Source organism: Mytilus edulis, chromosome 5 (assembly GCF_963676685.1).
Source record: "Mytilus edulis chromosome 5, xbMytEdul2.2, whole genome shotgun sequence".
Lineage (NCBI taxonomy): Eukaryota > Metazoa > Mollusca > Bivalvia > Mytilida > Mytilidae > Mytilus > Mytilus edulis.
This window is the reverse complement of record NC_092348.1, coordinates 85,443,081-85,564,976: the sequence shown is the minus strand read 5'-3', so window position 1 is coordinate 85,564,976 and position 121,896 is coordinate 85,443,081. Positions and strand designations below refer to the sequence as shown.

The following is a 121,896-nucleotide window of genomic DNA, read 5'->3' as shown; positions in this document are numbered from 1 at the left end:
GCTCAAACACATCAGACGAACGGACAACGAGTGTCATATTCCTGACTTGGTCAGACATTTTCTTATGTTGAAAATGGTGGATTAAACCTGGTTTTACACCACTGGGTCGATGCCACTGATGGACGTTTCGCCCCCGCGGGTATCACCAGCCCAGTAGTCAGCACTTCGGTGTTGACATGAATTTCAATTATATAGATATAGGAAGATGTGGTATGAGTGCCAATGAGACAACTCTCCATCCAAATAACAATTTATAAAAGTAAACCTTTATAGGTAAATGTACGGCCTTCAACACGGAGCCTTGGCTCATATCGAACAACAACCTAGAAAGGGCCCCAAAATTACATGACGTGTAGAACCATTCAAACGGGAAAATCAACGGTCTAATATATATAAAAAGAAAACGAGAAACGAGAAACGAGAAACACGTATAAATTAAATAAACAAACGAAAACTACTGTACATCAGATTCCTGACTTAGGACAGTTTATAAGTTTCCTGTTACAAAACTTTGAATTTTTCGAAACACTAAGGATTTTCTCATCCCAGCAAAAGATTACCTAAGCCGTATTGGCACATTTTGGTATTTTGGGTCATCAATGCTCTACAACTTTGTACAATTGTTTGTTTGTTTTTATAACTATTTTGATCTGAGCGTCACTGATGAGTCTTATGTAGACGAAACGCACGTCTGCTGGCGTATTAAATTATAATCCTGGTACCTTTGATAACCAATTAAGATCCTAGAATCTATACTTCAAGACCATCGTGTATTATTTGTGAAGTTGATACAGAATATTTATCAACAAGGTCTTGGCATCTTCCGAGGAACTATTTTTCCTTTCAGAAACCCCTGGTTCATCAACTTTCTGCTCAGACACTGGTGACGTTTTACAAAGTCTGTGTAGCAAAAGCAAGCTCTTGAAAACCGAATGAGTTGAGAAATGTATATCCTATATGCAGGTGAAGTTGATATATTGCTAGCCTTCTAAGGAGGGGAAATTGATAATTTCAAAATTAAAATTTTATCGTTTGTCATAGATTCAAGTATTTAGATGACCGATTATATGTCAAATTCTAGATATAAGTCTAACAAATGAGACAGAGGAGGTTGTGTTAGTTGTTTCTTTAATTTGTAGTTCTGGAAGATACATTAGTGGAACCTATCAGAAATGTTTGGATTGTTAATGGACAAAAACAGCAAGAAACAACAAGAAGACCCATTTTCTAAAGTCAAATTCATTTTGACAAAAATTGTCAGACGATAACGACAAAAAAGTCAACAACTGAGAATGTTTAAGGATTAGTAAGACAAAACGTGAGATATTGCAACGTTTGCCAAAAAAGCGAGACCATCGATCGATATATGCCAGCTTCAACAAAAATTAAAAACAAAGAAAGGGACCACAAATTAAAATGAACCGAACAAGGAGAAAAATAAATTGATGAACTTATGGGAAAGTCCGAAGAATTGGTGTACAATACAGTAGAAATAAAACCATAGCCAATGTTAGTAGGGGTCTTAATAAGGCAGAATTATCCCATTTACAAACTTTTTAAATTTAAGTGCACAAAAGTTTTATGAATATTAAATGGAAATGTATTTTATTATTTTTACAGATAATACCAATACATTCTGAATAAGATGTGGCTGGTCACCATAAGTTTGCCTGTCTACAATTCTTTTATTAAGTACAGAATATAAAATGAAAAAGATGATTCGGGTGCTTTATCTATATACACAAATCGTCGACAGCATGTCTAATGTTTAGATAAATAGGTGTTACACAGTATTAGACGTTCACAGGAAACAGCAAGGAGACCGAGTTCTACAATTCTGAGTTGCAAAAATGAAGGAGAACAATACACAAGCCATTATCTAGTAATGTTGTCAACATATGCTTGTTCCACCAAATAGCAGTTCCACTGGAAACGTTGTTACAAAAGACACATCAGTGACGCTTGAATCTAAAAAAGTTAAGAAAGCCAAATAAAGTACAAAGTTGAAGAGCATTGAGATCCAAAATTCCTAAAAGTGTTGCCAAATACAGCTAAGGTAACCTATGCCTGAGGTAGAAAAGCCTTATAGTTTCAAAAAATTCAAAATTTTGTAAACAGTTAATTTATAAATATAACAATATCAATGATAATTCATGTCAGCACAAAAAGCGCTGACTTCTGGGCTTGTGATACCCTCGGGGAAATAAATATCCACCAGCAGTGGTTGTAAATAAACTCATCATAGATACCAGGACTAAATTTTGTATATACCTCAGTTATAATGCTCACTATGTCTTTAAAGCATAATAAATAGTTTGAATATGAAAAATTCAACTACGAAACAAAAAATGATAGTAACATCAAATAAAAAAATAATCTAACTAACATCATGAATTTAAGCGGTAAAATTTAATGCAGGTTTTCTAAACTCGATGTTGATATCCAGTTTTATGTAATACCTTGTTTAGAGTAGATCTACAAATAAATTTTACATAACGTTGCCTTAAATCATCATTCGACTTCTTATTGGTGAAACTATTAGACAGAGAGAAACTCTAAAATGGTACAATGCAATAACAAAATATAACTTTAATTTCAATTGGTGTTTTGTTTGCCATCTTAAAAATTATTATAGAGAGACAAATTGAAAAGCAATAGTGAACAACAAGACAAGATCTACAAAGATCTACAAATAAGTCAATACAACTGAATGTTAATTGACTCCCTATATGATTGCATTAAATAAAATTAACCCTAATATTCCTCAAAAGTCTCAGTGAAGCCTCTAATTTCTAGATTTCGTATTACTGCTGTCTCAGTAACATTACCCAAAGATATATGAAAAAAGTAATATCGAAAAATTACTGAACTCTAGAGGAAAGTTCAATCATAAAGTCCCTAATCAAATGGCAAAATAAAATGACAAAACACATCAAACGAATAGACAACTGTCATATTCCTGACTTGGTACAGGCATTTTCAAATGTAGAAAATGGTGGATTGAACCTGGTTTTATAGTGCTAAACCTCTCACTTATATGCCAGTCACATCAAATTCCATTATATTTACAAGGATGCATGAACAAAACAGACATAATAAACAAGTCAAAATTTAGGTTGCAGTGGTGTAACAAAGCTATGTACTTATCACCTGTCATGTGAATTACTCTCAGTTTAAAGAATTACGACTGTGAGAACATCTTGCTAGTGAGTTAAGACAAAGCCATATCTTATCTGCCAACTAATTCATGATGATGTCTAAACCCTAATGTTGTGACGATTTCAGCTGTTTTTTTCAAGCAAGGAGCATATCCCTGATAATGAAGTTCACATAGTGTGAACAAGCACATGCATAACATCAAGAGATATATAATCCAAAAATTATGTCTGTATAGTGTAAACATACACAAGCATACCAAATCAATTTTGAAATGTAAATGTCATATGATTGGGCAGGGGGATAAGTTACCGGTACTCTTCACATTTGAAAAGTTGAAAATCATCACTGTTGTCATAGATTGTTTGAAGTGTCCAATACATGCTTGTGTCAATATTGAGGAAGAAGATTAAATTATAATTTCAGTAGTATCCCTAATCAACTAGTTCACTGTTTATAGTGATATTTAAACTATAGCACTAACTGAAATGTATCTATTGAGTAACACAACATTATCATTCTATCTAAAAGGGAAATTAAAGAACTTTGCAAAATGTTTTTCCTTTTGTCTTTTGCCTCAAATGAGTTAAAACAAGTCATTCAATCTGGGTGCATAATAATTATCCATTGGAATACCGACTATTTACTGGAATATTGATCAACTTAAATCAACAGATATGTCGTTGATCCAAATGTCTAGCATTTTGATGATATCACCTTTGGTATATTTATTTTTTGGAATCATAGGATGGTTCTTCACAAAGTAATTTTTCATGACCTCAACAAAGAAATTCTTATTTGTGTAGAAAAAGTTCTGTTTATGAGACAATGTATTCAATATTTTAATAGAGCATAGAAAATAGAAGTGCAATGCATACACAATCAAGTTTTAATATTATAAACTATTTTCTGTGGGGCTTGTCTGTAATGACAACATATAATCTTATAGGTAAGACAGGTGTTAAGCAGCTCCAAAGCGAAATTTTACTCTGCATCAAATAAAGAAATACAACAAAATTGTATAATAACAGCAATTTTTATTAAAATGTCAATATCATCCACAAAAATAAAAGGACTAGCCATCAGTTTCTCATATGATTTAAGAGGTAGAAAAATCTAGTTCTGAAACATTTGTCATTTATAATTCAACATTAAAAATTTCAAAAGTAACAAGAACTGTAAATTGATTAACATTCTTTGAATATCAAAGCTCTTTTTTTAGTTACTTTGATAGGAACAATAGATAAAACCACTGAAAAAATAAAATTTCCTTCATCTCTAAGTATGAAAATTGATATCTACCAACATAAATGAATCCAGCACAAAATATGGCTACCAAAATAATATAATGTCAAACAATTTCTCTTGTGCTAAAAATTCAGATTTGATTTTTTTTTTTAAATTTTATTTCAGTAAAATAAGGTGTAAAACATGCCACACAGGAGTGGAAGTACATGCGTTATAACACAATATAATAGTGATAGTTTACATAGTAACATTATTCAAGCTTAATGCTTCAGTCATAATTATTGGTTTATCAATGTTGATTAACCTACATATTATTTTATGAAACTCAATTTACAAAACTTCTGATAAAGCTAAACTACTTCGGTGTGTACTTGTGGGAAACCCTAACACCCAAAGTTAAAGCTTGTTTGTAAGCATATTAATGAATTCTATATAAGCTATACTGTGAACTCATTTTTTAGTTATGGGATAGTCATACTAATGTTCACCTTTTTCAAGGGTAATGATAACCCACATATTTAAATGTTCAACGAAGTTCACTTTTTCTAAGGGCTCTTCAATGACTTTGGGAAATCAATGATAAATGGGTGATCCCTGTCCCATTTAATTTGGTAGTGATAAAAACTATTAATCTTAAAGTAGGTTGAAACATAGTTAATATTCTAATGCAATTTGTATGTAACAATTTTTTTCATTGGCTAAAAGTTGCCGTCAAATCCACAGTTGACCAGGCGTAACTAAGGAGGGTCAACCATTTTGAAATGATTGAATCAACAAATGTTCGATTACTACTATATAATCCAAAATAAAACAACACCTACCACCAATTCGCCGTTTTAAAGTTATTTTATCTGAATTTGAAGCGTACAGGTAACGTAATAGAATAACCTCCAATTTTGATTTGACAGTCGCAAATCTCTGTTTTACTGTCTCGGCTACGCGTCGCCAGTAAAACTACATTTGAGACCGTCAAATCTACAATTGACGGTGGCAACTCTTCAACTACAGTACGATAATACTCCCCTGGGAGGCCTGTACTATAAAGGAAGAAGAAGAAGAACTTTTATAGAACTCAACTTTGGATCACTTTATTTACCTCCAACAGGTAAATCTCCTCACAACAATGTCAAAATTATTTTTAACAAATAAAAACAATCTTTTTTTAATATATAACATTCTGGGATCACCAGATTAAAATAAACAATAAAAATTTACACCATGAAAAATTGTACAAATGATTATGACAGAAATCACAAAATACAATAACAATTTTTTTTCCAAAATTTTTCTTGTCAATAAAGATGGGAGAACTATATTAACACCTCATAAAACTCAGGTAAAACATTAAACAAGGGCCGCATCAAAATCAAATAAATCACAGATTAAATCCAGATCAGTACTGTTAATATAATAATATTTTCAAGGGGTTTATATTGCATATTTTGCAATTAACCAAACATGTGAAAATAACAACCCCACATCAATTTGATCTGAATTTGCCCCAAAAAATCAGAATATAATTTTGATTATTAATAACAAAGTACAAAGAAATTATTGATAAATGAGATTCACAAGACTTAATAAAAAAGAAACCGGGATCAGAGACATTTTTGGCAGAAAGCATTTGGATTTCTGGTAACTGGAATGGAGTAAGCATAAGAAATGATCAATGTTCTTTGGTATTTGCAGCATAGACTTCATTTAACTGTTGTGTGACTCGTATAAATGTTGTCCTACGACTGAGTTCCTTTAACTTTCCTGCACCCACATAGGTACATGTAGATCTGATACCTCCAAGTACATCTTGTATAGTCATCTCCACATCCCCTCTGTATTCTATCTGAACAGTCTTACCTTCAGAAGCCCTGAAAATAAAAAAATAGAATCATTGTTCAAAATGTTGTAGGCAACTGAATATCCCCATGCCTGTTATTAATTATATTTTTCTTATTTAAATTTTAATAAATGTCATAGTGAGGTACTCAAACTTTAGTGTGGACGGACAAAAAATCTTTTCTGTATGATTTGTTGTTGCATACATCTGAAATTAACTAATGACAATCATTCTCTATATGTAAGTCAAGATGATTTAAAGTTAATGGTGACCTTTGTGTCACAAATCAAAATGCTCTGTACTAGACTAATAATCAGAATCAGATATATAGTGAGTTACTTAACATGATAATGGTCAGCAGTAAGATCTGTCACCCAACTCCTACAAATTATTCTGACTCCAAGGTAACAAGTCTGCTCTTACTTCTTATTTGAGTCACCCCGCTTACATTTGAACCATTGACATACCGCAAGTATGCCACAACATCATTCCTCTATGATTTGAAGTTTCTAAGATTTAGACTAAACAAACGTTAACATGAATGACCAACATAAACCTTTATCCTACAGACAAAGTTGTTAGGCAAAAAATATATTTGATTTGATTTTCTGTGTTTTAACACCACTTTTAAGAAAAAATATGAACAAATCTTATTTACTCAGCTTTGACTTGCAGTATTTTGCCATGTTACAGAAATTTGCCTATATAACTGCAATAAGTATACCTATATTCAGCTACACCACCAGCATGTTTTTTCATTGCTGTAGCAGAACTCATTCCATAAAACAGCTTAAACTTCTTGCCATTCTGTTCTATCATCTCTCCACCAGACTCAGTATGGCCTGCCAGCATTCCTCCTAACATTACATAGTCAGCTCCAGCTCCAAATGCCTTGGCTACATCACCTGGACAGGTACATCCTCCATCCTGTAAAATTATTCAGTCCAGTTAACAAAGTTCAAATTTAGATAAAAGTCATATCAACCTCTCTGCTGCATAGACTTAATTCATTTGTAATGCAAATCAACATCCCAGAAAGATCAATGGTATATGGAAGTAAAGGGTTATTATCATGTTAAAGACTTTCCCCTTTTTTTTCTTTTTTACATGTTGTTTATGCTGTTCGGTCATAAGCTGACTTACTGTGCAATTGGGTACACACTCACTGACCATGCCTTAAAATTGTCTATACCTTTTTTATATTTTGATGTCAAATACACCTGACCTCACCTTCCTTTACATCCAGTAATGTAACTTAAAGCCCATCAACAACATATAATGTGCCACAGAGCCATATGCTATTTTTAGATAGACTGTGACATGTGTTCCACCATACCACAAAGTGAAAGTTGATTAATACATTATTAGAGGACATGTTATTGGAGACCATGATCTATACCCCATCAAGCCACCAATACTTTATTAATACATACTGGTATAATATGTCCTCCTAGACCATAATCTATACCCCACCCAGTTACCATTGGTTTATAATTTAATTTTGGATGTAACGTGACTTCTGATTGGCTGATGTTGTTTTGTTTATCAGCTCAAAGACATAATTTAGTCATGAAACCTTGACGTCATCAACGTTTTTTCATGGTTTATTCCTGTTTAAAAGGAATTTAGAATTAAATTATCAGAAATGACAATAATATTTTTCTGTCTATTCGAAATAACATAAAAATGTGGTGCACACTTTAAAGTAGTGGGTTATTCAGTGTGCACCACATTTTTGTTTTTATTTCTTCATAGACAGAAAAAATATTGCAGTCATTCCTTAAATAAACACATACTGATATGATATGTCCTCCTAGACCATGAGCAGCATCAGCACATTCTATCACGGCACTTAACTGTGGATACCCAACACCAGTCTTCTTCCTTGTCGTACACACACTACCCGGACCAATGCCAACCTTGATTATATCAGCACCAGACAGAATTAATTCTTCCACCATCTCACCAGTTACTACATTTCCTGCCTGAAATCAAATTGAACTGACAATTATATCTCATGTAACATTCCTGCATACACAGAGAAAGCTTATGGAAGATTTTACGATGCTATGGAATACCAGCAAAAATAGTACAACTTATCAAAATGTTCTATACAGAATTCAGATGCACTGTGGGAACTTCATCAGACATCAGCTTTCTAGTAAAATCTGGAGTTAGACAAGGCTGTGTTATGTCTTCCCTTCTATTCATTATAGTTGTCGATTGGGTAATGAATTCCACCATCAGTAACAGCAACAACACAGGCATTAGGTGGACTCTTTTTAACTACCTAGAAGATCTGGACTATGCAGATGATCTGGCCTTATTGTCGCATCTAGAAACACACATGCAAGACAAAACCACTAAGTTACAAAAGAATGCAAGTTTGATTGGATTAAACATCAACATCAAGAAATCAGAAGTCATGCCTCTTAATACCACAGAGCCTCCTTTAATAGATTTAAATGGAACACCCCTAGACTGCACTTCATCTTTCACCTACTTGGGCAGCATAGTAACATCTGAAGGAGGAGCAGACAAAGACATCAGAGCCAGAATAGGAAAAGCAAGAACTGCATTTTTAAAACTAAGACACATCTGGAAGACAAGCAACATCAGTAAGAACACCAAAATAAGATTATATAACAGTTGTGTACTAGCAGTGCTGCTATATGGGGCGGAATGCTGGAGAATGACAGAAAAAGACATCAACAAGCTCTCCAGTTTTCACAATGGTTGCCTTAGAAAGATCTTAAGGATATTCTGGCCGCGTAAGATTACCAACAAAGACCTCCATGAAGCAACAGGATCCAACAACATGGAGACTTTATTAAAGCAGAAAAGATGTCGATTGATTGGCCAGCAGAGGACTTGACCAGAGTAGCCTTAAGATGGACATCTGAGGGGTAAAGGAAGAAAGGACGCCCCAAAACAACTTGGAGAAGAACAGTTGAAGCTGAAATGAAAGAACATGGAATCAGCTGGGGTGTAATAGAAAAGAAAGCACAGAACAGAGATGAGTGGAAAGAACTAGTCCTTGCCCTATGTGCCCCCGGGCATAATAAGGACTAGGTAGGTAGGTAACATTCCTGCCATGGGCATTACTGGTGAACCAATATTTTATAAACGCACACTGGCTCCTGGAAATTCGAGCCTGAAAAAACATGTACTTCTCATCAAATAAACAGACAATCCAATTTCATACAAATTTTCATCATTCAAAAAAAAATTTAAACAAGGGTTCAACAGGGAAACCAGGCCCTTTTGCTTTTATTACACCCCAAAATTACTCAGATAAATTACATATTTTGAAAGTAACAGCTATGCATATAAGAACCATAAGGTTGAAATGTGATCTCTTTTCTTATATATTCTTCTTGACTGGGCCCAAATTAGTGGATCTCAACTAATTAACTATTTTTAAATTCATTTCTTGCCAATAAAATTTGTTCATTTACCATAATAGTTGATGTATAATTTATGGCATTTACTGATCCCTAACCTTTTTTAAATTGATTTCTGTCCAATCAAATCAGTCTATTTACCATTATAGTATGAGTAGGGAATTCTTTCCTGACATCCCTAACAAACTGTACAAAATGTTCAGAGTAACCATTAGCAACATCTACACAAATGTATTTTATTCCTGGGACAGCTTCAATGATTTGTTTTAGTTTCTCCAAGTCAGCTTTTCCTGTCCCCGTACTGGCTGCTACATACTGAAAAATAAACAAGACAAGTTTACCAGCTGTTAACAGAGGACATATTTAACAGCACTTATGGTATATGTATGTCAGTTTTTCTTTAACTGTAGAATAAAAAAAAATTAAAAAAAAGTGCAAACATTATCTTGAGAGGTTTGTACAGTAACTTCTAAGATTTTCATGAATATCATTTTTGATTATTTGTGTGTCTGGTTGATTATTTGTGTGTCTGGTTGATGTCTTATTGACATACATTATATTTTATATTAAAAGAACAATGCCTTTGTATTAAATTTAAAACTCAAATAAAAGGATTTTAGAACTACTAGTTTATCCATTAATATGGTGGAATGAACATTTTTATTCAAGTGACCATGTAATATTTGTCATTATGCCTTTAATCAATCTTAGTTTATAGCTTTTTACTCTTTTTTTATATCAGCACAACTGTGTACCAAGGAATATAACAGCTGTTTGTAACATTTTCCATCACTTGAAATGTCAAGTACTGTGGATTCATTATTATTCGTTGATACCAACTTTCGCAGATTTCGTGGGGACAGGTAAACCACGAAATTAAATGTCCAACACATTAAAATTTTAATTTAGGCTTGTATGCAGACCTAGGCAAAACCACATAATTAAATACCCACGAACATTCAATAAAATTGAGAATGGAAATGGGGAATGTGTCAAAGAGACAACAACCCGACCAAATAAAAAAACAACAGCAGAGGGTCACCAACAGGTCTTCAATGTAGCGAGAAATTCCCGCACCCGGAGGCGTCCTTCAGCTGGCCCCTAAACAAATATATACTAGTCCAGTGATAATGAACGCCATACTAATTTCCAATAAAGTTTTCCTTTATCCACGATAAATAAATGAATCCACATTATGTTCATGTTTCTTCCAGGCTTTTGTTGTATTTTGGTTGTTTTTTTAATGTTGTATGTTATTCCTTAAATGTTTTGCTATTGTTTTAGAATTAAGTATATTGTGATTACATGATATTCATTTCCCTTGGACATGAATTGTTCAAACTAGAAACTATTATGACACCATTATATCAACATACCTTAAGTACATCTGGATTTTTTACTGCAAATTCTTTCCAGGCTTCTATAGAGTAATGTTTATGTATACAAGTAAACACACAAAACTGTTAAAAAAAATTAGAAAAATAGAATTATCCATTTAATATCCTATAATTTAATTTAAAATTTCAACTCTGTTCCCAGCGTTTTATTTTTGTGTTTTTCTTGTCTTCCCAAAAGATCCTTCGAGAATATTTGTACAATTTTATCTAAATTGCAAAAATAGCAGAAATAAAACTTTGCCACTTTTAAGTAACCCTAGCACATGTTCTTGTGCCTGCCGAACTCCATTCCAATGGTTGTCTTTAACAATAGCTTTACATTCGTGTAGACACTTAATTGTCTTTTGTTGAAGACTGCATATTGAACTCTAGTTTTTGTGTTGTTTGATGAGTGCACATTATGAGTGTTGTCTTATTAATAAACTTCCTCTTCCCCACCCTACCTTGTCTATTAAAATCTTGTCTGATCATGCATGTACACACCAGTTTCTCTCATGATTTCAATTTCAATTTCAAATTTTCCCATACTCTCCCATGAAAATATATCCTTTTATAATCTGAAAATTGAGCATGCTTGTCCTGTTCTTTCTTAAACCTGTTTTAAATTTTATGTATTGTAGTTATATATTCATTAATTTCTTATTTCATTTTCATGATTAAATAAATGGAAAATCTATTTAACTTGTTTAAGTTGATGAATCAGGACTATTAAATTTTGTCAACATCAGCAGTAAATCTTGTGAGGAATATAACAACAACTAAACTTACACTTCCAAGAGTTTTTGCCATTTCAAATGTGCCTACTGTATCCATGTTAGCGGCCATAACTGGTATCCCAGTATATTCTTGTTTGGAATTTCTAAAGTTATACGACCGCATGAGGTCAACCTGAAAGATAAAAACGAGTGTAAACTACATGTACCTTCTCAGAAATAAGTCTGATTTTTCCACATATTTGGTGCATAATACGATTATCATATTTCAAAAATCTCCCTGTGACATTATTATTAGAATATTGTAATAATTCTTTCTGATAGGAAAATCTATTAAACTGTTATGGTTAGGGTCTAACTTTGGAACTTTACTACCCCCCCCCCCCCCCCTCCAAAAAAAAAGTGGGCATAGAAAAGGATGAATCTTGATAATATATTATATTTATAGTTAGTTACTATATGTGAATGTAATGATGTGGAGACCATATGCATGTTAATATCTTCACTCTATGGAAATTAATGTGTCCTGCTGAATTGTGTGAAAAAAAAGTCTGTTGGATCTATTAAATGATAAGACTTATGGGTTCAAGATTTAAGCAAATTGTGTGGTGTAACCCAAAGAAATCTGTTTTAACAAGTATGTCAACTCATTGTTCTATTTAATATTTATTTACAAGTATGTCAATGCATTGCTCTATTTAATATCTATTGAACATGAATTCTACAGTGTTAAAAATCATTAAATCTCCTGAATACATTATTAATGCATGTTTGGCTTTTACTGTTTTTAGGTACATTTGTATTTAAATATGTAAACGTTATTTGAACAACAAAAGTCTATGTTAAAGTGATGCATGCATGACTTTATTAAGATGGTACATAGTGATTAACTTCCAGTAGGATGTGCCACATTGCCATATATGAAAACTCACTTTTGCATAAATTTCATCTTGAACTAAAGGTATACATTTAATCTGTACAGTTATTTAACAGTCTGCCAGACCATGGAAGAAGTTAGATATAAGAAGATGTGGTATGAGTGCCAATGAAACAACTCTCCATCCAAGTCACAATTTGTAAAAGTAAACCATTATAGTATCTAGTTATTTACTTCCATGGTTGGAATAAGTTTCTGACAAAATCCCATAGAACATAAAAGATGTTTCTTCATAAGATTTCTAATAAGAAAACAATGAAATGGTAAGATGCATTTTGATTTTTCAAATGCATTCTGTCTGTCAAAAAAACATCAAAGTGATATACAATGTGCATCATCAACATTAGAGATTGGGTATCAGTAATTCTCTCCATTTTTTTTTAATGAAACATATGAATATATGTCTATTCATCGTATATATGTATTGGTTTTAAACTTTTAACTGTTTTCAGATTTTGCAAACTTCACTCAAAAATAAATTCTTCAGTCATTGCATGTTGATGAGAATAACTATACACCAATATTAAAGATTTACAAGTGCAAAATAAAACAAGCAATGCACTATATTCATATTACCAACTTTTGAAGTTTACTATTATCAATTATTTTGTTGTTTATAGAAAATATGAAACAGCTTATTTTCAGCAATATCGTATCGATTGTATGTTTGATTTTACTTTTTACAGACGCTCTTCCTGACCGAGTTCCAGGATGTCCTACCACTAAGTTGGTAACCTGTCAGAAAAATTTCAAGTCAAGCCTGCCTCAAAATACTTAATATGACAAAAGTCTATTAGATCCAACGTAGGTTGCAGGCAAAGGAACAGGTCACCACTTGCTGTCAGTAACCATTGAAGAACATGCTTTTAATATACAATACATTTTCCATATCAGTGCTGTTTTTTATTCTTTTTCAAAAATTAATTAGTGTCAAATACTTCTCTAAAATAATTTGACTGGGTCATAATTGCTATCTTAAATTATCAGCATACCCAAATCTATTGTAAGTATTGACAATATTCTTACATTGTAAGAAACTATAAAACTTATTTAATTGAACTTCATTTTTTTACATAAATAAGGCCGTTAGTTTTCTCATTTGAATTGTTATACATTGTCTTATCGGGGCCTTCTATAGCTGACTATGTGGTATGGGCTTTGCTCATTGTTGAAGGCCATGCAGTGACCTAGAGTTGTTAATGTCTGTGTCATTTTGGTCTTTTGTGGATAGTTGTCTCATTGGCAATCATACCACATCTTCTTTTTTATATTTAGAAAAAGGAGGCTTTTCTACTGTTTAGTGTTTCATCAAGTACAACTTATACAGTTTATTTTTCCCTTATTGTATGAATAATGTTTTTATCCTGCTCCAATTTACAGGTCTATATATAACTCACAAGATTTAGCAGATCTCCTACATCAAGACTTAGCATAGCAAATCTCAAACAATTACATTATATGTTATGTGTATACAGTACAACACAAGACTCCAATGGTGGTTGAAAGTTGTATATGTTCCTAAAGATCAACATCCCCATAATAAAAACAAAATTAATGGAATATAATTAACTTAATATGCGTTTTATACATTTTGTACCTATTCATTTTGCCATAATTGGGTTTTGTTTTTTTTTTGTAAGAAAAAACAATGAATTTACAAATGAAACATTACATAGATCTTATATAATAGTTAATTCTTTGACATGGACATGATGGAGGACAGTGAAAAATGGCAGCCACAAATATGGTTGATAATGCAGGAGCACACGGCACAACAAACAACATACCGTAAAAGATGTTGTTGAAGAACTTGCTGTAGCATAACTAACTCGGTTCTGTAATAATTTTAAAATATTCAAATTTGGCAGTTGCTAACTGCCTTTATTTTTTATTCAAAACCACCCTTTCTTACGTTATCTCAGTGTAAAGTTAATCTCTCCATGAAAAGGTGTTTATTATCTCCAATTATCTAACTCAATATGTCTCTTATCAAAATTATGAAAGTCTAGAATTACAAATCAGTATTTCACACATCTTTCATGGTTTTATCCTCTTTTTGACATATATGCATACTCTAATTTTCATTTAAAAAAATAAAATTCATTCAAATTTTTATTGAAAAAAGACATGTAAAACCTCTAAAAATGGTGTACTAGCTATTCTCATTCAACAGAAATCACATCAAACAAAATAGCTTCAATATTTAATCATATATATATCATATCATCAGCATTTTTTCAACATAACGCCATGTTGAAATTGTAATAAGCACCTGACTAATTATTGAAATTGACTCTTGTATAATCTAAAAAAGTAACACAAAAAAAATCACCAAGACGAGTATTTATATGAACTTTAAAATTGTGTAAACCATTCTGACAGAATGAGTGATAGTAAAATCATAGTAATCGATAGCAGATGACAAACAAGTTGAAGTTAAATGATCCAGTATTACATATACAGGTATTCAGAGGCAGATTTAGGGGGGGGGGCCAGGCCCCCCCTTTTTGGGAAAAAATTTGGTTGCTTATATAGGGAATCACTGAAGCGTGACTGGAGTGGCCCCCTCTTAGGTCAGTCAGTGGGCCCCCACTTATGAAAATTTCTGGATCCGCCACTGGTATTACCAACATATGTATTGCGGTTGTCCACACTGATAATACATTTTTGTACCTCTAAATCACTCAATAGTTTACAAACCCCCTCACATTGTAGCTATAGTAATTAAAAGGATTACGACCATGCCAGGGCTTTATAGCCAGCCAAGGTCCCTTAACACCCCCATCATGATTATCTGGTAGAGCAATTTTAGTTGGCATCTCTGTTGAACTCTCCTTTGACTATTTATTTTGCTTGAATTCAAAGAAATAGTAGAACAGGTGGTTAAAATAGGTTCAGAAATTTTCTAATTATTAATATATATTGATCTATCTGTAATCATTGGTAATCAAATAGACATAAAATATTTAAATATTCTATACTACTTTTTGCTTCAAACCAAATGATATATACCATATTAAAAAGTCTGGATTGTCTAGTCTAGAATTTCAACACTTTGTTTGAGGGGAGGGGATTAGGGTGATGTTTCAACTTGCTATGCCCATACAAACATAAAAATTGTCTTAATAAACAAAAAGGCTACATGGAATTAGAAATCTTACTGATTAGTTTCGACACTATATGCATCAATTCTGATCAGTTAATTTTTCTCAATAAACATGATAAAGGAATGAAACAAAATCGGTAACTTTAGTTTATGTGTGAGAAATTGAATTACTCAAAATATTAATACACATAAATTAAGAAATAAATATATCTACAGCTTTATATTGCAATTTTTTTAAATCAACGCAGATGAATCGAAACTGGGAGATTCTTTCTTCCAGTTAGGAAACATGTTGGATATACATGTACTAATTGTATACTGTAGAAACATTAATTTTCGTGGGGCTAAACTTCATGGTTTTGTCTCTAAATAGTTTCAGTGGGATTTAATTTTCGTGGTTTCCAGCAGATGGAAGTGATATTATATATATCTAGGTTAAACTAGATATGAAAGATATTCAACATTGTGATAATTACATTTGTACAAGACCAATTACAAAATGAATTTATACTGCCTTTACTGGTAGTGGTCACTTGATATTCAAGCTGCATTTAACTAACAGAAATTTTTATACAAGACCTCAGAGCTTGCCATATTGATCATGTCATATAGACATCAGCCTACAGTCAATGACTATTAACACAGAGTGTTGCCCTCTAGATTTGTTTATTTAATATTTATTAGGTTGCTGTCTAATTATTTGTTAATTTTATGAATTAAAAACTAAATATCAGTAAATTTCAGATTTAAAATGGTTGCATGGTGCATCTCCTTTCCTGGGTAATACATTGTAGAAGGCCCAGCTTGCATATTTTTAAAAGACATGTTCATCAAGATTTTAAACTAAAGATAAATGTAATGAGCATCATTTATCATTTCTTTTGGTTAATCCTACGTACATGTATCTTTTGATGTTGACATGGCAACTCTAGATAAGTTATATAATGCATACAATCAGTAGTCCATTATTACATGTATTTACATGAATAATAATCATAACTTCTGATGTAATATACAGGAATGAACACAATGCTTTAATTATTGACACAATTACATCAATTATAATCAGATGAAAGAGACTTCTAATGAATAACATAAGTACATTTTAAATTTGTTATACATAATATCCTTAAAACTCTCTACCATCATGAACATGTCCACTTGTACTTTGTTCATAGAGCTGAACCATCAAAATTTGATGCATTAAATGTACATAGCAGTATACATGGTATAATTGAACCCCATCAAATGAACATGTGTTAATGAAATTTACTGACTTAATATCAGAATTCATGATATCAAAATAAAACAAATATTTCAAAATAATATGTACATGTAGTTCTAAAAATGATACATGTATACATGTATCAGAAGTAAATCTGAGACAATTAATAAGAAAACATCCAACTAAGTTAATTTCACAAAATGTTTAGATGATGGCACACTAATCCATAAAATAATGCAAGAAAGGATGGTACTTATTATCACATAGAATGGTACTTATTATCACATAGAATGTGCTCTAAGGTAGATCTCCTACTCTCAACTTTGAAGTTTAGTGAAGTTGACACTTATAATATTCTAGTTTTATATCATTTCTATGTGTAATTTCAAGCATAAAAAAGTTGCATGATTAAATTAATATGCACCAGAAAAATATGTCACTTTTTACAGAAAGTTGTGCATTTGGTAAGGTATTCATGGTATTGTAAGGATACTAAAATTGAACCGTCATGTATCTTGACATGTTTAATCCACATTTATACATTTATTTAAGAAACAGACTAAATGTCATAATTGGGTACTATGTGAAATTAGAAAGGTGGAGTATGTGGTTAGACAATTTAGTATCTTTATTTATCAAAACTACATATTGAAACAACCTCATACTCGACTTTATTGCCTGATTGATGTGGTACGTACAATTCTCGATTATAATCTCTGTATAAAATACTGATGTGTCTCCGAATAATAACTTGTAATGATTAAAAACTAGACAACGTTTCGTACTACGAAGGCTAAACGTCATAACTCTTAAAAAACGAGAAATATAACAATTAATATGAGCGCAACATTACATATGAGCAAAATACTAATAAAATAGTATCTACAATCATGACAATATTATAAATAAAATAAATAAATTCAGTTATAACAATCAGAAGAAACCCATCATTTGGAATGACATTTCAAATCTATCAGTGACTGTGACACTACGTTATCAGGTTATGCCCTTGTATTGGACCTTAGAAAAGAAAAGACCACATTTACTCCTCAGGAAAAGAGAATACTGCAGATAGTTTAAATGTGCAAAAATGACCTTCAAAATATATAGGTCTTTTATAGAGCCTCATCAGATATTTTGTATGCAACTGTTTGATAAAGTTAAGAATTGATAGAATTACTTTTTGCACTGTAAGGACATAATTAAAACAAAGTATGCCAATTTATACATAACTTTTTACCCATTCAAAATGCTCATTTGATATGCATATTTTTTTATTTACCTCAGACCTTGATTTGAGTGTACTTCTCTTTGGGCGAACCAAGACATCTTTAAAGTCCAATTTAATGTCGTTGTCGATCCTAGGCATGTTGGTAGCTTGTCAGGAATATATGTAACAAGATATTTCTCCTGGTCAAATGTTGATTTGATGCCAAATTTTGAGCGGTTTCACGCAAGATTTTCCACGCCTCCGCAACTTATTTTTTTTCTGGGTAATGCTATTACTCGGAAGCAATACTTTTACATATATTTTTTTAAAAAGAACTGATGTTCTAAACTTTAATTGAATAAAAAATTTCCATAAAATTATATTTGATAAATTGATATTCAATGCATAAATATGCAATTTCGTAACTTTATATTTGCTGTAAGAAAAAAAATAATTAAAAAAAATATATATCGTATCCACACCGAAAGCTGCTCTGGCTATTATATATGACATTTCCGGGCTAAATATTGAACTTTTGCAGATGAGGTCAAACGTGTGTAATAATTCAGTTATTTAATATCGCATATATATGGTCTGCAGGTAAGTTTACTTTAAATTTAATAATTGTCTTCTGACTATATTTGATTCCAGTCATTTCATCAGACATCACTGATAAAGAAAAATGGCAATGGTTTTTTCAAGTTTTTCTGGTTTTTTTTTGTAATGTGAAATACTCACTTATCTTCTTATCCTGAGTTTAAGGATAACTTTAATTGATATATATATGGGTTCTATGCAAAGTCAAAATGTATGTCTGACCAGATTAAGCTGAACTACAACTCATTTCATGGATAAGTCATTATGTTTTGGCTGTCAGATCAACATTCTTTTGTAAGAGTTATGTCCCTTTGAAATATGAGATCTATGAAAAATGGCCTTGTTAACATTCTCATAGGTACATTTTTTGCCAGATTTGTATAAAACTTATACTGTAGGTAAATATCAGCAATATCTTGGACCTTCTATAATAACAACTCAGACTAAGTTTAAAATAAGACTTTTGACGAAATAAATGATTTTAAGGGGCACCAACATGTACCACAATACCAATAGTGTCACTTCCATGATTGACCATCTTCAACGGAAGTCACTTGAAACTCTCAGAAACATCAATTGAGTAACTATGCTGTACAAAATCTTACACCATCTCAGGGATCTCCATGGCCTGTTTAACGATGGAGCCCCGCCATCGTTCAAATGTCTTGCGCCATCGTCAAATGACTCGCGCCATCGTTAAATTGTCTTGTGCCATCGTTAAATTGTCTTCCGCCATCGTTCAAAACTTCATCGTTTTTTGTAGCCCGACGCCATTTTTTTATCAATTATAATCAAATGCATGTAATTGCATAACCCTTAGGCTTTTTATGTTATAATCCAATACAGTTCTAACGCCTGAGGGATATCCGGATTAAGATCGCTAATTACTTGTACCTGAGCTTGTACAGGTAGATCAACAAACCAGACAGGAGAATACTATCTGAGGATAGACGATCCATTTGTCGAAGTAATCAACTAAGTTTCAGCAAATGATTATGATCATTTAGATTAAATAAATAAATAAATAAATTAATCCAGTTACAAAGAAAGCAGTTTAACAAGTCGAACACGTGCTTTATTTTGAATTACGCAATCAGCATCCCCCTTTTTTAAGAAGTACAAAATAAGACGCAAAACAGTAAATATTATTTCATCGCAAATAACTCGAGTACTGCTGTAACGATAATTTAGAATTACTTAAAAAGTTTAAATGTGAAAACTTTAATATTTCCTGTAAAGAAATATCGTATCTAAATTCCGAATTCATTTCGTATATTACAATCAAATTGATACATCCGCGTTTCCGGTTTCTATTCAGACTCGAAAGATGCATGTTGCACAGCATCAATTTTTCCAGATAAAGTCATTAAAAACCTTTTCATTTGTCAACGTTTGCTTTACAAATCTCTTTAACCTTTTACATAACCCGTACAAATTGTTTTGTTATTGCTGCAAATCAGCCATACCGGTAATGGGCTCTGAATTTGACAGTGTCCACGAAAAATAAGCTCCACATCAGATGATTTTTAACCCCCATAACAATTACCAAAAATAAAAGAAATCTGCATGGGGACCTTCATGACAGCTTTTGGTCATTCTCGACTAAGGGGGGACCATGAAGACTTGGCATTTGAATGGTTAAAAACGGCAATAAATGAAAATATTGATACTTCTAATTCTATAATGAAAATTCAAATAAATATAATTTAAATAAGCAATGAATTAGCATGTTCACCATTCCTTGTATGGAGGGATAAAATACTTCCGATCGCGCTACACTGTACAGCGTAGACAAGGTTTGTAATGGTGAAAGTTCCTCCATGGTTCAATTTTCATCCATGGAGATCCCTGCCATCTCATTGCAGTAGACCCAAACCTTTACCTTTTACCACAGCTAGTCAAAAACACCAGATTCACTAATTCATTACAATACCAAACATTTAGCACAAGAACAGATTACTTCAAGTACAGCTTTTTTCCATTTACAGTTGTACTGTGGAACTCACTTCCACAAAATGTCATCAGTAACTCCCTGGATCAGTTTAAAATACTGATCCAGAGTCAGTATATTTAGATATCCAACCTGTTTGTAAATATATGTAAATGTGTTAATTTTTGTTTTGTGTTTGCAAAGAATTATTGCACTCATTAGTTATTATATTTTATTAAGTGTCTGTTTGCGATGCGCCGACGACGGACGTATAGTCATCAATGTGCTGATGGATCGTCGTATGATGTAGATATAGACTAACTACGAGATATATATATAAAAAATCTGAAGTATGATTTTTTTGTTCAATCATTGATGAAAGTGAAATAATAATTCACTTTTAGCAGCTAAAATGGTTAAATTTTGTCAAATTAAGCTAATAAAAATTGATAATGAGTTATTCACTTGCAAGTGAATAATTTGACCTCATTAAACCTGTATTCATGTGAACTCCAATTAAACTCCGTAGAAAGAGATAGAATAACGCATGCATTGTCCGTGTACGGTTATTTAAAAGAAAAGAATGTCAACATTGAAAGTGAAACAAAGGTAAATAATTTGATTGACTGATTTGATCCACAAAAAATCATTCTTATTCAGGAAAAAACTACGATAAACATAAATTTTTAATCTATAATACAAAATTTATTAGACCTATAAAAATCCAACTGCACGAGTTGCTTAATCTATTTATATCTATGTTTATGTTTACATCGCTTATATGGTCATAAAAGGTCAACTCGAAATTTAATAAGATGGCGTCATTGCATTGCTAAAATTCACAACGAAGCTAAATCTTATTGAGACCATGGCCTGTAAATTGTTTATTTTATACTTTTGATAGTTTGGAAAAATGTTTTACATTGTTATAAATAAAATATAAGAATTTGAGTCTAATTGGTGAACATGAATTTGACAGCTAGTGCCCCTTTAAGGGGGAAAAGTATATATCTGATGACAGTTTTGAAGCTGATTTATATAAATAACGATAACTCAGACTGTCTATGAAGAGACATCTATATAGACAATTGAGTGTTGTTCCCAATAGATGATCCAAGTTTTTTTTATTTATTTGCAAAGTCAGTATAAACATGCCAAAATGATGTTGCAATCTAAAATATATCGTTTAATGATTTATAATAATTCATATAGTTCTAATCCTCTTTTAACACTTTGTGTTGTCCTTATAGACGATCCAAGTTGTCTTATTGACGGTCTGAGTTGTTTTCTGACACAATCCCAGTAGTCTTCTTGGACGCTCTGCGTGGACTCGGTCTGACTTATCTGCGGACTGAGTTGTCCTGCATTCATCTCAGACATGTTCTATAATCATAATAAAGGTAGACACTAGAGGATTGTCTTTTTTTAATAATTATGATCCATGGAAATATTAAATTTTACATGTATGGAAAATGGCCTCCAAAAGAAAATAATTTTTCCACTGCAAAGTTTTCAATTTATAAATTGTTTTAAAAAGTGATGTTTTTTAAGTACCTGACCCTGGATGGACAAAATATTTGCATGTGCAGCGCAAGGGACATTGAAACTTTGTCTTTGATCTAAACATTATATCAGATTTTGCCATTTGATTAGAGACTTTCTGTTTTGAATTTTCCTCAGAGTTCAATATTTTTGTGATTTTACTTTTTATTAAGACAGGAATATCTTGTCTTGGAAGTTCTGGTTCTAAAGTTAAGGTTAGATGAGTGATACAGGCAATGACAGGCTTTATTTTGCCATACATGTACATATTGTTGACACTTGTAAATCATTTTTTTTTGTCATATACTACATACACATGTAGTGTCTACACAATGATAATGTTCCTATTTTTAATTACAACTACATGTAAAAAAAAAATCACTTATATATTTTTGTCATTTCAGATTTACATATTAACAAATATGCAGGTCCAACGACTGATATCAAATGGTACGAGGGTCTTGTACAAAGCAGCCACAAATTGCAACCAGAATGTTTGCTCTCAATTACAGCCATCTTTGTGTAGAGTTATTCCCCTTACTTGTAGAACCATGGCAACACAAATTCCATTAGATCCAATGTGTAAAAAACCTGTATATCATCCCAAGAAAGGAGACTTAATTTATGCAGGACCGAATAACACAACTGTGTTTTTATGTAAAGCTGTTTCACTGGGAACATGTGTATTAAGTGCTGCACTTCAGCCATATCTGTATATGATTGGCGATACTCTTCCTGTACCATTGTTAGTGGCAGGGATGGGGTCATTAGGATTTTTTATGTTTGGAACAACAGCACTTATGCATTTTGTAACCAAAAGATACATTACATACATATACTTTAACCGCAAAAATAAGACATTTACAGCAGGTCGGTTTACATTCTTTCTAAGAAATAAAGAAATGGAGTACACTACTAAAGATGTTGTGGTTCCAGATGTTGCAGGAATTTTTACAACGTTGAAGATCAAAGGAAAACCGTTTATGGCATTTGATGAACATTTCTTAGACTATGATGTATTTATACATATGCTGGGATATGACAAGCCAATGAAATGGAAGTTCAAATCTGAAATAGAATCAGAAAAGGAAAAAGAATAATAAATGTTTCAAATATTAAAATTGATTTTTTTAAATAGTGGCCTATTTAGAGATGCTTAAATCATGGTCAATACAAATTAAAAATATTTAAAAGTAATTTGATATAAGAGTGCACATGCAAACATGTGTTGCCAGCTTTACTTTTCATTGAATTTATGATGAAGGTTTTACTACAAAATATCATATTAACTTAACATTACATGTATCAATCATCCATGAAAATGAGGTCAAGGTGAGATGAACTATTACTATGCCAGAAAAATGTACAATGTACCACCTTAAATTCATTCCATATACTAAATATGGTGGTCCTATGCTTATAGTACCTGACCACATTAACTTAACCAATAAACCATGAAAATGGGTCAAGTTCATATTAACCATGCCAAACAGACATGTATATCTTATTATCATTTCATATGCCAAATATAGTTGACCTATTGCTTATACAATGAAGTACAAATGTATCTGATAAACTGACAAAACCAGGAAAATTTAGCACTGACCACTGAACTATGAAAATGAGGTCAATGTCATATGAACCCAGCAAACAGACATGTACAACTAATATCATTCAATACACCTAATAAAGTTAACTGTTTGCAATTGCTTAAATTGTTGTATCTGATAAACTGCCAAATTCAGGAAAACTTAACACTGAACAATGAACCATGAAAATGAGGTCAATGTCATTTGAACCCTGCCAGACAAACATGTACACCTTACAATCATTTCATACACTTAAATCAAATATAGTCAGTGGTCCTATAACTTATAGTACCCGGAAAACAGACCAAACTACATAAACTATATACCAATGAACCATGAAAAGGAGGTCAAGGTCATATGAAACCTGTCAGACACACATTTCAACCATTCAAAACACACCAAAAAGAGGGGCCTTGTTATTTATAGTATCAAGGAAAAAGTACAAACCACAAAAACTCAAGTGTCCAATGAACCTTGAAAATTAAATCTACCAGTTGGACATGTACAAATGTACACCTTACAATCTTTCAAGACATCAAATATAGATTCCCTATTGATTATAGTATCTGAGAAATAGACTTAACCACACAAACTTGAAATTGTCCACTGAACCAGAACTATGAAAATGAGGTTTAGGTAAGCAAATGGTAAGATGACATTCTATAAACCAAATATAGTTGACCTATTATTTATAGTATCTGAAATAAGGACTTGACACCATAAACTTAATTTGGGTCATGGATCCATAAAATTAGGTCAAGGTCAAGTTAACCTATTCTGATGGATCATGGACATGTAGGTTGCCCCTCTAAATATTTCTCATAGGAGCTCCTTTTATGACTAAAACTGCTACTTTTACTAAGAAAGTTGTGTCTATGAGATGTCATTACTTGCAGATCATATCTGGGGACCAGTAGGTCATCAAAACAATCATGAATGTCTATGAATATTACACATTTCTCCAAAAGAAGTGTGATTGCAATTGGTTTGTGAATAAATTGTATTTACAAAGTGCATCATAATCTATAAAATTGCAAAGAAGCCATGTACCAAATATAGTTATCCTGTTACGCATAGTAAGTATTTCACATCTTTTTTAAATCAGTCCCATAACCATTTAAATGCGATCAAGGACTTGAAATTTGACAGAAGGAAAGAACATAACATAAGGTACCTACATACAAGAAATGAAGCATCCAGGTCTTTTTCCTTCTAAATCATAAACTTTATACAAATAGATTTTGCTGTTTCTAATGCTGGATTGTAATACATGTATCGGTCTTGCAGGCTATACACAAAATAGAAATTATGTTTTGTGACTTCCAAGGTTAAAAAAACACTACCCTGTCAGAAATTTGACAGTTGTTATCCATTTGTTTGATGTGTTTGAGCTTTTGATTTTGCCATTAGATAATAACAGACTTTTCATTTTTTATTTTCCTCCGAGTTTGGTCTTTTTGTTATTTTACTTTTTTCATGGATTCTCTCCAAGAAATAATATATATGGTCAAATTATTGTATAATGGTCTTCAGTTCATTTTGATCAAAAGTAAGTTTACAAAATCCATCCTGAATGATAGCTCTTCTAAGCTGGAAGATTGGAGCATGAAATTTAAGAAAATTGTGTATCAATGAAGTAGATTAATGTGTATAACTGTACATACACATGTACATCTTGCCATTTTGGTGAAAATATCTTTTAAAATGTATAGTGGTCACCATATTGTAAATATAAAGCTCACATGAACCTTTAGTCATGGTGGGGTAAAATGGACCTTGTTTTTCCTGTTTGAATTGTTTTACACAAGTCATTTTTTGGGGCCCTTTATAGCTTACTGTTAGATGTGAGTCAAGGCTCCATGTTGAAGACCATACTTTGACCTATAGTGATTTTTCTTTTACATATTGTGACTTGGATGGAGAGTTGTCTCATTTGCAGTCATACCACATCTTCTTATATCTCTTTAGTCCTGGTGGGCTAAAATTGATGTGGCATCCCTTGTTATCGCCCTCAGTCTCATTCACTTCCACTAGTAACACAATTTACTGAAGCAAAAAACAAGTCATAGTTCTTTCATCACTTTATTTTACTCCAAATGTGGAAAAAATTAAGATACTAAAAATAGGTCCTAACTTAATTTACATATCAACATCCCCATGACAACAGAAATAATATTAAGTAACATTGATAATATCATACACACAAGTTATTTTAAATAAGAATTGTTTGTGTCATGTGTTATTTAAAAAAAAAAATCACTGTACAAAAAAAATAATATTGCCTTTTCAAATGAATGAAACTATGACAGCTTTATTTAATATATTATGTTTACAAATATTACAAAATGATTGAAAATTTGTTGTGTAATGCAATATTTTGAAATGGACATTAGAGACAAGTCTTTTCAAGTTGATTAGATACTGACGTACAGCATATATATTTTATGACAATTGTGTTGTTCATGAAAATAATAGAATAATACTTTGAATAAATTATGCATTTTCATAAAAAACTATATAAAATAAACAAAATTTAAATTAGAAAATGGAATAACAGTAAAAAATCACTACAAAAGTATGAAATGCTGATTTTTTTTGTGTCATGGGGGTGTTGATATAAAGTCGTGATGATGAATACAAAATGTAAATGTGATATGTGTGCTGTACAATGTGCACTGAACATGTATACACAATCAACATGGAAGCACCATTTACGGTAAAATAAGCACAAGTTTGTACATGACTAGATTGTAATGAATTATTACCCTCTATAATGGAAGGATTATGGAAGATGATCAATGATATATATTAAAAGAGGAGATAACTTAATTATTACCCTAGATTACAATGTTAGGTGAAGTATAGCACTTTAAAGCTACTATGACAAATAATGCTAATTGATAAGTACAGATTTTATACATGCTTAGATAAATTGATTCTTCTCTTTATAAAATAACAAGGAAGACTAATTCAGTCAGCAATAGTTTATCAGATTAAACGTGTTCCTTCCGTAAATTTGAAAGGAAAATAAATAATTTAACTTCAGAGACTATAATTTTTCGTCATTTTTATTCTTTATCTCCTTAATTAGTTCTGGAACAGTACAAATAATTTAATATTCCATTAAAGTGGTCTGAAAAGATCACACTATAAGTCTCAATACTCATTCTGTAAGTAAAGAAGAAAATAAACGTTCATCATAGAGACAGATGCTTGTAGTTGAGGACAGGACACATACTTCATTTAATTTATAAAGTGGAATGCAAGATGATTTTAAATAACAACATGCAAATCATAATTAAAATGAATAAATTATTAATAAGATATGAACAATGATTTAACAATAACTTGCACAATATCTAGCTCAACATGTTAACATCAAGAAGTTCTCTGTTTTCACCAAACACATCATCACACATGAAATTTGCTTGATCTTCTCTATTGATGGAAAAGACATAAGTTGAAAAGATAGTCATTTAAACTGAATAATATAGTTTTAATGAAAACAGAGATTATCTTGATTGGCTCACAAAATATTTTCTTTCCTATGTACAAAAGCATGTGATTACACAAATGCACACTGTATATATTAATAACTTCACTCATACTTAACTTGCTCCCAATTCTCGTATGTAAATTTGTGTAACTATAAAACAAGTATAGAAAAAGAACCACCCAATTTTGTTTTAATTTACTATTTTGAAAGTCTGAATAATGGAATCTAAATTTCTATAATAACTTTCATCAGAAGAAATCTAAGACAAAATATTATTTATTTTTCTGAACAAAATAAATAATTAGTTCATTGTATTCAAGTGCAACTATGAATAAATGGAGACCACAACCATATGTAAAAATACCCAAAAGACATGTAGAGATCACTGCAGTCTTTAAACAATAAAAATAAAGTACAATTATGTTAACTTGATGTAAAAGTATTAAATTTAGTTTCAGGTACATGTATTTGGTAAAATGACATATTACGAAATGAGGTTTAAGGACAGAAGACAAAATCGATAAATACAGAAACAGCCAAGATTTAACTACATCTATAGCACAATCTGAAGAAAAAAACATTATTCTAACAACAAAATTCAAACTATTCACAACCTTTTTTTCCAACATGTATACATTCTCACAGTACTTATATCTCCAAATTCTTGCAGTATATATAAATGACTGCAGAGTCTAGAATTACAGAACTATACATGCATCATAAAAACAACAAACAACGATATCTCTGTGACAAAAATTCTACAATTTTGGCGATTGACAGCTTGATATGTATATGAAGAATGCTAATTACCCCTATATGAATTATAATTTTAAACAGCACATGAAATTCTAATACATGTACTTCATTTTTGGTATTGGCGCTTTATTATGTTCCATATTGTATATTCTATAAATACAGATATTTTTATCATCATGGTTCACATTAGAAAGTTTATAATACGAAAATAGCAAGTATCTATGAAAGCTGGCTACAACTTGAACATACATTTTAAGAACAAAATATTACAAAACAGATTTATTGACGGAAGGTTAATGCTCCTTTAGCTATGCAAATGCTAACAGAACAGTTGTAGCATATACAAACCAAATGAAAAATCTGTAAAAAAAAAAAATTTAGAAAAAAAAAATGTAAAATATTGCCACAACCTTGAAAATAATACTGACTTATTGAGACAACTTACATTGCTGAGTTATTGCAACTAAAAATCTACAATATAAATCAACAACACAACACAACTATGTGATATTGCACTATTCTCACAACCTACTCTATTTCTGCAATTTAAATTTTCCTTTGTTGCCAAGCAGAAACTAGAGGCTCTCAAGAGCCTGTGTCGCTCACCTGTTAATGTGTTTACTGATGTTGGCCATCTTCGTTGGTAGGCGGGGTCATTAGACACTTTTTTTTTAAATAGATACCCTAGTATTATGATTGTGGCCAAGTTTGGTTAAATTTGGCCAAGTTGTTTTAGAAAAGATTTTTATACAAGTTACAAAAATGACGAAAAGTTGTTCAATATTGACTATAAAGGGCAATAACTCCTTAAGGGGTCCTCTAACAATTTTGATCATGCTGACTTATTTGTAGATCTTACTTTGCTGAACATTATTGCTGTTTACAGTTTATCTCTATCTATAATAGTATTCAAGATAATAACCAACCAGATGCTCCGCAGGGCGTAGCTTTATACGACCGCAGAGGTTGAACCCTGAACGGTTAGGGCAAGTATGGACACAACATTCAAGCTGGATTCAGCTCTAAATTTGGATTGTGATTAAATAGTTGACACAGCATAGGTTTCTGACACAGAATGAATGTGTTCTAATGAACTTAAAATTTTTGTTTCTCTTAGAGCAATTCACTATGCTGTTGAATATTAATCCTCTCAAAAAAATGTTTGAAGAAATTTTCTTTTTTATTTATGAAATTTCAAATGAGAAAAATTGAACCCAATTTTTTTAATCACATCCCCCTTTCCCTTATTCCAAAACTAATCTCAATTAAAATTTCTAATGGAGTTTGCAACAATAACTACTCATTTAAATACATCATAAAATATTAAGATGTAAAAAAACTGCTTGTTATCACTGAATGGTAAAGATTATTTTAATTTATCAGTTGGTAGTAAAAAGTGAATATACATTGTATATTGTATATAACAAAGATTTAAGTTGATTCTGGACAAAGAAAGATAACTCCAATTAAAAAAAAATCTTGCTTTTGCACAATATTTTGCAATTAGATATTTCTTGCTTACTATTCTGGACAAAGAAAGATAACTCTAATTAAAAAAAAATTGATATTTCACAATATTGTGCAATTAGATATTTCTTGCCATTGCGCAATACTGTGCAATTGAAAAGACTTGCTATTGCACAATACTTAATATAATAATTTTAGATCCTGATTTGGACCAACTTGAAAACTGGGCCCATAATCAAAAATCTAAGTACATTTTTGGATTCAGCATATCAAAGAACTTCAAGATTTCAATTTTTGTTAAAATCAGACTAAGTTTAATTTTGGACCCTTTGGACTTTAGTGTAGACCAATTTGAAAACAGGACCAAAAATGAAGAATCTACATACACAGTTAGATTTGGTATATCAAAGAACCCCATTTATTCAATTTTTGATGAAATCAAACAAAGTTTAATTTTGGACCCCGATTTGGACCAACTTGAAAACTGGGCCAATAATCAAGAATCTAAGTACATTTTTAGATTCAGCATATCAAAGAACCTAACTGATTCATTTTTTGTCAAAATCAAACTAAGTTTAATTTTGGACCCTTTGGACCTTAATGTAGACCAATTTGAAAACGGGACCAAAAGTTAAGAATCTACATACACAGTCATGACAGTTAGATTCAGCATATCAAAGAACCCCAATTATTCAATTTTGATGAAATCAAACAAAAGTTTAATTTTGGACCCTTTGGGCCCCTTATTATGTTGGGACCAAAACTCCCAAAATCAAACCCAACCTTTCTTTTATGGTCATAAACCTTGTGTTTAAATTTCATAGATTTCTATTTACTTATACTAACGTTATGGTGCGAAAACCAAGAAAAATGCTTATTTGGGTCCCTTTTTGGCCCCTAATTCCTAAACTGTTGGGACCTAAACTCCCAAAATCAATACCAACCTTCCTTTTGTAGTCATTAACATTGTGTTTAAATTTCATTGATTTCTATTTACTTAAAATAATGTTATTGTGCGAAAACCAAGAATAATGCTTATTTGGGCCCTTTTTTTGCCCCTAATTCCTAAACTGTTGAGACCAAAACTCCCAAAATCAATATCAACCGTTCTTTTGTGGTCATAAACCTTGTGTCAAAATTTCATAGATTTCTATTAACTTAAACTAAAGTTATAGTACGAAAACCACGAAAATGCTTATTTGGGCCCTTTTTGGCCCCTAATTCCTAAAATGTTGGGACCAAAACTCCCAAAATCAATACCAACCTTCCTTTTGTGGTCATAAACCTTGTGTTAAAATTTCATAGATTTCCATTCACTTTTACTAAAGTTAGAGTGCGAAAACTAAAAGTATTCGGACGCCGGACGACGACGACGCCGACGCCGACGCCAACGTGATAGCAATATACGACGAAAATTTTTTCAAAATTTGCGGTCGTATAAAAACTGCAAAATTTCCTTAAAATCACCAATTTTAGGGCAGCAACCCAACAACAGGTTGTCCGATTCAACTCAAAATTTGTGAGGGGATATATCTTATTCTGATGGACATTTAAATCTTGAAAGATTTGCCCTAAATGTCTTAGTTTCAAAGATATAAAGCAAAAACTGCATTTTACCACTATGTTCTAATTTTAGCCATGTCGGCCATTTTGTTTGGCAGGCTGGGTCATTGGACACATTTTTTAAACAATAAACCACAATGATAATTGTGGCCAAGTTTGGTTAAAGTTGGCAAAGCAGTTTTGGAGAAGAAGATTTTTAGAAAAGTTACATAAAATGACGAAAAGTTGTTAAAAATTGACTATAAAGGGCAATAACTCCTTAAGGGGTCAACTGACAATTTTGGTCATGTTGACTTATTTGTAGGTCTTACTTTGCTGAACATTATTGCTGTTTACAGTTTATCTCTATCTATAATAGTATTCAAGATAATAACCAAAAACTGCAAAATTTCCTTAAAATAACCATTTCACAGGCAGCAACCCAACAACAGGTTGTCCTATTTGTCTGAAAATTTCAAGGCAGATAAATTTTGACCTGATCAACCATTTTACCCCATGTCAGATTTGCTCTAAATGCTTTGGTTTTTGAGTTATAAGCCAAAAACTGCATTTTACCCCTATGTTCTATTTTTAGCCATGGCAGCCATCTTGGTTGGTTTGACGGGTCACGCCACACATTTTTTAAACTAGATACCCCAAGGATGATTGTGGTCAAGTTTGGTAGAATTTGGCCCAGTAGTTTCAGAGGAGAAGATTTTTGTAAAAGTTTACAGACGACGGACGCCAAGTGATGAGAAAAGCTCACTTGACCTTTCAGGTCAGGTGAGCTAAAAAAATATTATCTGACACGTATATATTCACAAATATTTAACTTAAATTTCAAACAGCAATATTGAGCTAAATGACAGCACTTTTTTGTAATGCTATTTTTAGTAACATTTTTGCCAAAAACATTCAAATTAAGGCATTACTACTTGTACGACAAATATAGTAACCATGGTAATTATTGGCAAGAAATTATCAGGCTCGCAAGTCCATTGCTAGGTGGGTAATAATAATAAAAAAAGACATATTCTCAGATTGTTTTAGACTGGGTTTTTTTCCAAAACAAATGTATGGAAGGGTTGCAAGTCTTTAAAAATTGAATAAAGTATTAATAGTAGAATTACATGACTTTTAAGAAAGCTAATACTTGGATGTCAAACAAACCCATACACATTTTGCAAAAATACCCATTTATCTTAAAATAGAACTGTACCATTAATCAGGTGTCTTATAACAATTCATGAAAGGCAAAAAATGTCTCATTCGATGTATGATTTGATGGTATCAAAAATAGAAAACATTTGGACAATGATAATAATAATGATTATATGTTGCAACACAGCATCACAATTAATTTGATTTCAAATACATGTGATAATATTTGGTCTGATATATCATGTTTCGAAAAACTTGATTGATTAGATACATGACTGATGTCAAAACTTTCATTTATATTAACCAAAAAAATCTTTGATCACATATAACAAATGGTATAAAGCTTTATGATTAATTAAAACTTTGCTTTTAAAGACTTCCTTTGACAAGAATCAACCCTTCTTTGCACTAAACTCTTTCAAGTCTTCAATTCTGATGTACAAATGTCATTTCACAAGTGGACGTCATATTATGAGTTCAAATATTCTCAATCACTGAGTTGTATAATACTACTTTGATTTTTCATTTGAGTAAACACTATATATCCGTATTGTTTTGCATGTAATAAACATGACATAAAGGATTTAATATACCCATAGTAATGATCAATGATTATCTTTAGTTTATCATCTCACATACATTGTCTCCGTTGTATTTTTCTTCGGAATGTTAAATATTTCCCCAGTTTATGTACGTATGACTAAATATATGAATACAACAAGACAGACTATTCTAATGTCTTTTTTAGTTAATCTTGTATTTCTGATATAATGTAGCTTAAACATTTCTTTACATAAGAACAACTTATCTTCTTGTATCACATATTTCAGGAAATTTTTTATGTAGAAAACTGATTGGTGCATTTCTAGAGTTTAACATGTATGAACTGGTTGATTGTGATCACATATTTACAAAGGAAATTGTTCATGTAAAAAACTGAATGGTGTATTTCTGTATGTTACATCTAGAGTTTAACATGTATGAACTGGTTGATTATGACACATACGTTTTTTAAATGAGATTTGATCTCATTATGTTAATACATCAAGTCTATCCCTAGACATAAGTTGATTAAAATGATTATATATGTTCTGAGATTAAATCTCCTCTAGATACAATGTAATGATTAGGGGGTGCAAATGTCTTTGGTCATCTCATGCTACAAATCCTCCTCTCCCTCTCCCCCTCCATACATATTGGCTAACTTAGAAAACTTTGGACCCCAGTCCTCTAAATAATTATAGTCTTGGTCCCCATCAGTTGATGTGTTTAGAGAACTAAGAGAACCAACGTCTGTGTCCCCACCCTCGTAGGCAAACTCCATGACGTTATCATGTGGGGGACCATCTTCATCTGCTTTGTCTAGTCTGTCGTGAATAAAATGCTCTACACCCTCTCCATAAGGACCTAAAATAAAACAATCAACTTTTAATAAAATGCTCTACACCCTCTTCATGAGGACCTAAAATAAAACGATCAACTTTTAATAAAATGCTCTACGTCCTCTCCATAAGGATCTAAAATAAAACAATCAACTTTTAAGCCAAACAACATTTGTAAAATTTTTGTTTGATTGCCTTAGAAAAATCTGTGTTTGCACTGACATGTTTCTGTGAAAATGAGGTACATTTTTTTTATCCATGCTACTCTGATTGCATACTATAGTTTTGTATAATTTCTATCATGGCAATTAAGATACACGTACATCACAAGAAGTGCCACTTATAGGATTTTACAGACAAACATTGAATAACATATATATCTAGTACACATGATAGCATGACCATTTATAGGCATTTGGTTCTCATTCTTTTTTTGTTGTTGTAATGGTACATCTAATTTTTAATATAAATATTTTTAATTTTTCATTGTCTACATAAAACTGACAATAATTAAGACTTATTTACTAGACACCAGGACAAGAATTGATTTTACCTTTCCCATTTGGCAGTAACATGTAACCTTTATCCATGTATGGCATATCTGCTCTACGTAATCTAGAAACATCATAAATATCTTTGTCTTCTTCACCTATTAAAAAAAAAATAACATTCAATGTAGCCTAAGTAAAACAGATAGAACATTTTATTAATGGTCATAAGTACAAGCATAAGAGTAAAAAGTGAAACCCCAAACTTAAAAACAATAAAAGCTTAGCTATGTAATAATGTCTAAAATGTGAGCACCATATTTTATAATAATGTTTGTATTTATATCAGGTAATATGACCATTGGCAGTTGAGGGAGGTCATCCTGGTGGTTTTTTTTTTAGATGGCTTCTAGACAAAAGAACACACAAAATACACATGCATTGTTAATTGTTTATTTTCGACTTCTTGTAATTGGTTATATGTTTTAATATGTTATAAATCAAATATAAGGATTTGAGTCAAATAGATGATAGATATAAAAGAAGATGTGGTATGAGTGCCAATGAGACAACTCTCTATTCAAATCACAATTTATAAAGTAAACTATAATAGGACAAAGTAAGGTCTTCAACACAGAGCCTTGGCTTACACCGAAATCAAGCTATAAAGGGCCCCAAAAATTACATGAATTTAACACTCTTTAAATGCTAATTTACCTGCTCCTTGCTCATCATGATCTATAACATTTTCTCTGATGTCATCATACTGATCATCATACAGTATAGACTTATCTCCTTCTCTCTTGTTACAACGAGTTATTAATAGGAACGCTATCAAGGCTATCACTGAAATTATATAGTTAAGCTTGATATAAATTGGAATCCTATTATGGCTATCTTTGAAAATATAAGGCTTAGTTTGATGTTCAAAACAGGAATGCTATTATCACTGGCAATAGAACTTGATAATCTATCATTTTCATAGAATCAAATTAGTTTAATGCATTAATTTATTACAATAATACGAACAACTAACAACCTGTCAATATATTTTCACTGTATATGTTAACAAAAAACCACAGTAAGTTCTTGAATCCAAAGTCATTATAATAGTTAATAGGATGTATCAAATTTATACAATGCTGCAATGTTGTCATTGTATTGATGACAAATATAATAACTAGTAGGTCATGGGTGCTGCCTTTTTGCGTAACCTAAACTGAATGAAAGAGAATCCCTGTATATGCTACTATAAAGGGTATTATCACTATTTTACAAAATTTTCCTTTGATCTCACTAACTGATAATTTCCTTTCTCAACACAGTAGAGTGATATGAAAAATTATTGCTAGAAACTAAGGACTCTCGTGCCAGTCGTCACAGGTAAAAAAAAGATAAAAAGATGATCATTGGTCACCTCGACTCGATTGCTTACCAGCTCAAGGGAGAAAATCAACTTTGTTATAATGACCAACGATAATCTATAATTATTGTATAACAGTGGTATATCACACTTACACGATACTGCAAATATGCTGACAAATATAATGACAAGTAGTTCTGTGGTGACCCCTCCTTGCGCTACCTCTGCAATGGCTTGTTGATTACATAGTTCTCCGGTCCATCCAGGTGGACATTTGCAACGGAATGTCTTAGGGAATGGAAGCTCTATACACTTTCCTCCAGAATAACAGGGGTTCTTTGCTTTACAATAAAGAATCTTATCACAAGCAACACTAGATATTGGTGTACTGTGATTTGGACATCTGAGGATAGAAAATATATAAAAATATTCAATGGAACTCACAAATGTTTACTTGATAGATTGATATGAATACAAGATGTGGATACATGTCAATAATACAGCATAACAGCAAAAACAAACATACATCTCAAAATCAACATATGGTCTTAACAATAGAATAGTGTTGATGCAATGATGTTTTCTTACTTTTTACTGTAAAAATATCATTTGTAGGATGTCATGTTTATTCAATAATTTGTTCATTTCTCTCACATCATCTATTATAAAATATTTAGTTTCTTTGCTCCAGCATTATAGTTCAATACAGTTCTCTCTATTATCAACATCTTAAAAAGACACCATTTTGAACATTTTATAGCTGTGCCAGGAATGACTGAATGGAAGTTGGCGGTGTTCAGCATGAACTTACAACAGGTTTCGGTGGGTGGATTTTACCCTGAATGATACGATTTGATTTTCTGTGTTTTAATGCCACTTTTAAGCACCGCTTTTGGGCTATTTTGTGGCAGGTTTTTTATTGGTGGTGGAAGTCAGAGTGCCCGGAGAAAACCACCCACCTTTGATAGGAATACTGACAATCATAGTCAATTGAGATTAGAGTCGAGGTTTGAACTCAAAACCTCAATGCTGACTGGCTAGTGGTTACAGTAGTAACTTCTACTTATACTACTCGGCCCCCTTACACTGAAAGAAATCTTATTCAAAAGAACATATGAAATTATGGGTTTATCAGAACTTAATCAAATCACGTAAACACTTGTACATGATCAAAATGAGAATGTAAACAACATTGACAATTGCTTATCAAACATCAGTTGTATCTATGTATTATTACCTGCACTCATAGGTGCCCCATAAGGGGTAACATTCCTTTCTAATTGGTTTGCCAGCTTGACATACAACACCATTGCAGTCAGGTCGATAACATCCCATTCTGACATTAGAACTGATGGTCATCACAGCTGCAGGACTTTCGGTACTCTCTTCCATCTTCATAGGGAACCATTTGTTGTCTACTCTGATATCAGTTACACAGGCTGTGTTGAAAGAAACAAATCTTTAATAAGATCGTTATTTTAAATCAAATTTATCCGAGGTAAGAGAAGAGTAAACTTTGAATATAATATGACAAGAAATATAGTTTTATCATAGTAGAAACAAAGTATTTTAAGATTTAAACTATTTGAACTCAAGTTACTGTTGAGGAAACATATATGACACAGATTAAAGGATGTAGATATTATCTCACTTAAGGAATTTTTCAACAACAAAACCCTTTTTTATCAATTATCTAACAGAAATTATTTTTCTCCTAACTTCTAGAAAAAATATAGTAAAAAGCTGAAATATTTCTTTTCACCTAGGACAATATATATATATATATAAACTTAAACTTACTATCACTAAGACCTCGAGCTTCAAATCTTGCATTGGGATCCCACACTACTCTGGATCCAGACACAATTCTGTCTCTACTTAGCATAAAAGACTTTCCATTGTATGTGTTGTCGAATGTCTCATTGAAGAAACGGCCTTCACCACTGTCCATTTTGAGTTGAATCCATTGTCCAGACCTGGTCAGTGTAACAGTATGCCATTGTCCATTGTTAGCCACAGCTTCTGACAATGCTATAACATTACTAACTGAACTATCATGGCTTCCTAAGTTATATCTACCCTGGACATGGTTATTTACAATCTGAAATGAAAAAAAAAGTGATAATACATTTTAAAGATTTAAATCATTATATGCTACTTATGTTCGTCTTGTAAAAATTATTATACACTTTTTCAGTTTTTGCTTTTGCAGTATTTTCAATTGAATATCGTGGAGATATAAAGACTTTTAAAGTTCTGATAAAAATCCCTCCTGCCCTTTCCTATATATAGCGGTAGTCAGGGCTAGTAACATCTCAGATAGGGTATACTTATTATTGTAGAATATTGATGAATATTCTATTTATCGTCTATTAGAATATATTGGATAATGGGATATTTTTGGGTATCACATTTGCCTGAGTCTACTTCATTTTAAAGATGATCCTGATCTTACCTCCAGTGTAATGAATTCATTTCCAGTGGAAGGAAGATGTAATAATACTCCTCCATCAAAATCTCTGGTCCTGAATCTTAGCTGTAGACTTAACTTCTGTGGATGTCTACTTGTTAGAAATTGGTCCTTCAGATCCCATACCATGAAGGCAGATGTATTGAAATCTCTCACAGTGGTTGCTAAAAAAGATAGCATTCCAAGTTAAGTATATGAAAGTGCGCATTTTTCTGTTTACAATTTAAGCCATATGAACCCTCAGTGACTTATTGAAGATTTTATTTATATGGCAGCAAACAAGACTGACCAGATAGATTACCTGTCCAATTCAACTATGAACAGAGGTTATATATAAGAACAGAGAAATAAAACAAATCTTATATCATACTACTTCAAGTTGATGTGGGGTCTCAGTGGCAGTGTAGTATTTCATCTACTGTATCACTAGCCTGTAAACACTGAGGTTCCAACCATGCAAGGGCAGCGGTGTTCTACTCCAATCTTAATTGACTATCCTTTCTTACTGGTATGTCTGCAATGTTTCAATGGCAAAATTATGAAATCAAGTATCAACAAACATATTTCTTTTCTTAAATTCACAAAGGATGGTATCAACGAAAATAAATACATCCATAGTACTAACTTTTTGATTGAATATTTTTCAGAGAGCTCACACTTACCAAGCTGACATCTTATAGAGTTTTTATCTGCAGGTCTATACCCAGGATTACAGACACACTGGACATCATTGTCATACCAATTGACCATCTCACAAGTCCCATGTTGTCCACATTTAGATACACTATTGATTGAAGCACGGCCACATATAGCGTCCTCTCTCTGACAGCCATTCTGGTGATTTTCTCCAGGGTGATTCTTACTTGTATGTAAGTCATAAAGCTGAAAATCAATATTGACAATTTCTTTTAAGGCTCCAGTTCATTCAAAGAGTAAATATAAATTCTTCACATATCTTAAAATGGACTTGAAATAATAGTTAAAAAGATTAAATCTTAAAAAATCTATCTCTCTTAGTGCAGTCTCTCTGTATCTAAAAGAAGTGTATATATCTATATCTAAAATTCTAGTCTATGAAAAACTATATAACTTTCCTTGCATTCACTATTTACATGATAATGAGCTGTCCCATCTTTCTATTCACATCTTGTGCTTGTAGTAAAGTATATTATCAGTACAGTGATAGTAATATCAGCTATCAAAAGATCATCTTTTATTTTATTATAGGTTTGAGTTTCCTTCAGACAAATGTGATTTTAGTTGGATTTTGCTATTCATTATTTTGGCTCTCAAATATTAGCATCAAACATTCTTAATGAAGGTAAATCGAGAGAAACCCTTTAGACTCATGAAATTTTTTATAGTATTTACCTCTCCATTCTGATAAAAGTTCCTTATACATCCTTTCAATCTGTGGTTTGTAATCCCTGTAGCCTAAGTCTACAGTTTGTTACTACTATTATTATATTTACCTCTCCATTGTGGTAGAAGTTCCTTATACATCCATTAAACCTGTGATTAGTGATCCCTGTAGCCTAAGTCTACAGTTTGTTACTACTATTATTATACTTACCTCTCCATTGTGGTAGAAGTTCCTTATACATCCATTAAACCTGTGATTAGTGATTCCTGTAGCCTGTCTACAGTTTGTTACTACTATTATTATACTTACCTCTCCATTGTGGTAGAAGTTCCTTATACATCCATTAAACCTGTGATTAGTGATTCCTGTAGCCTAAGTCTACAGTTTGTTACTACTATCATTATACTTACCTCTCCATTGTGGTAGAAGTTCCTTATACATCCATTAAACCTGTGATTAGTGATCCCTGTAGCCTAAGTCTACAGTTTGTTACTACTATTATTATACTTACCTCTCCATTGTGGTAGAAGTTCCTTATACATCCATTAAACCTGTGATTAGTGATCCCTGTAGCCTAAGTCTACAGTTTGTTACTACTATTATTATACTTACCTCTCCATTGTGGTAGAAGTTCCTTATACATCCATTAAACCTGTGATTAGTGATCCCTGTAGCCTAAGTCTACAGTTTGTTACTACTATTATTATATTTACCTCTCCATTGTGGTAGAAGTTCCTTATACATCCATTAAATCTGTGGTTTGTGATCCCTGTAGGGAAGGCTGGTACACTATAACGCCCACCCATCTGTAACACTGTGTTCACATTCAGGTATTTGTTACGTCCCAGTGTTTTACCGCTGATCTCACATGACTTCCTGTCTTGAGACGGGGTACTGCCTGAGGTGGCTGATGCACAGTGGTCCACAATCATAGTTACATGCTACAAATATATATTTATATCTACATTTATTTTTAACTTTTTTTTTAAATAATGTTTACAGATAGGTCAGAGATATATCATGTTTTTATGACATACAAAGTTTCAATAATTAACCAAGTGCAATTGTATTTGTTCAGATAATTTGTTTCTTTTAAACAATTCAGCAATAAAATGATATGGTCTTTCTGTTTATGATCTCCAGAAGAAAACTTTCTGTCTGTAAAACCTTCAGCCAAAAAACATCAATTATATATGCATTTTTGCGCCTGTCCCAAGTCAGGAGCCTCTGGCCTTGTTAGTCTTGTATTATTTTAACTTTAGTTTCTTGTGTACAATTTGGAAATTAGTATGGCTTTCATTATCACTGAACTAGTATTTATTTGTTTAGGGGCCAGCTCAGGGACGTCTCTGGGTGCGTGAATTTCTCGCTACATTGAAGACCTGTTGGTGACCTTCTGCTGTTGTTTTTTCTACGGTTGGGTTGTTGTCTCTTTGACACATTCCCCATTTCCATTCTCAATTTTATTATAATGTTATTTACCATTTATTGATGTGACTGTTCTTCATAGTATTATAGTTTGATATAGTTTAAGCATCTTTGATGAATTTGACAACAAAATTATAAATCTTTACTCCACCACATTAAATGAGAGGAAAACATTGTTTGACTTAACTCCATTCCACCCGTAATTTAGAAAATAATCACATTTTTTTGTGTAAAATTACGTCCAGGAGAAAAATTTTCAAAAAGATATTTGTATGATTCTTTTTGATTAACTGGATTCTAAACTCAGCTGTATTTAAAAAAAAATAAAACATCTGAAACGAATACAATTCTAACCTGTCCGTTCCTAATAAGATCAATACGACGCCAGGTTCCATCATCTAACCCTTTCATTCTTGTTATACCATCTTTTCCTTTCCCATCCAACTGTAATTTTAAGGTACCAGTTCCATGATTAATGTACAACACAGGGTACCCGTCTCGTAACTCCAAGGAGATAAAATCTTTAGGATGATCTGGACTAATTTTATCCACAGGACCATTATAAAACAATAGTCCATTTTTTTCTTTGGTGACAAATTCAATACTAGTTGTACTGTCCTCACACTGGGCTAATGGCTGGTATACTGTATAACCACTGTTAAAACTATGGTGGGTCTGTTGACAACGCTTACCATTAAATTCACTATGACAGGAGCAGCTGAAAATATATAGATTCTTTCTGTGTTATGACCATTCTAACTATTTTGGCTTTTGTGGATTCATTGTATTTGTGGATTAAGGAAAAATTGTGTCTTTATGGGTATTTGTGATTTCATGGTTTTGCCAAGTATGATTACAAAAAGCCTCTAGAAATTTGTTATTCGTTGGACATGTCATAATTTCTGCAACTCATAGTTGAAAACATTTAATGTCACGTCACAGACTCAAAAGTGATTGTTTTGCAAACATCATTTTAATAGTCAATTTGCATAAGTTTGAAGTCAGTAAGAATGTTAATCCAAAACCTTAAATTTAGTGCTTACTACTAACCATTATCTATTCTTTTTAAATTGCTTATCAACAAAATTTTTGTGATTGAAACACTGAATGTTTGTGTATAGGTTGGACTACAATGTATTACAACATCACAATATTTCATACCTTAGATCACCAAAGTCATCTTTAAAACAAGTTCCTCCATTAAAACAATAACCAGCTGTACATGACAAAGGCTTGGAGAAGTTTTTGGCCAGACATTGACATTCAGCTACGATCTTTGTTCCTATGCCAACAAACGATTTGCCTTTTGTGTTGATCATCACTGGAGCATGCTCATCCACATACAGAACATTGGAACATCCTCCGCTGTCGCATATCTCTTTCAAACATTCGTCTATATTCACCATGGCAACATTACCGCCAGATTCTGTTTCAAACTATAGAATGAAATAAAACAAATCAAAGTGTTAGGTGTTTTAGTTTAGCAGTCTTAAAATAATATTAAAGAAAAGTCCAACTGTACTTGATTTTGATACTGCTCGCCCTTCAAATGCAATACTGTTAGTCCTGTTCTTTAACATTATATAGTTCCAATAGAATAATATTCCACAAAATGTCAAATGTTTTGAAGCTCTGTAGTTAAGCATTTAAATGTTTCGCCCGCCAATACAGGTTTGCACAATTAACTATGAATCTACAGAACATTGTTTCCATCATAATCTTGTAGTTTCCAAGACAAATTTTATAAATGGCTACAAAAAACACCTTGAAACTAACTCTCTGTAATGTTACAAGAGATCATCCTTAAGCAACCATTCATAGCATATGACTTACTGTATTAAAGATATCTGATCACAAACTTATACAAACTTATACAAAAAGTATATTATTACTGAACACATACCAGTATATAAGCTACTTACCTCAGTCTTATACTGTGTAACAATGCCATCTATTTTACTGGGAGGGTACCATGGAGAACCATGGGCTGCATATCTTATATCTAAATACTGCATTGTCTTATTGTCCATAACACTGAATATATCTACATTCTCTACTGGTACCCCTAATTTCTCTGCTAACTTCTTCTGAAATTTCTCGTAATTACTCTCCGAATGTTGTGTTTTACCTGCCGAGTCCATGTAGGATGGCTTTTCCATAAACTGTTCAGCTGTTATACCTAAAATGATCAGGATTTTGTTATGTTATGTTTTGTTGTTTACACTTGTTTTAGATTTGCACACCATTAACCAATTTTGAATGGATACTTTATTTCGTGTTTTACCTTTTTTATTACACTTTCCTCTATCTAATTTCTGATTTTCTAATTGACTTGATGTAGTTTAATAGAAAGGAAAGATTCAAATTATAAATAGTCTCAAAGATTTATATTTGCGTTATTTTTCTACTCACGAAATTAAATCACTTGCAAAAATAATTGGTTTACAGTATACAATAAAAGGTGTGATGCATATGTCAAAGAGACACACACAAAAAAGTAATAAATCACCAATGTTTAACACTAGCATGTAGACTTTCAGCTAAATTTTGTTTTTTTAGATGGAATTTTTTTTGTTATCCACAAACACAGACATTCAGTTATCTTGTCCATACAATTTAGCTGTAAGTTAAAATAACCAATAGACAAATCCTCTCAAACTCTGACAAAGTTGAGGTTAAGTGTATTAATATCATTCTGAAAAGGATGCCAAGTTCAGTTCAGAAATAAAAAATTCTTTCAATATTTCTAAAAGTTTGAAACAAAAATAAAGCATTTTCTAACATTTTTTCTAAATTATAGCTAATTCTCATTTAAAGATTTGAAAATTTGATACAGGATCCAAGAAAAGTTACTAGATGTACTGAGAAAATTGGAATCAATTTTTACTCAACATTACTATAAAAACTGATTATTTGGCAGGACGTTATTATCATGCATTCAATGCAAAAGTTATGTCCAGGGGTTAAGTATGTGCATCAAAATATATATGAACCCTTCATATCAATATTGCTGATTTGTGCAAATATTGTTGTGCCACCAAAATGTTTTATATTCTAATGCAACAGCAAAATAAGACCAACAAGAAGTATCTATGGTACACAGATGCTGCATACTCACTATCATTTTCTATGTTCAGTGGACAGTGAAAATGGGGTGAAAACTCTAATTTGGCATTAAAATTAGAGCGATCATATCATAGGGAACATGTGTACTAAGATTAAAGTTGATTGGACTTCAACTTCATCAAAAACTACCTCAACCAAAAACTTTAACTTGAAACGGGACAGAGAGACAGACAAACAAATGGACAGACGAACGCACGGATGCACAGACCAGAAAACATAATGCCCATACATGGGGCATAAAAAGACCTTGTCTTCAAAAGTTACACAATAAAGTCGCTCATAATTACCTGTTAATCTTATGGAGCCAGAGCTATACACAGCATTATCAGATATTTCCTTTACTGTTACTTTAATGGAGGCTGTTGCATTCTTCTTATTAAACACGACATGATCATACACGGTCACCTTAAAATCAAATACCCCTCCTGGTACCCCTTTCTTCATGGTTATCATACCAGTTTCTTCATTTACACTGAAAGATATAAAGTTTTATGTTCGATTAGTTGTTCATGCTTACCCTTTCATAACTGTTATTTCATGTTCATCATAAGTAAGAAAATTTTGGTTGAATGTTTTGGTTTTTACTTCCCCATTTATTTCATAATTTACAAACTAGATTTTAATTGTAAAAGGATTGGAAACTCAGTTTGCATGCACTCTTTTGAAATATGTAGCATGCCATAAGATCAGGGAAGATTTCTTGTTCTGGTACTCATTCAGCATATCACTTGCAAGTGTAATGTCGATTATTTTTTCATTTTTAAATTAATGTCATTTTTTTTTTACAATGATAAAACATGATACTTTTGTGTGTAAATTTAAAAATAAGGAGGTGCCTAATTTTTTTTTTTTTTTTTTTTTTAAATATTTCTACTTTATCAATTCTTTGCATCACTAATTGTTTTCTAAATGCAATAAAAAAAATAATAATTTTGGCCAAAACTTTGCTGTAAGTATTATATTTCATAGTAAAAGGTTTACCTGAAGAACTGTGCCATTGCCTTAGGTCCTTTGAAGACATAGAGTTTATCCTTATGATCCCAATCATCTAGATCTTCAGCATTAGCTCTGCCTATTTCTATGTCTCCAAACAGACCTACAATATTAAACAAATAATTAACACTTTGTTAAGCAGAAAGTTGATGAGCCATGGATGTGAAAGTGCATCCTACAATATTGAACACTTACACATAGCTTAGTTGCAAAAGCTCTAATTTGTAGTTCCTGAGAAAAAGACTTCAAAAGATTCATGAAAAAGGTGAATAAAGAAGTAAATAAGTATACACCCTTCCACATATGGGCTAGATAGCTTGCATCGGTTCTAAACACAAAACGTAGTAAAAGTTTCTCTTCAGTTTAAACATACTTATTATAGTGGATTGGGAAACAAGTTATTACAACGTATATTAATCCCTTTCCACTTTGCAGTTAAGAGGGCTGCCTTGCTCTCTTTATATTCAACAATTTAAAGTAGATTTGAATTATTTACTTTCATAAATTGTTATTTGGATGGAGAGTTGTCTCATTGGCACTCACACCACATCTTCCTATATCTATTAGCATAAATATATAGAAACTGTATTCTTTTTTATGACAGATGTCACAAGACAATTTTTGCCTTAATGCCTTCTCCACTTCGGCATAAAAATATAAAATGATGTCCATGATACAGACACTTCAAACTTGTTAATGTGAGAAAGTGTATTGAAAATCTACATAAGCTGTTATCAAAGGCAATACATACCTTTATAATTATATACAAATATCTCCTTGAATCCATCATAATGTTGATTATTGTTTTTATCTCCAATCTCTATGGTCAGTGTACTCGTTCCGGTCATTGATAATCGGTTGTTACCTCCCATATCCTTCATTATGATTGGTAAATAATAAAATTTCTGTTCTTCACGGAAAAATTTTCCAAGGGCCATAACTTTGCCTGTTCCATTTCCCCCATCTCCAGCTAATGTAACAAATAAAGAATAATTAAAATATGAAGAATTAAGTTACAAAAAATTGTGAACTAAAATACTGTGGATTCATTATTATTTGTTAGATATCAATTTCCGTGGGTTTTGTGGGTACAGGCCTAGGTGAACCATGAATTCAAATGTTCAAGAAATTGTAAATATTCTCTGGGCTTCGCAAGCAGAGATTGGCCTAACCATAAAAAACAAATATCCATGAAAATTGATACCCATGAATGTAAATGAATCCACCGGAAAACAGCTAAAGAAAAGCTTTCTCATAAGTCACAAAAGTGAATTCTGATATTTTGTATTTAATACAATTATCCAAGCTGTCAATCATTTAAACTGCAGCTTATTTTGTGGATTCTTTTTTTTATAAAATAATATTTTTTTTGTTTATTGTAACTGTAGATCTTCGACTTTATTAACATTTTCTAAATTGTAGATGTCCTTTGTTTGTTTGTGTCACTTGGTTGCTGTCTCATTGATGTATAGCTCTTATCTCCTTCTATTCATATACTTATAGTTATTTTCAAGTGAAGTGCTCATGGGATAAGACCCTGTCAGTAAATAACATTATCAACAACAATAGTTCACTTACTTGGATCAAATTCCAAACTAAACATACGGTTGATGTTCTCATTGCATGTAGGATTTTTACAGGGAGGTAATTCAAACTTAAATGGTGGACCATATTTTTTGGTATCTCTATCCATGGCACTGAAAGTAATGACTGGTTCATGTGATGGGTCCTCATCTTCCATTACGATTGGACGATACTGTTTGGCGAAGGTTGGTGCCTCATCATTTAGATCTGTTACTTTTATATACAATGTGGCAGTTCCTGTCTGTGCTGGAATTCCTATAATTTATAAAGAACGTTCTGATTGGTTACATGTTTTACAAATTTGAGATAATATTTTGCAGATTACATATTTACATTGCATCATTATTTTTGATTGCTTTATTTCAGAGCCTGTTTCCAATAATGAAAGTTATTCATAATTTACATTTCGGATCAAATTTCATGTGTAATTTCTGTCACTAGCTACATGTACTGAATTACACTAGTGTTTTCATGATTATTGTACCTTTATCAATAGCTAGAACTTTAACTGTATACTGATCACTAGTCTCTCTGTCCAATGTCTGACCATCAAGTCCATTCTGTATCTTGACCATACAATAGTCTCCATGCTGTTCTACATAAAACCTGTCTGCATGGTCAGCTATTGAAAATCTGAAGTGAAAATCAAGTTATTAACATTACTCTTTAAAGTCTTGGCCCAACTGATTATTTGTTGAAAATGTTTAGTTACTTTTCTAGATAACGTTATTAACCTTATACCAGAACTTTTGGCTTTTGATGCCTTATGTTGAATGCATTCAGTTACTTGTCAATCTTACATGAATCATCATTTAATTGGCCATTTTTATCTTTATAAACCCAGTTTTTAACTGACAATCTCTGCGATATTCTAATATTGGGTTAATCTATTATCTAGAGACTATCTTTATGGTGTGATGAAAAGGAATATAGCACTGAATTTTCTTCTGAAATATTTGTTACTTACGTAAATTCATTATTTGGTGGGCTATCTTTATCATGTGCTGAGAAGGTGTGTAACAATGAATTCTCTGGGATATTTTCATCCTTTGTGATGACTTCTACTTTCTTCAGAAATTCTGGTTTTTCATCATTAGCATCAGTTACTGTAATTTCAACATGGGCGATATCAAAATGGTTGGGATTAGCATCTCGAGCTTTTACTGTCAGGTTGAAGAACCGCTGGCTTCTGTTTTCATAATCAACAGGCTAAAACACAACAAAAAATCAATTAAATTGTGTATTGCAACGTGCATTCAAATCATAACTCTAAAACTAATTTCTTCTTCTAAAATATGTGTCTTTAAGTTCTTGTTTGTTTGTAAGTGTTATTCTTTATCGTAATTTCAATATTCTTCTTATTCTCAGATGAATTAGTTTATATAAACAATGTATTGATGATCGAAGAGTTAAAAGATTTCATTTCATGAAATGTTGCACATAAATAACAGGCTATGAAATTAAAAATAAAGAGTTTAAATTCATATGATACTTCTCTTGTTACTTATTTTTTCAAGTTAAAAGCATCTTACAAAACTTTCTTGTTTTTCATATTGATAAGACCATTGGATTTCCAATTTGAATGGTTTTATAATAGTTATTTTTTGGGCCCTTTATATCTTGCTGTTTGGTGTGAGCCTAGGTTCTGCGTTGAAGATCATACTTTGACCTATAACAGTTTACTTTTACAAATTAAGACTTGGATGGAGAGTTGTCTTATTGGCACTCATACCACATATTCTTATATCTAATTAAAAAAGAATTATTTATGATATTTTACTAAAAAAAGTTAAAATTTTGATAAAGAAAAAATAGAGTTCAACTATGTATGTATGAGTATATAATGTCAACTTACGTTATAGACTGTAATTACTCCATCATTAGAAGGTAAAGTTATAATGGAGAAAAAGTTCAGATCATTCTGCGTCACTATTGAGTATGTCAGCTTTGCATTGTCATCAACATCATCATCAGTGGCCACGACAGACACAACAGGACCGCTTAACTGACTCTCAGACAAATCAACACGATAAATCTTCTGTAGAAATTTGGGCCTTTCATCATTCTCATCTGTAACCACTACCGTCACTGTAGCAGTCGAGCTTTGTGGATTGACGCCATTGTCATACGCCACAATGGGGAGATAATAACGATCTAATGTCTCACGGTCCAGTTTGTTGGTATTAGACGTTATCAGACCAGTTTCTCTATCAATAAGAAACAGACTCATTGAAGTTTCGGGATCTACTGGACGATTGTCTCCGATCATATAATGTACTGTACCATTTCTACCATAGTCCACATCATTAGCTCGCACTGTCATCACATTCTTACCTTCAATTAGACATTTCATACATATATATTTACAGTTATAGATTCATCAATGATGTTGAGTCACACTAATTAACAGATATAGTCAGCAATCTTGGCAAGAAAAGCTAAAATCATATTTAGATTTTTCATACACTGGGAGTTGGTTACATTATTTTTCACTTAAAAATTATATTCTTATGGAAATCAATAAATATCTTATGTTGTCAACTGGTTGTGAACTATCTGAAATTTTATAAAACTTTTAATGAAAATAATGAAAATAAATGATGATTAATTTCAAAAATGAAACTAGGAAATGTTGTACTTCATAATCAGTTACACCTAAAAACTCTTAACCATAAAAATCAATGTGCACAAATACATTGTGTAAAACTGATATAAAGGGATGTGTGTTTAGAGGATATATATATATACATATCTTATACGTGTGATACTTAATTGGCATATACCTCTGCCACATTTTTTATGAGCCTGCCCAAAGTCTGTGATTGTTGTTGGTTCATGTCTAACATATTTGTTTTTCGTAATTTGTATTGTTTTGAGGGGGTACAGAACACCTAAAGGAGTTGACTCTTTTAAAATCAGAAGACCCTTTTAATGACTTTCTAGTAATAAAGAGAAATCAAGTTCTCAATGATTTAAAAGTAAATTCCTGTAAATTCTTTTCTTGAAATTTTTTATATTTTTGTCAACAGGTCAAAGAAAATATTTTGTCAAAATTTTAGGAAAACTAAACTAACAGAATCTATTATATACAAAGTGTTGGGTTCCACCTTAAAAAGGACATTAGTTTTCTCGTTTGAACTGTTTAACATTTTCATGTCAGGACCTTTTTTATCTGACTAAATGTATATGTCTTTCTGATTGTTGAAGTCAGTACAGTGCCCTATTATTGCTTTTACATGTATCTTAGTTTTAACTCTCTGGTGAATTGTTGTCTCATTGGCAAGCATGCCACACCTCCTTATTCTTATACAAAACAGATAATGATGACAAATTGGAAAGATTTTAATATGAGATAAATAAGCGAAAAAATAAAAACTTCATTCACAAAAATTAATAAACGTGGCAAAATTAAAGTGTACAATACAAGCATTTATTTAACATATCTTTCATAAAATAGTAAAAGTGGACAAAAATTTTATGGCAAAATACATATGACAGAAAGCAAAATCAGGACAGAGTCAAATAAACGCAAGGGATGGAAAAAATATTGCATTTTCTTTGTGCAGAAAATCAAAATCAATTGATAAGTAAAATTATCTGCCTTGACCTTGAAAAGCACACAACACCATACATACCAAATACTTTGTCTCTAAAATCTAAAAATTCAAAATGTCTAAAGCCTCCTGTAGCAACAGATGAGGGATGGACAGAGGGGCCTGATTCAAAATTATCTAGCTAGAATCCAGATTCTCTCCTACTTCCATTTTCATCCCTCTTATTCCCAGTTGAAAATTGAAGAAAAAAATCTCCCAGAATGTCCCAATTTTACTCTCTCTCTTCCCTTTGACTCCCACCCCTCATTCCAGTGTTCCCTCATATCTGTCCAGCCCTCTCATTGATGTAATATTCCTACACAGATTTGCATGAACAACAAGCAGCATACAGCAAATATAAATGATGGTAATACATGTTTATATGATATGATATGATATTTATTTATATAATTGATATATAGACGATAAATTGGTGTTAACATCCACTGTAGTTATTGAATGCAACATTAATATTCAGGGCTATCATATGCTCTAGATATAGAAGTTGATCAAGAATGTTATTCAGATAGATATATTATAACCCAAACTATGTTCAATATAATTTACATTTACTTATATATATATATACGTTAAAAAGTTCAGCTTAACAAAAATTTACCTTACTACAAGTATACAGCCCCTTACCTTTAGCAGAATTTTCTGGAACATAACCAGTCAAATTTGTGGTGAACTCTGGTCGATTATCATTAATGTCAATAGGTTTGACCTTGACATATGCATAACCAATCAGAGACTGTGCTGAGTTAGGTTCATCCACAACCAGAACATTAAACTGGTACTCTGCTCGTCCCTTTGGCAAGTCTCTATCTAAGGACTTCAGTAAGAAGATCCTACCAGTTTTAGGTTCTATGGAGAATGTTGGATCATTGGGTTTGTTGTCATCACTACTAATACTGTATACAAAATCTGTGGTTCTGGCAGTGTCTTTATCGGTTGCACCAACCTATAAATAAACATTTGAACCTGTTACATAGTAAAATTGTAATATTTATATTTAGTATAAAAAGAAGATATGGTATGATTGTGACAACTCTTCACAAGAGATGGTATGTTTGTCCATCTGGCTGTCTGTCATAAAAAGTGTGCAGTTCAAGCCCAGTAACAATTGCTGAATACATTTCTCCAAAATAAAACCCTTATTATCTATCATTTATCTGTTAATTGACAGATGTCTTTTAAAAGCTGTCTTTTCTCCCTTAGACAATTAGTTAAAACTTGGGCAAGTATAGATTATCAGGTTTTCTACACATTGATATTGTATATTATTACCCCCGAGCCAGTAATGTGAACCTTTTTGGCGAGTGATCGCAGCGAACGACCTAAAATGCTTCACATTGTGTTGAGCGGCTTAAATCTTACGATATCTATACGAACAGAACCTGATTATCTGTTTATTTTTCTATTACTGGTCTTTTACTCCTCCCTAAGACATATTTATGCTTGATAACATCTCCTCACACATTGTGATGTTGCTGATAATGCCTACTCTCGTCTCTAAGTAGCGATACAAGAATTACAGAGCAGAGTAATAATGTACTCTACAAGTTTATATTTACCTGAACAAGAAACTGTCCTCCCCGGGGTGGGGTTTCCTCTTCCACAACAGATGTTATAACATACTCTGACTTAGTAAATTCTGGAGCATTATCATTGACATCTTGTACATGGAGTATTGCTGTTGTCATGTTGGTATAGAAACTGTCACTCACTGTTATAGTTAGGGTGAAGGTCTGAAAAATAATAATCAGATCACTGAGTGAACAAGAATATGTCCAAAGTACACGAATGCCCCACTCGCACTATCATTTTCCATGTTCAATGGACCGTGAAATTGGATAAAAAATATAATTAGGCATTAAAATTAGAAAGATAATATCATAGGGAACATGTGTACTAAGTTTCAAGTTGATTGAACTTCAACTTCATCAAAAACTACCTTGACCAAAAACTTTAACCTGAAACATGCACTTTCATTTTCTATGTTCAGTGGACCGTGAAATTGGGGTCAAAAGTTTAATTTGGCTTTAAAATTAGAAATATCATATCATAAGGAACATGTGTACTAAGTTTCAAGTTGATTGGACTTCAACTTCATCAAAAACTACCTTGACCAAAAACTTTAACCTGAAGCGGGACAGACGGACGAACGAACAGACGAAGGAACGAACAGACAGACAGACAGACAGACAGACGGACGAACGGACGCACAGACCAGAAAACATAATGCCCCTCTACTATTGTAGGTGGGGCATAAAAATGTAATTAAATGAATGAATGTTACACAATTCCACCTAAAAACTGTAAAAAATCTTTTGAAATATTTAGAAACTCTTTTTTTTTTTCCAAAAAATTATATAGAGCAGTTCTGCTAACTTCTTATTTAAAGTATGTTTCGACATTCACCAAACTAAGGTGTCTATAATTTTTTTCCTCATATTCAAACTGCTAATAATAGAGTACTATCAATTTATAAATACTCATTCTTTTTTTGTTTATTAAATCAAAATTTTTCGCCTCAAGCTGAACAAACAAAGATTATTGAAGAAACATGTGAAGACTATACTTCTAGTACTTATTCTAGTGACAGCAATGTGCAAATTATTTATTAACCAATAAAATACCAAACAATCCTCTGTAAAAGCTTACATGTGACATGGTCTCATAATCCAGATCTCTGGCTACATAGATATCCCCACTCTTCCCTCGTATACTAAATACACCATCAGTATTACCACTAGTTATGGAGTACGTCAAGGTATCAGCTAAAATATACAGTAATTAGTATTCAGGATGACAGATATTATAATTTCAAGATGAAAAGGTAGAGTACAGCTTTACTTTTTATGCCATTTAATAGAATCAGTAATTATTTAGGATCTCAACCTCTACTATGAAAATATCAATTGGCAGAACTTGCCTATATCAGTTTTAAAAGCTTTACTATGGATTTAAGATTGTTCATGATTTTTTCTTCTGTATGTTCAATGTCAATAATTGAGTTTTGATGAAATATAAATTAAAAATATTAAAAAAAAAGCACAAGCCTTAATAATTTTTTTTTTTTTTAAGTAACAGCTTTTACATTGGATGTCTGCACTAGAAACATTGGTTTTCACAACTTATGGCTCTTAGGCCTTCATCCCTTTATGACAATTCTTATCTTAACTTACCTATATCTTTATCAGTGGCCTGTACCCTGATTATGGATTTACTACTATCTGGGGGTTGTTCAAACACATTTGTCTCATAAAGAGGCTTCTCAAACACTGGAGGGTTGTCATTCTTATCTCCAATAATAACCTGGACTTGAGCTTGCGCTGCAAATATTATAAAGTTTTATTCTTGCTTCAAATGTAATGATTGCTTGATTGATGTTTTTTATTTCAGTACGCTTGGCTATATCACGGCAGCTAGTTCTTATTGGTAGAGGAAGTTAGAGTACCTGTAGTGGACCATGACTTTCTGCATGAAAATTCATTATCGTGAATAAATATGGTACAAACTTTTATAGATATGTTTTTGATTCATTGATATCATAACCACAAATTTTAATATGAAACAACTTACAAGAATACTACTGTAGAATTATGTGAATTGAGAATAGAAATTCATACCTTTGCTCCAGTATTATAGAAATAATGTCCATGTTTTGTTCAGGAAAATTCCAAAAAAAGTTTTGTTAAAATGAATCCTCTTGTGAATGGATTAAAATTTTCCTGCTTCATAAAAAATTGACATCCATGGATTTTTTTCACATAAAACATCAATCTAACAATTATATTCCTGGTCTTGGATTAACCTGAAGTCATTGAGAACTGGTACCTTACAAACCATTGTTCTTCAACAGGTCTTTGTGTTATAATTTTAACCACTTACCACTATTAGGCGAGTTAGGTGGTTCATGATAAGGAATATCAGAATTAATACCATCTTTAGCCATTACAGTTATAAAGTAGACATTTTCTTCCTCTCTATCAAATGTTGTATTTGTGGTAATTAGACCTGTCTGCTGATCAATTCTAAACTTAAGATAGGCATTGTTCTTATCTGCTACCAAGCTATAGTATACCTGGGAAAATAAATTTTAAATTTTGATTTAATACAGAAATAATATGATTTTCAATGCAAAATTTACAAGTTAGTAGACAATATACATTCTCCTGAAAAAGTTTCATTTAAAAGTATTACTTTGTGAGCATGTCAAATCCCAATAATATCTTTAACAATTTCCGGAAAGTGTTTCAGTTACTGAAAATTATCTAATTCAATGAATATGACAGTTGTTATCCATTCGTTTGATGTGTTTGAGCTTTTGATTTTGCCACTTGCTAAGGGATTTTCTGTTTGAAATTTTCCTTGGGGGTTGTTTTTTTTTTGTTATTTTCTTTTCACTATCTTTTTTTTTTTAAAGAACTAAACTTATACCTGTAATAATATTCAAATCAATACAAAGGGAAATAACTCACCAGATTATTTGGAAGATCTGCATCAGCATCTACAGCTTTCACTGTAAACACAGATACTCCAGAAGGTTCATTTTCTGGGACACTACCACGGAATAAATTAGCAAGTTTGGGGTCTAGTCCTTCAAATTGTGGTACTTCATTATTCATATCACGAACATTAATAGTTACTCGCATTTCCTGTGAAAGTGGAGTGAGGCCTTGATTCTGAAAAATGGATCGAAATCAAAATTGAAAATTAACAAACTTGTTCTTAAGCAAACCTGATGCAGAATAATCCAGAATATATTTAGTGCGCATGAAAATCATACCCTAAATCATTTTGAACCAAATTTTTATCATAAAACTTACAGGCAACAGAACATGTTATTATTAATCTATTTAAAACAATACTGGACTTAATATATTATTCTGAGTCTTATTTTCAATTTTTGATAAATATGAATCTACTTGATTAAATAAATTTCTTTTAATCGTCTCATTATTATAATGTCTGGAGTTTTACGTAAATCTTTATCAAAACTTACAGTTACTCTGAGACGTAATGTATAAGTGTTGTTGATCTTGTAATTCAATGGTCCATTCAATCGCAAATTCATGTAATTGTCCCTTCCTTCAACACGGAAGTTTCCAGCTGACTGCCTAGGTTGTCCATTGGAATCGACTATAGCAAATGAAACGCCATCTAGTGGTGGTGGTACATTAGAAGAAGCATAAAACGTGGCTATTTTGTATCCAACTTGTTCTGTTTCATTTACAGTAAAACTTTGACCATTATAGTTGTCATCCCATGTCGGGGCAGGCTGATCACCAGTCGTAACATCAATATTGACCAGTACCGTGCTGTGAAGTGGGGGGATTCCCTTGTCTTCTGTCCTTACTTGTAGTCTTATTGAACTATCAAAAAACTGAAAGAGAAAACAAAAACTGTAGAAGAGGGTTTTTTTTCAGAAAGATAAATGTTATTACGGCAAAAAACATGGATTTTCAAACTTGTTGTGTGGAACAAATTTGAACCGTGAAAATTAACCAGGTGTTTGATCTCAACATAATCCCTGCTGTAGAGGTATATATTTTTTTTTAAAAACAAACATAAGTTTCACCCTATTTCCTTAGATGTAAAGTTTAAAGAAAAAATCCGAAGTGCTAAAAAGGTCACATGTTTGTTGTGATGAAATTCTGCTATGCTTGGTTCTTTCTCTTCCTTCGAATGTAAATTGTAAACTTGAATCTTTTTTTAAATTAATGTTTAATTTATTGACTCAAGTCATAAAGGAGCCATTTTTATTGTCCATATATAAGTATGTTCAGATCACTTATCAAGGTCTTCTAATAGCTTCCGTTTGGGTTAGTCCATTTTGAAGTTATGTATTTTTATACTTAATACTTACATCAGACAAACTCTTGCTGAGGAAGATTGTACCAGTATCTGAATCGATTCTGAACCTGTCTTCTGGGTTCTCTATAAGTGAGTATGTGACCTCAGCATTTGTACCCATATCCTGATCTGTTGCTAACAATGATGTCACAACTTTATTGACATCTAAACTACGCACGATTGTTGGAGTGTAAATTGACGAATCAAACTTTGGCGGATTGTCATTAAGATCGTCAATGGTAACCCAAAACGTACACAAACTATTTAACTTCCTGGTCTGACCCTGATCTTCAGCCATGATAGTAAGAGGGTAACCTCTCATGCCCTGTTCAGATTCCCGATCAAACATTACCCTGGATGTGACGGTACCATTGTCAGGATCTACATTGAAGCTCTGCGTCTTACCAGCTGGAGTAACAACATGGTATTTTATTTTACCATTAAAACCTCTATCATCATCTTCTGCTTGTACCTGAAAATAAAAGTCAAATATTCTAATTTAACTTGGCCGGATAAAACCTACTCTACTGCAAATGTCTTTTAAATACAGACAAAAATGCACCTTTTCTTACATTTCAATAAATTTTAATACCGGGTACACAATTTGTATTTACTTGGCAAAATTATGAACTGTTATTAGAAACTAAATTTAACAATTCGACTATTGTAATCTCAGAAATTACCGAGTTCATTTATTATTGCAATTTTTGAAGAATGAACAAAATGTGAGATTAATTATTGCAATTTCAGGAAAATCTGTATATAGATGTATATATCAGATATCAGAATTCAAGTTCTAATCATTGCCATATTTACATAGTTGCATTATTCACATTAATAAAAACCTCACAATAATTAACAGTATTTTACTATATTCAAATTTGTTTGAAGTTCTGCTAAATTACAAACTGCTATCAAAATAAGTAAACTGTTATTGTACATGTATCAGCACATTTAATTTTATTCTTTATTGAATATTTATTTAGACAAGAAATATCTATTTTACCCTGACAACAAAGGTCCCTGGAGCCATATTTTCCATGATATGAGGAGCGTAGCTACAACTAGGAAATCTGGGATTGTTGTTGTTGATATCCTTTATTTCTACCACAACATAGGAATCACTCCTAAGTGTAGGAGAACCTCCACAACAACTGCCATCATCATAAGCTGTGATATTTAATGTGTATGAGGGGATATGAGCTGGTATTATATTTGTTAATGTAATGAGACCCGATCTTGCATCAATTCTAAATGGTCCATTTGGTGCAACTGACAATTTATCTAGAAGAGAAAAAAACATTTTCATAACAATAAAAAATATAACCCCAATGTTTATATTATGATTTCTTCTCAACATGCCCAATTCCAAATTTTAAACACAGCAGCTTTGATGACCCTTTTATTGCAATACACTGTTTATATTCAGTCTTTATGTCACATGACTACAACTTACTTGAGAATATATAATGAAATCGTCTATGTTGTTTAACTACATGCATCATTTTGCTAAAGCCATTTTTATGAATGAGTTTGCCTAATTGACTTGAGGTCAGTCAGTGAAAATGAAATCATTGAACAATTGGCTATTACTGTGATGTAATACAAAATGCTTTATAACATTGGAATGTACAAAAAAGTGATCTAATGTGAAAACTTTTAGGTATTGGGCATCTTTAAGATTAATTCGAACACCATTAATGCTAAAAATCTCTCATGTGTTGCCAGCAATAAATCCATACAAAAAACACAATATAAACATGTGAATAAATGCTAATTTCTTAACAACATGAAAACATTACCAAGTCCCTCATATTTAAAACCAAAGTGACTTAACTCTTACCTGTAAAGTAATATTCCACATTATCGCCATCTGGGTCTATGGCCTGTACAGTTTTCACATAACTTCCAGCATTTTGGTCCTCACGGATGAAGGTATGAATATCCTCCTTTGTTTTACCGAACTCTGGGGGCTCATCGTTAATATTGGTAACATATATTACAACATTAGCTAGACCTGATTTCTTAAATGGTCCGGCATCCGTGGCTGTGACATTGAACTTGTACAAACGATCAGGTCGGAAGTCATAATCTAGTCTCCTAGAAATAAAAATGGTGGCATTATAAATCAAGAAAGAGATAATATAAGGAAGTCATAATCTAGTCTCCTAGAAATAAAATGTTGGCATTATGGATAATGAAAAAGACAAAGTATTTAAATGTTATTTTATCCAACTTTCACTAGATTGAATGTCAAAAGTCAACTATTTGCATCCAAACTTAAGAGTTGACTTTAGAATCTTGTTCACAATTTCTTACGTTCAACCTCTTCAAGTGCAAGGTACATAAAGATCTATATAATTTTGATATTTACTAACTTTGCTACTTTGATATCTCCAATGTATCTACCCCTCTGATCCATTCTGGTAACCACATAGAAATGGTCATCACTAACAGAGTAGGTTAGTTTGGCATTGTCTCCAGAATCTCTATCTGTGGCAGCCACTACAGAAACAAAAACATGGCAAAGTCAATAATCTGTCTGAAAAGTGGTTTAAATTTTTTGTTTTGCCAGTATGATGCCCCAAAAAACATGTAATAAATTGTAATTAACCTTTAAAGGTGCATGCTGTTTTTGAGTTCAAATTTATAAATTGAAATTCAACAACATTCTGATTGTTTACTTTTCATCACACATCTCTTATTCATTGTGGTACATAGTGATAGAAATCAATTTTGCGAATAGATTGACTATGCTGACAGTTGTAGTTGTAACTTTGGTGTCACTTTTAGAATACATTTTTTTGGGGGGGGGGGGGGGGGGGGGGGGGGATAGACAAACTCATTTTTAACTGATGTGATTTTTGCATTTTTTAGAGGTGAGTTTAACATTGATTTCAAAAATGTCATGTTGATACAAAGCCCTTTTACATAGTTCAAATTTATTGATGAATCACTTGTACCACAGGTTCAATTTATAATGCATTACATACTTCATATTTTATTTAAAAACCAGTTGTTGGCATAACACGGGTTATGTTCTTCTCATATATGTTATGATGGTATGATACTAAACCCCTAACAGGAGGGATTGTGCCTGATATTCATATGATGAAGACATAATCTTTCAATCAGTTTAATTGAAGTCTGGAGCTGGCATGTCAGTTAACTGCTAGTAGTCTGTTGTTATTTATGTATTATTGTCATTTTGTTTATTTTCTTATGTTACATCTTCTGACATCAGACTCGGGCCTCTCTTGAACTGAATTTTAATGTGTGTATTGTTATGCGTTTACTTTTCTACATTGGCTAGAGGTATAGGGGAGGGTTGAGATCTCATACACATGTTTAACCCCGCCGCATTTTAGCGCCTGTCCCAAGTCAGGAGCCTCTGGCCTTTTTCAGTCTTGAATTATCTTTAATTTTAGTTTCTTGTGTACAATTTGGAGTTTAGCATGGCGTTCATTATCACTGAACTAGTATATATATTTGTTTAGGGGCCAGCTGAAGGATGCCTCCGGGTGCAGGAATTTCTCCCTGCATTGAAGACCTATTGGTGACCTTCTGCTGTTGTCTGTTCTATGGTTGGGTTGTTATCTCTTTGACACATTCTCATTTCCATTCTCAATTTTATTCCAACAAATTTGTTTACAAAACAACTAAAAAGTAAAAGTGTTCCTCTGATTGCATGAATATACCATCAAGAATGCAATTTACATATATAATATAATCTAAATCATTTGTGACCTTACCAGAAAACAATGTAGTGTTGACGGGTGTCCCTTCAGAGGTCGTATTTGTATAGGTTGATAGTTCAAAGGTTGGATCATTGTCATTAACATCTATCAAATTGACTTTCAACTGAAATCAGATGCCATATATATTATATCATTAGTGTAAATGTGTGTCAGTACCTATCAATAGCATATCCTTACCATATTGATGAAAACTGAGATAAATTAAGTTACAGAATTTCAATTTGATTGAGATTACTAAAATGGAGAAATGTTATGCTACAGCAACATATGTATCCTTCTTAAGTGTTCATCACTATTGACTTTTCCTAGATTTTGCTATGGAAATAAAAAAAAAATATGATAGTTAACTAATTGTTAATTATAATCCAAACAACACTGATGACTTATAAAAAGAACACAACATGTAAATGACTCAAAGACTATATGTAAATCTTAACAGCCAAAAAAACTAAGTCCATCTATAGATTCAGTCCAGGTTTTGTAAAATTACATAAAGATTTGACAAATGTATTGGTATTTAAACAACCTGAACTAAAATGTTGACAACCCAACAGGGGAATATAGGATATAGGTATTTTTTGTCCTTAAAAACACATTTTGAAAGGGAAACAAAAAATAAGTACTACACATTTTAATTGCACTTTCTCGATTCTAGCAGTCACGTGATCTTGAATGATTGTTATATTTCACTGTTATCATCTCATCATTAGGTTTGATATTTCACAGGTAAAACAAAATTTACTAACATAAGAAATTCTTAAGGTTCTAATTGCCAATTAGTTGTCTGAATGACTTCTGTCATAGTTTTTTTCTCACTTTGTACAGTTAATTAGGCTCAAACAACTTTTAAGCCATCTGTTACTTTTCACTAGAGTTTGCAGTTTAAAATATTCATTCAAAAATGTAAAATGCACTCTTAGCTCTTCAAACTGAAACCAACAAGCTTTAAGTACTACAATGAAACAGCTATAGTGGTTTAACATTACTCATGGAATATATTTTTTGGATAGTTTATCATTTCATATAAGTGAGAGGTTTGGCTAGCTATAAAACCAGGTTTAATCCACATTTTTATATTAAGCAAATGTCTGTACCAAGTCAGGAATATGAAAGTTATTTTCCATTTGTTTGACGTGTTTAAGCTTTGGATTTTGCCATTTAGTAAGGGACTTTCTGTTTTGAATGTTCATTTGAGTTCAGTATTATATTTTTTAACTTTTAAAATGTGTTTATTGCTGTGGATTCATTATTATTGTTGGATACCAAATTTCATGGGTTTTGTGGGAACAGGTGAACCACAAATTTAAATATTCATTGAAATACACATTTTTAATAAGTTGTAAACAGACTTAAGCAGAACCACGAAATCACATATCCACAAAAATGCAAGGTTTCCGTAATCCACGAAAAATTGGTATCCACGAAAATAAATGAATCCACAGTATCTATCTTACAATACCTGTGTGGTACTTAGCAGTCCTGTTGATTCTTCTACAGCCCTGAGAGTGAGTACAAACTGATGTGCCGTGGAAGCCTCGTAATCCATGCTCTGTAAGGTAGCAACCTCTCCCTCGTCACTCATGGTAAACAATGTTGATGTTTGCCCCCTGTCATCCAACAGGGAAAATTTAATGGTCCCATCATAATCTGTATTTTCATCTGGAGTCTTGGATTGGAATGGTTTGGCTTTGATGCTTAATGGGCTGCCATCATCATTTGTCAATCTATAAAAAAGGATTATAAATATTATTGTCAAATTATGAAATTATTTCTTTAACACAGATACAAATGTGATGGTAGTAAGATATTAACATGATTTTCAAACTCCTAGAAAAAGACTATATTATAGTACCATGTAATTTAGGTCATTTTCCAAAATGAGATACCAAAACTTAGAGTTTATACTAAGATGAAGCTTGGAGTTCAAAAAAGATACAGTTTCAACGACTCCATAATGTTGTCAAAATCTATGTCAAACAATATATGAGCTGCATCTGATGGAACTGACCTTATGAAAGTGCATGTATACATGTACATGCTTAAGATTTTGGTTGATTATGGAACATTCAAAAACAAATTAAAACATGAATGCTGGTCTGGTTTTTTTATTTTTGTAATATTTCAATGACAGACTTTCTGCAGAATATTTTTTCAACCCAAAATCGGTTAAAAAAAAGTATTAATATTTTTGAATAAGGTCAATTTCTAACTGACGCAGCTCGTATATTGAATGTAAGTTTTCTTTGTAAGTGATGCACCAGCTCACTTTAAATCACCGTTATCGTAAGTAACAAATTGTTCCTGGTGAAAAAATACTGCAAAGATTTATACAATCGGTACAAAAGCTTTTACCTAAAAGCCACTGATCTTCATGAAAAACATTCTTTGTATTTGTACTTTTAATTTAACAGTTACTGCAATACTATACGTTGTCAAGGAATCATAAACCTTTTGTGCACTTATATATTAATTAATTGTAAATGTTTCTGTCATGAGAAAAGTCAGTTGAATGTGTAGGTGTAATAATACATCAGTGTGAAAAAACTCTTTCAGAAATATGTGTCATTGCTTTTGATATAACAATTATTTCAATATACTATTGATAACTTACAATTTGTTCATAAATTAGCTAACCACAACGTGAATTGTCTTTGTGTAACTGCTTTCCAGGTGTTAAAAAACAAGGTAAAATAGCCTTTCAAATGTATTAAATAAATCCCCAAAGCAAAACACTACTAAGTAGAAGGGAAGTGTGTATCCCAAGTCAATTATCATACAGCTTTTGGAAAGGGTTACAGATCTTATCCAAACCAGCTTCATAGTTCTACTTATTCAATATTTGACCATTTTTAGACCCTTGAGCCACACTGGCTGTCATACCCTGTTCTGATAAGAGGACCATTCCACTATCAAAAGCCCAAGTCCTCATGAAAGAGTGATATTTCTATTAGTATTTTTTTCAAGATATAAAGTACAAACTTTACAGATTTATCAATATTATCTGACTGACATGCAGTGACTAATGTTATTTTATGTGCAACATGTTTGCAAGATTTTATTTCAGGTCATAATGTCAGCAATGCACAAGAGTTAATTCATTTTTATGTTCTCAACAGTTCTTAAAATAGGAACACTTTGTTTTCATTGTATGTAAGAAGTAATGTACTTTAATGTGTTGACATACTGCTAGCATCTACTTATAAAGACTGGATCTCTAGATTAGCATTAGTTCTTCATAAAGCAATTGATATAGCCAAACAGTGTTCATGTAAATGAGACAGAAACCCAACAATACAACATTAGAAGTAACATAGTCACTGCTGTCAAGGTAAATTACACCCTAAAGGTATTGAAAAGTAATCATTCATCATAATTCTCCATAACAATAGGTCAAATTACTAAAAGAACCCTCCTTAAACACTGGAGTCTGTTTCATAAAAAAAACTTACGACTAAGATTTTTCTAAAATCATGAACAGATCAGTATACTTACTTTTAATCTTAGTCGTAAGTTTTGTTCTGAAATTGACTTCTGAAATCTATCCTTTTGCATTAACCATAATATTTTACTGCAAATAAGATGTATACACATAATCAGTCTTATGCCTTCATGGTTGAATGTGTCTAATACAAACAGAAATGAAATAAATTCACATACTTGTAGCCAGCTTGATTATTTTCCATTACATATCCAATATAGGGATCTTCAAAGAACTGTGGAGGTCTGGATCCCACTAAAACTTTGACAATTTCAAAATTAGATTTCTGTATAACGGTTGGTGGTACTGACGTGTCCTGAGCTGATACAACCAATGAAAACTCTCGTCCTTTCTCATATTGTCCATGTCCTGTCTTTGTCGTTACAATCCTACCAATATGGCGTCCAGCAGCAATGATGTTTTGTATGGCAAACTTTCCTTCTCCAGCTAAAAAATAAAGTAGCAAAAATATAGTTACTCGAATGTTAGAGTATAATAAATATCTTTACATGGCTTGTCTCAATTATTTTAAAGTTTTGTGCCATTCAGGAGTGTTGATGTTAATAGTAAATCATTGTTAATCTGATGATGGCAAATATTTTTTTAGTTCTCATTTGCTGGCAAATAATTGTTTTATTTCTCCTTTGATGGCAAATCATTTTTTAATTCTCATTTGCTGGCAAATAATTGTTTTATTTCTCCTTTGATGGCAAATCATTTTTTTATTTCTCCTTTGATGGCAAATCATTTTTTAATTCTCATTTGCTGGCAAATAATTGTTTTATTTCTCCTTTGATGGCAAATAATTGTTTTATTTCTCCTTTGATGGCAAATCATTTTTTAATTCTCATTTGCTGGCAAATAATTGTTTTATTTCTCCTTTGATGGCAAATAATTGTTTTATTTCTCCTTTGATGGCAAATCATCTTTTATTTTTCCTTTGATGGCAAAATTTTTTTAGTTCTCATTTGACATGTTTGATGGCAAATTATTTTTTAGTTCTCACTTGATGGCAAATATTTTTTTTAATATCTGTTGATGGCAAATTTTGATTAATCATTTGATGGCAAGTCATTGTTAATTGCTGTTAATTTTTACACATTGTCTAGATATTGGCTGATTTAGTAGCTTTTCATATATTATTGAAAATCATATGATCACATCTAGCTAAGACCTCTCTTTAGGTTTTGTCTGTCATCAATATACTGCCTCAATTACATGTATCCTATATCTCTCTATTTGTATTTTTTTCAACTCCAGGAGATTCCATGTTTGAGTTGGTTGACCGTTATTGATATTGAAATGACAAAACAGAAGATGTGGTATGATTGCTAATGAAACAACTATCCACAATAGACCAAAATGACACAGACATTAACAACTATAGGTCACCATACGGCCTTCAAGAAATATCCATTTGACAGATGATATTGGATAAGTTCCTTATGTGATAACTTCAACCCCATTTTCTTTTCACGAATGTGACCTACAGAATTAGACTGTTGACCGGGTTTGTAATAACATGAGCAACACGACCGGTGCCACATGTGGAGCAGGATCTGCTTACCCTTCTGGAGCACCTGAGATAACCCACAGATTTTGATGGGGTTCGTGTTACATAGTCTTTACTTTTCTATGTTGTGTCTGTTTCTTTTCAGTCATGGAGTTATCAGTTTATTGTCGATCTATAAGTTTGAATGTCCCTCTGATATCTTTAGCCCCTCTTTTACTCACCTGATTCCAGTATATATGTAATGCTAGAGCCTGTGTCTGCATCATCAGCCATAAGTTCATACACAAGCTCTCCGATACTTGGATTGGTGGACACTGTAGCCAGGAATGGTCGAGGCTCGTTGATAAACCGTGGTTTCTCATCATTGACATCCTTTACAGTTAATGTAACTTTCAGCAATGTATAATCTATAATATATAAAACAGGTATTTAGATAGAACATCCTATATTTGGACAATAGTACAACATTTTTACAAATTACACATTTCATGAACTAAAATATTCAGCACAATAACCAGTAATACAAATGAATAGAAAGTAACAGTAAACACCAACACTGTTCTCCTGCAATAAAATACTAAACATTACTATAAATTCACAAATTATTGTGTGCATTTATTGTTTAAATTTTGTATAAATGAACAAAAATTCAAGTTTGATTATTGCGATTTCAGGAAAAGTTGCATACAGATATATGCATCCGATATACATGTACACTCTAAAACAAAATGTACCAGCTAAAATAAACAAGTGAAACTGCGAGCTACTGCTCACTGATGATACCCCCACCGCAAGTGGATAATATTAAGAGGCTGTCCAAGTAAATATCAGGCAAATCCTATGATATGGGTGGCACAACATATTTTTTTTCCTACTGAATTTTTGGTAACAATGCAATGTTTATATCATATAAAGGATATATATGTCAAAGATATTTTTGAATCAACAGTGGATGGCTCAGAAAATGATTTTAAAGTTCACTAACAATGCAACAAAATTTTGTACAAAATGAAGAGTTATCTCCCCTTTTCAATGAATTTTCAGTGCTTTCTATGTATTTTTTTTCTCTTTATTTGTTGCAGTTAATAAAAAAACAAAACTTAACTTTGAGAAAGAATGGATGTGTGATATGAAATAGCTGAAAAAATTTTGAAAACAAAATATGTCATGTGCCATCCACTGCCTGGTTTTTCCATGGACACCCTCTTAATAGTGTAAAAATATGCAAGTGTTCAGTAAACAGGAAGTTGTCGAGTGATGAATCTGAAAACGCATCACACGGTATAGCTGACTTATATAAATCCTGAAACCAAACTTCAGAAATCCTTGTATTGTAGTTCCTGAGAAAAATGTGACGAAAATTTTCAACTTGGCTATCATGTGTAAAATCATACAAGTGTTCGGTAAACAGGAATTTGTCAAGTGATCAATCTGAAAACGCATCACACGGTATAGCTGACTTAGATAAACCCTGAAACCGAATTTCAAAAATCCTTGTATTGTAGTTCCTGAGAAAAATGTGACGAAAAATATTCATGGGACGGACGGACTGACGGAAGGACAGACAGAGATAAAACAGTATACCCCCCTTTTTTCAAAGCGGGGGTATAAATATACACTCTAAAACAAAATGTACCAGCTAAAATAAAATATACTCTCTAAAACAAAATGTACCAGCTAAAACAAAATATACTCTCTAAAACAAAATGTACACTTTGGCATTATTTTAGCATTTACAGTAAACACTCTTACAAATGTAACAAAAGATTACAAAACATGTATTGAAAAAAAAACTTAACACAACTAAGAATGAATTAAAAATTTGATACAGTTTTATCATTTTAATTACACGTATCTGCATTGTCTACATTCCCATAGACCTTTACAAGACATATAAAGTTTAAGTTCTGCTTTTAATTCTTGATACTATCTAGTTTTACTATTCTGTTATGTAACAATTTACTTCATAAATAGCACTAAAACATACCAATTTACTGACATGGAGCTATTTTATTACATTAACCACAAAAAAGTAAATGTTTAATGGTGCATCACTGTAACTGTTCTTATCAGAAAATCGGTATTTGCTAATAATTCTTTCAATTTCTCTCCTACAATAAACCTATACAGTTTTACCAAAAGTTTGGCAGAAATTACACAAGAATGTTTGGTAAAATCTTTTATAATCAGTTCAATGAATTTACTACAGAAAAACTTATCTGATAAAAAATTCTAAAAATATTTATTTCACTTATTTTTCTATTTTTTGACAAGTGATCTGATAAAAAGAAACAACTGTCGAGGTGGAGTACACTAATGTTTTATTTAATGACATGAACCCATCAAGAATAAATAAAGGAATAAGGCAAGGTTTAGTCTATCAACAATGATCAAAACCATCTTAAAAACAAGTCAAGAATTTGAGGGAATTTTAATATTATGGGTTTAAAACATAAATACGTAAATTTATATCCTTAAATTGAGAATGGAAATGGGGAAGGTGCTAAAGAGACAACCTGACCAAAGAGCATAAACAGCCAAAGGACAATTGGTCTTCTATAAAGCGAGAAAATCCAGCACCCGGAGATTTGCCTTCATAAACACATTTCCTATTTCTCTCTCTCTCTTTATTTCCATCAGCTAAAGTTATATTATTTCATTAAAACACATGTTGAAATTAATGTAGTAACATGTCTATGACAAATCAAAACCCGGAGATGCAATTAAATTAAACGAATTATCTCATTGCCATACATGCAACAGAACAAAGGCAACTCGTAACTTCATTAAATATGAATAATAATAGGGAGTAACATCTTTTTCATTCTACAATTTCATTTCATTTTGTGTACCAGACTGAAACCCATTAACATTTTTATAAATTTTACCCCAGGGAGTACCTTAAATAGATGGTTTTCTACAATAAATTCTGTAAAAAAATCAATATTGATCAGTCTTGGAACATCCTATTCTTTCTCGTTTTTATACTCAATATTCTAAAAATATTGTAAGAAAATATGTTGAATAAAATGATGATCTCTTTTTGATTATTGGATTATAAAAACACTGGTAGAAGTTGTAAGGCATGTTTTGTCTGATTAATAACATACGAAAAACCTGGTGTCTATACTCAATTAGTCATAATAACAAAAAAATGTATAAAGTGACCTAATGGTATTGATATCATGACTTATAAATGAAAAGAAAATATACAAAAGGCTGAATATTGTTTGTTCTGTATAAACCTCACCATCAACCTCATCTTATATAAAGGTCTGGAAACTAAAGGATTAAACAGTAGATTAACTACTTCATTACCATATAAATAGTTTCAATATGTACAAATGTATATCTTATGCGTAAATGTTTGCTTATAGTCATTCTTGTCCTTATTTGTAAACAAAAATTTATAAATACATATTATACAATCTTCCCTACATGCATATCATGTGTATTATTTAGCAGAAACCTTTATACATTGTATGTACTGAAACTGGTTTATGTAAAAATACCATACAACTAAAACTTATCCTAATAGAAAAACAAAGGATATAGGATATCCATCCTCGACACAAAATCATGCACAGCAAAAAACATAAAATTTTCCAAGGAACAGTACTTTCATTGCTGCATCTTAAAGTCACCTCGAGACCTTCAACATTGAGCAAAAAAAAAAACCCAACCCTCTCAGCTCAATTTTAATAAAATGAAGGCCTGGTCTGATTTAAAAAAAAAAAAATGTTTACAAGTAAAAGTTAAATTTCTTCCTTTCACAATAGGGACTGCTATATAGTATTAACAGGTCTAACATGGACCAAGTTCAATCTATTTTCTCTGACTTCATATAATGTGTGCTAGCATAGGCAGATCCAGGGGTGGGAAAAATTTGGTTGATTATATAGGGAATCACTAAAGCATGACTGGAGTGGGCCCCACTAAGATCAGTCAGCAGGCCCCCCTTATGAAAAGTTCTGGATCTGCAATTGGCTAGTTAAGTTGATATAAAACCACCTGATTTCGGGAAATGTAAACTACATCATGTACATGCTGGTTACATAACAACAAAAACTCTGTTTAAACTCCTACTCAAGTTTTTTGTATAACAATTCTCTAATGATTAGGAATTAATACTATACATCACAGTAGACTGACATAATAAACTCATCTTATGATCTTAAAATATCTTGCATGCATTTCACTGGCAGATGTTTTAATAGTCAATGGGTAAATCCTAAGTATTATCTACATCAACAGAAAATATACCAATCAGTTTGTGCATCTTGTACTTTATAATCTGCACATTGTTTGTCTTTTATGCTATGAATACAATGATTTGTTTACAAATTATGTATAGGTTTGTGTGTACAACAGAAGTATATCAACAGCTACATGTATCATAAATCATACATGTAGGTTTTGTTTTCATTTACATCTCATCTTTTGTCTGATTAACCACACTTTTTTGTACTGGTAATCAACTTATCAATGAAAACGTTCTATTAGAAGTAAAATAGACTTTTTAAACAAGTGAAACTGCAAGCTACTGCTCACTGATAATACCCCGCCCAAATATTTCGGTAAACAGGATGAATCTGAAAACACATCACATGGGATAACTGACTTATGTAAAACCTGAAACCAAATTTCAGAAATCCTTGTATGGACGATTTGTAGTTTCTGAGAAAAATGTGACGAAAATTTTCAACTTGGCTACTCATGTTTAAAATTATGTGAGTGTGCGGTAAACAGGAAGTTTGAGTGATGATTCTTAATATGCATCACACGTTATAGCTTACTTATACAAACCCTGAAACCAAATTTCAGAAATCATTGTAATGTAGCTATATAGTTCCTAAGAAAAATGTGAGGAAAATTTTTAACTTGACTACCCAAATGCAAAAAATGCTATGAAAAATATTCATGGAAGGGACGGACAGACTGACGATGGATGGATTGACAGACATAAAACAATGTACACCCCTACTTTTTTTTATAGAGGGGGTATAACAAATATTTTGTAGCTAACATACAAACAATAAGTGGTGCATTTTAAAATTCATGAAGTATTCAGTTAATCCTTAGTAAGTATTGCCTACTCTCAATATTTCCATATTATTTTTTTTTAGAATTTTACATATCTTCATATGCATACTGTTGGTCTAAAGAATTTTATCTTAATAGTCATATTCAGTATGATTAATGAAACTTCACTAAATATATGTCTACGATGTATGTATGTCTTGCCTGTTTAACTCTTTTTTTTATATATATAATTTTAAATAATAAATTTAGGTTTTGTATCTAAATTTTTTTTCTCTTAAAATCATCCTTGATATAATTAATATTCAATTTACATGCAAGTAAATGGGGAAAAAATACACATTTGTATAGTGAATTTCTGGTCATTGAGAGCTAAGTGTCCAGTTTAATGTTTTATCGACTCTCTAGAATCAATACTGTTTAACAAGGTTTCTGAGAAAGGCATCCATGACAGATTCTTAATGACTTTCACACACACAATTTTTAATTGTTCTTCAGGGAAGATTTGTCATTAACGTCTACTATCTTAGGCCCTTAAACTCAGCCTCAGTTTCTTCACTAGAGGATAAGTGGCATTTTTGATGAGCATTCATGATGAAGCCAAGTACATTAGTAAATTGTACAGGATCCTAGACATATATAACTAACTATTATACTATTCAGTCACAAACATATTCCTATACTGTGGATTCATTAATATTTGTTGAATACCAATTTTCGTAGGTTTCGTTGGTGCAGGTTTACCATAAATTTAAATGTTCAACAAATTTCAAATTTTACATTGGCTTGTATGCAGACTTTGGCAAAAACAAGAAAATAAATATCTACAAATGTTTAAGTTTTCCTCAACCCACGAAAATTGGTACCCACGAAAATAAATAAATTCACAATAATGATTTCCTTCACAATAAATTGGATAAGTAAATTTAAGGAACCTGTCAGTAGTTGTCATATATATTATAATTTTAATCTTTTCCCTATCTTATGACATGTCACTCAGTGTAGACAGGAATATCTCATTCATTGAGAATTCCCCAATTAATCACCCAGTGTTGATTATGATTTCTCATTTCCATGTCCATTAATCCCTACCAATGTTTTTCCCCCTTTTCAGGTATAATTATAGTCTGTCATCAGGTCTTCTCAAGAAATCAATCAAGGAAGATCAAGGGTATCAGACTTGTTAAATGGCATGCTGTAAAATGTTACATTGAGGAGAGAGGCTTTGTGTAAATCTGGAAGTAATCACAAACTAATCTGTTTCAATCAAATAAAATCTTACTGAGTAATACATAATATGTAAACCTCAACTCTCACCCTAAACCAAGGTCAGAATATATATAGTTTAAATGCCTCATTAATTCTATTGCTAGGTAATTAATAAAGAGAAAAGTTGAAAACTGTATCTGTATCAGTTATGAATATAAAAAAGATGAGGGGTAAACTTCAGTGAAAGAACAAACAAAAAACCATAGCACATCTAGCTAGAGACTAGATATCTATATATACATGATATATAGCAGTCTAAAAACAAGAATGTGTCCATAGTACACGGATGCCCCACTCGCATTATCATTTTACATGTTCAGTGGACTGTGAAATTGGGGTAAATACTTTAATTTGGCACTAAAATTTGAAAGATTATATCATAGGGAACATGTGTACTAAGTTTCAAGTTGATTGGACTTCAACTTCATCAAAAACTACCTTGACCAAAAACTTTAACCTGAAGCGGGACGAGCGGACGCACAGACTAACTAACAAACAGACGGATGCACAGACAAGAAAACATAATGCCCCTCTGCTATCGTAGCTGTAAAAACAAATGTGTACTAGTTCAGTGAAAATGGATGCAACTCTGAACTTCGAAAAAATATGAATGAACTAAAATTTAACAAGAATGTGTTCCCAGTAAATGGATGCCCCACTCGCACTTTCATTTTCTATGTTCAGTGGACCATGAAATTGGGGTAAAACCTCTTAATTTGGCATCACAGTTAGAAAGATCTTATCATAGGGAACATGTGTACTGAGTTTCAAGTTGAATGGACTTGGACTTCATCAAAAACTACCTTGACCAAAAACTTTAACCTAATGCGGGACAGACAGACAAACAAAATAACGAACGAATGGACAAACAAACCAACAAACAGACGCACAGACCAGAAATCATAATGCCCCTCTACTATCCTAGGTGGGGCATAAAAAACAAACAAGACTAACAAAGGCAAGATGATCATAGACTGACTTAGGACAGACGCACAAATGCATCTCTTGTTATGCAAGTTGACTTTCATTCCTAGTTTAATAGCAGATTTGGTTAATAAATCCATGCTTTACACTATGCCACTTTTTTTCTCAAAAGGAAATAATGAGAGCTATCATTAATGACTTGGTTGCTTTGGACAGCAGACTTTCCAATAGCACACTAATTAATTTTGACATGGAAATGCACACAAAGAAAATACTTCTACAGACTCAATAGCATTAAACACTTGATTGACAAAATATTTGAATATTCTATTTGGCATGGAGTGACAGTCATAATGTAAGAGATTATAAATTTGGGAAGTTAATTAACGTGGGATTAATTAATAATGAATGATGCCTGGTCATCACTCAGAACTTCAATAATCAATTTCGATTAGAGTTATAACCTTCGCACTATTTTATGGTAATTACCAAAAATAAAAAAAAAGGGGGGGGGGAATTTGTGGAGCCTGAAACCCTCACATCATAAGCTTACATTTTACATAAACTTGAGTTATTTTTCAATTATTGTTTTTTATTGAATATTTAAGATATTCACTGTTAAAATTTCAAATAACAAAAGTTTTGTGAATACATGTACATGTTAATATAAAAAGAAGAAAATAATATATGACTGCCAAAGAGACAACTCTCAAACCATAAGTCGATGTAGGACCTCAACAATGAGCAAGACATTTTTAGCCGTGAATGTTTAAATTTATCAAAATTACTGAAAATAAAAGATAAAGCTTAATTATTTCTTTTAGTGATACATGTACATAAAGCAATATCTTGCTTTATTTTTAGAAGAAAGGGAAGAATTTAATATCAACCTGCTTGAAAATTGTTAAAGAAATACAATGTAACAAGAAGTTGTAAATATATTGACGGAAGTGTTGAGATGAATATTTTTCCAATTTAGTGTGAACTACAATAAATGATGACCACAGATAATGTATTGGCTAGGAAAAGACAGAACAAATATAGAAGGAACAACAGTGAATCACAAATTGAAATGTTTCCTCCGTTATTTATCGAATTTATGTTTTTCAGTAAACTGGCAAAACCTAATTTGATATTTCTCCCAAACAAAACACTTCAAACCTTCACATGTATCAGAGAGTAATCTCCCCATAGTGAAACGTAAATCAAACAAATTAAATGGATGTCAAAGACAGTGTGAAATTTAACACCATATGACAAAGATGACATGGCCCCCTGGACAGCTTTATGGCCTTTACATTGTCCATATTTGGTAAAATGACCAATAAAATTGTATTGATTTCTCTGGACACAATTAAATTAAGAAAGTTACAAATCAGATCTGACAGTTTTAACTCCTTCCGTGAAAGAGGAAGACATCAACAGGGATAATTATCTATCTCCATATTACAATGTATCTACACTTTATTATTGGATCAGGATTTAGATAAAAGCTACCATTACAAATTTAATTACTACCAAATCAAATTCCTGATCAAGGATTATGGACCACTATTATTGTAAACATGGTCCAATGAGCTCCAGAAAGCTACAAATAAAGTCAATTACTGATAATAGCAGTGACCTGTCTCCGACCCTAATTACACGTTTTAATGAATGATTTATTGGGTCCACTGGACCATCTTTATTTTTTTTACATTACAAAGAAAAAAGATTTTTCTAATGTTCTTATAAACTGATCCTTCACTTCAAATACTCATTTACCATAAAAAGCCTCTTTTCTTAAGCTTAATTCATATGGTAAAAGATTCACGATTCCATTTCAGAATATTTCAAATAAAACCAGTAGGGATGGAGTTCTACACAATGACCATTCAACTTCTAATTTTACATTTCAGTAAACAAAGTGTGAAATCGGACAAGCTTCATTAAAACGAATATGGACATCAGATCTAGATTGTTTCTGAATTTCATTGTATAAATACAGAACTAAAAATACAACCTCAGTATTAAGCACTGCTTTATGATTTTTTTTATGACCTGAAGAAAAGAATAAAATGTTTAGAATTATGGCATATTTATGATATATTTGTGACAATGTTATGTTAAGTTGACCAATAGATGAATAGTGTCTTAACATAAATATACTACCCTTTATATTTCTCCTTTATAGGGGTGAAATAAAACAGACAATAACAATAAAGCTTGCTGGCACACAACACATCAAACAGGTCTGATTACCAGGTGTACAAGTAAATTGTAATAAAGTTATGTTTTCAAACTCAACATACAAATGTATACCTGCTTGTTTATTATGCTTACATTCTGATAATAAACAAAACACTCTTGTCCATGATAAAGCATCACATACACAGTTTTGTTTTGAACAGTTTAAAATTAGAATTTTCGTTAAACTTGTACATGTTTCTTTTGGTACAACATATATAACTGAATGTTGTAACCATTGTATCCATTGACTGATAAATAAAAACGTAGTCTTTTTATCAACAATCCTTGCAATGTTATTTTTAAACCATCAAGTGTTTTAAACAGGGGAGGATTTTTTTCAAATAACAGCAACAAAATTGAGGAAACAGTATTTTAGATTCATGTAGATTACTATATCAGTACTTTAGAAGTCCAGTTGAATATAATGTTTGTTCTGCTAAGCCCCTTTCATTGGTTTCACTGATGGACAGATTATTATTTATTTTTTGCTGATTTCCTGACCCAAAAAAGGGGATAAGCTATAGGTAGGTAAGGCAATATATGCTATTTGGAAAATATCTTACATAGACCATAGAAGGAAATGTTCTGGACTGTAATAGAAGGTGCTTAATAGCAAATATTTGGTCAACAAAAAATGCCAATAAAATGAGTTAGGGATACATACATGTAGACAAGCAAATTTAAATTAGGTAAGAAGAACTGAGTTTTTTACCAAAATATAAAAACAAAATTTTTTAATTAAATTTCCCATTATTGATAATTGTATAAATAGCATAAAAGAAGTTACTGTTTATTTGTGGGTTATTTTCTTGGCCAGTAAATAAAATATTTATGATCAGATAAATATATATATATATACCTGTATGTAATTAATAGTTAAGGGCCAAACATACTTATGAGATTAAATCTTCATTAAACTGCATGATGCATACCAAACGTCCAACAAGTATGTAATTAAACTGAAATCAAGTGAAACCAGAATCTAATGGGAGAGATAAAGACAAAGACCAGCTGGAGTATCAATGATAAAGGACAGTAAATATTTACAACCTGATCCTATCATAGACATACCAGTGTGATGTACTGGAAGGTCAGACATGTACAGGTCCCCCTTTTATCTTCAGGGTCATTACAAGGTCCCCTCTTCTCTGAGTCATGTCATAAGCCTTTTATCTGAAACCAATTCCCATAACTGTCTATGAAATCAATATGTCAATGTCAAGAAAACTCTTCAAACCTCAAACACTCAAATCAACTGTATTGTTTATTCTGAAATAGTTTACTAATAATGAGAGCCTGTTTTTAGTGATTGCTAATATCAGTAGCGGATCAAGGCTCTGAGGAAAGGGAGATTACTGTCCAAAATGGTTAAAGTAGTGGAAAGGGTAGCAAGGCTAATTTTTTGCAACAATTTTGTAAGCAAAAATCCACATTTTTTTTATATTAATGTTCCTATTTATAATTATTGTGTTTTAAGATCCAAATAAATATCTTTACATTTAGACCTAAGTTTGACTAGTTGAGTAATCTAACAAAAAATTAGGACAAAATACTAGATATAATGTACAGGTGCAACAGACAATCAAACAAAGCATTTTAAACTGTATTCTGAAATTATGATACATACATGTATTCATGCATGCTGCTTGCATAAAAAGAACAGTTTTTCATATCATTTTAGGTTTTATTGTGGTAATATTTTAATTTCCATGTTTTATAGTCAATTTACGAACAAGAATGGCTAATGGATAGTACCAATGTTATTATAATAGGAATCAGATTGCATCCAGGATCCTGCAAATTCAAAATGAACGTACAGGTTACTGAAATGACTGACCCTAAATTAAATCATCAACCAGTGGTATAATCAAGACGAAATATAATCTTAAAAGGCACAATGTTAAATATTAGAATGACAAATAGATGGCAGGATGTTCCACTACTTCAAAATCTTACATGACACATACACATGTAAACAAAAGTGACATTCAATTTAGTAAACACACAGGTACAAAAAATTTTGAACATTTAAATATGTTTGTACTGTACTACATGTACATACACAGAAATACTGATTGACAAATCCAATATTAATGTACTCAAAACTAATAGAGATTTTTTTTTATATCTATATTGGTCAAAATAATAAAACTCTTCCTGTGGGTGGGAAGATAATCAAATTAAAACCTATCTTATATTTATTACTATCTCAATAAACAAATAAACTAATTTATTATATTATGCTAATTACATTTATCATACAAAGAACTGTTTATACTAAGCTAATTACATGCACATTTATAAAATACATGTACATGTATCATGTGTAGGAAAAGAACTTTTAAAATAAAATTTAAATTTACACCACACTGCCTCCTATAATGTAATAGGACTGAAATACAGTGTACATGTAGGGTGAAGGAGAAAAATGAAGGGCATTGGTAAAAAATGCAAATGGCTTACTATTAGAGCTAAAATTAGGAGAGAGCTGAAACAATCAAAGACTGAATGAGTTCCAATGTAAAGAGGATACATCTTATTCTTGATGGATCAATAAAAAGCCAGTATATTTTGTTTGTTTGATAATAAATAGTCTGTAATATATTGGGCTAACAACTCACTCAAGGTTGTACGTTATTGATAAAAGTTCTGCGAAATTATATATATATACAAGAGCATTGAAGAGTATACATGCATGTATGTTTGAAGTCAGATGGCATCCATGGGTTTGAAGGACAACATGAATGTATGGTCCTTGGTAATAACTAAAGTTACTAAACAGCAAAAAGTGTTATACAAATTGAAAATATCACTCTTAGTTTCGCCCACAAATTATAAAACTGTGGATTTCTAAACCTTCAAAGAATGAAACAAGAAAGCTTCTTTACTAGTAAAAGCTCTTGATGACTTTATACAGCTATTCATTGGTGAAATATATATACCAAGAAAAGACCTTAAAAACATGCATTAGACGTGATTGACCTTACATTTAATTATCAATAACAAGCCAAATAGGATTGATACAAAGGTCTAGGCATTTCAAGTAACACTGCACTCCCATTTTTAAAGTAACATAAAAATTTACAATCTAAAAAATGGTAATGACTCACAGATAGTATCAAAGTATAGTGTACTTTGATTGAAAGTACAATTTGATAATCTTCATACATGTACATGTACTAGTATACTATAGTGGTAGCAAGTCATAAAGGATTGATACATGTACATGTACCTAATAATTGGAGGTTATTACAAAATGTACCTTTACAGGGCTCTTGAATTCAACCCCCTCCCCCACTTTAGTTGGGTTAATTAGGGCTCTTGAATCCAACCCCTTTAACCCTCTTTATTTGAGTAAATTATAAGATTGCATGTGTATTAACTTGTGGACTTGAAATTATTTGTCTCTACATCTTTTTCTTTGGTGATTGTGTTCTTATGTTTTTCTTTAGACATTTTTTACTGCACCCTTTTGATCATCTGTCAATTTTTTAAGCACATGACAAATAGTCTAGTGATATTAACTTTTTAATTTAAATAAATTTAAACTAGAAATAATTGAGTCATCAAGTGCATTCAAATCAATAAAAAATGTTTTAAACGGTCTGAACAGTTACATAACTCATTTCTAGTTTAAAGTTTTATATGAACTCAAACTAAATTAAGTAAAATTCTACATGTAGATGTAAAACAAGTTGCTTTTGCAACATCAATTCAACATGAATTTTGACCTGAGAGGTGCTATAACGAGAGAAACAAAAGATTCCAAAAGGACATGATTCAAACTAAACAGTCAAATACAAAAAGACAACATGGACAATGCCATTATGCCCATATCATCATGATCATTAGGACTTAAAAGGAAACCAATGAAAAAACAAACAACAGTACTAGTCTATAAAGCACAACACAGAACAAAATCTTAATACTGAGCAACATCAGCTCCCGCAAAAAACTTACTGAATATATATTTCCAATTAAAACATATAATATTATAAAGGTACAATTTTGAGTACATCTTCATTGTATGATCATTAAATTGTGATAATATGTATACATGTAAAATGTAGTATTAACATTTATAATGCCCGGCACTCAAAAAAGGTGTCTAACTTTTGCACATACAAAGATTGATAAAAGAAAATGTGGGATGCCAGGTGTGAAATCCCAAATGAAATCACTTCTTTTAAAGTTTTCCAGATTGTTAGTTATATCATTGTTTAAATTCTTTGTATAAATAATAAATAGATCTGTATTGTGAAAACAAAAACTACAAAAGTAAACTAAGATGTGATTATGCTAATATTTATTCTATAATCAAAGCCTTTCCATCTGACCATGAAATTACTTAATAATCTATTCAAGGTGTACAACTAATTTACTTAAGTAAAAACAATGGTTCATATGTCAATCATAATTCATATACAACTTAGGTGTTGTCAATAGTGTACACATACATGTAAAGCAGTGCATAAAAAGTTAATAACTTGTTAAAGAAACAGATAATTAAACAATCATAAAATAAATATATTATACATGTACATGTACATGAGCAATAACTGCATCCATAAAAATGTCTGTCTGTTTAAATTCTAGAATCATTTAGGGGGTTTTGTATAGCATGTAGTGTAAAAATAAATTACTTTAATTTTATGTTACATAAATGTATGAAAGCAATTAATACATTTATTATTAAGGATAAATTAAAAATAAAACCCGCTGGAACTTTTTCATAGTTTCGTCTAGAAAAATCCTGACTCAAAATTGGGTATCAAATAAAGTTTCATCTCAGCACAAAAAGACTAGATCTGCTCTGGATGATTTTTTTTTAGTCTGGTTGTTGTAGTTGGTAAGTTGCTAATTAATACATGTAATACACAGATGTCTACCCCACTTTTGTTTTTTTATATCTAAAAAGATATTCCTGTCTAACCCAACCTCCTGGGTACTATAAATTACATGTAAGAAACTGAGAATGTACATGTAATTTTTCCTGCAAGATCAATAATCTTTTTAAATCCATTTGGATGGAACTAAAGAGAAATTGACAAAAAGCTTGTTTGGGAAAATTGGAAACCCACGAGAGTCGAGAGCTCCCGGATAACAGTTATTGTCACCTTACAACATGTACAAGATGCACATCCACTTTACCATGTGGGCAACATTTCTAGTCATTTCATTATCTTACATTATCATGATTATCCTGATCTTGTAGGTACAATGTACATGTACTAATGTAGGTTTCAAAATATTTCCTAAAATGTATATACATTTTGTACCTGTACATATAAAATGTAATAGAGACAGATTCTTTAAAATTCAATTAAAGAGAGGTTAGAGGGCACTCTTAATTCTGCTTTACATATATGTTTTTGCAAGTATCAATATGCCTAACATTGGCTTGCCAAACTAGGACCCCCCTTTTCATAATCCTGGATCTTATACCTGTATGCATGTTTTTAAGTTTATATATATTGAACTTGATATCTTACCTGTCTGACTGTTAGTATTTGTTATATTAAACTGCATGATGATGGATCTGTGACTGGCTTCTTCATAATTCAAAGTATGTCCTTCTTTGACAAATATATTTCCTCTTGTATCCACTTGAAACATGTCAACAGTTGATTCTATAAGGTGGTACTGTTCAATGCCTGTTGAAGGTGTAGGCTGAGAAGAAATCGAGAAAAGGGGTTTGCTTTTACCCTCATTTTCAAAATTTTCAAAACTTCTCTCTAATCGATTGACTGATCGCTTTGACAAATGATGATGAGGAATAAACTTTAAATTCCCGGGCAAAATATTTATTTGGATGTTTGCTGATGACTTAAGTCCACCTTGGTCAGTAGCCACTACTCTGAATTTATGATCATTTACGGAATATGAATTTGAAGACAGTATGATATCTCCAGAGATTGGGTTAATACTAAAATCTGTTGTTCCCTCTAAATGATATGAAATTGTTCCAATATCCTTGTCGATGGCATGAACCTTTAAAATAGAACTCCCAACTGACAAACCAGCAGGTATATTTGTGGTATATTTTGTTTGATTAAATTCAGGAATTTCATCATTTTCATCTTGTATATACACATGAATGACAGTTTGTGCAATCTTTCCATCCAGTGATTTTGCTTGTAGCAGTAATGAATACGAATCTTTCTTTTCTCGATCAAGTGGTCCATTAGTATAAATTTCTACACCTTGCTTAGCACCATTTTTGTGACGTTTCACATAAAATTTATCTCCCATACCCGAGACAAACCTTAAGGACACATCTGTATCACAATTCACAAAGAGATCCCCAATGACATCTAATTTAGTATGTCGAGCTGAATTTTCTAGCACTGATGCGAAATATTGATGATGTGAAAATGAAAATAATTTTGAAGAATTATCAACTTTAACAAGAAGATGGTGTTGTTCAGAAGTATGCACATCACTTTTAATAATGATATCAAATGTTCCACCTAAAAATCCAGAAAGATCACCTTTTGATTTAAATTCTGTGTCAGATAAGTCAAATATTCCTGATAACTCCTGTTGATTAACTAATGATGGTATGCCAGCTAATGATGATATTGTAATAATGACAGAATCAGGTGGAGTTAAATGAGGAACATGAAGTTTACTGACACGATCACACATTACAAGATCTAAAGCTAACAGAATTAAATATGATCCCAGACACCACAAACTGCTGGGAGCCGCCATCTTGCTCATCTTTTCGATTTAAAAAATATTCAAATGCTTTCTTGCAGATCAATGATTGAGTTTAAGAATAATATCTTAAACACATAATTAATTTCTGCTATGTGAACACATATCCAAACCATTTACCTCTAAAGTGAATGAAAACGAACGTGCAAGCAGAAATTCCGATAACATTACCGATCCATTCTCTTTCAACAGTTGATCATACCGAAGGATTCTTTGAATCTCTTTGATGTTTTACACAATTTGAATGTCACATATTGATAAATTCATTTTACTGAACACTGATTAAACGTTTGTTGTTATTTATCACCTGGGACCCGGTTTTTCTTATCTGTCAAAATCCACTCATTCAAATCCAGTGTGAGGTACGGGAATGTGTCAATCTCCGGAGGCGCGCTGGAAATTACGAACTCGCTATACAACAAATAAATGCAGGTGTTCTCAACGAGGTCCGCGTATTTTTATTGTATTATTGAGTGTTTAAATTTCAAATATATTACATTCTAAATAATAATAATAAAAGCACACAGTAATTAATTCATATTTTCTTGTGGAATGTTTTCTCATGAGAAATCATACCCCATTTTCTTTTATATATAGAAGAAGAAGAAGCTTTATTTCTATAAAATGGGCTCACAAGGAGCATAATACAATATATATTATACATCATTTTATAACTGCATTTGAGCATGTACAAGAATTATGGACATTTCAAGGCGAGATAACTCGTGTTAATTTTCTATTCTGGTTCCCAATTTGTTCTGATCGTCTGGTGACCAGTAGATAAGAAAAGATAACTCCCCTAAACAAACACCCCACCAATAGATGTCGATTTGCCGTTAGGCATATTGCGTAATTAATGTTATTAGCAATTACACGATAATTCCAGAAGCAATAGATTTTAGAAGGGATCCCCACTATGACTTTAAAAACTCTAGGTCAGCCAAATAAAGGTTAATGATCCTTGATTTAAGAAGAAATATCCGAAGCAGATATCCATTATAAATTATCTGTTGATTTTGTAAATATAAACAAGGAGGTTATATGATACAGACCATTCTATTAAATTGTATTTGAAAAGTAACGGTGTAAAACAAAGTTGTGGAATAGAGAACTTGAAGCTGTAAAGTCTGATTTTGTCATTGAAATTTATAAAATTATTTGCTTAACTATGTATTTATTGTTTATTGTTAATTCTATATATATATACTTTATTTAAGACAAATGTATCAACAAGTTTTGATTCGTTTATTCTACATTTGCCAGAGGTACAATTATGTATAGCGAGAGGGTTGAATTCACGGCTCACAAAACATGTTTCACCCTGCCACATTTTTACGCCTGTCCCAAGTCGGGAGCTCCTTGTCTGTCTTTTTTATTCTTGTGGGTTGTTTTTAATTTTAGTTAATTCAAGGATTTGTATAGTTCATTTATGTGTTTAATTTTTGGAGTTTAGTATGACGTCGATTTTCATTAGTTCATTCACAAACATTCGAAACTCAACTAGACCCAACTCGAATTATTCAGTGCCCTTGTAAGACATAATAGTGTCCTGTGAAAAAGTGTCCACATGGACAGTTTTTCATAGAATTTTGGTATTTAATCATGTCCATTGCCATGGAATAGTGTCCCTCAAATGGACAGATTTTTACTGTAAAAGATATGAAATAGTGTCCACCCACAGGACAAATTTTCATAGAACTTGCTATTAGATTGTGTCCTCCAAGGGAAGTAATACAAAGGTCATTAAAAAGTTTTATTATACTTGAATTCTAATTAAAATATGAAGGATTGATGAGAAATTGATTAATATACAAATGTAAACAAACAAATAATGGATGGAAGTGAATAATATAGAGAAATTTAAGTTCTTAGAAATTCCCAGCAAATGGTAATGACAATGAAAGAATAACAATAAGAAGGAAGTGTAAAATCAAATCTGAAGAACTTAACTATATTTATTATGTCAGAGAAGAAGGCAATAGAAAATAAATAATGTCCATTGCCATGAAATACTGTCTCCTAAGTGGGCAGCATTTTACAGCAACTTTTGTAGTAAATGTTATTAAATTGTGTCCTCCAAGGAAAATAAAACTGAACAGCATCTGTAACTTATTTAAGTTTGAATTATACATGTATATAATTATATTATAAAAGATATAAATATGAAGATAAGGATGGTATGAGGGCCAATGAGACAGCTCTATATGCCAAAGTAACAATTAATAAAAATTTGCAATTAGAGTTAAAACATGTAAAATACATTCAGTAATAACAAGGTAATTGATATCATTTAAAACTTTAATCATATCAAAAAATGCCTTTGCGTACACAATGTCCTGTGAAAAAAATGTCCACCTGAACAATATTATGGTAGTGAATTATGTCCATGTTCATGGACACTTTTTCATACCTGAGGACATATTTTCATAGAAAATTGTGTCCAGGACACATCTAAATAAGTAAATATTGCCCTTGGACAGTATTTATTATGAAAATATGTCCGGTGGACACTTTTTCATTGGGGACATTATTAAATCCTACACCCTCTATCTACTACTTTTCTCGAGGGTGTGATCGAAGTGATCGTAATATAACGACTGGATTATTCGGGTTAAACTAGACCTAACTAAGGCCGTGTTCACACCAAATGCCTTGTACAGTAAACATGTTTACATTTGGTTTAATGTAATCTACACTAGTTTCACATAAGATTTGTCCACATCTATACACCTTGTTTAGTTACCTGTACATAAGATTTGTTCACACTTGTAAACTAAATGTCATTTCAATGTTCATTACGTAGAACCGAACTCAAATTTCCGAACAACTTTTCTAGCAGTAAGGGAACGACCATTTGACTTTAAAAAAAAAGGGGGAATGGATTTTCCCACAATTTGATTAAAACAAATCGGGTCATACAGATGATTAGTCTGAATCCAAAGTTTCCCCATACATTATAGTGTTAAATAATGAATTGGTACCATCGAAAAAAATTGAATATTAACTTTCGCGCGAGAAAAAAATCGGACTCCGAGTCCCCCCCCCCCCTTTTTTTTTTAAAGTAAAGTGGTTGCTCCTTTAAGAAAGTCATTCTGGATTATTACATTTCTATCTTTTCTGTTTGTTTCAAATAGTAATGCTTCTACAAGTTTTGTTTTTTTTTTGCAAAAGGAGAGGGTGATATTTTTTTTTTATCTAAAATTGTATTTTAACGGATCTGAGATTCTACACAAACAAACAATTAACCCCACCCTTTTTCAGTAATGCATTTATGAGTGAATCGTTGTTTGAGTAAAGACCAGTGGCAAATATTTCTGTCAGTGCGTACGTCCAGTCGATTCGGGAAGACCTTTTCTAATGAATTATGTGTTCGGCAATGATGATGGATGAGTCTTGATAATGGGTTAATAAGGCTATGTAAAGTGTTTTATAACAAATAAATATATCAAGTTTAGACAAATATTTCTGTAAAGAACTTTATTAATAAGTGTTATAAGTATCAATTTTATACAAAAATCGTTTCTTTTTTTACATATAAATGGAAAAATTACAGTTCGGAATGTCTAGTTTTGTGTACACTGAACCTACACAAGGCCTACATTGGCTATCGACTGCATGTAGACAAAACATAACATTGAATTTTATCAATGGGAACGTAATTATGTTTAGTTTATGTGTGAGTTACACTAACACAACACCGAGTTTGGGTCAATGTGAACACGGCCTAATTCAACAGTGATAAACACAGAGTAGGAATTTTTCTTATTTCGCAAGTTTAATAGAGAGAATCCCAGTGGCGGATCCAGGAATTTTCATAAGTGGGGGCCCACTGACTGACCTTAGAGGGGTCCCGCTCCAGTCACGCTTCAGTGATTCCCTATATAAGCAACCAATTTTTTTCCCAAAATGGGGGGGGGGGGGGGGGGGGGGGGGCTGCCCACTATAAATCCGCCTCTGAATCCATAGGCATATTATACCAAATATACACGGAACAGAAATTTAATACATTTTATGAACGGAGAACCAGTAATGAACGCAAATAAACAGAAATCCTGACACAAAATTGTTGTGATTTAGGAAAGATTGTAACCCTCCTGTGGGTTTATTGGTCAAGTATTTCCAACAACCGCTGTCAGTAAGCAAATACACGGAAATAATTCAAAACAGAAACAAAATATCTAATAGCGCAAAACATTTGTCAATAAGGAATGTCATGACATCCGAAAGTCAGGTGCTCGTTTAGTTCACTCCTTTTTTATTGTTTGTTTAATCAATTTTTGAAAATATTCGTTCATATTTCAACGTTTCTAAATTTATTTTCACTTAATAAAATACGTTTTTTTTTTATGTATAACCCTCTGTATATTCTTATGTGTAGAAATAAGAATGCCCTTATACAAAAGAATAGAAAACAACAAATATAAATAAGTATGGTTATATCGCCAGAATAAGAGTTATACAAGAAAGAAAAAAAATGAAATATGAAAAGAATATTTTCAAATAAAACTTAACCAAAATAAAATGAAAAAAAAGGGGGGCACTCAATAAGAGCCTGTGTGTGAAATACTTTATTTTCAATATAATACTTCCATGATAAGATAAAATAGCAACATATGGTATTAATTTGGGATACAGCACTGGAAAGGATTTGTCGTGGCCCCATGGGACGCTTATATACTATGTAAATATTGACACATTTGTGTTTATATGGCAGTTAAGATCATGGAAGTACAAAATGTATTATATAATACTTCCATATTTAGATCGATTATTATGGAGCTTTTCTTAAAAACGATTTCCGATGTATTTTGTCATTTTCATTCATTGTTTATGTTTTGAATAACATTAAAATTTCACGTTGGCATCTATATTCTATTTCAATTTAATTTTTCAGATTATGTACATTTTTTTTCATCAATACAATCATTGTGTATTCAATTAATTGATAACAAATTAATGCTATTGTTACTTGAAACTAAATAAGTTTATTAAGACAAAGCCTTTTTTAGAAAAAAATCCTTTTTCTGTACTTTTCTCAAAGATGTCGACAGAACCACACTACTTAACTTTGATGTTACTTTAAAGACATCTTTGGTATAACAGAAATTAATGTATTGCTTAAAACCTAACTAGATATTTCAAATAATGGATGTCAAAAAAAGGAAATTCACATCATAAAATGGAGAATTCAACTTATAACACCAACCACAATTCGTCTTTGAATACGGTCAATCCTAGTTGTCTGAATATACGTTGTATAACAAAAAAATATGAAGTTCCACTTTTAAAAGCATAGGGACACCAGTAAACATTATTTTAAAATGATATTTTTTATACCATTTGATAGGAAAACGTTTTGCCAATATTGTATAACGTATTAATTTAATTTACAATAAAAAATGAATTAAATATGATTTTTTTAGTAGACATGTATACCTCGTATTTGCTATATATTCAACCAGAAGATGACCCAACGTTCAACACGATGAGGACACCAGTAAATTTCAAGATAAAGTGAATTTTATTACACCATTTTAAAGCTAGAAAAATGGTGCAATCTTTATAATTTGTTAATTTTATATGATATCTATAGTATAGGCATAGTATTCGTTTATTTAACTAGTGGTCATAATTCCCCGTAGACAATAACGTTAAAAAAAATTCAATGATAACTGCTCTCTGTGGGATAGTTGATAAGGCCATCCAGCTGAGCTGTCCGCAATTCTTGTGTATGGTAAGGGTTTTTCTTATTGTTGAAGGCCTTGCGGTGACCAAGTGTTGCTCACTTCTACGTCATTTCGTCTATTATATAGATTTTTCTCAATGACATGCAATCAGCATACTACATCTTTCTCAGTCTTTATATTCAATAAGTTTACTCTTTATTCTGTATGAAGATTCAGTATCTGTTCCATTTTTTTTTTTAAATAATCAAAAGTCATGAAATTTTTAATAAAAATAAATTATTTTCAAAGAATTATTCCACATATTAAGCGCATGCTTTAGTAAAGAAGATATTCCAAGTCGTTTTACAAGGATCCACACTTTGTTTATCTTTTGATACAGAAAAGTTAAATATGTCTCACCTGCCTAAAAGGTAGAAATCACGGTCCAAGAAACCGACATTTATGTAAATGTATAAAATTTCAATCCCATTTAACTCAAAATGTAGGACATGGATGTATATTTTACATTACATATTTAAATTAACTAAGTGAAAAATAGCTTGTATGCAAATTTTCGTAAGTGGGATCGAAACTGTAATGCACCCCCTTTAACATACATCTGTTTGAAGTGTACTGGTTTATATTTAAGTCTAGTAAACTTGATTTATCTATTATTTGTTGTTGTCATCGAATTAGCCTTCACTTACTACGAGTACTCAGTTGAATAGGTACTTTATGTTTATTGTCTTTATGTAAGGGTTAATTCAGCTCCACTGAACTGATTTTTAAAGTTTGTTTTATAGTTTTGCTGTATATTCTATAAGTGGCTGTCCTAAGTCAGTACGCTGTAATACAGTGATTGTGGTTGATTGCTGTCTTTTATATTTATTTTTCGTTCATAAACTGTCATTTATCAGACCGTCCCCATTGTTTGATTTATATCCCATGTGGTCATTTCGGGGTCTTATATCTATATACATTTGGAGTCTCCTCATTGTTGAAGTCCGTTTTGTGAACCACAGATGCTACAAACGATGTGATATGAACACAAAAGAAGGACGAAAGATACCAAAGTAACAGTCAAACTCATAAATCTGAAACAACTGACAACGCCATGGCTACAATTGGACTGTTGTCTCATTGGCAGTCATATACCGTAGTATCACATCTGCTTATTGTACTGATAATGTACTTTATAAATAAGATCAGCCAAATAATAGAAAAAGAAAAGTCTTAAGAACAGAATACTATTATATACTTTTGAGAGATAACGTACATGACATATTCATCAAATTCATCATCCGAGATAACGGAATCTATGATAAAACTAACGACGATATGCCACATACAATACCATTCTTCTTTAAAATGTTCAGAGTTACCAAATTCGGTTTAAAGAAGCCACCGAAGATTGGATTTTACAATTGAAACAGATTTTTGTTTTTAATTATCAGTATCTTTTATATATCGATTCAAATAATAAAGAGGTTAAGAGAGGTATCGTCATTAACCATAATCCACACATCACCAGGTATGTCAAATAGTTATCAAAAGTACCAGGATTATAATTTTATACGCCAGACGCGCGTTTCGTCTACATAAGATTCATCAGTGACGCTCAGATCCAAATAGTAAAAAAAGCCAAACAAATACAAAGTTGAAGAGCAAAAAGTTTTATAAAGTAATAGAGTTATCTTTCTTACGTCGGTTCCAGTTTCGTTATATTCCAGCTAATAATTCATGCACACCCTATTATGTTCTATAAACCTGAACATTCAAACATGCAAATTATAAACGACCACGTTCATTTTTCCTGAAGTAAGTTTGTCTAAAGCAAATGTAGTTTTTAAACGCTTTTATTAAATTATGTAAATATCAATTTTTACCTATAAAGGTGCGTTTTGATAGTAACCTTGAAATAACCCATATGCATACATTATGTACACATATCTGCTTTCGAATATAACTAGTATTGACTATACATGGGTAAATTTGAAAATACAAAATGTCTTCATTAGAACTTCATGTCATTTCGTTGAATATAATCAGAATTAAAGACATTTGTTTTACTTACAATAACGACTGCCGAAAATGGTCATTTTTTTTAATTCTTTACTAGAATATCTAGATAGGCTACTGCTCTAAATGCCACATGCTCAGATAGTCGGTGAGATAAATTTGTTACAGTGTGCTAGTGACCTAATACGATTTCTAGTTCTCAAAATAAATAACCTACTTCCATTGGTCTATATAAAACAAATGCCAACAATAACCACTTGTTAGCTTTTAATGTGTTTTGCTGTATTTATTTCAATCGTCCATCATCAATTTCTTCATCTGTTAGATGTTTCCTAAACGCCGTATTGCTTCTATAATAAGACGCAACACCACCACTAACCGTGTATTACAATAAACCACGACTAATGGCAAGCTGTTTTACTATATATTCGAATTTCAAGATATCTCATATAATATATAAGATATCTTATACAGTTTCATTTTTATAAGATATCTTATATATCATATGAGATATTTTATATAAGATATCTAAAATATTATATAAGATATCTCATATAGTGTATAAGATATCTTCTAAAATTTATAAGATATCTTACAAAGAATATGAGATATCTTACAAAGAATATGAGATATCTTACAAAGAATATGAGATATCTTATAAACATTTTTTATATAAGATATCTTATAAAATATATGAGATATCTTATAAAGATGAGATATCTTATAAAGTATATAAGATATCTTATATAGTTTATGAGATATCTCATATAGTTTATAAAATATCTTATATAGTATATAAAATATCTTATATAGTTTATAAGATATCTTATATAGTTTATAAGATATCTTATATAGTTTATAAGATATCTTATATAGTTTATAAGATATCTTATATAGTTTATGAGATATCTTATATAGTTTATAAGATATCTTATATAGTTTATGAGATATCTTATATAGTTTATAAGATAATTTATGAGATATCTTATTAACTATATAAGATATCAAATTTATTCGTTCATTGTTTAATCATAGGTTTTTTGATTGAGTTAAGTCTGCCAATTGATATTTTATCGTATGTTTTTCTTTGTTGTGATGTTATGCTATTGTTTCAGAAAAAGGGAGAAGGTTTGGATCCATTAAAACGTTTAATCCCGCTGCAAATGTTTGCACCTGTCTGAAGTCAGGAATCTGATGTACAATAGTTGTCGTTTGTTTATGTAATATATACGTGTTTCTCGTTTCTCGTTTTGTTTATATAGATTAGACCGTTGGTTTTCCCGTTTGAATGGTTTTACACTAGTAATTTTGGGGCCCTTTATAGCTTGTTGTTCGGTGTGAGCCAAGGCTCCGTGTTGAAGGCCGTACTTTAACCTATAATGGTTTACTTTTTAAATTGTTATTTGTATGGAGAGTTGTCTCATTGGCACTCACACCACATCTTCCTATATCTATATAAGATATCTGATAAACTATATAAGATATCTGATAAACTATATAAGATATCTGATAAACTATATAAGATATCTGATAAACTATATAAGATATCTTATAAACTATATAAGATATCTTATAAACTATATAAGATATCTTATAAACTATATGAGATATTTCATAAACTATATAAGATATCTTATAAAGTTTATGAGATATATTGATACTAGAATAAATAGCAAAACGGCTTGTCATAACGACAACTATTTAACCCCATATGCAATTTAAAGGGTCTTCACGCAGTCGCTTTTAACCGATCATATTCATAGAAATGTACTGGAGGTGAGATAAATATGAATATATATGCATTATATGTCATGTAACTTTTAAATAAACCAAGATTACCTTCAATATAAACTAGACAATTGCCTGAAAAATAGCATTTATGTCAGATCTAATTATTTTGCTTTTATCATAGAAATAGAATTCTAAATATGCACCAACTGCTGTAAAAGCTATACCAAGGGACCAATCAAGCCCTAACTCGAAAGGGTCGTCAGACGTCAGAGTAATCTTGGACTACAAGCACAATAAAATATGACATTTATCGTTATCTAATCTAGTAAGCTTTAAAAAAAACTTATGATACTCAATATGATTGATTGATTTTTTAACGCCACATTTAAGCACCGCATTTAGGCTATTTAGTTTTTATTGGTGGAGGAAGCCGGAGTGCTCGGAGAAAACCACCGAACTTCGATAGGAAAACTGACAATCCTAGTCAATTAAGATTGGAGTCAAGTGCACCCACACGAGCAGGATTCGAACTCACAACCTCAGTGTTGACTGGCTAGTGATTACAGTAGTAACTACTTAGACCACTCGGCCCCGATACTCAATATGAAGAACACTAGCAAATATTTTATTCGCCTATGAAACTTAGAATGCTACATATCAATAGAAACATGACAATGATGTTCACTTTGGCCTAGGAGCAATGTTGTTGCCCTAACTTTTTGGCCAACCTTAAGTTAGTTTACACTTCTCAGTCTACTACCACGTCTGCGATTGCTGATGCATTTCAGCGTAATTCTTATCAGTAAAATACAGAAATTTAAAAAAAAAAACACTTTTTCTTAAGATCCCATTTCTTGACCTTGTGGATAAGCTTCTGTTTAAGTTTCATTACAATCCATGAAGGTTTACATTTGTTTCATGTAAAACAAATATATAACCCAGACTATATTCAAACGTTAACAAAGTCCATCTATCAGGAAAATACAGAAAATAAAAAAATAAAAAGTTTGCTTTTGACATCTCTTAATCATTAAACAAGTTTCTGCGAAGGTTTTACAAAGTTATTGATGTTTATAAAATATAACCACAGACTGAACATCAATGTTGTTGACGCCGACACAACCGCAGACAGCGCAATATAGGATCGCTATATGTTTTGCTGTTGCGACATAATTGTGCCTGCGCGACAATAAAAAATGGATAAATTGGACACCTTATATGTACGTTTCGACGATAAAGTGTATTGACAAGTAGAAGGTATTCCTATGGACACTAACTGCGCCCCTTTAATAGCAGATTTATTCCTGTATTGCTCTAAATCTCAGCTTATGACCAAACACAGTAAAGACGACAAGTCATTGTTACATTTGGTTGATACATTCAACAACCTCTACCGTTATCTTGATGATTTTTTCCGTTAAATAATCCAGAGTTCTCTAAATATACTACCGAAATTAACCAAGAGGAACTTACTCTAACTAAATCCAACATTAACAGCAGTAGTTGTTTATTCCTAGATGTAGACATTTCAATTTCTTAAGGGAAACTGCATAATAAAATTTACTATCGTTCATTTTCCTTTTTTAGACGGCGATGTTCCTTTGGCCCCATCATACGGTGTTTATATATCATAACTCATTCGTTATGCCCGTGTGTGTAGTGATGTCATATAGATTTAAACGAACGTAATCAATGCATGATCACTGGTACCGTAAATTATTAAGTCAGTGATTTCATTACCATAAATTACTTAAAATCTGTTACTAAATTATTTCATAGATACAAAGATTTGATAAGCAAATTTGTCTGTACCTGTAGAAAACATAATAAAAGCGGTATTTCACCTAATGAATTTTACTAAAAGCGCGGACATCACTATGTGATCCGTGTTAACTCCTCGAACCTTTCAACACACTTATTAGTTTATCTTACCAGTGTTGTAATTAGATCTTTGAATATAGTTTACATTGGCAAAAATATCGATTTTGTCATAAGCAAATTAAAACATATCTTTCCTAACGGGATGTATAAATACACATTTACGTTCATTTTCTATATAGAGTTTAACTCCTAACTATCCTACTGCCCCCTGATACTTTAATTTTGGCATTGCACAAATCACGTTTTTTTAACTACTAAATCGCTGGATCGTGTTTTAGTTGATCATAGTCTCTGATGCATTTGTTTTTCATTTTTTGTTTTATTGTTTTTGGATTTGAACTAGCTTTCAGTAACTGCGAGTACTCTCAAATCGTTCTTTCGTGTTAATTTGACCAGTCGATACAATTTGTAATGCTTTTTTATTTAATGTTTACTTATAGTGTTATATCTCGCCTTAGTATATTTGATATATACCCAGCTTTGATAAGTGTTTAGTATGACAAAATATGTTCACTTCTGTTCTGGTACTATGATTTATTTTGTAAAAAATATTTTCGTTCTCCATTATACATGTATGTATACCTTACACCATAATTATTTTCATTTACCTGTGTACATTATTCTATATGGCGGCATTTCGTTCAAGGTTATGGTTGTCATTCTCACCGCTTATTTTTATTGATTTTGTATTCGTTAAGTATATATTGACTTATTTGAGTTAACATGTTTTTTTATTGCATTAAGCCATTTCAATTGATATTTTATAGTGTGTCTTTCTATGTTGTGATGCTACGCTATTGTTTCAGGTAAGGATGAAGGTTGTCACCTATTTAAACGTTTAAACCCGTTGCATTTTTTTCCAAGGCTCCGTGTTGAACAACGTACTGTGACCTATAATGGTTTACTTTAAAAAAAAAAAAATGTGACTTGAATGGAGAGTTGTGTCATTGGCACTCATACCACAACTTCTTATGTATATCTAATTAGATTTTCGTAACTAATCCTCAAAACTGTATAATTTATATATTTTTCTTTCCTAAATGGTTATGGTTAACTTTGATTACCTAGAAGAAGTGAAAAAAAGTAAAAACTCTTGAACTCTTGAAGTTGAATGAAAAGTATAGGGAGGGTCAAATTTCTGAAAATTACCTTTTCTGTTTTCTGTGGTAGAATACCAGTGTCGTCTTTCATTTTTAATAATTGTGGAGGAAGGAGGAGGGACAACTGCTCCAAAAACCGGGTCATACGACAATGCAACTAATGGTCAAATCAATTTAGATCAGCTTCTCAGACCTTCTGATATCTTAATTTTCCATTATATATATTTATGGATAACAAAATGTATCTTAAGGTGCTTGTGCGAACGCACCATTCTCACACCTGGGTACGATACTTTATCAACATACACAAGATGGGACTTCAGCCGAAAAATGTTCTTATCACAGGTGCCAATAGAGGTTTAGGACTAGAACTTGTTAAGCAGTTTTTGAGATTACCGTCACCACCTAAGACGTTACTTGCAACATGCAGAAGTCCAGAAAATGCAAAGGTCAGTATACAGTATATTTATTAGTGGCATAATGGAAAAGATGGAATAATTGAGCACTTGCCGAAAACTGCCAATAACTATAATTGTTTACTTTTTACATATTTTTAGTTTGATGGAAAACTGTCTCATTGACACTTATACCACATCATCTTATTTCTTAAAATATCATAGATATCAGGATTAAAATTTTGTACGCGAAACGGCGTTTTGTCTACAAAAGACCTATCAGTGACATTATGAACAGTTTACGATGTTAGCGTCATGTCGTGATTTTTGTGGCTTTTTTAGTAGACCTTGTTTACATGTTTATAAAAAAATATTGCCAAGATGACATCAACAATGCTTTACTATAAAGGTGCTGAAAATGTGTACATAGTTCTTTTTTATGCTTTGTGGTTTCTTTGTATTTTATTTTTATTTAGTCTGTGTTTGTTTAAGGTTAGATAGGATACCAAAGGGATATAAAACTCATAAGGCGAGATGACAAGGCTGGCTGACTAAAAACGAAAAAAGTACGAGAAGATCCAGTATACAAAAGAAAACGATTGATAAACACAATCCCCACCAAAACAGGGTGTGCGTGATCTCAGGTCAGTGCTCCAGTAGGTTAAGCAGATTCTGCTCCCCATGCGGCACCCGTCGTGTTGCGCTCGTATGTACAATTTCGGTGACAATTCTTACTCAGTAGATCACATTCGAGGAAAAGAGGACGGCCTTGTGGTCACGGCAATTGGAACATATCTGTCGTCTATGAAACAGATATTCCATAACGAGCAACCAACTCGTGATAATAATGTCTATTAAACTGTCATTACACCCCACGCAATTTATTACGTCGGGTTGAATTTTTTTGACCCGGTTATCTGTCTGTCCACGTGTCCGTCCGTCAGTCAGTCAGTCTGTGAGTCGTTTTTTTTCTAGGAATTATGCCTACTTGAACTTATTGGCCTCAATAAACTACAGCCCGTAAGTCCTGTTCTCGTCACTGCAACTCCTCTGAAAGCACACCGCAGTATTCCATGAATCTTTGTAGATGATAAGGACATGATAATATGTAAATGTGCATATCCACAAGAAATTGTTATTAATTGACTTTTGTAGGAGAAATGAGTCTTTGACACTTATGCATCGTGAGATTTTGTTTGATGAGTGTGGATGTTGGGGGATTGGCGGGGATGGGCGGGGTATGTGAATGTTCTCACAAAAGTTCTTTAATTTTATAATGCCTTCCATGAAGCAGGTACATAAAGTGCTTATTTTGTATGCCTTTCTATTGTTCGTTTTGTTATTCCATTGGTTAGTCAAACCTGCTGTTTAACATCGTAACATATTCATATGCATGTCCCACGTCTGAATCCTCGTCAACTCTTCATCATGTGTGTTATATCATAATACTTGTTTTTCTTTGAAGCATTTGGTGTTGATGGCAGATAATTGATTGTTGCTTTCTGATTCTAGTATATAACGCATCTTCTTTTATTATTAATATTTGTTATATTTAACTGATTGTTATATATTTGCTATCCACTCATTATTCAATATATATGTAAATAAAGACGGATATTATAATGATCAATATTAACTCACGTGTTCGTATGAGTATAGCGAAATTAGAGAACTATATTTTGAATAGTATGTCAAAGAAGGCAACCAGAAACCTTAAAATTACGGGAGAAAAACAGACAAAATAATGACCAAATAGGACAAAGGAGATAACTGTTAAAACTCATTACAAAAAAACTAAAGACGGATAAACACAAATCCCGGCCAGGTGAACTTATTTGATCTGAAAGGGTCATTAGTTCCTGTTCCCATAGTAACTTCCGTCAGTTAAAATCTGTTCGTGAAATAATCTAGACATTTAAACAGATTTCCTGTTACATGTTAGTGTTAAAGTTGAATATGAGGAACTAATGTAATTCAAATTTCCATGCTAGTTTTTTTTCTCGATGTTCTCATTATAGTCACATCATTGATTGTTTTAGGATCTAAATGATATCGCTGCCAAACACAGCAATGTAAAAGTCATGAAGCTAGGTGAGTTGTGATACATCATTAAATAAAGGCAACAGTAGTATACCGGTGTTAAAAAGTCATAAATCGATCGAGAGAAAACAAACTAGGGTTATGTTAGTATGGCGTTCATTATCACTGGACTAGTATATATTTGTTTAGGGGCCAGCTGAAGGACGCCTCCGGGTGCGGGAATTTCTCGCTTCATTGAAGACCTGTTGGCGACCTTCTGCTGTTGATTTTTATTTGGTCGGGTTGTTGTCTCTTTGACACATTCCCCATTTCCATTCTCAATTTTATTACATACTTAGACTGAGAGAAACACGTCAACTATAAGTGGAAAACAAAGGAACAACAGGAACATTTAAGTGCAACAAAACAAATTCCAACATACCTAGAAACGAACTACTTGATAACAACTGCCATATTCCTGAATTAATAAAGGACATTTTAAGAAAAAATGGTGGGTTGGACCTGGTTAAATGGCTAGCCAAACCGCCTGCTTCATGACAATGTCAGAACATTTTCGCTAAAATGACAACACTACGTGACAGAAATACAGCACTAACACACGCAAGAACATTCACCACAGACAAACATACACACACATAATGAAAGTCGACACAACATGCAAACAGGTTTTGTAATGACCCTTATACACGAGGGATATTAATATCCTTTGAAAATAATCTAACTACATTCTAAATACAGCACAATACATTAAAAAATCATATAAGAGAATTAAAAGAAAGCGAAAAATTATATTCTGAATTATGTCTTCATTCAAACTAATAGGTTCACTACTGATGTTAATTTGGCAAAACGTTTTGCAGGATTCTAATATGACGTGCTTCTTATGCTTTGTGAATAAATACAATAATGTTTTTTTGCAGAAGCGTATATTGACTACTGCATACTAATGAATTTTGTCAAATTGGCCTGCATTTAATATATTTCATTAACTTAAAACACTTTTAAACTCTTAAATGATGCACATGTTGAATCTTATTCATTTATCATGACTATAATGTGCTGCAATTCGAAAATGACGTATTTGACCTAGATACGACCACCATTCATGCTGGCTGTTCAAAACGCCCCCTTTAAAAAAAATTACGTTGCCATTCGTTTGCATGTTAACAAACAAAAAAGGGAGGTTCATGGAAGAGCCTACAAAACGTTCTTCACTTATACACATCGGACATAGAAATTACCTTAATTGTCCTAATCAGAATCGAAATAATTGATGCAAGCTATACTTTATTGTAGTTTTAACATGGGTAGGCATTATATTCGTGTTATTTTAGCCCTCACTATCACTCGGGCAAAACAAATCACGAATTTAATGCCTACCCATGTTAAAACTACAATAAAGTATAGCTTGCATCAATTATTTCTTAAATATTTGGATTCAAAGCACTTCATCTTCGTAATTAGTTTTGGTTTCCAAATATTTTGATAGGGCCACCTCTCAAAAGTCTTGTGAAGGCAAAATGCGCCTCTGGCGTACTTAAACTTTAAGCCTGGTATCTTTGATGACTTTTTACAAATAATGGGTCGATATAAATACTGATGGCCTTTTCGTTCATAAAGGTTCCATCAGTTCATAAGTCAGCATTCCTGTTCTGTCATAAAATATCATTATACCTATTTGTATTGTCTCGTTCATTATGTTTTGAATATCTAAAATTAAAAAAAACAAACAAAAAATCCCCGATCTTTGGAACAGGGTTTCTTTCTTCCTTTTATGCTTTAAGAAGGTTGTTCCTACCGGAAACATGAATACTCCGGTAGATTTTATAAAGAATCTCTTCAACAATGTCACAAATTTGCATACATTTTGCAGTAAATTTTAAAACATTTTTCTTTAGGCTTAAAGTTGAATATCTTTCACGAGAAACAGTTATCATTTTCTGTTGAATTGTAGAATTAGAGTATATTTTAATTTTAAACCTTGCACAGTTTGCAGTATAAAAAAGTATTTGAAGTGATAAAGATATAAATATCAAATGTGTTTCACAGTTAACGTTTCTGAGATCTACACGAAATCTGAAAATGTAATTTTTATTTAAAAATCATGATGTACATATATGTAGCCTATGCAAATAGTTGATTACTGTTATGATTTGAATAGATGAAACCGTCGATCCAAAACCTAGGAACTTTTAATATTTTGTCATAAATGAGCGACTTAGCAACGTAATAACTGAGAAACTACAATGAAGCGAAAAGCTGCTAAAAGGAAGCAATTGCGTTTTAAAGTGCCAAAGTTCCCTGTCATTATGACCGCATTAATATCATATAGTGTTATCTGATTAACTTTGCAAGGTCGATGAAAAACTTAGCTTAAATAAAGGCAACAGTAGTATACCGCTGTTCGAAATTCATAAAATAAATCAGGAATCATATCTTATAACTCTACTGTTGTTCAATTTTGAGTGATTTTTTCTGCCATTTCACAGATGTAGCACAACATACCTCATTTGAGAATTTCCCGAAATTGGTAGAATCATTCATTGAAGGAGAGGGGCTAAACCTACTTATAAACAACGCTGGTATTAATATAAGACATGGTTTAGTGGAAGCTGACAATGAGAGCATGATGGAATCATACACAACTAATGTCATTGGCCCATTGCTAACGGTTCAGGTAATGAGAGACCAACAAATCTTGCAACCGGACCCATACAATGTTAACCATCTTTCTAGAAAGTTGCCAACTGTTCAGACTGTTAAAAGAACTTTATATTAAACTGATACGTGAATTTTATTTACCTTATTGTGAAACCTTGGTTCAATGTGAGTCAAATATCTTTCATTTAATATAAGCTTTCAAACAATCTGTCAGGTTTATATCTTAAATTGTGATTATTTAACTAAACTCTTACATAAAATTAAGAAAAAAAAAATGCCAATAAGAAAAAAAAGAAGTCGAAAATAAAGTCACCATAGATACCAGTCTTAAGAATTCATAGTAGACACACCTTACCATGACATACACTTATGTAAAGTCGATGCTGCACTAAACAAATAGATTTGAAAACTAATGTAATCTTGTTTCTTATATTACTAACTACTAGTGCATAATTAATTTCAAGTCGTATACATGATAACATTAAAGATGTCTATGCTCCATTGTTTTTATCACAAATGACGTCACAAGTGAGGTAAATTTTTTATGCAACTAATATTATCATATACTACCAAATAATTCAAAATCATTAAAAATGCGGAGATGAAATTACGTGATCTATAAAAATTTGGATTCATATACCTTTTATGCTGTCAAAGCTACTAGTATCACTCATTTTTAAATGTTTTCATATTTCGATTGTTTTTATTCTATTTTTGTGTTATTATATAAACCTGTCAGCAGAGGTGTAATTTTGAAAGACGTAAATGAATGTATTTCTCATCTATAGGCAGTTCTTCCTTTCTCGTGCCATTTTGACTTCAAGGATTTATCAATCACATTTAATTGAACCTGTTGGCCATTTATTTAATTCCTGTCACTTCCACTTCAAATAACAAAGGTAAAATACTAAGTATAATACAGGTATTTTCAACATGTTGCTTTTTTGTAAATGAGCTTCACCAATTGTTAAACTTGTACCAAAACTAATGTAATTTAGATTGCAAATGGGGGGGGGGGGGGGGAGGGGTAAAAAAGCTCTTGAAACAATCTGAACATCACTGACAACTTACCCACACACATATAACAGTTGGATGGGTTTGGTGGTAATTCTTTGTTTATTATAAACTAATTGTGGTATCTAATTGTTGTATCTGCTCATAATAGATGTAACGAAGCCAGCTGACATTGGAGAATGCACAACTAGATTAAGTGGATATCTAGTCAAAGAGGGACTTAACTTGCTGATTAACAATGCAGGCATTGCCAACAAGAAACAGTATTTAGGGAATTTGGAAAAGCAATCTCTTATAGAACAATTTGACGTTAATATATTTGGTCCTATCCTTTTGTCACAGGTGAATTTTGTTATATTATTTTAAAACCATGTCGCTACCATAATCACTAGACTCACTGTATGTATAATCTATATTTTAGTTATTACGAATTACAAAATACTAACTTGTCAACGTATAGAATTTCATATAATATGCGATGATCCCACTGTCATATCAATATGTTCTTATTCAAATGGGTAGCAATTATGTGAATTGTCATTAAAAAGAAGATGTATTAAGATACCAAACAGATCTCCAAATATAAAAGTCGAAATTAAAAAGACAACACCATGGCAAAACAAAATGAAAAACAAACAAATTACATTTCTTTAAGACTACAAAGTAGAAGAGAAAGCCTTAGTAGCACGAATCCCATCAAAAATCGGGGATGATCTCGGCCTCTCCAGAAGCGTAAGAATCATATAACCTACTTTCCAAATTATTTGCGATGAAGGAGATTCAAATGTACAATAATATTACATGTAATTATTTCTTCAATAACAAATAAAAAATGATTTTCTTAACCTTTCTGCATCTATCTATTAAACATCAATTTTAGTTTTGATGATTACTTTTCATAACACATTAATTGCCAATGAAACGATCATACATATTTCAAATATTTTAGGATTCTGTTTGTTAATTTTTATTATCTTTTCGTGTTTGAATAAACATTATTGCTTCTTTGGATAACATTTATATGAGCAATGCAAACACTGCTTATTTCCTAACGCAAAATAGACGCGCGTTTAAGAAATTAATTACAAGCCAGTCCAGACCGAAAGTTTTTATAACGTATGATGGACCAACACATAGGATTCGTAAGAACATAAAACGGATAAAAAAATAGCCAACAATTGTTATATTTTATATTTTGTTGTAGGCATTATTACCATACATAAAACAGGCAGCGATATCCTCAACGGATACCAGTTTGAACTGTAATAGGGCAGCTATTGTCAATATGTCAAGTATACTGGCATCTATTGCTGAAAATCAAAATGCTGGACTTTATCCATACCGGACTTCTAAGGTTAGTTCTAATTATGACAATGAAATGTCTATTCATGACAAAGTGGCTCTTTTTATCCATACCATATATCGAACAAAAAAAAAAAACAAGATACAAGGCTTTTTGTGGTTTACTTTCATAAATTCAGAGAGAGTTGTCTCATTGACATTCATACCACATCTTTTCATATCTATTGTCAATATTGTACGCAAATCGAAAAAATCATCAGTGAAGCTCTAATCACAAATTTAAATGGCGAACAAAAGTACGAAATTTGTAGAGCTTTGTAGACTTAAATTTCCGTTATGGATTGTCAAATTACAAGCTTATTTAATCTATTCCTAAGGTCTAACATTCATTTTATCTAGAACAATTCAAACGACAAACATAAAACAAAGAAAAGACAAACAACAGTACACTAAAGAAAACATAGAAAACTAAAGACTTAGCAACTCGATGCGCATCAAAACTATTAGCGATTTAATGTGGTTCGGAAGTATATGCAGAATATGTTTCATATGTAGCACCTGTCATGTTGCTCATATGAGATCAAATCCTGTGATAAGGTTATATATATAATTAGGAAGGTAACAATCTAAGAAATGTTGTATGAACAGAAAATCTTTGCTGTGAAATTGTTTGTTTTTGATAAATAATGCTTACAGTAAAGTTTGTGCCAAGGATGACGATAAAAATGTCTATTCATGGCAAAGTGGCGGATTTTATCCATACCATACATCTAACAAACAAAAAACTTACCAGAGATACCAAGCTTATAATTTATATGCCAGACACGCATTTCGTCTTAAAAAAAGATCATCAGTGAAGTTCGATTCACAAAAGTTATAAGGCCAAAAAAGAACGAAAGTTGCAGATTCCAGATTACAAATAGTCCGTTTCTAATGTGTGTTGGTGTTTTTGTTGTTGTTGCAGTTTAGTGTTTCTGTTGTTCTGTTGTCCTCTTATAGAGGATGTGTCATCCTTTTGTTTTAGTTTGTTACCCGGATTTGTTTTCTTGTTTTCGCTAAATCGATTTATGACTATACTATGCGATAAACTGTTGATATATTTGTTTTCATATTTTTTAGAAATGTTTTTATAATTTCTTGTAGGCAGCTCTCAATATGTTGACCAAAAATATGAATTTGGATCTTAAATCAGAAGGAATTCTATGTTTCTGCATACATCCTGGTTGGGTACAGACAGACATGGGTGGACCCAATGCAGCCGTAACTAAAGATAAATCAATTGCAGGAATATTAGATGTTATGTCGAAAATGAATGGAGAAACATCCGACATATTTGTAGATTACAATGGGAAATCTTTACCATGGTGATCTTTATGTATAAACAATTTAAAATAATCCAGAGCTTTCTACTATATAATATCAAACAGAAGAATATAGCTTAAATTTGATATCAACAATCCAAAAAAACAATTGTGAAATTGTGTTATCTAGTCATATTAATTCAAAATGTTATAATCTCAGGGTAATTTAAAGGTTGCAAGTTTGTTTTAATGATGATGATAATGATAATAGAACATGTTTAATTACAATTATTTGATTGTTACCTTTTTTTTTATAATAACTCATCAAATATACCAGGCTTTTCATTTAATGTGGCAAACGTTGGGGATAGAAAAACCCTAGTGTTTATTTACAAAAGCTACCCTTATTAATTGTTTCTATTGAATGTCTCACTAATGAACTTGAAATTCACAGCAAAACAATGTTATTTTAAAGATCTTGTATCGCTCATCTAGGTCTATCAGCATGTTCAACAATGTTTGGACTCTCTCTAAAAGAAGGTCGAAAGATACCAGAGGAACAGTCAAACTCATAAATCGAAAATAAACTGACAACGCCTTGGCTACAAATGAAAAGACAAACAGAGAAATAAAAGATAGAACATTGTAGACTAGAATGTACATTTGTTTTTGTCCGATTCATCTCTTTTTTGTTCATATTTATTTCTATCTGTATTCTCTCTTTATGTTGGTGGCTAAATCTCAAAACAAATTAACTGCTTTAAGAGGACACTTGACGATTTTTTGTCATGTTCAATTTATTTCTGATCTTGTCTTGTTGATGCTAAGTGTCTATTTATCAATCAAAGTATGATGATAATAGATGAAATTGCCTATATAAATATGAATAATTCTTCATTAGAGAGCAATAACTCCAATAAGGAGTCGACTGACGATTTTGGTCATTTGACATATTTGTTGATCTCGTCTTAATGATTATTTTTGCTATTTCAAGTTTGTATGAGCTATAATTTCCAATACAAGAGGCAAACATGATAGGAGAATGGCAAAATTCGACATTAAATGGCAATAACTTCTATAGTATACCGTCTGAGAGAGTTTTTGATGTGAATCGTTAGTAGGAAGATTTGAACATCATAAACATTTCTGCCAAAAATACAAAAATACCGAACTCCGAAGAAAACTCAAGGCGGATAGTCTCTAATTGGATGGCAAAATCATAACCCCAAACACAGCTTATGTATAAAATGGTGGATTAAATCTTGTTATATAGCTAGTCAATTTTCTCACTGCAATTCCATTATATGGACAATGTGTGATTAAAAACCTTGACACAATAGGTAAAAATGTCAAAAATAGGTGCATAGCAGACAACATTGTTTTATAATCTTAATCACCATGAAACAAACAAATATATCAACAAAGAAAAACAAAAAGGCATATAGACAAAGTACATTACGCGAAAGACAAGAATACACAAATTTACAATGACGGAATAATATTATACTTTTGTAGTTTTCACAAGATAATGCCATATAAATTTATTGATTTAAATAAACATTCTGATCAGTAAACGGCATTGCTGCACCAACATTTGCCAATTTGATTGCAAATCTAGACTTATTGTGTTCTGCTAGTTTACATGTTATAACGAATGAAGTAAATTCGACTTTTATTCTACCATTACATTTGTCTATACACCATTCGTCGTGGTCGACAAATTAGGTATATAACACAGAAGGGGATTGCTATTACAGTGATCAAGGAACCGATAACAATACCAACAATGGCTCCAGCTGTTAAAACCAATACATCACAAGCGACCTGGTCATCTCTATTTCCACAGTTATTATACCCATTACAGACTAGTCGGTTGTCTATACAGAAACCATTAGTGCATCCAAATTCTTTGTTTTCACAAGTACCTGTGGATTAAAATGCAGTTTTGTCAATACAAAATGTATCTTCAAAAAAGTACATAAAGTTCAAGATATATGTAAAAAAAAATATCAGTCCCCAATGAAAATAAAATGGTGAAATAACAATTTGCTTTTAGCAGCCAGTATGGTTCAATTTTGTCAAAATAAACTAAGAAACATCGCTGATTATTAACTTGCAAATGAAAAGTGACCAATTCTGCTCTTTAGCATTGAATAAGATGCCTAAAAGTCTCTGTTTTATAGCATAAGCGTGAACATGTGCATTTATTACATAGATTAACATATCGAAGAAAATTGAGTTCTGTTTAACCTAAAAAAAACCAACAAGGTGTAATCTTAAAACCTTTACCCGTACATGACACAAAAACCTCTCCGTATGTTACATCAAGCTCAATTTGTATGTGACATAAAAGCTTACCTGTATTTTACCCCAAAATCTACTTGTATATGACCCTAACCCTAAGAATATGTGACCACATACCCGTATGTGCTGCCGTGAGAGTAATTTGGAAGTGTGATATCTTTTTAACATCTCTAAACCTGAAGGTCATGTATGGCTGTGTCGAATTGTAGTATAATGCAACCATGGTTTTAGTTCCACACAAACCGTTTTGTCCTACAATCATAATCATTACAATAAGTAGATCATATAATCTATACGGAAATCATCTGATTATAATCACGATTTATTTAAGAATTGAATGCTTATACTTGTAACTTCATTGGGGTATAAAAGCATTGACCGAAGTACATTTTGTATGAAGCGCGGACGCTTTATTTTAAAAATGTGCGCACGGTCAACGCTTTTACAACCCTATGAAGTTACAAAAAGAAGCATTCAATACTTATAATTACATTTTTTTAGCTAGGATCATGAAAACACGAATTTTATCAATTTTTTATTTAATTCGCTGTGCACTTTATTGTCGGACCTCGTGTTATCATGAATGATAAGTTTTATTGTGTAATGCAATTGCTTAAGTAATAACACGTGATGTGCAGTTAGCCAATCAGAATAACGCATTATAATGAAACATACATCTAATGTATTTATTAGCATGTATATGATACAGAGAATTTGTAAAATTAGTGATTTTGTAAAATCACTAGACTGATCAGTGATTTTGTAAAAACACAAACAGTTTCAGTGGATTTATAAAATAAAGTTATGTTCTCTCCAATCAAATATACGTCACTATATCGAAATGAAAATTCAATAAATTTTGCATATTTATTATAATGATTTGGCCTTGTATGTATGTTTCTTTTTTTTTTATCTACAAGTACATCACACTGAACCGAAATGAATGACAGACGGACATATATACAAAACTTAATTCAAATCTTTATTGCCATAAAACTACATATTTATAGTATGTGACACAACATAACAAACTGAAAATAAAAAATAACAACAAGATCATTAATAAAAACTTTAAAAGTAAATATTTTAAGAGTCCAATGTCCTCAGTTCAATAGACTGTTTTAAAAAGCTTCCTAGCTTATTTACCTGAATGCGTGAAATTGGGAAGAGTATACATGTATATGTTATTTTATCTATGTCATTAAAATTTATAAAGTGGATATTCTCATTTATCAAAAAATCAAAATAAACTTTTCTATTATTATGGTTTAATGAATAATTGAAATAAAGATATTTGCGTTATATCGCAAAGGTTTGTGTTATTTCGCAAAGGTCTGCGTTATAACGCAAAGGTTTGCGTTATATCAAAAATGTTTGCGTTATTTCGCAATTGTTTGCGTTGAACATAGGGAGACATATTTAAAAAAAAAGTTGTTTTGCGCTTATACGCTTCCGTACAAACTTATTGAGTGTTACTGTTATAGGAATTTTTCACAGAAATTTTATATTTTATAAAATAACTTATATATATAAACAACTCGTCTAAACATCAACCCAACAATGTTAGATCTGTAAATTTGCTTTCGCAAATTTTAGGTTCTTCCCTCGCCGGGATTCGAACCCATGCTACTGTGATATCGTGACACCAAATCGCCTGCACTGCAGCCGTCCCGCTAGACCACACGACCACCTGGGCTCTCAAAAAAAGAGCTTTTGCTGGCCGTGTGTTACCTTTCCACGTCAGTTTTAATCTAGCGGCGTACTGCAGTACATGATATATAAGGCATGAAGATGTTATTGTTACAGATCAGCTAAATTATCTATAGTAAAGGATCCTACAAATTAATGTAAGATACAGTCACAGAAAATAATTATATTTATAAGTACGTCTGAGTCAGTGACAACCCTACAACAGATGTATCCATCGGATCGCCATCAATGATGGTGATACATGGCTGTGTACATAATGTATATACAACTCGTCTAAACATCAACCCAACAATGTTAGATCTGTAAATTTGCTTTCGCAAATTTTTGGTTCTTCCCTCGCCGGGATTCGAACCCATGCTACTGTGATATCGTGACACCAAATCGCCTGCACTGCAGCCGTCCCGCTAGACCACACGACCACCTGGGCTCTCAAAAAAAGAGCTTTTGCTGGCCGTGTGTTACCTTTCCACGTCAGTTTTAATCTAGCGGCGTACTGCAGTACATGATATATAAGGCATGAAGATGTTATTGTTACAGATCAGCTAAATTATCTATAGTAAAGGATCCTACAAATTAATGTAAGATACAGTCACAGAAAATAATTATATTTATAAGTACGTCTGAGTCAGTGACAACCCTACAACAGATGTATCCATCGGATCGCCATCAATGATGGTGATACATGGCTGTGTACATAATGTATATACAACTCGTCTAAACATCAACCCAACAATGTTAGATCTGTAAATTTGCTTTCGCAAATTTTTGGTTCTTCCCTCGCCGGGATTCGAACCCATGCTACCCATGCTACTATATATATTATATAACATTCAGGGTCTTCAACACAGCGAGAAAATCCCGCACCCAGAGGCGGGCTTCAGCTGGCCCTTACTAAAAATGTGTACTAGTTAAGAAAATGGACGCCACACTGAAACATAGAAATGAACCAAATTGAAAAAAAAATATATACAAAGGTCAGAGATATTATATAAATGAACACTATCTTAAGTGACAAAACAAATCTATACTTTTATTGGAGATGTTTGAACAACAGCTTAATACAAGCAAAAAAAGGAAGCATAAAATTGGTGTTCGCTCTTGTTTATTGACGTTTCATGAAATAGAAAGTAAACGCATCTATTTTTCAGTATATATATCGTTTCAAAATTACCCATGAATCACTGCAAACGTACTGGTAAGTAGTATACAAATGTAATTTTAATTCGGGTTTATTTTTATCATATTTAAACATACAAGAAGATAAAGCAATTTGAATTTACAAAAGAATGATCATACTAATAATAATGAATACAAAATGTTTACTCATGACAGAAAGGTCTCTTTGTGACAAAGTTGTAAAAATGCGTAGTTATCTTTTAAAACAAAACAAACATATAGCTTGTTTAAACTCGTAATTTCCTTGTATCATAATGTGATTGCGAAAAAATTGATGCCTGCTTTTTTGTAGCCTAATTTGGTAAAAAAAAAGTGTTGTCTTTGCTGAAGTTTTAGTATATTAGCGCTTCCATTATTCAAAGTTTTATGCTTGGTACCTGTCATAGCTCTACCAGTGGTTTCCAGGCTATCAAATATCTCTAGTCGTGAATTTACACAATTCTGACTATAATCTGTGTAAAATGTTCTAAAATAGGCTATAACATTGGCCGGATACTTCGATATAGGACTAAATACTCTTACAGTACATGTTGTATTGCGAGCTATGGGTGATGTTGTATAATATGACAGTGTAATGGCACCATTTGTTATCTGTATTGGTGTAGCATCGCATACAAGTTTAAAATTATCTGAAAAAAGAGAATTCTTTTAGTGACATGAATGGATTTGATAAAAGTATGAAATTATTTCACTATGAATCACACCCAGAAGTGATAATTAAAGAACTAATTCATAAAGTAAGATTTTAATAGAGTGTTTTGATGTGTCAACTCGACTAAAACACTCACAATTAAAAAGAAGTCAAAGTACTTTGCTATTACTAGTGTTACTTTTTATCTTTTACGAGAACTCGACGTGTTTCGTATAGAAATATGAAAACATATGGAATTCTAAATTGGTAATAAACCAAGAAAAATCCAGTCGGATAATTTTTTTCAAAAGCCGACTGGAATACCGATGGACACAAATTACGAACGGATCTTTTGGATTAATTTCTTTGCTCTGTTCGTCATGTTTATGCATAAATAGTTTGCCACTGGATCAATAATTTAATGAAATGATATTAGCCTCTATCTTGACAGTGCATTTCATGGCATGTTCTACAATTTGTGTATCGTTTTTCATGTCATATTAAAGAAAATACAATACATCAGTTTCTTATTCGGTAGATACTTACAGTTTTTAAGTGATGTAACCTTTGTAAAACAAACTAAAAACGTCGCAAAGCTTATTATAACTCTCATCATGTCCTTGGTGGAGCTTTTAAAAATGAAATTATCATTAAAATTGAACCTTTATTTATTATATATGATAAAGCTTACGCTGATATCATATGGGCATGTGTAATATTTGTCTATAAAATATTACATCAATTTATCTATAAAATTACGTTAAGATTATCAATCTTTTCGAGCACCTGTAGATTAATCGTTATTTGTTTTACGTATAGGTTAGGCAATACTTGGTCGTGTTTTATGAAGATTTCAAGGGCAAGGCGTAGTCCAGGGATTTAAATGTTCCTAAAATATGACCAAGTATTGTCTGACCAATTTAGAAAATATTCACACTTCCGAGCGACCTTAAAAAATTATCCTTTCCCATTGTAATATTCAAAATTAAATTGTAATTCACCTTTATAATGAAGTGAATTTATAACAAAGGTAATGAACATTTCAATGGATGAAATGAAACAACACTGACATAGATTGTAAAGACAAAAGGGATGAACTGTTCAAACATTTGAGTTTTTCTTTTGTTTCATGTAATATAGAATACTTATATACCTTTATTTTCTTGATTTTGATTAGAACACTATGTTCTATAAATCCGTTTTCGAAATTTGTATATTTTTTTCATTACTATACAACTCACTCTATAAGTATTTGAAAGAGGGGCGAAAGATACCAGATGGACAGTAAAACTCGTAGATCGAAAATAAACTGACAACGCCATGGCTAAAAAAGAAAAAGACAAACAAACAAATAAAAGTACACAACACACAACTTAGAAAACTAAAACTAAGCATGAAGAATCCCGCTAAACAGTATAGTTCGGTAGATTACACTCGTGAATAGGGAAGGGGATTGTAGTTACCACATAAGGGGTCATATGTTAAACGGTTATTCCATAACGGTCGTGATGCCGTTCGTAAAATTTACGAAGGCATGATTTCAACACTGAATCATTTGAAACTCTTGGTTTAATAGCTTCCTTGTGAACAGCATCCCTCTATCAAGGAAATCATAGTAGGAAATATAAGCCCTGGAATATCGTTACAATTGGGAGATATATACTCCGTATGCAGGCTCTGCTGGAATGTTGCTACAAAGAAATGGAAAGTTCACAATTTGGAAGCTGAAATCATATCTTTTGTCGTAAAGTTTTGTTTTAAACCGACCCTCATTGTCAATTTCTAGATGTAAGTCAAGATATGAGGCAGACTTAGCTGTATCTGTTGTATCCTTTATCTCTAGTTCGATGGGTCCCGGATTGGTGCGTTCAACATAGTTACCAAACTTTTTTTTAGCGAGATAGCGGATTGTAAAGTTAAAGGATATTGCTTACTTCTTATCTTTCTTCCTAAGAAGTTCCTGTATGAAGTCGGCAAGAAGAGAAGAGGTGCACAATTGGTTTCCATTTAAATCCCGACAGTCTATTGAAAAACACATCCTCAAAACGTATGTTGTCAATCAAGAAGTCAGTCATCAATTATAAGAGGAAAACAATGACAATTCAATATATAAGACGAGACTTCGTTAAAACCGATTTGATTTGTTGTTTCTGTTTTCGTGAGCGGCAGTATTCAACCAAAAGCTGTGATTACCTTCGAAGAAACGATGACATTTTGACCCAGCTTATTGAAAACGTGCCGTCTTTAATTACCGGTTCTTATTATTTGCCATACGTTTGGTTATTGAATAGTTCAGTGTTTAATTATGGTTAACTTTTACAACACATGGTCCAGACAAGAATACATGACAGAGGAATGAATCTCAGCACAGTTTACAGCAGATTTATAGATTACATTTATAAAATTTTATCACTGGTTGTTTCAAAAATTTCACGCATCCCCCAAGAATTTCTGGGGATAAACTGTCAAATTTCATACAAATTCATTCCAACACCAAATCAACATCAACACTTCTAGGCTTTCTCATAGTCTCCTTATAGGCTTCCTCATTGTCTATTTATAGGCTTCCTCATTGTCTATTTATAGGCTTCCTCATTGTCTATTTATAGGCTTCCTCATAGCCTCATAGGCTTCCTGATAGCATTTATTTTGAACTATCGTTCCAATTGGATTGGTGTGATGTCAAGCCAGGGGTCTTATACTTTGCTACTTTTCAGTATGCACATAGCTCTTGATTTAGGCATGGAGCAATTTTTTTTTTGCAGAGTAGATTTCCAAAGGGCCAAATTATAAGTGATGTATACATATAAAATAAAAGTTTTAATTCAATTATGATTTATATTTAATTCAAACATGGATACCAATGGCATTGCTACACAATACTTCACAGAGGTGTATGTACAAGATAGGTTATAACAGGAAAAATTAGGTCGGTAATAATGTTGATGTGAGCACTAAACTCTTCATTTTACATATCATGAGTTCAAATGGTGAGTTTAAATCAGGGGTAGTTAACTTATTCAAATTACTATGAACTCATTATGTGTGACTTTGAGGATTTTTTTCACTGACATATTTATTAGCAAAAGTTGAAATATAGGGCAGAAAGATTCATCAGGATGGTTTTAATTGTCAGGTCAAAGAAATTTGCAGGTTGGAATTTTAATTTGATACAGTATAACAATTAAAATAAGATTAGTACAACATCACACCAAACATAAATTAATTTACCCTAAACATATTTACAAAGAATCAGAACACCATGCAAACATGGAACAAATGACAATTAAACATATTCAGAATCATTGAATTTTGTATAAAACCACAAACGATAAGATATAAAACAATATCCAATCAGAATTTCAAATTACAAATAAAACATGAATGTTGGATGTACAAATGAAACAGAAGATATTAACAATTTGAATATGCACACTATCCTCAAAAGAGGTCAGTTCTGCCTGCTTTCTTTCAATAATATCAAAAGTTTTTATTTAGAACGAAAGCATTCATCGAGTACACCGATTTGTTGAATTTTCTTCCTAAAACTATATTTGTCGATACCTCCTTCTATGATGTGGACGGCATACCACACAGATGATTACTGTTGTGAGACACGCGATCCCCAACAAAGCACCAATGACTATTGCAATGATAACACCAACAGCTAGTGATAATACGCATGTCAATTCATCGATACCATTTCCGCAGTTGTTGTAACCATTGCACGCCAGCTTTCCAGGAATACAAAAGCCATTTTGACAGTTCAATTCGTTATGATGACAATCTCCTACAAAAGAAATTCATGCATTATTACGATTAAAAGCAATGCTGATTTACATTATCTTAGTCAAATAATCTTCAGACAGATCATATAACTATAAAGTATGTTTGTACGGTTGTTGGTACTTAACACCACTTTCAACATCCTTTGCAATAATGGTGGCATTTTTTCTATTGCTGGATGAATCTGGCGTACCCAGAGAGAACTATAATTAGTTATCAAAAGTACCAGGATTATAATTTTATACGCCAGACGTGCGTTTCGTCTACATAAGACTCATCAGTGACGCTCAGATCAAAATAGTTAAAAAGCCAAACAAATACAAAGTTGAAGAGCATTGAGGACCCAAAATTCCAAAAAGTTGTGCCAAATACGGCTAAGGTAATCTACTCCTGGGGTAAGAAAATCCTTAGTTTTTCGAAAAATTAAAAGTTTTGTAAACAGAAAATTTATAAAAATGACCATATAATTGATATGCATGTCAACACCGAAGTGCTGACTACTGGGCTGGTGATACCCTCGGGGAAGAAACGTCCACCAGCAGTGGCATCGACCCAGTGGCGTAAATAGTTATCAAAAGTACCAGGATTATAATTTTATACGCCAGACGCGTGTTTCGTCTACATAAGACCTTTGCATGAAAACTTTGGCAATATGCTAATGTCAATAAGGATCATAGTCGAACAAACCTCATTTCGAAAGAGGTTCGAACCGACAACTTTAGAGATAATTCAAAATAAAGCATAAACCGCATACCCCATTTAGTTACCTATGCCCCAAAGTATCATTGTGTTAAACCCAATTTGTATTGCGTTGTCACATCTGAGTTATACTTTTAAAAATGTTCTGGAAATATCTCTACTGGTAGGATACAAATGTTGCGAAAAGAGTCCCTTGTTTGTTGACTGGTAAAATAATTGATAAAGGCATTATCTTTCTCAAACTTATTATAATGACAATAATTTCAAGGTCCTACAGACAAAACACTATATGAGCGATCGAGACTCAAATAAAATTTCTAAACTTAAAAAGAACGGGCGAACAACTAGATCGTCATATCGTGGCCTCAAACGAAAGAGATAGGCTTTGTATTTCAAAGGTAATAATACTACTTAAATAATTAATAGAAAATAATTCGCTTGAATTTGAATTTCTTTTATTTGTACAAATAATATTTAAAATCATGTGACATATTGCAAATGTATATAAGAAATTGATTGTATTACTTGTTAACATCATGTGACAACTACTCCATTCATAATCAGGAATGAAACAAATTTTTTAAAACAACTAATATAATATGCACGGTTTTGTGAGTTTGGATGACACGAATGCTGGGTGGGATATTTTGACTTATAAGGGTATATTTGATAGGGAAAGAAGTTTACCTTGCATCAGGCCACCTGCGGACCCCACAGAGAATTGTTGCAAAAGTTCCTAACGTGAGAGCGTAGCATTAAGCCTTCAAGAGACAACGGATTTTAAAAAGTCTCAATTCCGATCAAACGGGGCTGCGAATCTATACATCACGCACTTCTAACCGGACGCCCAGCTTTGGCAATGGGTTCACTACCGAAAGGACAAAGTTCAGGTAACCAACGTTCTACACTCAAGTCAAAACTAGGAACTTTGATTTTGTACGGGTTTCTTAAAAAATTATGTCAACAGGAGTTGTAAAGAAAAGCGAAGATATCAATGTGGAAATACAAAAAATGATTGTTAAAGTTCATTAAAAGCCGACAACACGATGACCAAAAAATGAAAACGTCGAAGAAGCAACATCACATGCATAGGACATTCATGCTCTACATAGGATTGCGGTTGCATAGATGAGCTTTGTTTTCATGTTGTCTTTTCTGTGTTTAATGAGCAGCAAGTGGACTTTTCATTAAAGATTTAAAGTACTAGTATTCATTCTACAAATCAATAATATTGTATCTGTGTAAAACTTAGCTATTCTCAACACAAATCTATGGGTATCATCAGCTTAGTACTCAGTACTTCGTTACTGACATGATTTAACAAACTTTTCTAAAATTGTCTGTTTATAAATTTTGAAATTTAAAGAAATTAAGGTTTCAACTCCCTCAGGCAAAGTTGACTTTAAATGAATTTGGCAATTTATTTTAGGCATTTTTGTCATATAGCTCTTCAACGGTTTCGGTACTTATACATCCCTCGGATTTCAAATGTTTGGCTTTGAGCGGTCCTGATGAAGGTAAAACCAGATAAGCGCTGCGAACGCAAGGAATTATTAAAAGTGTTGTTTTCATATTTTTTTTAGACCAAGATCTTTAACAATAACAAGTAATAGTAGCTTCAAGCAACAAAAAGTGAACAAACCTTTTCGAGCTGATGTTACCAGAAGGGTGATCGAAGCTGTGCCTTTATTATCATGGACGGTAAACGTCATATTCTGTTGCGTAGAGTTGTACAAATCTCTTTTGATCGAGCCACATAACCCGTTCTTACCTATAATTGATTATTATTACGGTTATAACAATGGTTAGACTTTTTTTGTGTAACTTTAAAATTTGTAATTAGTTTTGTTTATGGAAGAGTTGAATATAGTAAATTACACAGCAATAAAACTTCACAAATAATAATAAAAAAGACTCCCGAAAACATTGATTTTTACCTTTTTTATTCATGCCAAATTTAAATATTCCTGTTGGACGAAGTCAGATCATTCAGATTAACATGATCATACTAACTTAAAATTCTTTGATAAATTTAAAATACCATAGGAATAAGAATAAGAATAAGATAAAAGTCAGAGAAATATTTATATGTGATATGAATATTAACTTATATAAATTCAATGATTTCAATTGGATTTACTACGACATTAGTGAACGCACTTGATGGCATTCCGACTTAGTCCATAAAATTGCTATGCCGGACGAGATATCACATCCTCATTTTGCCATAATTTTTTTCATAGAGATCCTAATTTAGATACGATTTATGAAAACTTATCGATCCTTTGACTAAACTCATTAAAGAAATATCAATTTGATAGTTTTATGAGAGCTTTAGATTTTGTTTTTATCGGTGAGTAGATTGAATTGTTATTAATAAATTACTGTGGATTCATTTATTTTCGTGTGTACCAATTTTCTTGGATTAAAGGAAATTTACATGTTCGTTGATGTTTAACTTCGTGGTTTCGCCGAAGTCTGCATACAAGCCTATAAAAAAAATTGTCATTCGTTGAACATTTAATTTTGTGGTTTATTTTTGCCCACGAAATCCACGAATATTGGTATCCAATGAATAATAATGAATTCACAGTAAGTAATAAAATTATTGGTACCTGTCAGTGGTTTGTTACTGCCATGGCCATCGTAAATATTCAAACGAGATTGTGTGCAGTTTTTTGAACCATCAATTTTGAATTTGTTCAAATTTACCAAAACACGTGACGCAGATCTTTGATTGAAGACAAACACTGTGCATGGACTTTTCGATAAAGGGTGATACTTGTCTATAACGAATAGAATATCTCCCTCGTCCGGTATTGGTATAGTTTGGTTGCAAGTGAATTTAAAGTATTCTGAAATAGATAAAGACAATTACCGTTACTGCAAAATTATGTTTCTTGAAATGAGGAGTGCCTACTTTTTTCGTTTGTGTAGATTTATATTTTTTGGCTACTTTTTGTGTAAATTTTTGATGATGATATTCCATTCGCAGTTAATTCATCGAAACGATATAGGTTTGAAAGAAATGTTTTGTGGTGCATTCTAATGTAAAATTCAAAACAAATAAACGATTTTCGAATTTGTGCACTCTACCGTAAATTTTGCATGTCACAAGATTTAGTAAGATCTGAATGTTCAAGGACGTCATTTGCCTTTCTTGACCTCTTGTCTACATGTGTAACTAATTCATAAAAAAAACTTCGTGATAGGTGTATTAAAGTGGCACGAAAACCTGTCGCTCATTTCGTGATTCCGAACCTCAATCCGAGATCTATACGTGATACCACATGTGATTATAAAGAAAGATCAAACATACGCTAATCACGTTCACACACTCCCCTTTTTTATGATTCGAATCGAATTCGAACTGGCTGATTCGCATTATCGAATTCGCATTAAAAATGCGTTTTCGTTGTTGTGAATGAGTGAAAAGAGGGGCGAAAGATACCAGAGGGACAGTCAAACTCATAGATCGAAAATAAACTGACAACGCCATGGCTAAAATGACAAAGACAAACAGACAAATAATAGTACACATGACACAACATAGAAAACTAAGACTAAGCAACACAAACCCCAACAAAAACTAAGGGTGATCTCAGGTGCTCCGGATTTTAAATTTGCTTTGTAGTGTGGACACTTTCTTAAATGTATTTCGATTATTATACTTAATTAACTGATAATGCGAATTAAAAGATACGACATTCGGACTGTATAGCAAAGGAGTAGGTCCGGTAAGGACCGATTTTGGCCTCAAATTTCAATTTCATCTGACCAAAGATGTTGACCACTTTTTAAACACTTAAGAGTCTATTATATATGTTTCGATTAATTTATGTGAAAGTTTTTAACTTATTTCGTCATTAAAAACGATCCGATTCAAGCTCAAATATGAAAAATCTACCAAATATGCGAAAAAATGTCACTTTTCAGATGGTTTTTGTCAAAAACGAAAGTGGCCGCATCCGTGTTCATCCTCAACCTTTATATATGTTATGTATTATCATCAAATACAACTTCCATTTCAATATTTTGGATGAACACGAATGCGGCCACTTTCGTTTTACACGGAAACCGTCTAAAATTTAAGTAAAATGCTGGAATTGTTCAGATTTTAGTAATTTAGCATGACTTTATGGTGCTAGTACCCAATATATATGCATTGTATTGTCAAAAACAGTCCATATTTATGTAGCAGAACCATTTTACTATCCAATAAATAACTAAAAGTTTACATTTTAACAATTTTGTAAAACTGCCATATTTTGGGGCCAAAAAATGGTCTTACCGGACCTACTCCTTTGACCCACATTGCAATTTGTATTATAATTTACGTCTGGACGTTTAACGTTTCGAATGCAAATTAAACTAAATCGTTTTTCAAATTACGCGTGGACGCAGCATTAGAGATATATTATATATCAGACACTTGATAATATTCTCAATTTGTCGATTGATAAATGAAAACCACTTTCCTTTTATTTTCTGTGTTAGCCCTATATTGGTTTTATTTAACTTTATTCATAATACAGTTGATACTTTTTACATAATTTGTGGTCGGTGCAAAATTAAACATTTCTTCATAGAGTTTGAGTATTTGTATATAGGTTATACATTTTGAAATGTGAAAGGTGTAAGTATTAATGTATTTTCAATTCACGAGTTTGAAAACACCATCAAAACTCATTTCAACTTAATTGATGCTATGTATCAGTACACATGTTGTTTTCGGCTTATAATATATCACGCAAGCAAAATGTTAACGATTAAGAATTAAATGGACAAACACTTACTTGTTTGAATTGCATTAACGCTTGCAACTAAAATCAATGTAATAAATGTGTTCAAAACAGCCATCTTATTTCTTCCCCATTGTGCATAATACGGAAGTTCTAATACGGAAACATTGAGAATCATGTGATAACATTAGGTCATATGAGTAACTATTGAAGTGTGATAAATTGAGAATATACCTGCTAGAACTTCCCTATAAAAACAGTCTCTAATTGGTAAGAGTTTATAGACTTTTTAACCTGGACTGCTACAATTACAGTGGAATCTTTGTTAATCATAAACCCCACACTTCTGATACACTATCACATTAAATAGTTTATTGACAAGAACTTGTACAAAATATAATTTGATAAAATTTTAATTATGATAGATAAATTATAGAATTAACATTAGGGTTTAATGCATATATCAACTGTTTGCTAAGCATTTACTCAATACAGTATCGATTCAAACTGGCTTGTAATTGCATATTCACTACAGTCATGTCAAAAGAACAAAATCAAACACTAGGTAAGATTAGTAAAATATATTTTATTTGCAAAACTAGCAGAAGGATAAGACACATGTTGTAACAAAATAGTTTCTCCTTATAGAAATGAACTACGTACCCTTGCGATTTACCAGAGTTCCAGATTTGACTAGGTTAATGTGGATCAATATAACTTTTTTCTGTTCACTGTTCTCTTTACCATTTTTTGGTTTGCGCCATTGTCTCTAGATCTTATCATAAACTGTTAAACTTCGATTTCGGTATCTAATTGCTCTTTGATAAAAGTAGTAGGATTTTAAAAAGCTTAAATTATTGCAAGAAAAGTTTCAGGTAACTTGAAGGCATATTGCGTTTCTTCACAAAAGTTTTGGAGAATTTTAAACATATTGTTGCAGGTGTTAAACATGTTAACCATTGTATAGGGGTGAAACAGTACCCCCATATGAACAAACTATAATAAAATGTTTCGCTGAGCGCAGCCTGATACAATCGCAGAAGTCGAACCCTGAACAGTTGTGGCAAATTTTTACACAATATTCTAGTTTGATACTGTCCGAATTACAATTATAAAGGTGATAGAAGTTCATTTGATATTACAAAAAAAGACAAAAATCTTTATTATAATCATTTCTAAACTTAACAGCAATTCTTAATTGGATAAATGATGATGTTGGGTAAAATGTAGCAAAATCATCAAAAGTTGTTAAAAACTGGAAAACATACATATTGATTTTTAACAGTTTTTTTTAATCATTCCAAAATAGAAAAAACCTTAATATAATGATAATCAAATCAAACAAAATTCAATCTAAAAAAAAATATGAAAATATTTGATTTTGGGTGAAAAAAAGCACGTCATGTTTTAATTTTACCTGTTGAACTCTTTTGGTTAGAACATTACTAATGCATCTTTGTAGACGAATCTCACGTCTGTCCTACACAATTTTGTTCCTGGTATCAATGGTGAATAAATGTATCTTGGTCTTCCCTATATCAGACAACGGATAATCCTTTTCTATAACACCAAAAAAGTTGACAAGTAATTAATATATTGATATACTCTTTAAGTAGTTCACCTCGCGTAGCATTATATGACCATTTAGATATTGCAGTAGAAGTTCAGATATTCTCATTTCATCAATTGCATGTTTATTATCTTTTGATTACTTTTTAATCTATTCGTCTACTTTTAATATTTGTGTAAAATAAGTATTTCCATTTCCATTTCACTAAATTATATTTTTGTGTCATTCTCATCAGTCTTATTCAATACGAAAACTTGGCACTGCAAATTATTTGCTTCAATATGGTGGAGAACATGTTTAATGGTAGGCTGTTTGAAATTTTATATTTTGGGCACCATGTGTATGAAGTTTAACGTCAGTCCTAAAACAATATATACACTTTGATTAGCAATTTATGGATTATAATAATTGTATATATCCATTCCCTTTATTCTTAAACTTTCAATACTGCTAGATTTCCATTATTCCTGGATTGATTTTCGATGGACATGATCATTAAGATTGATTTTATATACATATATGCTTGTATTGTCCTTCGTATATACTTGTACATGATTAGTAAATAAACATTGCAATGTTTGCTAGGTGCTTTGTCTATATACCTTTTGATGTTTCTTTGTTACATATATGACGTGACTCTGAAATTATACATCTCGTCACTGTGCTATTGTACTATTGCACATTAGTGTATTCTTGTATTTAATATTTACTGTTATCCTTGGTCTATATGCCATTTTGTGTTTCTTTGTTACATATTTGTATGTAGTTTTTTTTAATGATTATAACACAATGTTGACTGCTGTATTTTTGACATTTTTACCAATTATGTGTTTGTTTTGTTGTCAATGTAATGACATTTGATGCGACTGTCATATAAGTTAGAGGTTTACCTAGCTATACATTCAGGTTCAATTCAACATTTTCAAAATAAGAAAATGCCTGTAACAAGTCAGGAATATGAAAAGGGACATTCTGCACCTAATTTTATATATATAAAAAAAGAAATGTCTGCGTGAAAATATACTGTTTAAATAGTTATCAAAGGTACCAGGATTATAATTAAGTACGCCAGACGCGCGTTTCGTTTACATAAGACTCATCCGTGACGTTCATATCAAAATATTTATATAGCAAAACAAGTACAAAGTTGAAGAGCATTGAGGACCAAAAATTCCAAAAAGTTGTGCAAATACGGCTAAGGTATTCTATGCCTGGGATAAGAAAATCCTTAGTTTTTCGAAAAATTCAAATTTTTGTAAGCACGAAATTTATAAGAATGACTACATTATTGATATTCATGTCAACACTGAAGTGTTGACTACTGGGCTGGTGAAACCCTCGGGGACGAAACGTCCACCAGCAGTGGCATCGACCCAGTAGTGTAAATAGTTATTAAAGGTACCAGGATTCTAATTTAGTACGCCAGACGCGCGTTTCGTCTACACAAGACTCACCAGTGACGCACATATCAAAATATTTATATAGCCAAACAAGTACAAAGTTGAAGAGTATGGAGGACCAAAAATTCCAAAAAGTTGTGCAAATACGGCTAAGGTATTCTATGCCTGGGATAAGAAAATCCTTCGTTTTTCGAAAAATTCTGTTTTTTGTAAGCACGAAATTTATAAAAATGACCACATTATGGATATTTATGTCAACACCGAAGTGTTGACTACTTAGCTGGTGACACCCTCTGGGACGGAACGTCCACCAGCAGTGGCATCGACTCAGTAGTGTAAATAGTTATCAAGGGTACCAGGATTATAATTTAGTACGCCAGACGCGCGTTTCGTCTACATAAGACTCATCAGTGACGCTCATATCAAAATATTTGTATAGCCAAACAAGTACAAAGTTGAAGAGCATTGAGGACCAAAAATTCCAAAAAGTTGTGCCAAATACGGCTAAGGTATTCTATGCTATTCTATAAAAAGAGATTATTAGGTATAAGAAGATGAGGTATGAGTGCTAATGAGACAACTCTCCATCCAAGTGCGAGATTTTCTCGTTGCGTTGAATACCATTTAGTTTCCCATTTTGTTTCGGAACAGTGTACAAAAAACTAAACTGTATTTGTATAATTGTATTGTTTATGATTTTTTTTCTGTGACAAGGGTTTCATAAAATTTAATACGTTTTTGAAATGATATTGACTTTAAAGTATTTTAATATAAAAAAATAAACAGTAAGATAAAAACAATCCATTCTTTTCTTGATATTGCACCTTATATATATACATTTTTTTTCAGATCTATTAATACAATTGAATGACGTTGAATTCCGATATAACGTTAGTTGTAAAGAGCCATAAAAAACACAAAAATCGATACACAACAGCCTCAACAATGGGACCAAGGGTGACAGGCCGGCGGGGTATCTTAACATGAAATTTTTGGAACAGATGTGAGGCTATGATTTTACACATACCCCTTATTATTTAAGTCTTATGAAAATCACTACAAAAAAAATACTTCAGGTTAAATGATAACGCATTCGTATATTTCGTTTTGATTTAATTGGACAAAAGAGAATATATACAAATATCTAATCGAAAGCTGAAAATTAATGACTAATTTACATTTTTCCATGATGAAATTATACCCCAAATAAAGTTGACATTTTCAAAGGGTCTAATTCCAGTGGCACGTATGTGTATACCTTCATATAGTAAGAGAACCCTCTGCCCTTGAATCTCTGATACATTTTGCATTCAGTTTGTAGGACAACAGTAGAGTTCATCAGACATTTCTTTTCTAGTACATATTTTTTATATTCGTGTATATATGTACCTACGTCGTAGACGGCAAATCCAGCTGATAATTGCTGTCACGAAATCAATCATAGACAAACTTAAGCCTATTATCATGATTATTACTAGAGCTAATAACAAGACGCATGCTTGTTCGTCGACATTTGTTGTAACCATTACATTCTAGATGTCGGCTGATACAAAAACCATTTCCACAATTAACCTATTTCTATTGGCATGTCCCTAGATAAAGTAATACATTAAACAGTTCACAATGGTCATTTATGTTCATTGGTTTTCAAAATTAGCAACTCAAAAACTTTATCAAAATACGTTACAGACCTAAGATATCAGATAAAAATTGGTACGGCAGAGAGGCGCGTTTAGGCGTCTTTAACAGATTCAACGGTCAGTAAAAATAAGTTTTAAGCAGTAGCGGTGTATTGATTAACGGGGTTGTAACTTATATATAGTAAGGGCTTGTGGTTACTGCTGACCAATCATTGTTGTAGTACCTTCTTAAGCT

The 121,896-nt window shown here is 31.9% G+C and overlaps 5 protein-coding genes and 1 long non-coding RNA gene across 9 annotated transcripts; 2 read left to right on the top strand and 4 right to left on the bottom strand.

Moving 5' to 3' along the window:
* Nucleotides 1–4,173: 4,173 nt before the first annotated feature.
* On the bottom strand, nucleotides 4,174–18,517 carry LOC139525530 (GMP reductase 2-like). Of its 2 annotated transcripts, none has more exons than XM_071320927.1 (7): nucleotides 18,303–18,517; nucleotides 11,808–11,927; nucleotides 11,019–11,102; nucleotides 9,784–9,957; nucleotides 8,035–8,223; nucleotides 6,963–7,165; nucleotides 4,174–6,269 (listed from the first exon to the last, which is right to left on the bottom strand). In XM_071320927.1, exons 1-7 carry the CDS (start codon nucleotides 18,387–18,389, stop codon nucleotides 6,071–6,073), a joined length of 1,056 nt encoding a protein of 351 aa, XP_071177028.1. In that variant the 5' UTR covers nucleotides 18,390–18,517; the 3' UTR covers nucleotides 4,174–6,070. The 2 variants fall into 2 exon arrangements, with proteins under 2 accessions (XP_071177028.1, XP_071177029.1); XM_071320928.1 differs by lacking the exon at nucleotides 18,303–18,517 and adding an exon at nucleotides 14,477–14,520.
* Nucleotides 18,518–18,749: 232 nt separating this feature from the next.
* On the top strand, nucleotides 18,750–23,420 carry LOC139525529 (uncharacterized). Its single transcript, XR_011664921.1, has 2 exons — nucleotides 18,750–18,830; nucleotides 22,704–23,420. It is a non-coding gene; the product is annotated as an uncharacterized lncRNA (long non-coding RNA).
* An 8,528-nt stretch (nucleotides 23,421–31,948) lies between these two features.
* Nucleotides 31,949–81,343, bottom strand: LOC139525528 (neural-cadherin-like). Of its 2 annotated transcripts, XM_071320925.1 has the most exons (36): nucleotides 79,666–81,343; nucleotides 64,933–65,118; nucleotides 63,378–63,645; nucleotides 61,180–61,444; nucleotides 59,715–59,823; nucleotides 58,341–58,467; nucleotides 57,806–58,062; nucleotides 56,969–57,246; nucleotides 55,976–56,434; nucleotides 55,112–55,492; nucleotides 54,588–54,791; nucleotides 53,998–54,190; nucleotides 53,292–53,438; nucleotides 52,768–52,883; nucleotides 51,678–51,851; nucleotides 50,746–51,064; nucleotides 50,143–50,163; nucleotides 48,363–48,841; nucleotides 47,475–47,716; nucleotides 46,992–47,140; nucleotides 46,502–46,762; nucleotides 45,675–45,893; nucleotides 44,912–45,026; nucleotides 44,218–44,402; nucleotides 42,727–42,983; nucleotides 41,966–42,240; nucleotides 41,159–41,522; nucleotides 40,090–40,317; nucleotides 38,676–38,895; nucleotides 37,999–38,177; nucleotides 37,344–37,644; nucleotides 36,781–36,982; nucleotides 35,699–35,946; nucleotides 34,898–35,026; nucleotides 34,246–34,341; nucleotides 32,965–33,717 (listed from the first exon to the last, which is right to left on the bottom strand). In XM_071320925.1, exons 1-36 carry the CDS (start codon nucleotides 80,894–80,896, stop codon nucleotides 33,470–33,472), a joined length of 9,132 nt encoding a protein of 3,043 aa, XP_071177026.1. In that variant the 5' UTR covers nucleotides 80,897–81,343; the 3' UTR covers nucleotides 32,965–33,469. The 2 variants fall into 2 exon arrangements, with proteins under 2 accessions (XP_071177027.1, XP_071177026.1); XM_071320926.1 differs by lacking the exon at nucleotides 50,143–50,163 and having other exon boundaries at nucleotides 31,949–33,717.
* A 12,186-nt stretch (nucleotides 81,344–93,529) lies between these two features.
* LOC139525527 (C-signal-like) lies at nucleotides 93,530–102,294 on the top strand. Of its 2 annotated transcripts, none has more exons than XM_071320923.1 (5): nucleotides 93,530–93,739; nucleotides 95,725–95,776; nucleotides 99,552–99,742; nucleotides 100,605–100,754; nucleotides 101,846–102,294. In XM_071320923.1, exons 1-5 carry the CDS (start codon nucleotides 93,530–93,532, stop codon nucleotides 102,068–102,070), a joined length of 828 nt encoding a protein of 275 aa, XP_071177024.1. In that variant the 3' UTR covers nucleotides 102,071–102,294. The 2 variants fall into 2 exon arrangements, with proteins under 2 accessions (XP_071177024.1, XP_071177025.1); XM_071320924.1 differs by lacking the exon at nucleotides 99,552–99,742 and adding an exon at nucleotides 98,215–98,402 and having other exon boundaries at nucleotides 93,534–93,739.
* A 1,216-nt stretch (nucleotides 102,295–103,510) lies between these two features.
* Nucleotides 103,511–108,474, bottom strand: LOC139524673 (uncharacterized). The gene is made up of 4 exons (XM_071319664.1): nucleotides 108,371–108,474; nucleotides 107,571–107,822; nucleotides 104,425–104,559; nucleotides 103,511–103,928 (listed from the first exon to the last, which is right to left on the bottom strand). Exons 1-4 carry the CDS (start codon nucleotides 108,438–108,440, stop codon nucleotides 103,687–103,689), a joined length of 699 nt encoding a protein of 232 aa, XP_071175765.1. The 5' UTR covers nucleotides 108,441–108,474; the 3' UTR covers nucleotides 103,511–103,686.
* A 2,174-nt stretch (nucleotides 108,475–110,648) lies between these two features.
* LOC139524672 (low-density lipoprotein receptor-related protein 3-like) lies at nucleotides 110,649–117,261 on the bottom strand. Its single transcript, XM_071319663.1, has 4 exons — nucleotides 117,106–117,261; nucleotides 114,925–115,164; nucleotides 113,952–114,080; nucleotides 110,649–111,614 (listed from the first exon to the last, which is right to left on the bottom strand). Exons 1-4 carry the CDS (start codon nucleotides 117,227–117,229, stop codon nucleotides 111,373–111,375), a joined length of 735 nt encoding a protein of 244 aa, XP_071175764.1. The 5' UTR covers nucleotides 117,230–117,261; the 3' UTR covers nucleotides 110,649–111,372.
* Nucleotides 117,262–121,896: the final 4,635 nt, after the last annotated feature.

Coding starts and splice junctions, on each gene's coding strand:
- LOC139525530 (XM_071320927.1), bottom strand. CDS start 18,389: ATGCCTAGGATCGACAACGACATTAAATTGGACTTTAAAGATGTCTTG. Junction 11,103..11,807: donor TGGCAAAAACTCTTGGAAGT/GTAAGTTTAGTT, acceptor TTTTTTTAACAG/TTTTGTGTGTTTACTTGTAT. Junction 8,224..9,783: donor TCCCTACTCATACTATAATG/GTAAATAGACTG, acceptor ATTTGATTTCAG/GCAGGAAATGTAGTAACTGG.
- LOC139525528 (XM_071320925.1), bottom strand. CDS start 80,896: ATGAGCAAGATGGCGGCTCCCAGCAGTTTGTGGTGTCTGGGATCATAT. Junction 53,439..53,997: donor ACCTAACTCGCCTAATAGTG/GTAAGTGGTTAA, acceptor TAATATTTGCAG/CGCAAGCTCAAGTCCAGGTT. Junction 37,645..37,998: donor ATGAATTCATTACACTGGAG/GTAAGATCAGGA, acceptor TTTTCATTTCAG/ATTGTAAATAACCATGTCCA.
- LOC139525527 (XM_071320923.1), top strand. CDS start 93,530: ATGTATCTTAAGGTGCTTGTGCGAACGCACCATTCTCACACCTGGGTA. Junction 95,777..99,551: donor TGTAAAAGTCATGAAGCTAG/GTGAGTTGTGAT, acceptor TGCTCATAATAG/ATGTAACGAAGCCAGCTGAC. Junction 100,755..101,845: donor ATCCATACCGGACTTCTAAG/GTTAGTTCTAAT, acceptor AATTTCTTGTAG/GCAGCTCTCAATATGTTGAC.
- LOC139524673 (XM_071319664.1), bottom strand. CDS start 108,440: ATGATGAGAGTTATAATAAGCTTTGCGACGTTTTTAGTTTGTTTTACA. Junction 107,823..108,370: donor GGTTACATCACTTAAAAACT/GTAAGTATCTAC, acceptor CTCTTTTTTCAG/ATAATTTTAAACTTGTATGC. Junction 103,929..104,424: donor TCTCACGGCAGCACATACGG/GTATGTGGTCAC, acceptor TTTAATCCACAG/GTACTTGTGAAAACAAAGAA.
- LOC139524672 (XM_071319663.1), bottom strand. CDS start 117,229: ATGATTCTCAATGTTTCCGTATTAGAACTTCCGTATTATGCACAATGG. Junction 115,165..117,105: donor CGTTAATGCAATTCAAACAA/GTAAGTGTTTGT, acceptor TATCTATTTCAG/AATACTTTAAATTCACTTGC. Junction 111,615..113,951: donor GGTAACATCAGCTCGAAAAG/GTTTGTTCACTT, acceptor TTTCTTTTGTAG/GAGATTGTCATCATAACGAA.